We start from the raw sequence: 144,179 nt of genomic DNA on the forward strand, positions 1-144,179 counted from the left end.
CTGGAGACACACTGCTCCTCCCAGGGCTACCTAATTCCTAAGGATAATAAATGACTCCTGAGAACAGGAACACACCTTTCATATGCAAACCAACCAATCCTGAGTCCATACCCCCAACCACCTTCTTTGTGTAACTCACAACCACCAAGCCGATATTTTCCCTGCCCTAAGTGAACCCAGGGCCAGGTAACAGACAACTAGAGACCACCCCTACAGCCCAAAGCCTGCTGACACTATTCAAACTAGCCAGTCCTGAGCTCCTCCCACTTCCCTGCCCTGCCTGTCCCAGGAAAACACAATAAAGACTCTGGGACATGCTTTCCCACTGCTCCTTCTGCTTCCTGGATGAACCTGATGCTTCCCCATGTGGCCCTGTGTGGCATGGGGTGGCCCCTCCTTTCAAGAAATGTAAGTCACAAATTCTTTTCCAATGGCTTTAGCTTCTCTATGTTGACCCTCAGTCACCTCTTTAAATTAAAATCCTGTTAGTACATTTTAATACATAATGGTCCCAAGAACCTTGTATTTCTTCTTCTTGCCACGTTTCAATTTTACATTTTTGTGTGACAATTTGTTTAATAGCTGCATATCCTACTAGAACGTGTGTCAAATTTTATTTTTGCTCTTCACTTTATTCCAAACACCTAGTATAGTACCTCCCATGTGGAATATGGAGACGATTTTTTAAAAATAAATGCATGAAAACATTCATCTAAAATAACAACAGTTGTTATAGGGATAGAGATTGGATTGGTGGTTACTAGAGGGGAAGGGGGGAGGGAGGAGGGTGAAAGGGATAATTCGGTACATGTGTGTGGTGATGGGTTGTAATTAGTATTTGGGTGGTGAACATGATGTAATCTATGCAGAAATACAAGTATAATGATGTACACCTGAAATTTATACAATGCTATAAACCAATGTTACTGCAATAAACAAAAAATTAAAAAAATAATAAAAAATAAAATAAAATAAAATAAACATCTTTCAAATGTTAAAAAAAAAAAAAAATAGGAACAGTTCATAACATAACTACTGAAATCCAGAGAATATTTCACTCAGAAACAAGAATTTATCCTTAGCTGCTTTCATAATTAAATAAAAATTAGTGCAAATTAATTTACTAAGAACTTGAAGACAGATAACAACAAACCAAGCCAAGGAAAGCTAAAAAAGTAAAATATCTTTAAAATAATTTAGAAATTACAAAGACTACAAATGAAAATTATCACAATAATTTATTCTTTTTAAAATTGAAAATCAGTAAAATAGTCAAACCTCTGGCATGATATCTCTATATTCTAAATTCTAATAAGCATATTTTCTCCCTAAAGAGTTATTTTTCAAAAATCTTGGGTGCCATGCAACTAATATGTATATTTAATTGATAATGTTTTATTTTTCCCTCCCCAATTTACTATTTAAATGACAATGTTCCTTAAAATTGATGGTGGCTTTAATAAAAACACTAATATAATTAGGAAATAAAAAGAATACACAGGGCCGGCCCCGTGGCTTAGCGGTTAAGTGCGCGCGCTCCACTACTGGCGGCCCGGGTTCGGATCCCAGGTGCGCACCGACGCACCACTTAACCGGCCATGCTGAGGCCGCGTCCCACATACAGCAACTAGAAGGATGTGCAGCTATGACATACAACCATCTACTGGGGCTTTGGGAGAAAAATAAAATAAAAATAAAATTATGAAAAAAAAAGAATACACAAACAAAATTAAATATGAAAGAAGCAAAAGCAATTATAGAGTTTTGGTTAGTAGAAATAGATGCTCATGGAAAAGCTGTCATTAGTCAAAAGCAACTGCAGACACATCAACAGGTGGTGCATTCTCAGGTGAGTGTTCCTTCATTATGTCAATAAGCTATTCTTCGCATACCTTCTTCTCTCTGCGTCTATTTTCTATTCACTCTACCAATGAGAGTTGAAATTTGAGCATTTTTTAAAAATGAATTTGGCATGAAGTAATAACATTAAAAATGAGTCTTAAAAGAGAAAATACAGGGCCGGCTTGGTGGCACAAGCGGGTAAGTGCACACACTCCGCTGCGGCAGCCTGGGGTTCGCCGGTTCTGATCCCGGGCGTGCACCAACACACTGCTTGTCAAGCCATGCTGTGGTGGCATCCCATATAAAGTGGAGGAACATGGGCACGGATGTTAGCCCAGGGCCAGTCTTCTTCAGCAAAAAAAGAAGAGGATTGGCAGATGTTAGCACAGGGCTGATCTTCCTCACCAAAAAAATAAATAAACAAATAAATAAGAGAGAGAGAGAAAATACAGCTTCAATTTTATGTATTATTGAAGACAAGCTGTTTTATTCAATGTTTATTTCAGAATTCCTCATAATAATCAGATCTCAGTAAGAGAAATGTCCTAAGTGTTTGTCCTAGTGGTGTTGATATATTTCCAATACATATTCCAGCCTTCTTACAAGTTTCACAAGGGAAAAACTATTGGATGTGTGTATAATTTGGAGGGATAAGAGAATAGAACTTAATTCATAAATAATGACCTTCATTAAGTTATCAATGAAGTAAATGAATTATTTCACATAATTGTCTATAACTGATCTTTATTTGCAAAAGAACTCCAGGAACTTAATTTGCTTAGCACCATGGAGGTTCCATGAAATTGTCTGACAAACATTGGTTTAGAGCAGGTAGGTCTGGGCCATGATTCCTTGTTCATCAATTGGCTCAATACAATGAACATATTTCCCATTCTTAGGGGTATTGGAATAATCAATTGCCTCACAACATTGCTGCCTCTGTTGACTTCTGACATAACCCAGTAAGGCTAGTGGAAACAAATAGTTGTGTTTTAATTCAGTAACCTCCCTTTGTATATAGATATCATGACTCAAAAGCATACAACAGGCAGATACGAAGAATGAAAGACAAAACAAAAAAATGTTTATTAATCTTTGGGGTTTAAATGCAGGATATATATAAATGAAGTCCACTTGGGTGTACTCACACAGACACACAAACACACACACACCACAAGCATCCTAGAAGAAATGGTAAAGGGATAGTGAAACTGAGAGATAAGGAGAGAGAGTTCTCTCAGCACCCCTGCTATAAAAGTATTAAATAGATTAGAGATTGTGACCTTTGCCTGGGGAGAAGACACACAAATTCCATGTAAGAGAGTTCATATCTCTCCAGTCAATGTTCTGAACTAGGCTGGTGCACAGGGAGTCTGGCCTGAGCTTATTATGAATAATTCATATCTCATCCATCTTTTGAAGAGGTGTTAAATTGCCCTTTTGGCATGTCTGTGGTTTCTGAGGAATGTGTTCACACCTCATTATCACCCAGTGATGGACTCCTGAGAGAGTAGTAATTGTCTTCCAACCAAGGTCTTTGTCAGTCCAGTAATGCATGATTTCAGGACAATCTGAGTTCCCTTGTGACCACAAAGGTAAAAAAAAAAAACTCCAGAGGAAACGAGGACAATGATATTTTTTCCCCCTTAACTTTTAGAGAAATTTCACTTTTCTCTAATATTTGCTTCAATTAGAACTCACATATTCTACCTTTCAGTTTCTTCAAAACTAAGCTCAAAAGAGGACATATAAGGAAAATCATGGTTTGTTTCCATAATGTGGTCAAAAGCGCTATAAGACCTATCTTTCCAAATTCACAAAGCTTCCCACTACCATTCATTTATGAAACAATCCCTAGCAGGCACTTACTACTTTAGGCAACTTCTCATATTATTTATTTTATTTTAATAAAATTCTAAAAACTTAAAGAAATAGAAATTATCTCTCTTTTTAAAGGCTATAAATTGATTTCAAGATAACATAGCTAGCAAGTGGTGGATTGAAGTCTTCCTTCAAATTGTGCTCTAAACCATTATGAGAAACTGCCTCCAAGGATCTTAAAGTTCCCAAATCAGTGTGCTTCCTTTCATTTCAAATGCCACATTCTCTTGAAAATCTACCACAGTAATATTTTCAAACCATGAAAAATCCTTGTGTATAAGGAAAATTCAGGAGAGGAGTCAAGAGGAATTCATGGATGCATGTTCAACTGAGAATATGAGTTTCTAATGATAGATCTGTGTATTGTGTAAATGTCCTGACTTGTGTACATGTGATTGGGGTGGGGGGAACAGATAGGACAAAGGTAGGCCCGTTAGCAAGATACTGCAGTACTTCAGATTAGCATTAATAACAGTCTGGTTAAATTATATTGAGGTATAAAAGAAGAAAAGGGGATGGCATTGAGAATTATTTAAAAATTTTAAGTCAATAGGTTCCTGTGATATAATGGATGTGGAGGATTTGGGAAAAAAGTGTCATGTCTAGACAGTGAAACTCAATGGATAGTGTTATCATTTACCAGGAAAAAAATACTAGGGGACAATCAGATTTAGTGGGGAAGATGGTAAGTTTGTTTTTGGTTGTAATGAGTTGAATTAGAGGCATGGCTCTAGAGTTCAGGAAAATTGAAGTAGATATAAATATGAGAGCCATCTGAATAGAGGTGGAAATTAAACTATTAACAACAACACAAGGAACTCACTTCATGTGGGGTCCTGCGAAACCAGGAACAGCATGAGAGCCCTGGAAACCTAGGGAAAAGCCAGCAATGTGTTGAAAAGTGTGACTGGTCCATTTTAGCATTGATTCATTCATTGGAAAAAAAAAAGATGAGCATGTCTTATGTACAAAGCATTTGTCTCAGTGCTAGGTGCAGGAAGGTATAGAACTCCATCTCTTTCCTGAAAGAGTTTTATATTCTTGTAGAGAACATCATTCATCTATTTCAGTAATACTTTTATTCACTCATGATGCAAAACATTGGTGACTATTATATACCAGAAATCATTATAGGAATTAAAGGATGAGATGTTATGTTAAAGAATATGACACAATCCTGGCTGTCTAGAAGTAAAAGCCTAGTGGTATTAAAGACGTGTAAAAATAACAATCATTGCAACGCACAAGCTGGTGTCACATCAAGGTTACCTGCTGAGAGCTGCTGAGAAACACTGGAATGAAAGATGAACACTGGTTGAAATAATAGTAGTGTTTCATAGGGGAAGCGCTATTTAAACCCCATCTCCAGACAAATAGAAGGATAAGGAGACTTGCACACAAAGGGAAAAGAATGTGCAAACATATGTAGACATGAAGGAGTGGCATAATCAGAAATCAAGCAGTTACATGTAACAGAAGCCACAGGGGCATCTGTGGAGAAGAGTGGACAGAGTTTATTGGGGGTAGGATAGAGTTGGGGGCGTTGAGAGATAATGACAGTTTGCAAGAGAGAATTGGGTAAACTTGTAAGGACCCATATAAGTTAGCACAATAATACTGATAGTCAATGAAAAATACAAGGTAGGAAATAGCACTAAAGAGAATCACAGTTGAACCATTTTATCTAATTGAAACATATAATGCCCATCTATCAATTTTTAGTTGTAGGGTCAAGAATAAGAACTTTTCTTTGAACTTCGTTTCACTGATTTGAGTTCTTGTGTGTGTGTGTGTGTGTGTGTGTGTGTGTGTGTGTTTGCAAAAACATACCAGTGTGCTTTCCAAATATAATTTCAAATTTTAACTTAATATTCAAGAAAACGACTTCTTTTCTTTTAACACGGACACTTCACCAGTTTATTCAATGCTTACATAAATCACACAATATTAATTAACAAGGAAAACTAAAATAAACAGATTTGGGAACATCTGATTCTTAGAATGCATGTGATTCATTTGATGGACACGAGATTGTATACTATCAACAAGTATGGGAGTGCTGTGGACATAAGTCAAAAGGTTTATGAAGGAAATATTGAAAATTGGTTAATCTAGTGAGTTTCTTAATTGGATACTGGTTATAAAAACTTCTACTCTGAAGATTTAGGGGTATCTTCTGAAGACAATGAAGGCAAAGATAATTTATAAGGAGCTTTACCAAGATGACTTCGAGCTTCATATTTATGTTTTATAAAGATAAATATGCTAGCAGTATAAAAACTTAATTTCTTTAAAGGGTCATCAGAAAAGGCTAAGAGAGAATTTCCATCATAGAGAATTAAGGAAGGCAGCAGCTTTTGTTGGAAGAATAACTATAATCTCTGATGATTTCACTCCCTACTCAGTCCTTCCTTCTGCATCTGCTATTTTTGTATTTGCTCGCTTGTTTGTTTTATCTTTTAATCTCAGTGCGATTTCCGTTTGTAGGTCCCTCTACTTTTCTCTGCACATCAGCTCCTTCATTTCTGAGCTTCTTTTCTTGTTCATACTGGAATCCATGGACTGTTCCATCAACTACTGTCTGGTCCGTATACTAATCTTCATTTCCCTGTGGTCCTTCTGCAACCTCACATGAAAAAAGAAAAAACCTGAAAGAAAATAGTGTGGTTTCTCCATGTCTTTGGCCAGGCTTTTATTTTACTAGAAAAAAAATTGCAAAATTTATGAAGAATAAATTCATTTTTTTCCTAGAATAGCTATTTCAAATCTACATCTCTCTTCATGCACCTTCAACCTCATGGACCTTTCCTCTTGCCTTCAGCAGATAGTTTTGTTCCCCTCCAAATACCCATGCAAAAGCAGTCAACAGACAGGAACTCCCTAAATATTTTCGACATTGAAGAATTCCCTTATCTGGAATACAATGAAAGGAGTGTCTCTCTTCCTGCCTAAAGCTAATTATCACACCTAAGACCTGTATCCTACACTCTTCTGCCCCCTTACAGGCTTCACACTATTGGTCATCCCATTTCTCTACTAAATTTTCAGCTTCTCCTATTGTTGCTCATTTATACCACATTCAATGTGTTCAAATTTTCTATGACGCATAAAAAAATCCTCCCTTGTCTCAACATCCCTCTGCTGACATAACTCTAAATAGATGCTTAAATAGATCTGAGACTTACTAATAGCCACACTTTAAGAGCTACAGCTGTGCTCTCTAATGCGTCGAACATTCACTCTTCAGCCAGCTTTAATGGGATTCTGCCTACAGCCCCCACTGAAATTGATATGCTTAAAGTATAAAAACTTCCTTGTTGCCAAAGCAAATGGATAATTTTCAGTGCTCATCCTAATTGACTTCTTGTCAATACTAACCTCCTTGCCGGAAATTCCTCTCCTTTTGGTGTCTCTGACAACATTCCTGTTTTTCTTTCCCTCTTCTCTATCTACTCCTTTTCAATCTCACTTATGGACTCTTCTTTCTTTTATTCTCACTCAAAAATATCATCTAATCTAGCTCTATGCTCATCTCAGTGGGTGTACTCTGAATATCCCTTTTCACTTTTATGACTTCAATAACCATCTGTTTGCAGATAGCACCCAAATGTATTTTCCCAACCCAAATTTCATTACTGAATCTCACACTGAGATAGAGGAGCCCATCCAGTCCATGAACTGCATAGATCACCAAAGAATGTAGACTCTTGAACAAAACTCATCAATCAAGGATGTATCAGTTTCCTTGGTTGCAGGGGCTTGCTTATTTTTTTTTTAATAAGCCAAATAGAAATAACACATGGGTATGTTTGTATGCTTTTGGATGTGTACCACAAAAAATAAAATAACTCTATGCCTTCTATAGTTGTCCACTGGGTAGCTGGGTTTATGAGAATTATGCTTTGGTCTAGTTCAATAAGAAAATAAAAAGATTAAATGACTGGAAGTTTTTTCCTAGGACAGGTGGAGTACATGGATTTATTTAGACAGTTTTACTTATTATACAGTCAGGATCAGCTCACAGACACAGCACATATGCAATTGAATCTAGGAATCGTGGTCTCCACACAGAGAGAGTAGAAATGTCCTGGAATCTGAAAGCTTAAATAGTATACTTTATTCTACTTCATATTTTAAACTCCTGTCCAATAAGAAATTGTTAGTTCAAATATTGGCTTTCTGCATAACCCATTTATTGAAGAGGTACCTACTTATTTTTCAGGTAAAGAACCAAACAAACATTTTGAGAATGTTCGTGCCTTGCCTATGGGTAACCAAAAGTTGATAGCAGAGAGAGATTAAAGCTGTGATATTCCAGTCCCAAGACCTGAACTTGAAACTCTGGACTATGTTTACTCCTTAAAGGATAAGCATATGTCATGAAAGCCAAAATTTGTGGCGATGTTATCACCTAAAGAAAATAGAGGAAAGAAAGCAAGACAAGTCAATACAGAGCTTTGAAAACTAAACACAGAAATACGGTTTGAAATAGATTTTATTTTTCAAAGATTACTATACTTTGCCTGGCAATTTTCTTAATTAAATATGTGGATGATACTTGTCACCTAAGTTGGGCAAAATAATATAAAAACCATTTTCAAGAAGTTTGTAAGGAAATCAAAATAATAACAACTGGTAAAGTGCACACGTGTGTGCATATGTGTACACAGAATGCTAATAAGGTATGATGCAATAGGAATATTCATACAGAGATAATTTGACATTCTGTAGCAATAGTCATAAAAATTCATGCCTTTTATTCAGTAATTCTATTAATCAGACTCTATCTTAAGACAAATAAAATTTTGTGAATAAAGATTCTGTAGTTATATGTATAAAATTAAAACATTTTAAAGAACTTGCTCAATTATAATAGATTATTTATATTATAGTGCATCTCATGATGTATCATATAGTCTTAAAATCTATAACTTTAAATATTGGTGTATTAAATTTATAAATTATGCATATGTGTAATGAAGCACACGATAATACATAATACCTCTTGGGACATAAATTAGCCTATGTATGATTTTGTTATGTAGTTAGCTTAGGATGTCATTGGAAAATTCTTGCAACTTTCTCCTTAAGGAATTCACCTCTTTTTTTTTTCCATCGTGCCAAATATAGTGTCGAGAACTTCACATGGATTATCTCATTTTCTTGCCATGACACTCAACAAACTAAATGCCAGGTAATATTGACACAATCATGGACTGTGGGCTTCATTGTGGACAAAGAAAAATAAATGTTCTGGCTAATGCTTAGAGAGGTAACTAGTGCTGAACAAATTATTAAAATATTTTATCTGAGTCCAGATGAACACGTAGACACACACAACACACACACACACGTATACATCTTACATACTTCTATGAGACTAATGTTGTGGATTGAATTCCCCAAGAAGCGTTCTCTGAGATGGAGGTTAGTGTGACAGTTTAGTAGAGTTCTCTTATGAAGTGGACAGGAAGGAAAAGAAGCAGATTTGGGCAACATGAGAGCTAAGCTGAAAAGCCGACTCGAGCAGGCTTCAGTCAACTCTCTGAGATATTTCTGAAGCTGGGATGGTCCTTTAGCTGTGTCTCAAGTTGGGACAAGGGGGCTGAGTCTATATAACCCCACCCCAGTTAGTCACCAGATGTGGGCCACCTAGGAACAGACTGAACTTGCAGAAGGTGATTTTCTCCAGCCAAGGCAATGCTTACAGGGGGCTGTCAACCGGCAGGACTATAAATGTATTCTATTGCCCAGTCCACATGTATGTGTACAGTTTCTCATCCTTTTTTCTAACTGGAATGGAAAAGAACACATGCTTGAAATTGCTGGCCATATACCTTGACCAATTTGTGTTAATCTGCTCCAGAAGAGATAACACAGCTGGCACAGAAGCAATCAGGGCCACTAGGTGGCTGAGTTTGCAGTAGTCTACTCTTATGTTCAAGACTAATTCAGTCTTTGCAAAAGGAGATGGGATAGGAGTAACGACCACAAATCCTTTGAGTCTTTAAGGATGCACTAATTTCTGCCATTAACTCCAGAAGGTGATGATTTTGATTTTCTGTCTTGGCTAGGATTTCACATGCTTTCACTTGAACTTTCACACACGCTGAAAAACCAATGTGTGTGTGTGCTGAATAATAAGTATGCCGATTCCAATTTAGAAAGAATTGGGTAAATGCACAAGAGGAGTGTTTGCAACCCATGGGATCTGAGCTCTATATTCCATCTGTTACCTGGGGTCCATGTGCCCTCTCCCTATCTTGGTGTCCACATGAACAGTCTTCGAGATATGTGAAAAGTCCCTTTCTCCAGTGTACAGTTCTGAAAACCACTGGGAAGGTCTAGGCAACTCACCACTATGTATAACTCTTCCTCTTGGGGACTTAACTTCTCCAGAAACTAGTCAAGGAATACTGACTTTTTAATGGAAGAATTGTTCTCTGTCCCTACCTACCACTGGATATGGAGTCCTCACTGACAGCCAGGCAATGGGTGATCAGTGGGTGAGCTGGCTCCAAAACCCCATCCAAGTAATTGCTTTCTGTACCATGTTTAGTACCAGCTGTGGCAGGTTAGGTGTCCCGGGAAGTTAACTCTGAGTCAGAGATTATTGTACAGGACAAAGACTAGGATCACTTTAGGATTAATTCCCATGGAAGCAGGATTGGGCAGAAGGAGAAGTTGAGCTGAGATTTAGGGTCAGGACAGGCTTCAGCCAAACCTATGGGGAGATCTGATGCTCTGATGGTCCTTCAGAGCTGTCTTGCCTTAGAGTGAAGAGTCAGGCTTTTATATACCCACATTGATGGGTTCTGGTGGACCACCCTGGAAAGTGGTATGACCTTGTTCAAGATATTTCCCCTCAGCTAGAGGTTTTCCTTAGGAAACTAACAACTGAGGTCTTTCTGCCAGCCACACAACTATCATCCAGAGATTTCCTTGACTGTCCTTTAAAACCAAACAAGTCATGCATCTGTATCTCAGCTTGAGAACATGAGTTTACGTATTACGTCTATAAATCATACTCAGTAAATTCCCTTCTATTATCAAAAATTCTTTAATCACAAATCTCTTTTCCTACTCAGTAGATATGCTTATTTTTTTCACCCTCAAAATATTCATTACCCTTAGCCCTGTGGTAGTCTCCAAAGATGACAACCACAGTCCCTCCCTCCCTTGACCAAGCCTCACATCAAGAGTTGGAGCATATTTCCCCTCCTGTTGCATTTGGACTAGGCTTGTGACTTGATTTGACTAACAGAATGCAATGGAAGTGATGCTCTGGGATTTCCAAGCCCAGGCTTTAAATATTCTGTCAGAACTTACTTTGTCCTTGGCAACCAGTTGTCATGTAAAAAGTCGAGCTACCTGGAACCATCATATTTTGAGGCAGCCCAAACTAGACACATGGGAAGAGAGAGCCCACAGAGAGGAGCACTGAAAAATAAACAGGGGTATGGAATCCTATTTGTGCCTTTAAATAGAGTTGCATAGATGTGTTTATAAATTATAAAGACAATTTAAAGGACTTTAATGTAAATTAATTAAAGTATTAATTAAAAAATATAGTGGTTGTGCCTTAGATCGTTGTTTGTAACTATGTCAGTCCTCCCCCACTAGATTCTCCTTACCTTTACCTAATTTGCCTTCTATAATAATAAATACTATGAGATATTCGATTAGCATATTTATCAGCAGGTAATTTTTAAAATAATATTTATTTATGATATAATCTCTCCCCAAATAATTCAAGTTTGCTCAAAATCTTTAAAGAATCCACAATATGATTTCATTATTTAAAAGACAGCAATGCTTCTAGATAATTTGCCAAAAATCACATGCTAGACAGAAGTTACAAGAATCCTTCTTCATCTGATAGGATTATAAAGTCCTATCTAGGGCTGTTTTGCACTATGACTTTCATTTTACAAAAGTCAAGAAACTCAAAGTTATAGTCCCTCTACAACCTTTGATAAAATCAAAGTAGTTATATAGCATATTAAAATTTTATCCTATATAGAAATAGGACTCACCATTTTTATTTATAAGAAGGGTTTGTAATTACTGCGGGATTCATATAACTTAGATGCATAAAACTTTAGTGTTGGAAAAGTTATTAATGTTAACACAATCTGACTTCCATGTAGTTACATGGCAATTCTAAATTGAAATCATTTTTCAGGCAATTCTAAATTGAAATTTGTTCAGAATTTATTATAAACAACTAGGTTGAGAAAATCAAACCCATTTTGTAAGACACGATATTTTCCTTAAATTTCTGAGTTCAATAGTGTCATTATAAATGACAGTCCCTAGAGTGAAAGGGAGTATATCCTTGAAATAATCTGAACTGAACTTTGTCAAAAGTACCTACAAGTTGAGAGGTAGCAAAACTTGATGCTGGAACAAATTTCAAATTAAAGGAATAAAGCAGCCGCTTCACCTGTGAATGTTTACAAGGGGGTAATTGGTCCCATTGTGACACCTGCCTCCTTCCACTAAAGAATTGTTTGCATAAAGCTTTTGCCAAAGTAAAGGATAATGACTAATGTGCAGGTCGGCATGAGTAATGTGCAGTCAGGGTAGGCTGGGAGATGTGGTATATCCTGCCCCAGGTAGTCCTGTGGCTGGAAGAAAAGGCATATTATGCTGATCACAGCAGACAGTAATATAATGCTGATCACAGCACATAACACAGGGCTTTTGTGCATCAATTTTGCCCTGAAAACTAAGAATTAACAAGAAAACAAAAAGGAAAATATTACAAAGTTACATTGAAAGATTCTTAAAGATAATATCTACATATAATTCATTCATTTATTCAGTCACAAAATGCACACTAAGCATTTTCTCTTCGCAGGATAAGGCACTAGGTGTTGGAAACACAGCAGTAACAAGACAAGATGGTCCTGTGTTCATTAAACTCATATTTTATTAGGAAGTCATGGAGACCCATAACAAAAGCATCATGGATAATTAAAATATTTGATGGCTTCTTTTGTCATTAAAGTAAAGATCGACATATATAATGTTATCTTAAACAATCTTATTTATATTTGATAAGGTCACCTGGGCTATAGCATGATGAATAGATTTGAAAGGACCAAGTTTGTATGCAGTGAGATTGGAAAGTGGATGAAGGTCATGTGGACTAAGGTAATACAATTCTCTTGAGAAATGGACAGATTTAGGAATGTTGAGAAGTCAAAGTAGCAGGGGTTAGGGATATCCTATAAGGTGTTAGTTAGTGGAATGGCTATGGAGTCTAGGTGCTCAGGTCTCCAAACCAGCAGCATCCCTTATCTGTTGTGTGGCCCTGGACATGTTATTAGCCCCATGGGATTATTGTAAGGTTTAGTAGAGTTAACTCATGCGATGAGAATTTATAGATGATAGCCTTCATAGCAGTGCTGTGTAGTAGATATATGATATGAGCCACACAGGAAATTTTACATTTTCTAAATATTTTTGGTTGTTTGTTTTTTGCTGAGGAAGATTTGCCCTGAGCTAACATCTGCGCCAATCTTCCTCAATTTTGTATGTGTCTCGCCACCACAGCATGACCACTGACAAGTGGCATATGTATGCGCCCAGGAACCAAACCCACAAACCCAGGCCCCCGAAGTGGAGCATGCCGAACCCAACCACTAGGCCACAGGGCCAGCCCCATAAATGTTTTTTTCTTACCCTGTTTGGTCTGGCAGAGTTTCTTGGAAAATTCTTGGATAACACCTCTTCCCGAATTGTTTCATATGTATTCTCTCTCTCTACTGCTCTTGTGGCTCCGATTACATACTTTTTAAAATTCTGTAACATATGTTTCTTCTTCATATTTTAAAGCTTCCTTAAAAGACGTCAGATGGAAAAGACCTATTACCTTCAAGGAGAGCTTACATTTCAACAGAAATGATAGAAACCAGAAGACACTGTATGGGAAACTAAGTGCTAGAAGAAAATAAAAATTGACATCCTAGAGCTCTCTACATAATGGAAACACCCTCTGAAAATGAAGACTAAATAAAGATGATTTCAGAAAAAAAATGGAACTACCACAAGCATAAAGAACCTAGATGAAATACTCAGTGGCATGAAAAATAGAATGCTCGTAAAGTATGGGAATGTAAGAAGGAATGATGACTGCTGGAAAGGTTAAATCAGGGAATAACTATAAGTAAATACTCAAAGTATAAAACAATAGTGACAATATCTATGGTGCTTAAAATATCTTTTAAATTAAAATGTGAAAATATTAGCTGAAGTCACATATGAAAACAGTTTATGATGGGGGCAAATATAGTTGAAAAATTGCAAGATCCTTGCATTTTCTGGAAAGAGAAAAGAGTAATAGTTTAGACTATAATAAATCTAAGTACTTACTCTAGAGTTACCATTAAAGAAGTAAAAGAACAGATTACTGTCAAGCTAATATATATATATAATATGGAAGTTAAATAACAATAAATTTGTTTATCAGGAAAAAAAGAAGCAAATACAAGTAACAAATACAACACATATGGGAGGAGATCAGAGCTAAACTATACATAATTAAAATTGCACTAAATGTGAATAAACCCAATACTCAAGTTAAATACAAATTCAGGCAGATTAGATTTCAAAAGAATGGTGGTTACAGGAACATATGTTAAATATAAGGACATAAAGATCTTGAAAGTAAAATAATGTAAAAAGATGTACTATTCAAACCTAAAGAAGATTTCAGGCAAAAAGTTTTACCAGACACATGAATAATATTTTATGATGATCGAGTGAATAATTCAATAAGACAAAATAGTTTCAACTTATTATGTACTTATAACATAAAATAAAAATATTTAAAGCAAACACTGAAAGATTTAGAGGAGAAATAAATTCACCATCATGGTGTAATAATTTAATACAACTCAATCAGTAATGAAAAAAATAAGCAGATACAAATGTTATTAGAGAGAATATTTGAAAGTAATTAATAAACTTGATCTAATTGACTTACATTTATTGTTATACCCAAGAAACTACAAATTAACTTTTTTCCCAAACACAATGAACATTTGCCAATATGTACTATATGCTGAGCCATAAAGCAACTTTCAATGAATTCCAAAAGTTTTAAAATATTTATAATCAATTTTTTGATCACAGTATACTTGAGCTAGAATTCAGCAATGAAAAAGTAACTAAGGAATCCCCAAAGTTCCAAAATGAAGTAATGTATTTGTAAATAATGCAGGGTTCAATTAAAAGTCACAATTAAAATTTGAAACATTTAATATGAATAATGATAAAATTTTCGATGAAAATACAAGGTGTTAAAACTTGTGTTGTGCAGACAATACCTTGCTTAGATGAGAATTTAAAGACTTTAATGAGAGCATTAGATCATTGATTTTTCAGCCTTTACTTCCTAAGAATTCATATGAAAATCTTATAAAAATAACAAATTACCCCCGCCAATAGGAGAAATAAAATATGAAATATAGGAACAGATATTAAATAGATAAAAAACCATAAATAATAAAAAATATCAACAATGACAAAGATACTGTTCTTTCACAAAACTAACAAAACAAATTTCTGGAAAAACTGATGATGAATAAAATAAAAATTTCAGAAAAAACAAAACATGAAAAATGATACATCAGCTCATGTAATACAAATGGCAAAAGATAATATGCTACTAGAACTAACAATATAAATACAATCAAAAATTTAGATACAAATGAATTTTTTTCCAGAAAAAAATATAACTTTCAATGCCATGTACAAGAAGAAATGAAAAATCTTAATGGCCTATAAGTACTAAATAATTCAAATTTTTAAAGTAAAACCTTTCCACAAAGTAAATTCTAAGCCCAAATGTCTTCATCAGTGTATTACTCAAACTTAGGTAAACTCTTCTAGTACATAAAATCAGAGTAGTTAGGAAGTATTTTGTCTTAAAACAGAATTCTAAATCCTGGTAATGTCCACTAAAAGGGCCTAGAACAGTTCAACTAAACATTGCAATAAAATTTGCAATAAAATTTTGCAATAACATAAAGCATGATTTCCTTAAAAAATGGCTGATGTTCAATGTATAAGGTTACACAGAAGACCTTGTTATGGCTGAAAGCAAAGTACACAGGAACTGTCTCCAAAAGGTTGTCTTACATTGACACGTGGGTCAATTCAAGCAGCAAAATAATGTGTTAAAGGGTTATAAGAAATTTAATAAGAAAAATGAATCAATGAGTACACAGTAATATTGAGGGGGAGAGATAGAGAAAGAAAGAGGGAGAGAGGGAAAAGGGACGGAAGAATGGAGCGAGAGAGAGAGAAAGAGAAAGACGGATAGAGAGGGAGCTCTCAGGGGCCTCTTCTTTAAGAACAGTGAACCCATCATATCAGGGCTCTATTCTCATGACCTCATTCACCCTTAATTACTTCCTTAGAAGCTCCATCTCCAAATACAGCCAGACTGGGGGTTAGGGCTCCAACATCTGAATTTGGTGGATGACACAACCATTCAGTCCATAACAAATTTTTAAAGCAGAAAGATCTGAAGGACCCCATCCTGCCCTTCTTAACCTAGTGATCAAGGTAGCATCTCCAAGCATGGACCAATCTGACATGATGTGTCCCCTGAAGTCAGGCAAAAAGGAAGTACACACTACGCAGTATGCAGTGTACTTATCCAGAATGTCTTCCCGGAACCTCTTCATGAAGTATAATCCACAGGTAGGACATTCTATAAAATGAATAGCCTGGACAATTAAAAAATATCAATGTCATCAAAAGCTGGAGGAAGGCTGAAAGAGTTGAAAAGATTAATACACTCGAGAGACATAAACCTAATGCCATCTGCTGGGAGTATTTCTGGCAACTTGGGGGGGAGTCTTTCAGTCTCAAAGGGAGCTCGAGCTGCATATCAAAACATCCACCACAATGCACAGAATTGGATTGGATCATGAATTATACAATTTTATTAAAAAAATCTTTGAAGCACCTTGGAAAATTCAAATATGGGCTGTATATAATTATAAAAATATTGTTGAATGTTAACTTGAGTGTAATAATGGTTTGGTGATTATTTATGTTATTATTTTTAGGCGATTGAGAGTGAAGTAATTTGAAATGGCAAATGTGGCAAAATGTTAGAAAAACAATAATTTGATATTTCAAGTTCTGTCAAGCATACTTATTCTCCCTAGGAGCAGATCTGATGCTGAACCTTTTCTACTTTAGTAGGTACCGGGGCCTCTCCTGACATTTTCTGTCTCATTGCCCTTTACGCCCCAGTGTGATTACTTTGATTTTGTAATTGAAAGCACGTCTTTATAAACAACAATTTGCTGGTAATCAATATGTAATATAGGTAAGACGTGAATGTAAACATCAAATCATGATATGGCCTTTTCTTTGGGAGTATGTTGTCTAGAGGACTAGCCATGGAAATCAAACAACTAAGGGCAGACAAGAAATCTCCTTCAACAAATGATGAAGGAGATTTGATGACCTGACAGGCGCCAGTCACAGTTTTAAGCGTGGGGGATATGTCATGGAACAAAAGAGACAAAGATCCCCATACAACATAGTTATAGGAGATCCACCTTCTATGACTGTCATGCACGCCCAATAAAATACTGGTAGTTCCCAACAAAACTGTTCATATAGTGTCTAAGATAGAAATAATTGATCTAGTTAATTTACATTTTGAACAATGTCTAAAATAAATATTTCAGCAAATAACTTTTTCTTCTACATCACTAACTTTCTCTGATTTTCACGTAGGATGAGCATTTGAATGGATTAAATACACAAATCTCCCTCGAGAAGAGTAACTGTGTATGTACATAGCAATATTATTATGCCTTGGGGAATAATAACTGCATTTTTTAAAAATTATCTCTCAACATTTTTGGGAAAATTACTATGCTGATTGATTAGTCCTTTAGAAAAAAATTTTGAAAAAGGATCCAAGACACATCTCATGATAGTAATAGAATGTGAATGACACAGAAATTGTACTTCCCCATGACTCCCGTGTATATACCAGTCTTTTTAATGAGGGACTTTGGGACAAAAGGCAATTTTTTAAGGTTCTGTTCATGTATGAAAAGATAAAACACTTCTCATACCGTCACTTGAAGCCTATTGTTTTCCAATATTCTTAAAGTAGTTCTCCTGGGTTGAGCCCTCACACTGCTGGATTTGAGACCAGAACACTGGGTATTGATATAGCAGAGTTTAGCTTGAAAGCAAGTATGATTTCATTTTCAACAGAGTGTTTTAATCTGTTCCAGACTGAGAATGCATACAAAATTATGTAGATTAGGGGCCTGCCCAGTGGCACAAACGGTTAGGTGAGTGCACTCTGCTGCAGCGGCCCGGGGTTTGTCGGTTCGGTTCCCGGGTGCACACCGACAAAAAAAGAGGAGGATTCGCAGATGTTAGCTCAGGGCCAAACTTCCTCACAAAAAACAAAAAAAATATGTAGATTAATGAGCTCAGATAAATGTTTTTTCTCACTTGCCTGCAATCGTCTTTCTTACATGCTTTATGTATGATCACAGCATATGAAAAAAATGCGTTATAACAGTATAATAACCCTTTCAATGGATGCACTCATGAGCTTTTATTGTACTTGGCTCTTTTTCTTTAGTTTCTCCCAATTTTCTGAAACTCCACATAGGGTGCATGAATTAACTTCACAGTTGTAAAATTGTGTATCCTGATTTTGGATCAGGAAAAAGGAAAAATATAATCGTCATATGTTTAATATCTCAAACATGAATATGCAATACTAATAAATGGCCTGTATATAGTTATCGAAAAACACTTAAAAATATCAGTTTAAAGCATTTTATATATTCCTAACACCGATCTTAGTGGTATAAAATTTGGGGACCTTAAATCAAACAGGGTCTTAGATAAGATAATATTTTTAAATATTTATGTGCTTTACTAAGTATCATTGATATTAAGTATAAGATTAAGTATAATTGAATAAACTGCAGATATTGAAAGAATACCTTGAAATATACTTTGACATAATAGCCATCAAACTATATCCCAAATAAAGATAATTAATGTATCCTTCACCTCGAAATTTTCCTTATGACAGATTGAAATCCCTCCCTCTTTACCCTCCCCAACCTCCATCCCTAGACAACTACTGATCTTCTTTCTATCCCTATGGATTCATTTGCACTTCCTAGAATTTTATACAAATAGAATGTCACAGAACATATTATTTTTTGTCTGGCCTCTTTCATTCAGAATAATTATTTTGATATCCACTCATGCTGTTGCAGAAATCAAGAACTCATTTCATTTCATTAAGTCATCATAATTTTTGCATATACCACAATTTATTTATCCATTCACTAGTTGATGGACACTTGGACCGTTTCCAGTTTTGGGTCATTACAAATAAAGTTGCTATGAACATTCATGTATACATCATTGTGTGGAAATAAGTTCGTTTTTTTTTTTTTTTCCTCTTAGGTGAATAACTAGGAATGGACTGGATGGATCACAGGATGGTACATTTACCTTAAAAAATTCTGCCAAGGGGGCCAGCTCAGTGGCGTAGTGGTTAAGTTCACGCACCTCGCTTCCGCACCCCTGGTTCACGGGTTCAGATCCCAGGCGCAGACCTACACACCACCCGTCAAGCCACGCTGTGGAGGCGTCCCATATACAACATAGAGGAAGATTGGCACAGATGCTACCTCAGGGACAATCTTCCTCGAGCAAAAAGGGGAAGATTGGCAACAGATGTTAGTTCAGGGTCAATCTACCTCACCAAAAAAAAAAAAAAAAATTCTGCCAAACTATTTTCCAAAGTTATTGTACCATTTTACATTCCCATCAACTAGGTATAAATATTCCAACACATCCACATCGTTGACAATGTTTGTTCTTTTTAATTTTAGCTATTTTAACCGGTATGTAGTAGCATTGCAATGTGGTTTAATTAAAATTTTTCTAATGACTAATGATGGTGAGAATCTTCTCGTGTTTATTTACCATCCATATATGTTCTTTAATGGAAAATCTGTTCAAATCTTTGGTCTTTTAAAAAAATGGATTTTTCTTTTCTTATCAATGAATTTTGAGAGTTCTTTATATATTCTAGATATATCCTTTATCATATGTGTAATTTGAAAATATTTTCCCAATCTGTCTTGAATTTTAATTTTAAGAACAGTATCTTTTGAAGAGCAAACAGATTTAATTTTCTTTAAGTCCAATTTACCAATGTTTTATCTTATGGAGTGTTTTGAGTGTTATATTTAAGAAATAGACTGTTATAAGCCAATGTTACCTCAATACAAATTAAATTTAAAGCTCAAAAATACATATATGTATAATTTCAAGTTAGCGAGGAAAAAAAAAGAAATATTTGCCTTAAATCTCAAGATCACGAAATGTTAGTCCTTCAGCTTTGCTCTTGTTCATCGTTGTTTTAGTTACTCTAAGATGTTTTTATTTGGTGCTGGGATTTTGGCTGTGTTGATTCTATAGATCAATATGGAAAGGCTTGTCATCTTAACAGCACAGAGTCTTCTGACTGAAAAGTTACCGCTAATCCTTTTGACTGGAGCTTTCCTCTCAGTGGGGCAGTCTCCTCACACACATGAGCTGGTTGTACTCTGCTGAATACTTAAGGGGACCTTCTGCCAATATGCCAATATCTGGAGTCATTTCCAGGTACGTCTCTCCTCTCAGTTCTTCTGTTCTGCAAATCTAGGCACCTTGGTCTCCTTTCAGCAACATCCCCTCAACGTAGAGACTCTGCCAGGGTCGACTTCAGTTCCTCTACCTGCACTGCACTCTGGAATAACAGAACAGCCCTGCTTATGTCCAGAACTTTTGGCAGATCACATGAGTGATGTTGTGGGACCAAACACTGAATTGTAACATACGAGGTAACTAAGGATAGGGCGAGGATGGAGAAGAAGATGATGATGACTGGTACTCTGGTCATTCACAAGGGAGGCAGAGCTAGGATCTTTGTGCACCCCTCTAGGCTTATGCTTTTCTTCAGACGCCAAGACACGCTCACGCATTGTGTAAGAATGGTAGTCTTGCTCAGTAAAACAAGAGGATTAATGCTATTTTAATAGCTGATTGCCATTTAATTAGATATTTGGGGAATGGAATAATTCCTTTGGAATTAAAGAAAATATGTGTCTTAAAATGCTCTATAGTTTAGGAAAGAAAATACATATACGCACACAAATCAGAATGAGCCTTTTGTTTCTGTGGTGAAAAGAAAGTCAAAAGCCCAAGGTGAAAATAAAGACAAAAGAAAAATTAGCTGCTAAACATAGTAAAGACTGGAGATTTAAAATTATTCCATGATAGCTAATCATCTTTAAAATTCCACCAGGTAAAGATTATCATCATCACTTTTACAGAGGAGAAAATTGAGGGTTTTATTAAATAGCTTGTCATATGTCACAAACAATAAAGATTGGGAGAAGATTCTCTCCCAAGTGTATCTAACTCCTGAGACACTCCTTAAACTATTGAATTACACTGTTTGCTCACTTGTTCAGGCACGAGACACAAGTGGTAGGAAGAAAAATATCATCAAACAGCTTTAAAATTCACATGACTTTCGAGAAACCCTGATTTATTTTCCTTTTTCTTGAATCAAAATCAACCCATATGTCAGAAAATAAGGTATTTCATATTTTCTTTAAAACACATCAACAGCAGAAATTTATTTCTATGCATATTCATTTAGTAGAGCCTACATAAAATAGGCATTTAATATGTAGAAGTTAAGAAAAGTAACAGCATTTTATGTTGTCACGGCTTCTGATCATCATGGACTTGTCTGACTTCTTAAAATCCAGATCATGTAAATAACTAACTACTGTTTAAATCTGTTCTGAGATTATTTTTCTGAATTATAACTGAGTACCTGACAGACGAATAAGTGTTATATTTTTACTTAACGTGGAATTTTATTTTCTTCCCCTCACATAAAACATATGAATTTTTATTTTAAAATGCCACGACGTTAAATAAAATATTCACTACAAATCATTATATGAACATAACCTACTCGTGGCCTCTGGATTCAGCTATAAATGTGCTCAAATACTGTTCCTTCTTACGTGTTTGTGTTCTTGAATTTTTAATTTAAACTTTCCAAACTGAGGTTTCTCATTTGTAAATCTGCCTTACATTATCGCTTGGATGATCCTGGAACATGGAGGATGTTTACTCAAAATCCATCCCCTTTCTTCCTTTTGTGAAAAAAGACAAAAATACGAAAATCTGCAAGAAGCATAAGAATTTTACAGAGCAGGACGATTGAATGGCAACTTCTTCCTGGCAATTACGCCTTCCTGGATGTGAGAAGAACTAAAACATGATTATTTCTCATTATAACAACTAAATAGATAAATGAGCAGATAAGGCAATAAAGTAGATGTGTATGGAGAAGCTCAACTAAAAAGAAAAAAATAATAACATCGTTTGCATAGTACTTATTGTAAAATCAGCTCTTGTAGTTTTGATACATCTGAATGATTTCGGGGGCAATTGTCAACATCAGCATAATAACAGCACACATGACTTTTGAAGTGAAATCAAAGTCTGTGATTGAGGTTTTACAAACTACTACTACTCTGCAAATATAGGTAACATCATGAAAATATAGTATTTACCTTCTAATCAATATAGGGACATAGTTATGTGAAATTTTCCATTTGCACCCCCACAACTCAAAAGATAAATATCTATTCTATCTCTAATTGCTTCATAAAAAAGTAATAGAGATTTATCATAATTCGTAAAGAGAATAAGACAGTTTCCCTTTCATGTCTTTAAATCTAAAGCAGATACAATTACCCTATAGTACTATGGTGTTTCCAAAAAAACTGTTTGCAGCTATTTTCAGGTAATCAACCAACGTAAAAACTTTAAACATGAGATTATTTACCACCGTCTTTCTGAAAAAGTGTCTTATTTCTCATAAATGTCTTGTTTACTAGTAGAACTTCTCATTAAAATTAACTTGAAAACATAATATTTTAAATGTTACTACGTAAGTTGAATTCATGAAAATAATTTCATCTTAACAATGGACTTGCAAAGCAAGTTTACTGTTTTGAAATTGATGGCCATGTGTTTTATTGGGAAACAGGGAGCTAAATGTTGAAAAATAATAAATAGGCAAAGAACTACAAAAATCTTATTATTTATTTTAAGGTAATCAGCAAAGCAAAAAAAAAAAAAAATCACAAAATATTATTGAAGAAAATAACCATTCATATCCACACAATGACTTGCATGGAAATGTTCCTCCCAGCACTATTCAAAACAGCCCAAAAGCGAAAACAACTCAAATGTCCATCAACTAGTGAACGGATTAACAAATTGAAGTACATTCATACAATAGAATACTATTCAGAAATGAAAAGGAACAAAAAACTGATACAACAACACAGAGGAATTGTAAAAACATGCTAAGTAAAAGAAGCCAGACACAAAGGACCACATGTTATATGACTCATTTATATACAATGCCTGAAAATGCCTATCTATTGAGACAGAAAATAGATGAGTCATTAGCTGGAGTGGGAACTTTAAATGGGCATGAGGAAGCTTACTGAGGTGATGAAAATATCCTAAAACTGGATTATGATCACAGTTGCACAACTCAGTGAGTATCCTCAAAATCACTGAATGAGATATATATATAAAATGTGTGAATTTTATGAAATATAAATTATACTCAATAAAGTTTACATAAATTATACTCAAAAAGGTAAAAAAAATATTCAAAATGGCAGTATTTCTAAGAATGATTTAAAAAACTACTATAGGATTTTGTTTGTTTGGGTGTTTTCTTTTTTTCACCAAAACACAATGTCTTTCTCTAAGTATGCTCAAAAGAAATTGGAGGGCTTATAAATACAAGCTTGGATTTTTATTAATATACTTTATAGTTAATTAATTCATTTGAGATCTAGAAATGTCATAAAAGGGATTTGAGGACACACCCATTTGGAAACTATAATATCTATTCCATGAAATATATTTTTTTACTTTAATAAAAATATTTTTGAAACTAACGTTCAAAATAATGTGTTAAACAAAAGGAGATTACTTAATCATGTGTGTGAGAACATTTCTTAAACTAGATGTGGAATCTCTAAGATACTGAATTTCAACAAGTGAAAAGAATGCTAAAGAAATCAGTGGGAGTGACCAATGTGGAAAATAAATACTCACACTTTAGAGTTGTACTATCTCTGAGTTGTCTTTTTTCATTTAAAACAATCAGATTTTGAAAGGGAGAATTCGGTACATGTGTGTGGTGATGGGTTGTAATTAGTATTTTGGTGGTGAACATGATGTAGTCCATGCAGAAATAGAAGTACAATGATGTACACCTGAAATTTTTACAATGTTATAAACCAATGTTACTGCAATAAACAAAAAATTAATTAAAATGGTTAAGGAAAAGCCAAAAAAAAAAAAAAAGATTTTGTATCGAGGGATTCTGGATCCTAAGTATTGTGCAACAGCATAGTTAAAACTCACAGAACATGCTATTAAGTAGGTAAATATGTTAATTTTTTTAATAACCTTCACTCAGTTTCTCCTAATACCAACATCTCACATAACTCCAGTATGTTTACCCATACTAAGAAATTAGTGTTAGTAAAATACTCATAACTACAGGTTTTACTCAGATTTCACCAGCCTTTCCATTAATGTGCCTTTTTATCCCAGTATCTAACCCAGGATATCTTGTTGCATTTAGTTGTCTTGTCTCTTTAGTCTCCTCCAATCTAAGACAATTCTTAGTCTTTACTTGCTTTTCACGACCTTGAAATTTCTAAATAACACTTTAAAATGAGACAATCCATGACCAAAATAGCCACAAGACCCTTGTGTAAGAAGCAACGGGTGAAAAACACTTGAATAGTCAGATATAATAAATACAAACACATTTTACATCAGTGATTGTGATTTCTGGCTCTTCTATTCACAATAGAAATTATACCTGATTGGAAGAGTAAAGACCAGACTTTCATATAAAAATAGAAAGCAATAGAATATTTAATTGGATCACAGGACAGCAACTTTAAGTATACTGTGGATATATAGGTAGAGAGTAATTTAACGCGTAGCTTTTATTTGTCAGTAATTCTAGCTTCTGTAGACATTTAATCACTCTATTAATGTATATGCATGTAAAAAAATAGTGCCAATGAAGATTCACAATCAATATCAAGTATTGATGCAGTCTGGTTTCTAAATTATATGTCCTGTAAAGAACACTACTTAAATGACCAAAGAACATTTTTCCTAATTTCAATATTTTATCCCATTTTTAGTGTTTCCATCTTAGAGTGATTATAGCCATATCCAACTATAACGTTTGAAACCTCAAAGGTTTTTACTGAGACTGTATCTACTGTGTGAGTGACACCCTTGGACACGGGGCAGGCAATTCACATTAAGCAAATGTTTATTAAGCCCTCACCTTAAAGGCTGGTGATTGGCGCATTATATCATGTTCAGTCTCTAAAGAATCTTGTGAGAAAGGTATTTTCTTTATGCTTGTTACAGTTGAGGAAACCAACTCTCAGAGCGTGATATAATTGCCCACATCATATGGCTGGGGTGTGATACAGTAAACAGAGACAATATTGAATGTTGGCTGCAAATCCAATCCTCATTTAACTACATCACAGAATCTATCAGATCTGGAAACCCTATCACAGGGCACATACCAATTTTCTAGGCCACTATTATTCTTTTCCCAAATTATAAATTGCATTTTTCATCAGAATCTATTCTTAGGTGCATTTGGTATTTCTCCCATCTGCATGTAGAAGATAATTGTACTATAATACTGAAAAACATGTAATTAGCATAGAAGTCTTATTTTTTGTGCAACTTTTTTTCCACTAATGACCTGAAACTCACACCGGTATTCCCCTACTCCCTCTACTTTTTCCCCCACATGTGTTTTGCTATTCTCTTGTCTGGACTGAACTGTCTTTCATCAGATCTTCCTTTCACTCTGATGTTATTACTGCTTCCATGAGCTCCCTAAATCTGAGGCCAGGCTCTCCATCATCTTTCGGTTTTTCTCGTCTTTTCTTTTTCAGTTTTTCCAACCTCCAAACCCAATGCAGGTTTTTACCTGCATGTTTTCTGCATATTTCTACATTGCTGGTTCTACTCAATTTTTGGTTCTTAACTGTTCACATCGAGCCTTGTAATTTCCTTAAATGGCATACACAACTTTACCTATTGTAATGATTGAATAGTATTTCTCGGGCAAAATTCGGGAATGATATACTAGGAAATTAAGATAAAGATCATTTGATGGATAATAACTGAAGACAGGATGATTGTGGCTATCCTCTGGGAAAATGAAATTCAGGAGGAAATACTCTTAAAATGGAATTTAAATATAGGGTTTTATTTGCTTTTAATATTTATTTAGCACAGGAAGAACAAAATATTTTAAAAAGTGGGAAAATATATGTTCAGACAACAACTTATGTTCTGTATGGAAAACAAAATAAGAAACAATTCATTACTAGTGTATATTGAGTAATATTGTCTAAATAGTATATATGCAAATATGAAATTGCCTTGGAAAATGTGATTTAAAGACAATCATGCTGTACAGAAAGTACTTGTCCAATTTGAGCAATTTTTCAAAATTAATACTTCAAAACCATACTTCATGTGAACACTACTATGTATATTCCATTATTATTATTATTTCATAAAGAATAGTGAAGTCCAATTATTCTATGTGGAATAGTAAATTATTTTTTTAAGTTAATATGCATTAATTTACTTAAATGACTTCACAGGAATCATTTTAAAATTAAAATCAGCAGATTCTTAGATATGATACCAAATGGTCAAGCATGAAATAAAAGTTAAATAATTTGGACTTCATCAAACCTAAAAACTTTCATGCTTTAAAGGGCCTAATAAGAAAGTGAAAAGACAACCTGGAGAATGGAGAGAAATAGCTGTAATTCGTTGCTTACAACTAAAAGGGAATTGTATCTAGAATATATAAAGAACACTTGCAACTCAATGACAAAATGATAACCCAACCTAAAAATGGGGAAAGGATTGGAATAGACATTTCTCCAAAAAAGGTATGCAAGCTGCCAATAAGCACATGAAAAGATGCATGACAAAATTAGCCATCAGAGAAATGTAAATCAATCAAAAACATGATGAGATACCCCTTCACATGCAGTAGCCTGGCTAGAATCAAAAAGTCAGATAATAACAAGTGTTGACAAAGATATAAAGACATCAGAACTCTCATGCAATGCTGGCGAGAATGTAAAACGGTGCAGTCACTTAGGAACAAAATCTGGCAGTTCCTCAAATGGTTAAACATAGAGTTACCATATGACCCAGCAATCTCTCTCCTATGTCTATACTCAAGATTAAAAAAACCCACAAATCTACACAAAAAACTTGTGAGTGTTTACAGCAGCATTATTTATAATAACCAAAAGATGGGAAAAAAACAAATGCCCTTCAGTTGATGCAAGGATAAAACAAAAGGTGATATATTCATATAGTAGAAAAAATGTTGGACCATAAAAAGGAATGAAACACTGATACATGCTTCAATATGGTTGAGGCTTGAAAACATTATGCTAAGTGAATGAAGCCAGTCACAAAAGATCACTTATTATATTATTTCATTTATATGAAATGTCCAAAATAGACTCATAGTTGCTTATGGATGGGAGGATGGGGGCTTGGGGGATAGGCAACAGCTAAAGAGTATAGGGTTTCTTTTTGAGGTGATACAATGTTCTAAAATTGTGCTGATGGTTGCACATATCTATGACTATACTAAAAATCCTTGAATTGTACATTTTAAATGAGTGAATTATATGGAATGTGAATTCTATCGCAATAAAGTTGTTATTACAAATCATTGCAATAAATTTTCAGTCAAATATCAAATTTTAATGTATACCATAATGTAAAATGAAGATCCCACTAAAATATTTTAATAGATATTTTTGTTAACTTTATTAAAATTATTTCACTTGCTCTATCTAATGAAAGTACCAATAATAGTTAATACTTTTGAGCTGTTAGATGGCAGGCAATTTTCTAAGAATCATGCACATAACTATTTTAATCCAAACAATTTACCTGATAAAGTAGGTTCTGTCGATTACCTCTATTTAAAACATGAGCATACTAAAACACAGAGAGATTAAGAAACATAAGTTTCACAAATTTAACTGGTAAAGTCTCAGGACTATAAAATGATATAATTTGCCTTTTTCAAATTTCTTATTTAGAAGTTTGGTTTCAGTGAGTTTTTTTCAGCATTACCAATTATTTAATTTCCATAGTGTCTAAAATTATATCTGTATTTGCCAGAATTTACATGTTATCTGGATAAACACGCTTTATGAAAATCATACGAGATGAATATCTATTATTGACAGAACTACCTATGTCAATAATATGATACAGGGTTTCCTAAACAAAGTATTTCATCACTTTTAAAGAAATCAATATAAAAACAAGTAAACAAATAACAAATAAAAAATGGAGAAAGTTTTCACAATCTGAGGAAAAATTGAATGGCAATCCAGAGTTTTATGTCAGGATAAATTATCAATCAAATATAAGGTAGAATAAAGATACATTCAGTCCTGCAACATTTATCACTCATATATCCTCTTTTGGGAAATTATTGGAGGTGGTGTCTCTCCAAAATTTATCAGAAAGCCAGGAAAGAGTAGATTATAGGATCTAGGACTTAAGAGACCCATGGTAGGAGAGCAGCAGAAGGAATCTACAAGATGTGAGTGAAAAAGAACTTCAGGATGGCAAAAATTCAGAACTTACATCTATGTACATTTATATGTTTGATGAAAAGTAAACATGAAAAAATTTAAAAATGAAGTTGGAGGAGTTCTCAAAGACGTACGTACTCTCCCTCAGAACAGGATAGTTACATTTTTGTTTAGATACTTTTTGGTTTTCTTATTTATTCCTTTATTTTGCTTTTAATAAATAAAATCTTACGAATAAATTTGAGGACGCATCTCTTCTCTCACTTTAGAGATAGTTATTATTAGAAGGATAATGTGTGTACTTCCTATCCAAGATTTTATATTTTAATATATAATCTATCAACCTATAAAACATAGAGTGTTTTTATAATTTTTAAATTGTCACGTGAATGTTAAACGGTTTCAAAAGTAAATCAAAAGTCTTTTCAAGGAATTAACAGATGGTATTATGAATTTTGAAAGGTTATTTAAAATATTTAGTACCAAAGTTAAACTATGATTTCTTGATATTACACTATGTAATAAATACCACGCATTTTACTTATAGTGAGATCCACAGTCTCATTTTATACCTATTAATTCTTATTTTATGCAATGGAAATATCTTGCTGGCTTCATTTCCTAGCTCAAGAGCAGATTAGCAACCAGGAAGGCTGTGATAACAGCAAGAAGTAACAAACCAACTGTAAGAAATGAGATGGGTAAATTACCCAACAAAGGCATGAGGAATCTGTTGTCTGGAATCATTTAACACACAGATAAACAGCCCTAAGTGATAGGGTAGGACCTGAGTTATGCCAAAAGTTATCTGATGTCCGTAATGATAGAATCATCAATGATAACATGAAGTTCCATACATTCGAGGAAGATACGAAACTGTGTAACAATGTTTAAAATGAAGGATTGACTTTTTTTTTTTTTTTTGTAAGGAAGATCAGCCCTGAGCTAACATCCATGCTAATCCTCCTCTTTCTGTTGAGGAGGACCAGCCCTGAGCTAACATCTAATGCCAATCCTCCTCCTTTTTTTTTCCTTTTCCTCCCCAAAGCCCCAGTGGATAGTTGTATGTCATAGTTGCACATCCTTCTAGTTGCTGTATGTGGGACGCCGCCTCAACATCGCCAGACAAGCGGTGCATCCGAGTGCACCGGGGATCCAAACCCTGGCCGCCAGCAGCGGAGCGCACACACTTAACCGCTAAGCCACAGGGCTGGACCAAACGATTGACTTTTTAAAGTTGATATTTCCAGTGTAAATCTTCAGGGTAATTTAGCCGAGGATGTCAGAAAAACAAAATGTCTTTATAATTAGGAGTTTTAGAAGAGAAAATTTCACTTAAAAATGTAGTTTACGTGCATAAAATTGAAGACATCATGAAGTAGAACATTTAGAAAGACCTTATAAAAGTAGGAAATATGAATCTTTCAACACTCTTCAAGCAATATAAGGCAGACCAAGCCTGTGAAGTAATGTGATCCATAATAATGGTTCCATGGAAAACAAGAAGCAATTAGCTTTGTGAAACAAATATTTGTTGCAAAGCTTTATTGCAAACTAAACACAATTCACGTGTGCAAATAAATAAGCGTTATGTCAAAATTAGTCTTAAACTTCTTACCTACGTTTTATCAAAGTTGATTTCCATTCTGTTTCCACCTAAAACATCAAATGATTTGCCCAACAGGTCACATGGGGAGCCCCTTCATTGTCATGGTCCCTAACTCTTAACCGCCCTGGAACTGTTGGAGAATCTGAGAGAAGACGTGAAATCCTGACCTAGAAAAAATCCTATCACTAAATTAAAAAAATATTTTTCATATAAATTCAGGTAGATCAAAGATTACCAAATCTCCTCTGTAGATTCTATGCTATTATCTTTAAGTCTCTAATGGTTGAAGTAAAATATTTCCCTGATTTAAAAAAAATGCTTTATTTGGAAAACTTCTATTTAACTTAATGTTCATCGTTTGGTTGGAGAAGTGAGAAAGGAAATGGACAATGCTTCAGGCACGGGATCTATCTACAATATCCTCTAGTTCTAAATCTTTCTTGCTTCCACCTTCAGGGGTGTTAAAATCTCTCTTTTTTTTTTTTTTTGGAATATACTTTTAAATGAGTAGTATATTTTCCTAAGCTAACTACAAAGATGAATAATATAATACATACTGTAAATCCATCCTAAAAGAAAAAACAAGTCAGCCGATTATGTCCTATACTCTGCCATCACATTTAAACCAAAGCTTATGAAGGAAACACTGAATAAATTTGAAAATTTCTAATTTTTTTTTTTGCAATTGAGCCTCTTTTGTTGATCAGGCAAATGACTAAGACAAGGGAAGAAGAAGTACAGAAAGAAAAAGTGAGGAAGAAGTTAAAACAGAGGTAAGGAAGACAAGAAAACACATTATGCAGGGTGCACACCACCACTCATCCCATGAAGAACATACCACCAAACGTAGAAAGCTACACATGCTCTTTTAAGAAACAATGTGAACAATATCATCCCTTTTCAAAACTACTTGGAACAATACACACATAGGTAAATAGATGGCTAAATAGAAAGTGATTTCCAAACAGCAAAATGACTAATGTGAAAAATGGCAGTGTCTACATAGGGGGAACTCAGAGAATTTTTGTCTTTTTGCTTATCTGTATTTTCTATTTTTTTTAACATCTATTCAATTTTTCATTTGATATAAAGTGGAGAAAACATATTAACAATATAAGAAAAGCCAGACACTTCAATAATCATAACCAAATAATCATTTTTTCTAATGATCTTTCATGTAATTTTTTTTAAATATGGAAAACAAAATAGTTTTATAAATATTTTGTTAAAAGAAAAAGAAAATACTCATATTTAGGCACATTAAAGTGTAGTTCAAAGTTCATCACCTGTTGTTGAAAAAGAAATGCTTAAAAGATATTTCTAAAGATAACATAGTACATAAAAATGGACATGCTTAAACTATATCATTCTATGAGAATATCTTCTTTTAAGGTCGTGTGGTGAGCACAAGTGTAGCTCTGAATAAAATGCAATTCTGTAATATGTAATAAAATATGGATGATATCTTCCTAGGGTTTTAAAGTTGAAACTTTCCATTGCCTTTGAATTATACAACTCATAAGCATCTTAAATTGCTTTTAAAGAAGAATATATTGAAGTCAAAGACATATTTCCTTACTTTGAACTGGATAATTTTTCAGCAAGTTATAAGCAAGTGAAAAGAAGTGTTATAATGGAAATCAATATTCAATATTATGCATGCTAGCGTAACTTACATATCTCATAAATATCATGCATTTGAAAATGTATATTTATGAAGTTCATAACAATTGGTCCTTTCTCAAATGAACATGGAAAAAAGATATTAGCTACAGAAGGCATAAACTTAGAACATAAAAAGTAAAACTGGTATTTTATTTTTTAACAATATCTGGAAAATAACATGTAAATCATGGCTCTGGCTTCAGAATTGAAGTCATCCATCACTCTCCATACTCCACCTCTCTTACTGATGCATTTCTACTAATCTAATACCAAATCCATTAGAATGTTAAAATAAATCTAATGTATTAATGCTAATAAAAGCATCATTCATAAGAAATAGGGTGAGATTTTTTGCTTGCTTCTCCTAAAATATATAGTGCATGTATTGATCTCATTCACATATGGTTTTATGGATTAAATTTGATCAAATACATCTGTTTATTCGGAGCTTAAATAAGTTACTTTTAACAGCTGTACAATTGCTCTTACTCACCAACAACAAATTGATAGGGTTATTTTATTTTTATACAGTAACGTAATGTTTATTATCCTGTGTTATTAATACAGTGTTTTTCAGTGGCTATTGTACAGCATAAACTCTATGAAATATAAAAAGTTTCAAAAAAATTTTTTATGACAATAAAGTTTCTATCATCAAATAAATTAAAAAAGAGCTTGTCACCTAAGAAAAACTATTCTCAGAACTTCAATACGTGGATGACAATTGTTGAGTGTCTAAAAGGAGCCTGTTGTACACAATGTTCTCATAATATCCTTGACTACAGTATCTTTTTGCCAGTAGGATTTAGCAAGACTTTCATCTTGCATTCAAGTCAAGTGTTTAATAAAGCAATTGTTTCTTATCTGTCTCTTAATCCTCATAATCCATCCAGTACTTAATATCTTGTAAGCACTTACTAAATTTTGATGAATAACTGAATGAATGGAGTGTCTATGTTAGCCAATAAAATAGAATAACTATATATTGCATACTTTGATTCCCTATATTAAATGAGGACTTTAGGTGACTGAAGACAAAGACAACCATCAATTTGAGGAGGTAATCTTTTTCTTCCAAAGAAAAATTAACATTCACTTTTGTGATCTTTTGGGACAGAGACCATGAAGTTAAATAAGAAACTGGAATTCAGAGGTGTACAATCCATGGTTACAAATGAGTGACAGACTTACAAAGCAGCTAAGACATTAGTTAAATTCATACACGTTCCTAAATTCATGGCAGAAGACACTTAGATGTGTTTTTCTATTATATTAAATGTACTAATTTTATCCAATATCATGTGATGTTAAAGTTGATAGACTGTTACAGAATTACCTATGATAATCTACTTATACAGGAAATTCTTTAAATGTGGAATAGGTGAGGCTTATTATTTGTTTGTTAATGGCTTGTTGATTTTTCCCCAAACAGGTGCCAATACAGACTGCCAAGAAAGAATCAGATATGTTTGAACTATCCTCTTAAAATCCATTCATTTGTTTATATATTATTCATTCATTGTACTCTTTCCTAATGGTTATTATTTATCACATACTGTCTTAGGTTCATGGTGACAGAGATGAATGAGCTCAAATCTTTGCACAGAGAGGCTCACAGATATCAAAGTAGGCTGGGAAAATAGGAGCCAAGATCTCAAAGAGGCTTATTTGCCATGATAAAACTTTGGAAAGCTTATGGAGAGATAATGAAGGATTTTTACTAAATTTTGGATAGGAGGAAATGATATAGTTGAAGATGATAAAGACCTGAATTAAAACCATAGAAATGAAACTAAGATGAAATGGATTTACAAGAATATTTAGGAAGAAAAAAGCACTTAATGAGATTAAGACTGTGTGTATCCAATGAGAAAGAGTTGAAGATATTAGGGATACCTCTAAGTTTCCAGCTTGAGATACTAGGTAGATATTGGTACCGTGGATGAGGTAAGGATCAGAGAAGACTATGATATATGTAATTGTTCACTTGTAGAAGCTATCTTATGACAGGAGGCAATTAGCCCCGGGCATCTGGAATTTATAAGAGAATTTTAGACAGGAGAGAAAGATTTAAGTGTGTAGAGGTTAATATCACAAATACACAAAAGATGAGACAAAAGGGAGAGAAGTCAAGACAGTGGCGTAAGCAGACTCTGAACTCACCTCCTCCCGCGGACACAGCCAATTTACAACTACTTGTGGAAAAATTACCCCTGAGACAAAACTGAAAACCAGATAAGAGAAACTCCTGCAACAAAGGACGATCCTGATTAAGGTGGAAGAGGCAGAAACTCCCTTCTGGAGAGGAAAAACGCCACCTTCACCAGTTGCAGTGTCTCGTGGCCGCCCAGGAGCGGCCCAAAGGTACGCAGCCCTCCCTGGAGGAGCGGGGCCCGGAGCTGGGGAGCGCTCCTGCTGGGGGCATTTTGTGGACCCATCAAGATCGAGAAGAGTTGCATAATACCTGACTTTGCCTGCTGCTAAAACATTGAGGAGTACCCCCAGAGAAGCTGGTTCACAAAGAAATTAAAACCGGATCTTAAATGGCCCAAGCACAAACTCACCTGTTTCAGAAAGCAACTTAAAATCACCAGAAAGAAAGGTGCACAGTGCTTTGGTGAAAAGAGACTCACCTGATAGGCTCTGAGTGCATCTCAGTGAGAGGTGAGACCTCTCCAGGGACTGGGACATTGGTGGCGGCCATTGTTGTGGCCTGGTGTGGGTGTGCTGACACAGACGCCAATGGAGTTCTCCCTGGGGCCTGCTAGCCCAGGTCTGCCCGACCCACTAGATCACCGATTTAATCCAGCTTAGCCAGGGCAGGCAGCCCACCCTAGAGACTGGTCCCACCCAACAACAAGCCCTCAGGCAACTTGTGGGCCTGCATAGATTCCTGACTGGATTCTCTGGAGCCTGGCAACTGAGCCCACATCAGTGGGGCAGGGCATGCACAAGGAGCAGGTGGAGAGTGTGGGATGGTGGTGGAGTATGTGGGGCTCCCACCGTGGAGACACTGGGTCCACTTCAGGAGGTCGGGGTGTGCACACGGGACAGGATTGTGTTGACTGTGTGTGCAGAGCTGTGGGCAGCAGGGCTTGTCAGCTGTAGAAGACTTATGCTTCTCAAAGACCCACATAGGGGACTTGCCCCACCTTCCAAAGCCTGAAGCAATTGGGTGCTCCTGTGCCTGAGGCCAGGCCCACCCAGGTGCAATATTCAGAGAGCTGACAAGAGACCTAAAGGCTGGAGGCTTATAGCAATTGTAAACCCCTGAGCCTAACAACCTGCCACGCTGGAGGCCTACTCACTTAAAAGAAATACTGCAACAAAAAATGTGGTATTAGAACTTGCAGCCAACTGTGCTTGGGCTCCCCACACCTGATAAAGAGACTGAAGGGCCCACAACAACTACAAGCAGCTGAGCATTACAACAGCTGGCCAGGAGCATGACTTGGACTCCCTGGGCGCCTACAGGGAGAACAAACAGGCCACAACAGAAGGACAAAGATAGCCCACATTGGGGTCACCCCTGGAACATTGAGAACTGAGGGAAGCATACTGCAGACCTCCTAAGGCATCACTTATATAAGGTCACCTATCCAAGAGCAGGAGACGTAGCTGACCTACGTAATACATAGACATAAGGAAGGGGAAGAGGCAAAATGAGTCGGCAAAGGAATACATTCCAAGTAAGGGAACAGGACAAAACCCCAGAAAAGGAAATAAGTGAAACAGAAATGAGCAACCTACCTGACAGAGAGTTCCAACAACGAGTGTTAAGGATGCTCACTGATCTGGGGAGAAGAACAGATGAACTCAGTGAGAGGGTCAACAAAGAAATGGAAGAGATAAAAAAGAACGAATCAGAAATGAAGAATACAATACTAGAAATGAAAAATTCACTAGAGGGACTCAAAAGCAGAGTAGAGGATACAGGAGAATGCATCTGTGAGCTGGAAAAAAGACTAGAAGAAATTACCCAAACTGAACAGGTAAAAGAGAAAAGAATTAAAAAGAGTGAGGACAGTCTAAGGGATCTCTGAGACAACATCAAGGGCACTAACATCCATGTTATAGGTGTCCCGGAAGGAGAAGAGCGAGACAAGGGTGCAGAGAATCTATTTCAAGAAATAATAGATGAAAAATTCCCTAACCTAAGGAAGGAAACAGTCATCTGGGTACAGGAAGCACAGAGAGCACCAAACAAGATAAACGCAAAGAGGCCCACACCAAGACACATCATAATCAAAATGTCCAGAATTAAAGATAAAGAGAGAATCCTACAAGCTGCAAAAAAAAGACAAATTACATACAAAGGAAACCCCATAAGGCTATCAGCTGACTTCTCAGCAGAAACCTTACAGGCTAGAAGAAAGTGGCATGATATATTTAAAGTGCTAAGAGGAAAAAACTTACAGCCAAGAATACTCTACCCAGCAAAGTTATCATTCAAAATGGAAGGAGATCAAAAATTTCCCAGACAAGCAAAAATTAAAGGAGTTTGTCACCAAGAAACAAATGCTACAAGAAATGTTAAAGGGACTGATTTAAGGGGAAAAGAGAAGACCACAAATAGGAAAAATTATCTATTTCCATGATAAGAGGGTAATGGATACAAATGCACAAAAAAGAGGTTACATATGATATCAAAAACATAAAAAGAGGGAGGAGGGGAGTTAAAGAGTAGAGCGTTCAGACAGAGATCAAACTACAGAGACCATCAATTCTGTAGAGAAGGAGAAAGGAACAGAGAAGGACTACTAAAACATTGAGGAGAAAAAAAAAAAGTTAAAAAATGACAGTAAGTACATACTTATCAATAACTACTTTAAATGTTAATGGACTAAATGCTCCAATTAAAAGGCATAGGGTGGCTGATTGGATAAAACAACAAGACCCATATATATGATGCATACAAGGCACATTTCAGAACTAAAGACACTCACAAACTGAAAGTGAAGGGATGGAAAAAGATACTCCACGCAAATGGTGATGAAAAGAAAGCTGGGGTAGCAGTACTCATATCAGACAAAATAGACTTTAAAACAAATCTGTAAAAAGAGACAAAGAAGGGCATTACATAATGATCAAGGGCACAATCCAACAAGAGGATATAACACTTGTAAATATCTACGCATCCAATGTAGGTGCACCTAAATATATAAAGCAATTATTAACAGACATAAAAAGAGAAATAGACAGTAACACAATAATAGAAGGGGACTTTAACACTCCACTTACACCAACGGATAGATCATCCAAACAGAAGATCAATAAGGAAACACTGGCCTTATGACACCCTAGAATAGATGGACCTAGTAGATATATACAGAGCATTCCATCCAAAAACCGAAGAATACACGTTCTTTTCAAATGCACATCAAACTTTCTCCAGGATTGATCACATATTTGGCCACAAAACAAGTCTCCATAAATTTAAGAAGATTGAAATAATACCAAGCATCTTTTCTGACCACAATGGTATGAAACTAGAAATCAACTATAGGAAGAAAATCAGAAAAGCCACAAATACATGAAGATTAAACAAAATGCTACTGAACAACAACTGGGTCAACAAAAAACTTGTTGTTCCATATAAATTTTAGGATTCTTTGTTCTATTTCTGTGAAAAATGTTGTTGGAACTTTGATAGGGATTGCATTGAATCTATAGATGGCTTTAGGAAGTACCAAAACCAGACGAGGACAACACAAAAAAAGAAATTTACTGGCCAATATCACTGATGAACATCGATGCAAAAATCCTCAACAAAATACTAGCAAATCGCATACAACAATACATTAAAATGATTATACAACATGATCAAGTGGGATTTATTCCAGGTATGCAGGGATAATTGATTCGCAAATCAATCAACATAATACACCACATTAATAAAATGAAGAATAAAAATCACATGATCATCTCAATAGATGCAGAGAAAGCATTTGACAAGATACAGCATCCATTTATGATAAAAACTCTGAAGAAAATGGGTATAGAAGGAAAGTACCTCAACAAAATAAAGGCCACATATGACAAATCCACAGCTAATATCATCGTCAATGGTGAAAAACTGAAAGCTATCCCTCTAAGAACAGGAACCAGACAAGGATGCCCACTCTTACCACTCCTATTTAACATAGTACTGGAAGTCCCAGCCAGAGCAATCAGGCAAGAAAAAGAAATAAAAGGGATCCAAATTGGAAAGGAAGAAGTGAAACTCTCACTATTTACAGATGACATGATTTTATATATAGAAAACCCTAAAGAAACCACCAAAAAACTTTTAGAAATAATAAACAAATATGGTAAAGTTGCAGGATCCAATTTAACAAACAAAAATCAGTTGTATTTCTATACACTAACAACGAAGTAGCAGAAAGAGAAATTAAGAATACAGTACCATGTACAATTGCAACAAAAAGAATAAAATACCTAGGAATAAACTTAACCAAAGAGGTGAAGATCTGTACACTGAAAACTATAAAGCATTGCTGAAAGAAATTGAAGAAGACACAAAGAAATGGAAAGATATCCCCTGCTCTTGCATTGGAAAAATTAACATAGTTAAGATGTCAATACTTCCTAAAGCAATCTATAGATTCAATGCAATCCCTATCAAAGTTCCAACCACATTTTTCACAGAAATAGAACAAAGAATCCTAAAATTTATATGGAACAACAAAAGACCCCAGATAGCTAAAAGAATCCTGAGAAAAAAGAACAAAGCTGGAGGTATACACTCCCTCATTTCAAAATATACTACAAAGCTATAGTAAGCAAAACAGCATGGTAATGGCACAAAAACAGACACAGAGATCAATGGAATAGAATCGAAAGCCCAGAAATAAACCCACATATCTATGGCCAGCTAATCTTCGACAATGGAGCCAAGAACATACAATGGAGAAAAGAAAGTCTCTTCAACAAATGGTGTTGGGAAAACTGGATAGCCACATGCAAAAAAATGAAAGTAGACCCTTCCCTTACACCATACACAAAAATTAACTCCAAATGGATTAAAGACTTGAATGTGAGACCTGAAACTATGAAACTTCTAGAAGAAAACATAGGCAGTACGCTCTTCGACATCAGTCTTAGCAACATATTTTCAAGCACCATGTCTGACCAGGCAAGAGAAACAATAGAATAAATAAACAAATGGGACTACATCAAACTAAAAATCTTCTGCACAGCAAAGGAAACCATCAACAAAATGAAAAGACAACCTAACAATTGGGAGAAGATATTTGCAAACCATACATCTGATAAGGGCTTAATCTCCAAAATATATAAAGAACCCATGCATCTCAACAACAACAAAACTAACAACCCAATTAAAAAATGGGCAAAAGACCTGAACAGACATTTCTCCAAAGAAGATATACAGATGGCCAACAGACACATGAAAAGATGTTCAAAATCATTAACTATCAGGGAAATGCAAATCAAAACTACAATGAGATATCACCTCACGCCCGTCACAATGGCTATAATTAACAAGACAGGAAACAACGTGTTGGAGAGGATGTGAAGAGAAGGGAACTCTCATATACTGCTGGTGGGAGTGCAAACTGGTGCAGCCACTATGGAAAACAGTATGGAGATTCCTCAAAAAATCAAGGATAGAACTACCATATGATCCAGCTATTCCACTGCTGGGTATTTATCCAAAGAACTTGAAAATAACAATGCCTAAAGATACATGCACCCCTGTGTTCATCGCAGCATTATTCACAATAGCCAAGACTTGTAAGCAACCTAAGTGCCCATCAAGAGATGAATGGATAAAGAAGATGTGGTATATATAAACAATGGAATGCTACTCAGCCATAAGAAATGATGAAATCCTGCCATTTGTGACAACATGGATGGACATTGAGGGTATTATGCAAAGTGAAATGTCAGAGGGAGAAGGTGAAATACCACATGATTTCCTTCATTAAGTAGTAGATAATAACAACAATAAACAAACACATAGGGACAGAGATTGGAATGGTGGTCACCAGAGGGGAAGGGTGGAGGGAGGAGGGCGAAAGGGATAATTGGGCACATGTGTGTGGTGATGGGTTGTAATTAGTATTTGAGTGGTGAACATGATGTATTCTATGCAGAAATAGAAGTATAATGATTTACACCTGAAATGTATACAATGTTATAAACCAATGTTACTGCCATAAACAAAAAATTAAAAAAAATATATAGATGAGACAATTGATGAGCAACAAGTACAGAAACGTGTAGAATGCTACCATTTAAAGACTGACATAGTGAGAATATGGTCATTTTAGAATTTCAATATGGGATTTATTCTAGGTGGTAGTCAAAGTTTAGTATAAGATATAATACTAATGAGAGTTAACATAATTGTTTTATCAATGATGCTGCAGAAATAACTTCACAATTAATCTTGGTCTTCTTATTATAAACTTTCATTTTCAACTTGATCTATCCATTGAGAAATTCCAATTTAGGGAGCACTAATAATTAGAATGATTGCAAACAATGCAAGGGAACCAATGTCCAAAATGTTTATAAGTATTCACTATATTAATTTGCAAAACACATTTTCTTCAAATATATTGACATCAGAGGCATCATTGTAGGCACTAAAGATACAGCAGTGAACAAAGCAAAGTTCTCACTCCCTTGGTGTTTCATTCTAGTGGGAGATGCAAATAACCACATACTTTTATAATATTGACTTACAAAACACATTTTATAACATATATTGCTCAAATACAATATACAATGCATTAATAAACGCTGTGAAAAAATAAAGCAAGGTAATAAAAAAGAAGGAAACTGAGGGCCACTCCTGGTGGCGTAGTGGTTAAGTTCACATGCTCTGCTTTGGTGACCCAGGTTAACAGGTTTAGATCCCAGGGCACAGACCTATGCACCGCTCATCAAGCCATGCTGTGGTGGCAACCCACATACAAAATAGAGGAAGACTGGCACAGATCTTAGCTCAGGGCCAACCTCCTTCACCAACAAAAAAAAAAGAAGGAAAGTGAAGTAAGTGGGGGTATGTGATTTTAAATGTAATGATCATGGCTGCCTTCCTCAATGACAAGCTATTTAAGAAGACAGGTGAGTACAGTGATGAACTGAGCCTTAGGGAAAAAGCATCCTATGCAGAAGGTAATAGAGATACAAAGGCAGGAGTATGCTTGGAGTGTCTGTAAAATATGCAGCTTTTCTAACCGAGTTAAAGCCACTGAGAATGGTAAGAAAGAACATGAAATTACTAATTTATGGCACTTCAGAATCAGTACGAAGACTAACCAGATTTTGGAATTTATAAATATTTTCAATATACATAACAGTGACTTTTCTTCCTGCAACAATAAAGCTACTTTATAATATAAATTTACAATTCCTAAAATGTGAATTCTCTTTAAAATTATCAAGTAAAATCTCTCTGTTGGATGGATTCCTACTTGTAATTATTTTTCCACGGCAACTATTGCATAGTGTGTCCCTGTCCTAAACACTAGGTCCAGTTCTGGTTAAATCATTGCATGACTAGCAGTAAAATCTGCTCATCCTACTACCTACGTTGGTACTGGTCCAAGTATGCCAGCAGCAACTCTTTTCACTGTCTACTCGGGAAGCAGTGTGAGGGAGTATACAGGAACGACACCAGAAGGGTGGAACCAACTCCATGTATGTAATTGTCTTCAGCCTGTTTCAATTGCAAAGCGGGGAAAAGGTTATCTCCAAAGGATGGGACAGCTTTTGTAAAGTCTAAGCAGCTATGCAAATGTCTATTTCCAGTCAACTCATTTTTTTTTTCTTTTGGTTGATGCCATTCTTAGTAGTCCAGAGAAGAGGAGAAAGGCTGTGAGGAATGATGCACCACTTTGAAGGATGCAAGTAGGACTGACAAAATAAATTATCAAAGAATGATCCTATTTTTAGGAAAAATGTGATAGGGAAAGAAGAGATACATGTAAAGCCCATTTTTAAGATGCCTGCTGTGATTTATCACACCTGTGCTTTATTCTTTTCTCCAACACACATTTTGCTCTTCATTAACCTATTCTTATTTGTAACTGCTTTGTTTTTTTTAATTTTTTATTTTATTTATTTTTTCCCCCAAAGCCCCAGTAGATAGTTGTATGTCATAGCTGCACATCCTTCTAGTTGCTGTATGTGGGACACGACCTCAGCATGGCCGGAGAAGCGGTGCATTGGCACGCGCCCAGGATCCGAACCCGGGCCGCCGGCAGTGGAGCTCGCCCACTTAACCGCTAGGCCACGGGGCCAGCCCTGTAACTGCTTTGGTAGGCAGTACCATGGTGATTAAACTCACAGACTTCTGAGGCTGGCAGTCTGTGTCTAAATCACAGTTCTGCCCCTGCCTAAACCTGTAGCCATGGGCAAGATGCTTGATGCTTCTAAGCTGCATTTTCATCATCTATGAAAGGAGACAGAGATCATTAATCTCCACAAAACTGTTATATAGGTGAAATATGCACATAAAGCTCTTAGCATGTACTTGAGATAGAGTTAGCCCTTGCTGACAATTAGTGCATTCGTCAGAACTATAGATTTCCCACAAACATCTCCTGTCAGCTTCTCTACATTTTGACTTTGTTCTCTGAGACCCGGGTTTTCCCTTTAAAGTAAACGTAACCTTAAGATTTGATCCATGAGTGTAATTTCATGGAGTCCCAGATTCTCCACCACAGATAAAGAACTCTTTTCATATTAGACTTCTACTTTGTAAATCCCAAGAAAAGGCTGACTGACTTAGCTTGAAGTATACAATCAGTATTTGAGCAAGAAGATGGAGGACTTGAACTGATAGACCCAACAGGAAACATTAAGTTATAATTGAAAGAGAATCATTTCTTCAGAGGGAGAGAAGGACGCCATACAAATAAAATAGTAGTTTACCTATTAGAAGTAGTAGTGGATGCTGGTGGGGGTATAGACTGGTTCAGCCACTATGGAAAACAGTATGGAGATTCCTAAAAAAATTAAGAATAGCAACTACCATACGATCCAGCTATTCTACTGCTGGGTATTTATCCAAAGAACATAAAAACACCAACGCATAAAGCTACATGCACCCCTATGTTCATTGTAACATTATTCACAACAGCCAAGACTTAGAAGCAACCTAGGTGCCCATCAAGGGACGAATGGATAAAGAAGATGTGGTATATATACACAATGGAATACTACTCAGCCATAAGAAACGATGAAATCCAGCCATTTGTGACAACATGGATGGAATTGAGGGTATTATACTAAGTGAAATAAGTCAGAGGGAAAAAGCCAAATACTGTATGATCTCACCCATAAGTAGAAGACAAAAACAACAACAATCACATAGAGACAGAACTTGGATTGGTAGTTACCAGAGGGGAAGGGAGTAGGGAGGAGGGTGAAAAGGATGATTAGGCACTTGTGTGTGGTGATGGATTATAATTAGTATTTGGGTGGTAAACATGATGTAATCTATGCAGAAATAGAAGTATAATGATGTACACCTGAAGTTTATACATTGTTATAAACCAATGTTGCTGCAATAAAAAAATAAATAAATAAAATATATAACCCCCCCCAAAAAAAGTAGTAGTAGAAATAGTGGAAGTGGACTTATTAAGTGCACATCTATTCTGATTTACTAAGTATAGATATTAGGATGGGGATAGTGATGCTAGTCAAGAAAGAAAATCCTTCTCAATATCTTACCTAAAGTTGATTTAGAATCTACATTGTTTGTTGTGTAGATGTTTTAAATCAATTTTAGGTATAATTTGCATATTATATAATGCACCAGTTTTTACTGTACATTTCAATGAGACAAATTTATATTGCCTGGTAACCACTGTCACAATCAAGATATAGGATAGTCTATAAGCCTGAAAACTAAGTCCCAGGCAAACAACAATCTCCTTTCAGTCAATAGAGATAATATCTGTCTTTGGTAGAGTTTCATATAAATGAAACCATACATTACGAATTCTTTTTTGTCTGTCTCCTTTCACTTAGCATAACATTTCTGATATCCAACCATGACATTGCATCTATCAGTAATTAATTCCCATTTACTCCCGTTGCTGAATAGTATTTCATTGTATCAATCTGGCACAGATGGCTTGTCCATTCACCTGCTGGTGGACATTTGGCTGTTTCCAATTTGGGGTTATTATAAACAAAGCTTTTGTAAACATAGATAAACAAATCTTGAGTGTTAATTCATGTCCACGGAGAGGCAAACACCAAGTTGAGATGCAAGACCTACGAGAGGTTAATTGAGGGAAAATATGTGAAGGAAAATACAGAAGGCACCAGGTGGATGAGGAAGCCATCAGACCTGAGGCAGCTCAGATCTCTGTGCAAGAGAGAGAAAAGGAATGAAAGCAAGTCTGATCTGTCATGCAGTTCTAAGATCATTTTGACAAAGCTGACAGGAAATCTTTGCGCCAAATCCTCTATGAGAGGTTTTCGATCTCTCCCAGAGTCCCACAAGCCCCAGGAATGAGCCTGCCTTGATATCTCTGTGGCACTCATACACCGCTGAGGAACAGCTCATAAGAAACACAGTGTCCACACAAACACAGAATTGGATTCTAAGCACAGCAGCTGGGGCCATTGGTCAATTACACTCTTCCCTGTAGGAGATTGAGAGGCAATTTTCATGGCTACCACAATACCTAGACGTGGAAATGCTGAACATACAGTAAGTGTATGTTTCATTTCATAAGAAATTTCCAAACTTCTGTACAAAGTGCCCACACCATTTCAGATACTCACCAGCAACCTATGAAATTTCTGGTTGCTCACATCTTCACAATACATGGTATTGTCAGTATTTTTAACTTTAGCCATTCTAATGGATGCTTAATGGTATATCATTGTAGTTGTAATTGACATTAAATAAACTATATACATTTAAAATGTACAATATGATGAGTTTTGACATACGTGTATACTTGGGAAACCACGACTGCAATTCAAATAACATTTCCATCATCCCCTAAAATTTCCTTGAGTCCTTTGTAATCCATTTCTACTTTCACCCCCATCCACAGGCAACCAGACATCTATCACTGTTGCTAGAGGTTAGTTTGCGTTTTCTAGACTTTTATATTAACGGAATCATACAGTACTTATTTTACCTAGTTTCTTTCACCCAGAATAATTATTTTCCTTCCTTTGGGGGTATTTGTTTATAGGTGCTATGCCTTTCTAATGAATTTCCTGCTATATCATTACAGAATGTACTTTGCAAAACTGGCATATATTTCTGGTTCTGAAGTCTACTCTGTCTGATATTAATATAGGCACCCTAATTTTCTCACGATTACTATTTGCATGGTGTATATCTTTTCCATCCTGTGTAAGCAGGTTTCTTATAAATATAAGCACATTTCTTTTGGCAAGTATATAATTGGGCTTTCCTTTTTAATCTAACTCATCTTGTAACTGGAATATTTATATTATTTACATTTTATATTATTATTGATATGGTTGAATTTAAATCTGCCATGTTGATATGTTTTTCATTTTTGCCTTTTAAACTGTGTTCCACTTTTTTTCTGCCTTCTTTGGATTTAGAAATTTTTATGATTCTCTTTTCTCTGTATTATTGTTTTAGTAACTATACTTCTTTGTTTAATTTTTTAGTAGTTGTTCTAGGATTTACAATATCCATCATTAACTTATCTCAGCTCACCTTTAAATGATATTATACCCCTTTATGTACAACATAAGATGCTTACAACAGTATACATACATTTTCCATTCTTGGCTTTTGTGTTATTGTTGGCATAGTTTTACTTCTGTGTATGCTAGGAACCATATAGGAACCATTATTATTATTTTTTCTTTAAATAGTAAGTTATTCTTTAAAGAAATTTAAAAATTAGATATAGCATATTTACCATATCTAGAACCTTTCATTCTTTGGTTTAAATTTAAGTTTCCATAAGGTAAAATTTTTATTTTGCCTGAAGAACTTTCTTAACATTTCTTATAGTGCAAGTTCAGTGACGACAAACTATCACAACATTTATATGTCTGAAATATGTTTATTTCACCTAATTTTTTGAAGGATATTTTAACTAGGCATAGGATTCAAGGATGACTCTGTGTGTGTGCTTGTGTGTGTGTGTGTGTGTGTGTGTGTCCATAGCAGATGTTATTTCACTGTAATGGATTTGTATCATTTGTGACAAAATGTTTATGGTAATTCCTGTATTTATCCTCTTATACTAATGTGTATGTCTTCTATGGATGCATTTAAGAATTGTTCTCTACTCTGGTTTTCAGAAATTAGATTATGATGCTTGTATGTGTGTGTGTGTGCATGTGTATGTTGTATATTGTGTGTGTGTTTACCCTACTTGGATTTCACTGAGATTCTTGAATCTCTGGCCTTATTTTTTCAATCAAGTTTGGAAAATTTGGCAATTATTTCTTCCAATTTTTTTCTGCCTCCCCACTCTGTGACTCCACTTACATATACATCACATTGCTTGATATTGCTCATACTTCCCCGAAATTCTTTTTCCTTTCTTTCTTTCTTTTTGGTCTTTTCTTGATGCGCTTCATTTTAAGGAGTTTCTATCTCAATGTTTTCAAGATCATTGATTTTTTTAATTCATTCTGTGGTGTCAAATCTGCTGTCAATATCATGCAGTCATATTTTCATTTCATATGTTATAGTTTTCAACTCTCAAAATTCCATTTGGTTCTTTTTTTATGTCTCCCATTTACCTCCTTTTTATGTTCATATTTTCCTTTACAGCCTTGAGCATACGGATCATAATTATATGTAATTTCAATTCTTTGTCTACTAGGTCCATCTTCTCGTTTATTTCTGGTTCTATTGTTAATGACTGATTTTTCTCCAGGTTATATGTCTCATTTTCCTCCTTCTTCATGTGTTAATTATTTTTTTAAGAAATGTTGGACGCTATTTTATGTTTTTGAAAGGCAAGTTTTCTTGTATTTTTTAAGAGTATTGTACTCTATTCTGTCAGGCATTTGAGTTACTTGCAGATAAGTTTGATCCTATCAAACCTCGTTTTATGCTCTTTTTAGGGAGGCAGGAGTCGCCTCTACTCATAGCCTTATTTAACCCCATTCTCATGGTATATCCCTCCTGGGGGCCCTACTGAAAGTCTCTTGTATCACAGAGGTCTCTCTATTCAGGCTTATTACAATCTGAATAATGCCTGACCCTGTGAGAGCTCTGGGAACGTTTTGTGTCACAGCTCCTTTGTAATTTTTCTTTCCCAGAAATTCTTTTTCCTAGCCACTTGGGATTTTAGTCTAAGATTTTAAGATTTATATTTAGCCACACACTCAGAAACATTTATGAAGATTCCCGAAATGTCTTTTTTTTTTTTTTTTTTTTTTGGCAGACTAGGTAATCTAGTCTGCAAATTGAGTCACTTCAGACTTCCTAAGGTCTGATCTCCTTTTCTTCAACTCAGTGAACTTTCTGTTCTTGACTTAGATTCTCTTTCCCTGTACCACATTCCAGAACTTGCCTACGGTCATATAGCATGTATGAGGGCCATACTCACCTTGTGTTCTTCCTTCTCTCAGGGATCACAGCCCTGTTGTGACTCTTACCCAATATCTGCAAATAGTTGTTCCCTGTAGTTTTCTAGTTGTTTATGGTGAAAGATTAATTCTCAGCCTATTTCTACCAGGAACACAAAGTAGAGGCCTTGTGATATAGTTTTAAGCGCTTTGCCTGAGCACTACTTTTTAAATTATATTTGATGGTCTCCATAATACACTGACTTAAAAAATTCTTAGATCCTAAAATCAAATGGTGAGTTTCAGTTAAATTATTGGATTCAAACGGTATTATACAAGCCCCACTCAATTTGGTCTAGGAAAAGTACATATAAATAATAAGAGCACATTTTAAGAGAGAAATTTCAAAGTCATTGTAAAGACAAATCTTTCTGTATGATAAGCTTTTCATGTTTTGAAGATTTACGGTCTACCTAAAAGAACATGGAAAGTGTAATTATATTTTGTAGGAAACAATACAACTAGAATAAAAGAAGAAACAATTACCTCCCCTAATTTTCTTCCCATCGAATCAAATTACCTAAAACTTTACTCTTTTTAACACTCTTTTACTGTAAAATAAATGTCTTCACTTTTAGAGAACTAAAAGATTTAATCAAAATAAATAGAATAATAAATGTAGAACACAGAATGTAGGCAATGTAGAATAATAAATGTTCAACAAGGAATATTGGAATGAATTGTAATGTTACCTATAACAACCCACAACCACAGAAATTCCAAACAGATTGTGCTAAAATGTGCATTATCTAGAGATGTGGTTCTCAACCAGGAAGCAGGGTGTTAAAAAAATGTTTAAGACACTTATTAAAGCATGGTAAAGCAGACTTTATTCAAGTGGGGACTATCACCATAGGAATAGGGACACTACAATGGAATTTTGCAGTGGAAGGAAGAGATTGAGCTCAACTCTGAAAACAAATGGACAAGTGGGGATTGACAGCCAAGGAGAAGGGTAGAGGTAGGTAGATGTAAAATTACTAAGAGGAACTGTCAGGAGGAAAGGAGAGATTCTGGCTAAATTGACCTAACAGGACCAAGCAGGCCAGGTGATCAGATATCCTCTGGGGGATGGTAGAGGATGAAGAACCTAATCAAATATCAAGGGTGATCAGATAGAGAGGATGGCTAAACCGACCTAGCAGGATTCTTGCTAAAATTGGTCAATGCAGAGATGAACACAGAAATCCAAAAGTCAGGCCTAGTTGAAAAAGAGTGCAAAAGAGCCTGAGTAGAGTTTGGTCAATGAACGAATCTTTGTCAGGATGGTGGTCTCTCTCTCTCTCTCTTTCACATACACACACACACACACACACACATCAGAGGACATTTGACAATGTCTGGAGGCATTCTTGGTTGTTGCAAATGGGGAACATACTACTGAACATCTAGGGACAAATAAACGTGTAAATGAATAGATGAAGTATTTGCAAATTGAGTCACTGTTCTTTGCTTTTTCACATATTAGAGTTGCCTTTGTTATTACAAATCACTCAATAAAAAAAAAAAAAAATTAAGTTAACCTCAAGTCTCATGATTCCTCTCCTCTTAAAAAAATCACACTCTATAGCACAACTTAATACCTGGAAAATATACATCTTTAAGTAAATTAATTTTAATTTTAATTTATTTTAAATGTAAAAAATATACTCTTCAAAAATTTAATAATGCCTCAAAGGTGGAGAAATTCATTATGCATTTTAAAATATTTTGATTATGGGTGTTACAAAATCCCAGGTCTCAAAAGTATGAAAATTTTCCCAACTAATAAGAAATTCAAGAGAAGCTCATGTGGAATTACGAATTTCTTAGTCATGAAAAATTTTTCTGGAATTTGGAAGTTTAAAAGGAATATGAAGAGGCAGAAATGCTGCAAAATTCTGTAGTGTCTGAAAGTTCTCAAAAATATTCTTATTACTAAATAACTTCACCTTAACCATGATCTTTCTCTTATTTATGATTCAGTATCATTGAAATTTTTCCCTGATCACATATTTCTGATTAAGCAATGAAAATGCATGCAAAAATAGGATTTTCTCTTATCAATTTATATTCTTTATTTTTATTAGTAATTATTTCTTTGATATGCACACCAGTTGCTCATGTTTTAACCTTTTAGAATAGAATACAAATGTATTTTAAGAAAACATTCCATTCTAATTTAACAAAATTTGAAAGCAGAATCTACGTCCTCTCTTGGTATTTCCAAGCTTGTCTTTTAATTTTAAATGAGTCTCTTTATAAATTTGGTATTTTCTTAACTTACTAATTACTTGAAAAGAAAATATAAAGAGTAATTCTGTTTGACTTCAGGTTTCCAGGGGAAAAATCAATCATTCTCCATTTAATATTTATTTACTTAGTAATTGTTAATTGGAAATTTAATGTTGTCTGGACTCACAGTCAACTGGGTTTGAATTAATTGAATATTTTTAATTAAAGTAACTGAACTCCAACTATCCAACTTCCGATACAGCCCCAAAGACAGTACTTGCTTAAACAGTTAACCAAAATTAACATTTGAAGTAATGCACTTACTCAATAAGTTTGCAAGGAAAATTAGTTCAGAGTTAATAATGGTGACTTACAATTCAATGGTTTGAGTTTAATACAGCTTTTTTGTTAAGGTTATTATTCAAATTAATTGACTCCAGTACCTAAGCATAGAAAAATTAGTCACTTAATTATAAGTCAAAACATTTCGAATTATAAATGCTAATATTTTCAGGGAACAGAAGAATCTAGACATACGTACTTTGGTCTCTTGAGTTTTAAAGTGTATTTTATTGCTTAAGAAGATGGCCAGATGGACTCTCTACACAAATCAAAGCGGTTTTTATATGTTCTGAAAGTTTCTAATTTCAAATTTCTCTTGACTTACAATCTAAGCTTGCAAAAGCTGAACTATAATTAAGAAATAAAATATGGCAGGCCATGTGGTCATTGCTGATGAATGATGTGTCCCTGCTATATGAAGTAAGTAGCAAAGCCCAGGACATGGTTTCCACCATGATCATTAATCAACATATTCACTCTGTCTGGCGTGCCTGACTGTAATAATAAATGGCACGTAACACATTCCAAGTTTCAAACAGAAGATTAATTTTATTGAATTCTACCACAAGACCAAAAACAGAAAGGCCATCTAAAAATAATTCCAAATTACAACAGAATTGCTAGTGACCTTCCTTGGTCGATAGCTGGGGCAACATTCTACATACAGAAGAGACAGCTGTTTGAGTGATGAGTGTTAAATGATAATGTGAGATGAGATGCAAAATATATTCTTTATCATCTACCGGGGGAAGCCTACAGTTTCTACCATTTACTAATCCAAACTTTGCTTACTAGGGATGCCCTGGGATCCTGGGAAAAAAAAAAAAAAGATATCAGTATTAGGTTAGGACAAATTAAGTTATTGAAGATCTCCATGTCAGATAACTAAGTTTATTTCAAGACTAGCTTTTAGAATAGTCTTATGAAGGTAAGACACAAGATTGGTAAGATCTGAGAAGGAAAAGAAAAACATAACATGAAAATTTTGGGATATGGTAGATCTTATAGAACAATCCAGGCTGAATATGGAATGTTGTGGCCCAGAGTCAGGGGAGAGGATCCAGGTTGGGCTAGGTAAGAGGGAGGGATATAGTCTCTTAAAGTAGAGAGGATCTCTCATTTTTTTGCACAAGGTCAATCTAAAAGAAAACAACAAGAGTAGTGCTATTTCCATATATGAAATCTATTTTTAATATGAAGGAGTATGATCAGGGGCTTAAATGATAATCATGGAACCAGATGAAACTTAAACAAAAACTTAGACTTTTAGGATCTATTCTAGTTCATAAATTAGCTCTCCGGCCTCATATCCTACAATAACCCTCCAGCATAGTCTGTTATGTGCCATGGCAACATGAACAAATTGACATTCCCAAACAAATGATACATTTCTATGCTTCTGTGAGCATGTGAGTAACATAAAGTCGTGTTAACACAAAGTTGAGGGCAGGGCATTCCTCTCTAGGAACATCAAGAGCAAATTCCTCTACAGGTCAACACCGCTTCTTTTCTGAAGCTTTCACAGACTCCCTAGGATGTAAATATCTTGCTCTCTTTGCTATTCCAACATTTGGATTGTATTTAGTTCAATATTTAGGTCTTCCTTATTTGTTTCTCACTTCATTGAGCTCAAAATGCACTCTGTAGTCAGCAGGTATTGAATACATGTTTGCTGAAGTGAATTGAGCGGCCCCTTGAGGCAAGTTGAGAGGGGGAGTTGAAAATGGGGTGAGCACACTTTTAATCTATCTCATACTTAACCTTTCTTTCACTGGACTGGTATCTTTCACCTATATCTGGTATAGAGAGTTTTATATAGATCAACCTATCTTTCTCTATTTTTATCAAGAAAGATAAGTGTGAGCTGACACATGACTTCAGAAGTTTAATGAGCAGGCACCAATGTGTATTCTAAGCAGGCAGGTTGCTTACTATTGCCTCAGACAAGAACTCAGCAGTAATTGGCTAGCTATCATTATTGGCTACCATTTACAGCTGTTAATATTGTATTAGCTTTTGTCAGTGGGCGAGAAGAGCTAACATTCATTAGGAAAGCACTTAGTTCAATACATTAGTGGTTGCGGGGTTAGTAGGCAAAAGGAAGATTGCAAAGTTAAGTCTTTGCACTTAAACACTGAAACGTAGCTGTGTTGCAGTTTTTAATAATGGAAAGAATTTTGCTATTTTTTCCATCTTTTTACCATGTGCATTTACATGTGAATACATGACATTAATGGTACTGATAGATAAAATAGCTTGAAAATATTCAGACTAAAAGCACTAAGCTGAAAATCGACATACTTAATCTGAATTGAAAATGGAAATACATAAACTAGACTTCTTACAGTCTTAGGTTTTATAAAATTAGATAAATATTACAGTTTACCAACTTAGATGGTAATTAGGATATGACAATAATTTACAAATTTAGTTTTGAAATTTCTATTTTTAAAACATTTCATTGTGGTGTATTTTATAGTCAGTAAAATGCTCAGCTATTAAGTGTACATTTCAATGAATTTTGATACATTAAATACAAATTCACTCAAGTGAATCCATAATACAAATCAAGATATAGGCCATTTCTATCAGTCCTAAATATTATCTAGTCTCTCTTTTCAATCAATACCACCATTTGATTTCTAGCAATACAGATTAGTTTTACCTACATTTGAATTTCCTTCATGAACAAATCAGTTAGTTTTTCCATTTTCCTCCTATTATTGATTTCTAGTTTCATATGATGTAGTCAGAAAAGATACTTGATTGATTTCAATCTTCCTAAATTTGCTAAGGTTTGCTTTGTGGCCCAACATATGATCTATCTCGGAGAATGTTCCATATGCACTTGAGAAGAATGTACCTTCTGGTCCAGTTGGAAGGAATCTTCATGTCCACTGTTTGCTTGTTGATTTTATGTCTGGATCGTCCATCCAGGGTTCAGAGTAGAGTAATGAAGTCCCCTAGTGTTGTTGTATTGCTGTCTATTTCTCCCTTCTGTTCTATTATTTGCTTTAAATATTAAATGCTCCAATGTTGAGTGTGTATATATTTACAATTGCTATATCGTCTTGATGAATTGACCCCTTTATCACTATGTAGTGACCTTCTTTGTCTCTGGTGACTGATTTTGACTGAAAGTTTATTTTATCTGATATAAATACAGTGACTCCTGTTCTCTTTTGGTTACTATTTGCATGGAATATCTTTTTCTATCTCTTTTACTTTCAGCCTATATGTGTCCTTAAAGCTAAAGTGAGTCTCTTGTAGGCAGCATATTGTTAGATTTTGCTTTTTCATCCATTCAGTCACTCTGTGTCTTTTGATTGGAGGGATCAGTCCATTTATGTTTTAAGTAATTATTGACACGTAAAGATTTACCGTTGCCATTTTGTTATTTCTGTTTTTTGGTTTTTGGGTTTTTTTTTTAGTTAGTTTACTTCTTTCTTCTTCTCTTGCTGTCTTCCTGATTCATTTTTTGTAGTAGTATGATTTAATTCCTTTCTCTTTATCTCTTGTGTATCTGCTATAGGGTTTTTTCTTTGTGGTTACCACGAGACTTGCATTAAACATCTTTTTTAAGCTGATATCAACTCACCTTCACTCACATACAAAAACTCTACACTTTTACTTCTGCTCCCCCCACATGTTATGGTATTGATGTCATACTTTACATCTTTTTAGATTGTGCATCCATTAACAAATAATTGTAGCTATAGTTATTTTTAATATTATTGTTTTATAACTTTTATTCTAGATCTAAAAGTGATTTACACAACACCATTATGGTATTAGGGTATTCTGAATTTGACTGTATACTTACCTTTACCATTGAATTCTATACTTCTATATGTTTTCATATTTTTACTTAGTGTCCTTTCATTTAATCCTGAAGTACTCCCTTTAGCTTTCTTGTAGGGCAAATCTTGTGGTGATGAGCTCTCTTAGCTTTTGTTTGTCTGGGATTGCTTTTCTCTCTCCTTTGTATCTGAAGGACAGTTTTGCCAGGTCTAGTATTCTTGAACAGTAGTGTTTCTTTCAGTCCTTTGAATCTGTCATCCCATTCCCTCCTGTCCCTCAAGGTTATGCAAAGAAATTTGCTATTCGCCTAATAGGTACTTCCTGGTATGTGATGAGTTGTTTTCTCTTCTTGCTTTCAAAATTTTCTCTTTGTCTTTTAACATTTTGATTATAACATATCTCAGAGCAATCTTCTTTGGGTTGATATTTTTTGAGGTCTTTCGTGCTTCCTGTAACTGGTTGTCCATCTCTCCCCCAGATTTGGAAAGTTTTAAGCAATTATTTCTTTAAATAAGCTTTCTGCCATTTTTTCTCTCTCCCCTTATTCTGGGACTCCCATTAGGCAAATGTTCATTTACTTAATGGTGTCCCATAATTCACATAGGCTTCCTTCATGCTTTTTCATTCTTTTTTCTTTTTGTTCCTCTCACTGATTAATTTCAAACAGTCTGTCTGTGAGTTTGCTAATTCTTACTTCTTCATGATCAAGATTTTTGATAAAATTATTGGATTTTTAAGTTCTATCATTGTATTTTTTAGCTCCAGGATTTTTATTTGGTTCTTTTGTGTGGTTTCTATTTCTTTATTAAAGTTCTTATTTTGTTATGCATTATTTCCCTGATTTTGTTTAGTTATGTATCTGTGTTCTCTGGCCTTTCATTGAGTTTAAGATGATTATGTTGAATTCTTTGTCAGGCAAATTGTAGATCTCCATTTCTTTGAGGACAATTACTGGAACTATGTTAGTTTCCTTTGGTGGCGTTATGTTTGCCTTGGTTCCATGATCCATGTAGTCTTGTGCTGGTGTCTGTGTATTTGACAGAGCAAAAACCTCCTCCAGTTTTTAAAGACTGGTTATGGCAGGCAAAGACCTTTTCCTGTTGGTTCCCTAGGCTAACGAGATTACCTCTGGAATCACAGTCATGCTCTGTTTGAACAGTTTGGAGGCTATCATTGGGCCTGCTGTGGGGTGTGTGGTTGGTGTGCTTGCTTCCAGGGGCTCAGGTGGGTGTGGATCATCTTGGGTGTGTGGGACTGCCTCCAGGACCTCGTTGAGAGCCATATTCTTTGATACACAGAGCCTATCCATAATTTTCTCATTTTTATCAGACTTTCAAAATATTACTAAAATAAATAACTAATTATTTTAGTTTCATCCATGTATATTTCCCCTAAATATCTAGCTCAGCCATAATGTTATTTCTGGTAAGCTATGTCATGCCCTTTAATGAACATGAAGGAAAACTGGGAATTATCTTTGGTTTCACTTGATTAGCATGGAAATCCCCTGTTAATTTTCTTGAACTGTGATTCCCTACTGTGATATTAACTCATTTTGGAACTGATAGCATTATAGTGTTTAAATCTAGAAAGGTTCACAGAAGGGATCTAATTTCATCTTATTTTTAACTTTTCATTATCACACAGCTTTTTAATGTTTTTCCATTGACTCCTTAATTTTAAAATAATATATCTACCAAAATAATATAATAAGTAATAATAAATTATAAAGTTTTAAAATTTATATTCATAATATACTTGCAGCTAATATTCAGATATTATATTTAATATGCAAAACATTTATCATGTTATATAATTATGTTTGTCATGATATAAACAGAAAAAAATCTATATTTTTATTACCGTTTGAATCAATTATTTGGTTATAGACCTACAATATCAGTTTGGCTTTTTGAAAGACTGAAATTAAGTTCCATTGTTGAGTTAATTTAATTTGATAAGCCAGATTTCAAATATATAAATCTAACTTAAATTCTTTACATAGAAAGTGAGAGAACTGAATCTCAAGGAAATTAAAAGAATTTGTTGAGCTCTTGGAGTACTTAAAAATAAATTAATTTAAATTATTTCATTAATGTAATTACTAAAGCAAGAAAGAAGTACTCCTAATATTTTTATTTGAGTCATACTTTTCAGTGAAATTGTTTTATATGTAATAAATAATACTCATATTTACACTTAGAATGGATGCTCTGGCCATATTGAAAAGGGACTATTAAAGGGGATTATTACTGTGTAGGGAGGAAATCTGAGTTATAATGGAAAAAGACATGAATGAGAGGTTAAAAGAAATAATTATAAAATGAGTGCAAATAATGTTTTCAAAAGTTTTGCTGTGAACAGTTTTAGAGAGCTAGGGTAGAAGTCAGGAATAATTCCAAGGTTAAAAATTCTGGTTACTGTTGTTGATTTTAGGATGGAAAAGAATTGACATTATTTAAATGCTGGTATAAAGGAGTCAGTAAAAATGAGAACTTAAAAATATAGGCTAGGGATAGTTCATGATACAAGATATCTATAAACAGAATACGATAGGATGCTAGGAAATAAATCTCATTACACCCTTGTACTGACACATTGGCACGACTTCGTAAGTGTGTGCTTAAGTCCTCCTTCTACTTATGCTACAAGTATTTTATAAATAAGTCTAGCAAACCTGCTCTGTGATCATCGTCATTTCCCTTTTCCCATTCTTTGCTTTTGGAACTCAACAATAAAACATTCCTCTAGGGGCCGGTCCTGTGGCCTAGCCATTAAGTTCACACTCTCTGCTTCGGCAGCCCGGGGTTCACCAGTTTGGATCCTGGGAATGGACCTACGCACTGCTCATCAAGCCATGCTGAGGCGGCATCACACATAGAACAACCAGAAGGATGTACAGCTATGACATACAACTATCTACTGGGGCTTTGGGGAGAAAAAAAAGGAGGAAGATTGGCAACAGATATTAGCTCAGGGCCAATCTTCCTCAAAAAAAAAAAATTCCTATAGATTTGAACTATTTGGTACAGATGAGATAGTATATGTAGTTGTAGAACATACTAATAAGACTACTAAAACTAATTGTGTTTTTAAGGCTATGAAGGAATACCATGGGCATTCAAAACAAGGAAGAAGTTTATCATGGGTATCTGTTTATAGTTACAGGTAACTGTTGACTTGCAGCGAATCCTTCCATCACTAATGGGCTGACTGGCTTCCCTTCCAAGCTCCTCCAGTCTTGGCTCCTCTCTGAAGACTAAGCTTCTTTGATATTCATAGCTTCATCCTCACAATTTCAGCTTATCCATTGTTTTAGTCTACATTGCTCTTTTCTTTTCTGGTTAGCAACATATCACTAATAGTTTTCCGGATAACCAATTTCTAGTTCCTGACAAAGATAAGATTAAGGTTCATACCACTCAAATGAGGGTGGTGTATAGCAAAACAAAAAAACAAAGCTGATGTTTCTAGAATTTGCTTGGCTAAGAATATATTTTTAATGAGGATGTGGGTAGGGGCAATCAACAAGGTATTCACGTAGGCTATATAATGCAGTGGCTAGGAGTTTGGTCTATGGAATCAGCAATTCTGGACTCAGATCTCTCTTATCACTTACCATCTCTCTGATATTGAACAAATTACCTATTCTCTGGGCCTCGGTTTCTTCTTCTGAGAGATGGAATAATAGCAGAGTCTAATTTACAGAGTTGTTCTGAAAATTAAAAGTGATCTTGCAATAAGAGATTGGACATTACCCTTAGGATGTGAAAACTGATTAAAGATGAGGTATGATGATGATGACGATTACAATGAGAATGATTATACTATCAAATTAAAAATTAGACTGTTGAAATGTTTTTGATATACATATGAATTATAAATATATTTGCAAAAGCCATTTCAAACTTGCAGAATAATTTCTCCACTAGTTTCTTTAAAAAAATTGTTATGACATTTTCTTTAAGATAAATAACTAGACATTCAGGTGATTTCAGTAGAATACAAAGTACAGAAAATAACATAAGGTCAAATTATGTAGAATAAGATTAAAGAATAAGTCAACTGCATTATAAATGGGAAATTCTGATGATTTAAAAAATATTTTTATAAACTTCACTATATGTCACCACCATTATGAGAGACTAAAATAACGTATTTATTATAATTTGTAAATAAAATTAAATAATATTTTAAATATATTCGATGGGTCTCTATATAAATGAGAGTACACTAAATGAAACAAACACCATATAAGTTTATATTTTGGTAGACATCATAAATAACAAGCCATTAAATGGTATTTCTACAATGTTCTCACATTGTTTTATACTTCATAAAAAGAATGAAATATAATAAATTTTATATCAGTAATAGTTTCTGCAGTATCAGTGATCAGGAAATTTATAGAATCAAATAATTTTTATTTTTATCATGTACATAATATGAAGGGAAGATATAGCTAAGTCTCCTTCACCCAGTTAAATCCCATGACCTTCAGTGTTGGCTAGAAATCACTTTATTCTATACCAGACAAATCCCCTTAACATTATGCAAAGTTATAGGAAAAATAATACCAACAAAAAAGGAAAAAAAGAGTACAAATTATATCTTCTTGACGTTTATCATATCATGTTGAATCTCACATAGAAAGTTACAACATCAAGAATATTGGTACTTTTTCCAAAATAAAACCCATGTATTTAATCTTCCAAAGGTGGTATTGAAACAAAATATAAGCTAAAGAAGAGAATGCTTGAGTGCTCCTAAAATCTAAAATACCTTAGAAATATGACTACACATTAATTCTTAATGATAAAAGTTTTCGAGCACTTATTTTAAAATCAGGAACAAGTCAGGAAAGCTGTATTAATATAATACAATACATATTAATATAATATAAAATTATATTTTATATAATTATATAATAATTAAATATATAATATATTAAAATATATGTAAATTATAATATATTTGATATATAAATAGATACATTCATATATATTATGTATGTAATAGATTTATTTATACATTTTATATCGAGAGAGAGAGATATTTATTTTAAGGAATTAGCTCATGCTTTTGTGGTGCTGGAAAGTCTGAAATCCTTAGGGCAAGCTGGCTGACTGGAAATTCAGGTAAGAGTTGATGTCATGGTCTTGAGTCCAAAGACTAGAAACTCAGACAGGGTTTCTTTCAATCTAGAGGTAGAATGGGATCATATTCCCATATAAACTTTTCATTTTGGGGGCAAACCGGAATAAGGCAATGATAAATTATATGTTTGCAGTTCCTAATATTGATATATTCGTATATATAAATATATAAATTATATAAATAGTGTGTACAAAAAAAGTAATAGGAGTTAGAAAAAACTGAGATTGTAAATTTTAAGTGGATATAATTAATGGGCAATAGAATGTAAATATCTAAAGAGAACTCTAGGATGGAGACCAATATCTGAGAAATTTTAGCATGAGAATGAATGAGATTATATGGAAAAAGGTATAGAATTAAAAGGCAGAACCTTGAATCCTTAGAGTAAAAGTATGTGAGGGATAGGTTAAATACATAAAATATGAGTAAATATGAAAACTCCCTCTTGCAGAAAGAGAATCCTGCACCATCCCTGCTCCTTTGTGGTACCAGTTCCTTATTGAAAATCTGAGTTGCACATGATTGCTCATGTGCCTGTGGCCCAGTCAGAGAGAGTCTGGGAAAGCAAGTATCTGGCATTTTCAGCTTCTGAAATAGGAGGCAGGTTCTGCTTCTCCCAAGATTCCTAAGTTGAAGAATTTTCCAAATATAGAAAAGAGATTCATGTGCTTTGCACCTGCTGAAATTGTCCCATGTTTTACTTTCTTCAAATGTCAACGTCCTGAATTATATTAATACATTTTCTAATTTTGCATCTTTGAATGCTTAAGATTAACCTGACTTTGTCATTATGAATTATTCTTTTAATATAATTTTGGGTTGATTTGCTCATATTTTATTTAGAATTATTTGCATCTAAATTAACAAATAGGAGTGGCCCATAGATTTCTTTTGAGGGACTGCGTCTGTTTTTCTGTTTGTTTGCCTTGTTATCAGGGTTATGTTAGCCTTGTAAAATAAGTTGGAAAATTTTATATTCTCTGGAACAGTTATAGATCATAGGGATTTTCTGTTACATGTAAGTATGGTGAAATTCACCTATAAAACCAGGTGAATATTAAACTATCTGGACATGATTCCATTTCAGGGACAGCTCCTTGAATACTTTTCCAATTCCCACTACAATTATTGGTTTATTGAGGTTACTACTTCTTGGTTATCAACTTTGGTAATTAATATTTTCTAATAAGATCATCCTTTAAAAAAAGGAATATGAATAAATAGATAGTAGAAAGGTCATGTGAAGGGACACAATAAATAGCTTTGGATGCAGTGGGTAATCTAAAAAGATAAACATGGAATATCTTCCCATTAATTTAGCTATTACAGAACTTTTTTAACCTTAAGGAAAGCAATTCTATTAGGGATTCTATTAGGGATAACAAACAATGTGTTAGAGAGAGAACAGATGGTGACGTGGTGGGTATGTTTAGTATTGGTTACTCTTAGAAATACTTTAAATAAAACTGGAAGTGGAGAACTAAGCTGGTAGTTACAGGAACAGAGGAGCCATTGTTCTTTGATCATGGGCAAAACATGACCCTTAGTATAAGTTGAGATATGGAGCCAGTATAGAGTAAAAGCACAGAGGATAGTGGATGAAATGAAGTCACAAAGAAAATAGGAGAGCTTAAGAGCAGGTGCACAAACCAAGGTATATATTTTTTGTTGTGCAACTAAAACTGCAATTTTCAGACCTCATGAGACACCGTTCCATCTAGCAAGTAGGGTTAGATGAATGAACTTTCGTAACCCTCTCTGGATCAGCACACCTGCTATGGCCTGAATGTTTGTGTCCCCCAAAATTTGTATGTTGAAATCCTAACCCCCAAAGATGATGGTATTAGCAGGTGGAGTTTTTTGTATGTCAATCATTCCTCAATAAAATGGTTTAAAAAAAAAGACAATGCGGCACTGGCGTGAGGATTTGCATATAGCTCAATGGAACAGAGCAGAGCTTAGAAATAGACCCACACTTGTATGTTCATTTGCCTCTTACCACAAGTGCCAAAAGATTCAATAGGTCAAGACAGTCTCTTCAACATATAGTGATGGATAAGCTTCAAACATTAATGGAAAAAAATGAATTTTATCATAGTAAGCTATCACTCCACACCCACTGAAATGGCCACAACTGAAAAAATGCATACTAACAAGTGTTGGGTGTGGATGTGGAGAAACAGGAAACCTGGACATTGCTGGTGGGAATATAAAATGGTTCAGCCAAACAGTGGAAATCTGTTTGGTGGTTCCTCAAAAAGTTAAACATAGAATCACCATATGATCCAGCAATTCCACTCTTAGGTGCACATACCCAAAAGAAATGAAAATGAGTGTTCAAACAAATTATATACAAATGTTCGTAATTGTGCTATTCACAATAGCCAAAAAGTGGAAACAGCACAAGAGTCCATCAAGGAAAGAACAGTTAAACAAATTGTGGTCTATCCATACGATAGAATATTATATCACCATAAAAATGAATGAAGTATTGACACATGCTACAACTGGGATGAACCTCAAGAACTTTATGCTAAGCGAAAGAATTCAGGTATAAAAGGTATATATTCCATTTATATGAAATATCCAGAATAGGTAAAACTATAGAGACAGAATGCAGATTGATGGGTGCCCGAGTCAAGGGCAGTAAAAACAGGGACCAATGAATTAACGGATAGGAGTTTCTTTTTGGGGTGAGGAAAATGTTTTGAAACTAAATAGAGTTGGTGGTTACGAAACATTCTGAATGTACTTTACTGCTATGTAAATTTCATCTCAGTTAAAAAAATGAGAAGTCTTTACTACTTCTTCACACTCAACACAAAAATTAATGTGTTAGATCGTAGTTGTTAGTGCCATTGAATTGATTCTTACTCCTAAGGAACCTGTACACAGCAAAGCAGAACCCCGCCTGGTCTTTTAGCACCATCCTCTCACCTTCCGGCACTATATCAGACAATGCTCCACTGCTAGTCATAGGGTTTTCAGGGCCAACTTCTTCAGAAGCAAGTGATCGGTTTCTTCTTCCTAGTCTGTCTTAGTCTGGAAGCTCCGCTGAAACCTGTACCATGGGTGACCCTGCTGGTATGTGAAATACCAATGGCACAACTTTCAGTATCACAGGAACTCACAGCCACCAGAGTACGACAACCAACAGACAGGTGGTGTGGTTCCCTGACCAAGACACAAACTCAGGCTGTGGCAGTGAAAAGGCAGAATCTTAACCACTAGACCACCAGGGCTGATCATAGATCAGCTGATGATAGATCATAGACCTCATATAAAAGCTAAACCTGTAAAGGCATCAGAAGAAAAGTTATGGCAATACCTTCATGACTGGAGGATGAGCAAAGTTTCTCAGAGAGGTCAGGAAAATCAGAAAAAAATAAAAGAAAAAAATCAATTAGACTTTTTCAAAATTAAAAATCTTGCTCATTAAAAGTCACCGTAAAAAAAAAAAGATTATGCAAGCCTCAGACTTGAAAACATTTACAAATCACATATCTGACATAAGACAGGCATCCAGGATATATAAAGAACTCTTAAAGTATAATATTCAAAAAAGATAACCCAATTAAAAATGAGAAAGGAATTATTCAAATTAGCAATAAACATGTGAAAAGGTGCGCATCACCATTCATCATAAAAATGGAAATTAAAACCACCATGAAATCTTACTACCTAGCACCAAATGTTGTTGAGGATTTCAACAACTGGAATCCTTATATATCACTATTGGGCATGTAAAATGGGACAACCACTTTGGAAAAAATATCTGGCCATTTCTTATTAATGCAGATGTGCCCCATACTCCAGCAATTCAAATCCTAGGGACTTACCTATGAGAAATGAAAACACAGGGCCGGCCCCGTGGCTTGGTGGTTAAGTGAGCGCGCTCCACTGCTGGCGACCCGGGTTCGGATCCCGGGTGCACACCGACGCGCTGCTTCTCCGGCCATGCTGAGGCCGCACCCCACGTACAGCAACTAGAAGGATGTGCAGCTATGACACACAACCATCTACTGGGGCTTTGGGGGGAAAAAATAAATAAATAAAATCTTTAAAAAAAAAAAAAAAAAGAAATGAAAACACAAGTGCACAAAAAGACTTACACAGCAATATCCATAGTAGCTTTATTCATAATAGAAAAGAAAGACCTAGAAGCAACTCAGATATCCATCAATACAAGAATGCATAAATAGACTGGTTATTCATACAATGAGAACTCCTCAAAACAACAACAATACTGGCATGAACTGCTGATACATGCGACACCATGGATGAATCTCAAAAGGAGCTTCATACACAAGAGAGCTTGCTGCATCACTTCATGATTTTCAAGAAATACAAAACTAATATGCACCAGAAAAAGAATCCAAAGAGTAGTTCACTTTGGAGAATGAAGATGGATATTTATCTGAAGAGCCGCGAGGAACCTTTCTGAAATGATGGTTATCTTCTATATTTTGATACAGGGTTAAATTATACTGGTGTATGTTTTTATTAATACTTAGCAACATACACTTAAATATGTGCATTTGTTTGTATATTTTACATCAAAAAGATGGAACTCTAATGATATGCATGCTGAAGAATTGAGAGTGAACTGTACTAATATTTGTAACTTACTTAGAAATGATTAAAAAGCAGATGACTGATCGGTAGAAAGAAGGATAGGTAGCTATACAGATAGACATATCATAAAATGCGTAAATAGCTACTAGTACAGTCTAGGTGGAGCGTGAATTCTTCCAAGCATTTAAGAAAGAAATAATACCAATTTTATGGCTATGCTTCCAGAAATCATAAAAGATGACTGATTATCTAAGGATAGCATAAACTTGATACCAGAAATACACAAGTCTTAAAAAAAATGGTATACTAATATCTCCCATGCATATAGATGCACAATTCCTAAACAAAATATTAGCATATCAAATACAGCTATAGATAGGAGGATAATACATCAGAAGTTCAAATATCCAAATCCAAAAGAAAACAAAAGTTGATTACACAGGTAATAAATATCTCATTAATAAAATAAAGAGCTATTGTAAACATTAATACATACATATCTTTGGTGAAAGTGTAGAGAAATAGAAACCTTCATACACAACTATTGAGGTTTTAATTGATGCAGGTTGTGGGAGAGTGAGTGGGGAATATTTACCAAAATAGGCTTTAAAATGTGCATATATACTGACCTTATATGTCTAGTGCTTATGATTTCTTATGAGGAAAATTACATAATTGTTACAAATAAAATAGAACTTCTTAAACTGCTTTTGTTTACTGAATGTCGATAGAATATGAAACACTTATGAAAACATTTTATAACTTTTAATTTTAACTCACAATAAAGGGAATAATTACATACTGTCTCCCAGTGATTTTTAGGTTTAAATTGGTTTCCTTGCACTAACCAAAAAAGAAAGCTATGAACGTGAAGAATTCACTTTGATATACGCATATAAATTTTTATATCAAAAGTGAACACTTTTATACATAAAAGTGAATATATATACGTATATATATATACATATTTAAACCTTTCAAACATGATGGCTATGGAAAAATTGAAGCATTCTTAATAAGTTAGCTCACTGGCTTTATCCAAAGGAAAAATAAACTTCTCATATCTTCACAAGAGGTAGTTTTGCAACTTGGAGCAGGGTGCCCACCGAGGTTAGGCTCCACTCAACGGGGCAAAAGAGCCTTTTATCTCCCTTGATTACATTTCAAAGGAACGGTCCCCTAAGTCCTTGAGAAAGATATTCATTTACAGTAAAACTGGTAAGAGGCTTGTATAAAGATTTACATCTCAAAGGGCCAGAGAAATAATGTATAATTACGAGTTTTCTAAGGAAAATGCTCTAAGAAAAGAGAGGGAGCAGTCTCTTTGTGCACCAAAGAAAGTTATTATTTTTTTTTTTCCTTTTTTTGATTTGTATTTACTCTTATACTAGCTGGTTATCAGCATGCAGTGGGACATTTTTTTTTTTTTTCTCTCAGAGAATATTAAGGAAGTTCTGAAAAATATAGACCTGAAAAACATAGGCTTATATTAGTAATCTTTCCCAATTAATTTTTCTCTGCAAGTTATCTTTTCACATGAATACTAACCTTATAGAATTCCAATCAAATGAAACTGAAAAAAAAGAAAAACAGGGACTTGGTAGATCTATGGTCCTAGAAAGGATCAAAAACAGTTTCTCTAATGTATTTCTAATTTAAAAAGTTCTGTTTAGTATTTCTTATTTTAGCTACCTGTACTTCTCAGAAAACCAAGGATTAACTTTAGAAACATTACCAGTCTAAATATTGAGCATCAAACGTGAAGTAGACAAATCTTTAATTTACTCAGGAAGAGGAAAATAAAAGTCAAGATCCCAGTTAGCTTGAGAGTGAATGACACCACATAAGAAATACAAGTAGGGAGGGGTCTTTCTAATGCAAAAGATCACAATTAAACATCTATCTGGAAAATGATTCTACTTTGTACTATAGTTGGGTAGAACTTCTAAACATATGGAACCAGGATAGACTCAAGCTCTAAAGAATTCTCAAATTCTGCTTTAATTAAATTTTTCTAACAAATAAATTCCTAGATTTTCTTCTGTTGTCATAAAAGAAATAAATTTTTAAAAATATTCTCCATTATATATATTAATTATGATGACAATTACTATTTATTAATTGCTTTCTAGCCATAAACTTTTATAGATATTTCATGCTATGTTTCAGCTTCACAAATAACCATCAAAGTGGGCATTATTAGCCTGATTTTATTTTTTCTTTTTTTCTGAAGAAGATTCACCCTGAGCTAACATCCATTGCCAATCTTCCTCTTTCTTTTCTTTTTCTCTTGCTTGAAGAGGATTAGCCCCGAGCTAACATCTGTGCCAATCTTCCTCTATTGTGTGTGTGGGTTGCTGCCACAGTGTGGCTGACGAGTGGTGTAGGTCTGCACTTGGGATCCGAATCCGCAAACCCGGGATCCCAAAACAGAGTGCACCAAACTTAACCACTAAACCATGGGGCCAGCCCCTATCCCAATTTTATAGATGAGCAAAGAGAGAAGCACAGAGAGTCCATGGGGAAAAAAAGATACACACACACACACAGTTATTCCTTACATCCTTCTTTGCAAGAACAAAAGATTAGAAACCAAAAAATCCGTCAATAGAGGACAACCATACCCAGAGATTTTATGCTCTTATAGAAAAGAATGAGGACAGTTCTTGTAATAAAATGGAATGATCTCCAAGAATTACTCCTTGAAAACAGCAAGATCTAGAAGAGGGTTATAGTATGTTACCATTTTTTAAATAGGGGAAAATTATACATATATATATATTTTATATATATTAAATATATATGATTATATATATAACAGTTATATATCACACATTTATTTTACATGAATATATGTATAATGTAAATCTATAAACATATCATGTTAATTAAATTAATAATTGTAATTATTGATACTAGTTATTAATAACAATTAAATGTACCAAAATAAATAATAATTATATGCAAATTTATATATTTGTATATATTAATACAAAAAATTTTATAAATAGATGTATTTATGTATATATGAATTCCTTGGTACATGTAGTAGATGTCTCTCAAAAAATGCACCAAAATTGATTAATGTTAATAGCCTTTAAGAAAAGAATTTGGTGGATGACAGTTGATGGTGGGATGAAGACTTTTCACTCAATATCCAATTATATCTTTGAAGCTTTGAATCATGTGAATGTATTACTAAGTCAAAAAGTAAGTCAACAAGATTTAGAAATGAATTAGGCATGCAGTATATATAATGAAAATAAAATTTACATAAACCTTTCACTCACAAGCCTGTGCTCTTTACATGGCATCTCGTATATTTAGCATTTCAGAAATAAGCAAAAGGCATTGTGGATAATCACATAATCTAAATTAACACACTCTTCCAAGTTCCAACTATCATCATCAATCTAAAGCACTGAGTACTAAACATCATCATGGGTTGATGTTCCAGGAATACCTGGAATGCCTGTTGTTTTCAGGCATATCATTGAAGTGACCTAGGTAATCAATCTATCTTTAACTAGTAAATGCATAATTAGCGTCCATTCATCAGAGAGAAGTGCCTCTCTGATGGGAGTACAATTCCTTTCTCTAGAAAAAAAAAGAAAAAAAAATCCCTCTCTTTGAGTCCAATCTATTAGCATCTGTGCTCTTAGCATCTGGTGGCAATTCAGAACTATATTAGGAAGATGTCATATGTAAATGCATGTAATTCCCAAAAGATATACATTCTTTGTTTTTATTCACACCTAAAACACTAAATGAAATCACAATCAAGTTTTTCTTAGCTGAGAACATTTTGCTTCGCCTGAAGTCAATTTGGACTATGGCTAAACTGGCCACTAACAAAAATTGTATATCAGAGAAACACCTGACATTTGATGTTGATCTACAGGTATTCACAACATTGCATAATCAGTAGACAGGAGCTCACAAGCCTGCATGAGAATCAGCTGACTTGGATAAGCTCCCTCCAACCGTAATCCAGGGATACTGACAGATGGATTCTACAGGGGTTAACAATTAATTATAGATATATTCCAAGAACATTTAAAGGCAGATTATAAATAATAGAGTTCTTATCCACATCAGATTGACCTAACGTAGTGATTACAATTTCTGTTTAGCCTCCAACTGTTGAGAAGAAATATAAAGGAAAATTTCTTACCATTTTGAGAGATATGCTCCCATGGTTTAGTTCACGTGTTTGTGTGTGCACATGCTTCAGAAAGAATGTGATCATGTGTGATACTTTTTATAAGGCACATAATGTATAAAAGGCACATAATGTATATGAACGAGAAGATCAGAAGTCACGGATGTGGGAGGATATTTTTACTGCTTTATCATTCACTACTTAATTGTCTTCTGAAAAACTAAAATGTTATTCTACTTTGAAGATACTAAGCTATTTTCTTTTAACTTTTCATATTAAATCAGGAACCACTCTGGCTTCCTACCAAGTGAGTCAATTGCATGCCTTGAATCAGATGAATATTGCAGAAAAATTCCTAAACTTAGCTTTCAGTTTCCCTAAAGAGAAATGTAAAGCCAGAGTTTCTTAAGAAGGAAAATGATTTTCCCGGATTCCAAATGTTTTTCTTTACATATCATGTGAAAATCTCGGAGACCTGAGAGTAGTTTTAAAATAAACATAGCACAGGAGGGCAAAGGGAAGGTGAACGGGTCCATGAGCAGAGATGGAGCACTGCAGCCCTCCTGGCCAGGAAGGAAGAGGCGGAGAAGGGAAGGAGAAACAATAGAAATATCATCAGAAAACGCAGGTGTCTTGAGGGAGAATCCAAGAACATACAGACACGAATTTAATTTTCCAACACGTCCAGTACGGGATTGGAGAGGAGTATGAACATCAACAGTGCAAGTCAGTTAAGACTCAGAAATCCTACCCCACCACTCCTAGGGGCATTCACGAGTTCATCTTTATCCCCACTACCTCACCACCTGCACTTAGATGTCAACTTGTTTAGGCAGACCATGAAAGGTGGAATACGTTGAAAGAGTGCATGTTTGTCAAAAGAAACTGAGTTAATCTGCTACAGAGCGTTTTAAACAACACAAAAATATATCAAGAATAAGATGGCATCAGTTCTAAAAGATGAAAAAAGTTGCATTTACTTTTTGCACATTTGAATTGTAAATACAAACCACGTTACTTACGTCACAATATTGCACTGAGCCTTATCCTCCCGCAAAATCAGAATATTAAATATTTGTTCTGCTGTTCTTAGGAGAAGGGGTTGATATGAGGATAAAATACTATCTTTTAAATGAAGTACTTTGCAAATTGATGCATATTCTACTGAAGTAAGTGCTTATCATCATGAACCCAAATAGAGAATATGTATACATTTCAATCGCCTGATCCTAGAGTATAAAAAGCTCAATAAAACAAATAAAAAATGCAATTTAGCTCATTTCTAGCTCAGATTTTTTAAAAACAATATAGTAAAACTAAGCATTAGAGAGATGTTTTCTCTTTTTTTCATTAGGAAAAGTGCAACAGTAAAACCTATCACTTCCTTCCCCTCATTCATGTATTTGCATACTGCCACCATTACAATAAAAATTTATAAGGAACAAACATAAAAACAGAATATAGACTGTTTTACCACTCCAAATCCATTTCCAGCAAGAAATTCCAAATGCATCACTTTTTCTACATTCTTAACCCATCAAACATCATGTCTTTTCAATATCTAATAGTTTGCAATTAGATAAGCATATTAGAACAAACAGGAGCCTTTCAAAACCTCCAAACAAACCCAACTTCTCCAGAAATTTAGATTTAATTCCTTTGATGTAGGGCCCTAGCACTGGTATTTTGAAATTGCTAATGTGCACCAGTGATGAGAACCACTAGTAATAATCCCCCCAAAATCCACTGGTACTAGGTGTCTTCTGTCTCTCTTGTCCTTATGCTGATTTACTTCCCTAGTAAACCAGTCTTCATCAGAGCATTGAGAGGCTCAACTCATCCTAACTTTGTCCTAATGTCAATCTGGTCACATCTGGTGTCCTCCAACCTGGTGTACTACTGATATCCACTTTATTCAAAGTAATGCGGGCTTTAACACAGCACAATATTCTCCCTAATCCTAAAACTTCTTACTTAAATTTAATTCAGTATTTACCACTTAAAATAAAACTTCTTCAAACTCCGTCTTTTGCTTGGTTCAGTTTAAGGCAAGAAGGTATCTATGTCTCCTGGGAAAAACCCTCCTGTAAAAAATATCTAAATATGATAGTAAAGTTAAACACATCTTAAATTCATAGCTAATCAAATAAGAATGAAAGGAAAATCCTCAGGGGCTAATAATAAGCAGAAGCAGAAACACAAAGATGTCAGAAAAGCCTGAGGTTAGTGAATGCTGTTCAGAAAAAGAGAAGGCAGAGCTAGGGTACCCGTAAGGGGATGGACTGTATGTAAGATCTTTCAACAAAGACTGAAACCGAAAGGAGCCCACTCTCAAGGGAAGAGTAGGGGTGAGAGAGGCCCAAGAGCAGCATGCCTGACTTGTCATGACTCTGGGCAGAGAGAAATGAAGGTACCCTTTCAGAACCTAAAAACATACCTGGCCCTCAGGTGTTTGGTGACGGCTTGAATTCTAGTGAGATGGTCTGAAAAATACCAGGCAATTTTGACTCAATTTTCCCTTTGTTAGTTGTCGCAAGCACCTAGCAGAAGAAAACTCCTCAGAGGAAAACTATCATTTGGAGTCTCAAAGAAATTGATAAGTAACAAAAATAAATAAAAGTATAACTAAATAATAATCTCACAATATAAAAGAACAATCATAATAATATAATAAATTATACATATGTGTTTTTAAATTAACATAAAAGTATGAAAAGTATGAAATAGAATTTCATTTAAAATTATGTATTATTCTATATTATTGGGTTTACACAACTGTTATTATATAAACAACGTAGTGGAGCAGTGGCAATTAGTAATAATTAATAGTAGGACTTAATATGTGAGAAAATATGTGAGAAAATAGAGCTATATTTTATAACATTTCTTTCTGTCTTCTGATCCAGAAATTTGTTTTAACTCTTTTGAATTCCTCATTGGATATTTAAAATTTGTAAGCTATATTATTGTACATTCTTAACATACATAAATAAGTATGTTTTTAAAAGGAGGTCATAAATACAATAGGACTAAGGGAGCAGATATTTATGCATTTAAGAAGAAAATAAAAATGACATCTTTCTTTCTGCCCCATGATACAGCAGAAAGTTGTCTCTGTTTCCTTCTGCAGTAACTGAGGGCATTCTCCTGTTCTTTTATATGGTGGTAAAACTGAATCCAGTCAAACATGAAATTCAGCTGGACTTGCCGCTCTGCTGTTATCAAGTCCACATTAACTGATTCCTGGTGTCAGTCCGACATGATTTAGACACCAAGCTAAATTCCTCTCATAAAAGCATTTGAGCCTGGAATACTTAGGATTTTACTTACCAGCAACACCATATTTTTGACTTTTAGGAATTAGTCTCCTGCTGTCCAGAAACGTCCATCCACTTTGTAACCACAGGCTTGTTTTGCATCTATAAATTCATCATATAGACTATCCACATCTAAAATGTCAATCATTTGTAAGCACTCCAGAGCACATTGGATGTCATCACTAGTTAAACCCCCTCTTTCTCAGTGAAAATGGTTTCAGAGCACAGACGCAATCGAATTGATGAAGTTGAAGTTGGTTTCCAAATATTTTTTAGTTTTAATGAAAAAATTTAGAACGTCCTGTTTCATTTGGCTGCCCTTTTGTTGCAAAATTTTTTGAGTTCTGAAGCAATCTCATTTTCCCCTAAAATGAGGTGTTTTTTTTTTTTAAACTCTATGAGTTTTTTCCGCAACCTATACATAACAGCAGATTAAACAACTCAAGCACAGTCAGTCTATCCTTGTCTAGATACCTAATAGTCTCTTCAAAGATCATTTAACAGTTTTGGATAAACAGCATATAAATTTCTGATTTTCTATAATTTCTCTCTCTATTATAATCCTCAACGTATTATCAAATTAAAGAAGGATATTTGTCTTTCCTCACACTTTGAATATACGATTTCACAGCAGGTCAGTCTTTTAACATCTTTTCTATGGCCAGCAACATTGATAACAAACTTGTATGCACATGTATAAGGTTATCTTCTTCCATTTCAATAAAGTCAAAATCTTATTGAATGCTCCTGCAGATTTTGAGGAAACTGAAATGTGACCCAAATCTTTTATTATGAAAGAGTCACTATCACGGGTAAGCAAACCACACAGCTTTTAGCAGCATTGTGTAAAATTGTGAAGAATATTTAGAAGGAAACGCCATTTCATCTTCATGGATAAGAAGTTCATAGACTGAGTGGAATTTACCAGATTTTACCATTGCACTGTCTGCTGAATATACACATAGATGAGCAAAGTTTAGTTTGCATGTGGACAAGATATCATCAATCTCCAGTTCCATTAAATATTTGTAGAAATCTAGAAGACACTTTGAAACTACATTTTTCAAAACAAAGTACCCAGGGGAAACTTGTTATTGTTATCTTCTGACTCATCACTCAATATACTGTAGAAAGCGTGATTGTAGAGTTGACCCAATCTGTTCTGCATATACGAATCCAACACATCTTTATCAAAATGTCCCCCTGTGTTTACCAACAGGACATTTTAGTTCCAACCTCTGAACCTAGAAATTCAGCTTTACTCAGTTTCATAGATGAAGCAAGGAAGCAATATGATGGTGTGTGTTTGTTAGTGAGGTGTGTCCAATCTACAGAGGCCACTACTTTCAAATGAGCATTGATGTCTTTGGGGGAGACGAAAACCCTCATTGATTTTAAAGTATTTGCCTGTCTCTCTCGTGCTTGTGACAGTCTCCCTGTTTGCCTTCACATCCCTTCTCCACTATGCCCAAACTCTAATTCTTTCCTGCTCTCTGTGTACTGTGCTCTGTTTTGGTAATTTGCTTCCTAATCAGCTACCTGTGATCCTCCATCTGCCATTAAAATAACACAGCGGTTTAGCCTTCTTTTTCAATGATGTCAGGATCATACAGGTGTTGGTATTATAATCCTTCTTATTTTCATCATCTGAACTCTGAAAATATGGTCGCAATATTCATAATGTTGAAATTATCTCTGGGCCGGCCCTGTGGCTTAGCAGTTAAGTGCGCGCACTCCGCTACCGGCGGCCCGGTTTGGATCCCAGGTGCGCACCGACGCACCGCTTGTCCGGCCATGCTGAGGCCGCGTCCCACATACAGCAACTAGAAGGATATGCAACTATGACATACAACTATCTATTGTGGCTTTGGGGGAAAAATAAATAAATAAAATTATAAAAAAACAAAAAAGGTAACAAAAAAATGAAATTATCTCAATGCAAAGCACGGCAGCTAATCTACAGACAAATCAAAGATGAACATTTTTTTTTGTTTTTTTGGTGAGGAAGACTGGCCCTGAGCTAACGTCTGTTGCCAATCCTCCTCTTTTTGCTTGAGGAAGATTGTCACTGAGCTAACATCTGCACCAATCTTCCTGTATTTTGTATGTGGGACACCACCACAGCACAGCTTGATGAGCAGTGTGTATGTCCGTACCTGGGATCCGAACCTGTGAACCCCAGGCCACCAAAGTGGAGTGTACAGACTTAACCACTATGCCACTGGGCCAGCCCCAAAGATGGACTTTTAACACTCGTGATTACAGTGCACTTAATTTCTTTCACTTGCAGCGATGTCACTGTGGAGACTCCATTGTGGGACACAACAGGTTGTGGTTGTCAATATCAGTGGTCATGGACAAACAGCAACAGTGACAATGGAAGACCATAGGAGGATAAGCTATGTTTATCTATTTGATGCTAAAACAGTGTTGCTTTCAGCACCTATTTTTAGGGCCACCGTATGGGCTTTGTACTTTTTCCCAAACTTCTGTACTCATCACCCCAAACTGGGACATTTTACACACGAGGAAGGGATTTCCCAGGACTCAGGGCTTTTATTGCTAAAATCAGGACAGTTCTGAAGAAATTAGGAAGGTCAGTTACCACACTGGGAGTCAAATACAAGTCCAAAGTGTTTCGGTACGGCACACTGTCAATATATTTTGTGTAATGTGAAGTCCCAGAGCTGATATCCAAGGAAAAGGAATATGGAAATTTAATTGGAGACAGGTTATTGTGTCTTGCAAACATATCTTCAAAGAAAGTTTCTTGGTATCTAAATCTCACAAGTAGATCGAACTTGAGCCCCTTTCTTTTGTTCTTCCTTGATAAAAGCATATCCACCTTGTACCTGTTATTTATGGAATACACATTCACATGCCAGGAGGCTGCCAGCTCCCTGAGCAGTGACTGCCCTCTTTGTCAATGTGCATTGACTGTTCATGTTAGTTCAGAGGCAGGACCCTCAGCTGTTCTGAATACCTGCTCCATTTATCCCCAGCACACACCTGTTGCGTTTTCTTCCATGTGACAGTCAATGGAAGATCCTTTTATTTCTTACTCCTAAAAAGAACAGAGTTTACTTGTGTGTTCTTAGAATGGTCATAGGCGGGGATGAAATTTTGATACATTGCAGGAGGTGGTGGAGGTGGCTCTCCAAACTGAAACTGCAGAACATTTTCAAAATTCTCCCATAGATACACCATCATGTCAAAACAATGTACATGCCAGGTGAAGCTCTTGAAACTTTTGAAAGCATCCTTCTCCTTCCTCTCTACTTTCCCTAATGTCTTTCCCAAACATGTACACTGAAGCTCTTTCCCAAAATAAAACGCCAGTACATTAGAATTGGTGTTTTGGTATAACAGATTAGAGATACTTCAGTTAGCTTAGAGGAAAGAAAATCAAAACAAAACATACGTATTTAGAATGTTTCACCCCTGAAACATTTTGTAAAGAATACAACTATCACACTACAATGATCTTGTTAGCTGCACCATTTTGTGAGACAGAACTTTAATGATACACTAGCAAAAAATTTATGGTAACAATTAATAGACTAGAGGCTTGTGAAACTGACAGAAGAAAGTCACGTTAAGTGTGGCTTGTTAGTAAGTTTAATAAATTATTTAATTTTTATCTAATACTTTAGAGTCTTCAAATATTAATCATTTTTTCCCTCATACATTGTGTTATGTGCTACATAACCTACTATCCTTAGATAATTTGAATATATTGCAGAATATGTTATGCTAGGGGAAGTATAGAGTTCAATGGGAACAAATAGAGTTTTAAACAACGGATTGATATTATGTTTGCACAGAAAGCTTTCCAATATTTTCTACTGCTGACATGTTTGTACATATTGCTGACCAATGCAAATATGTTACACCGTGAAAGTGTTTAAAGTGCTTTGAATTCCTTAAGAAGACAGAATGCTATCTTATTTTTCTTAAAATTTTAAATTATTGTGTGACATATTTTCAGCTAATACTTTTTACAAAACCAAGCTGGAAAATGAGGACAACAGAGAGTGGTATTGATGCCACATTTTTCTTGATCTGGGTTTTGAGGTGAAATAAAATATCTGCTCATTTAGCAGTATGAGTTGACATTTACAGATAAATATCATGTATATATGTGACAAAGCCAAGTGTGGGTACAGTTAGATCTGCATAATAAATCAAGAAGTTTATATAATGATTTTTTCTGTCTCAATGGCTTTAGTTTGGATACCAAAAAAAAAAAGACTTGAAAAAATTTAGCCTACGCCAATATTAAAGCACTTTGAAGTCAAGAATACAGAGAACTATAAAAAAGAACATAATTGAAAAGGTGATTATTTTCTTAAAATGAAAATCTACATGCATAGTATAGATGCAATTTGATCAGTTTACGAACACCATCTCTGCTCCATCTGTCATTCCCTACTCATGGCCTGGATCCTTGGTTTCTTGTTTCATGTCATGATGAAAACCTTCCAACAGCATTAGCATTGGTGTACCAGGACCTGCCCACCTCTGAGAGTGTTGGCTGGCACCAGGCTCTTTATTGCTGTAGGGGTCCTTATCAAAAAATAAAGCCTCCTCTGTTGGATGCATTTTTATAGTCAGTTGGATAATTTTAATGTGTTTTTTGATGCACAGGACATTTATGTTGTCAGAACAACAGTTTTACATGATTTGTGTAAGAGCTTTTTATGGCTTTTAAAAAGGATTCTAAAAGCCAAAAGAGTTTTAGTATGAGTGATGGGTAAATGGGCCCAGTATGAGAAACTGAATATCAAGGAAAAGTATTTTCACTTGTGAATATAATTATTTTAAGTTTGGTAAGGCCTAATCTGTTAGTTTTTAAGCAGAAAAGTAGACGTGGACATAGGATTATAACTTATAAATCAATAATATATTTTGAACATAAAAATACCATTGGAGTATAATAATAAATTACATTTGTAACTTATCATGTTCAAAGTACTGTCACCTGCATTACTTAATTTGACCCTCACAGTCACCTTGAGTTTTGGCAGAAAACATATTTTTATTCTCATGCCACAGATGAGGTGACTGAGGCACAGCTAGGATAGATATTTCAGCAGAATCCTCAAAAACTTTCCTTGTGATCTTTAGGGTTGCTTATGTATGGAAGAAATTTCACCAATTAAGTACCCACAATTCCATACTTAGAAGGAACAGGAGCCAATTCCATCTGGCAAGACGATCCCTGTAGAAAAATGACTCCACACTTCACAATTAATCTCTATTTAGTGGAGAGTTATATGAAGGCACCAGAGAGAAGCAACAGCTAGAAGAGAGGGGGCAAAGCTATGAAAGTGATTGATTCTCCTTGGGGTAGAAAAGTCACATTCTAGTAGAAAAACTATCAAGAAAGGGTTCACAAACTGTAAAAGTGCAGGCGATAGGGTGCTTGCTATGCTCTAAACATTTGTGTCCTGCCAAACTTCATGTGTTGAAATCTTAACCCCCAGGGTAACAGTGTTTGGAGGTGGAATCACCTTTGGAAGGTGATTAGGTCATGAGGGCAGAACCTTCATGAACGGGGTTAGTGCCTTTATAAAAGAGGTCAGAGAGCTCCTTCCTACATAATCTACTGATATGATATCTTGTTTAGTTCCTTCTTCTCCTATGGAACTGAAATGGTATCTTCACTATATACACATGCCAAGTATAAGCTTGAGTCTGTTCTGGAACCTTGATTTTGCTCCACTGAATGATTTGACTATCATTGTTGTACTCTGTTTAATTTCAGTAGATTCGTGTATTCATGCCTTGATGTTTTAAGCAAATTCCCCTTCTTGACTTCTTTATAATTGTCTTGGCTTTTGTTGCCATGACTGTTTTGTAAACTTTAGAGTGAGTTTTTTCAAGTTCTAACATATTTCCTATAACAGTTTTCTTTAAACTGCATTGAAGTTAAATATTTTGAAGGGATAAAGTTCTTTATGATTAAGTCTTTGGTATGTTATGCAAGTATTAGAGCATCCTCTTTATGATCTTACATAAATTTTTCTCCATAAGAACTTAGTTTATTTTCTTAGACTTAATCTTATGACTGTTATAATTTTTATCTGTATTCTAAATGGAATGTTTAGTTTTTTTTTCACTAATTTAGTCATTTACGGTATATAGAAAAATTAACAAATTTCTCTTTCTTGATTTTTTATTTAAACACTATACCAAATGCTTTTTCAAGTTCTATTTTTAAGATTTTTTTTTTTTTTTGGTTTAAAATGTAAACATGGCAATTAGGAATAAAGAGTTTTTTTTTTTTTTGTGAGGAGATCAACCCTGTGCTAACATCCGTCAATCCTCCTCTTTTTTTGCTGAGGAAGACGGCCCTGGGCTAACATCTGTGCCCATCTTCCTCCACTTTATATGGGACGCCGCCACAGCATGGCCTGCCAAGCTGTGCGTCGGTGCGCGCCTGGGATCCGAACCAGCGAACCCCGGGCCGCCGCAGCGGAGCGCGCGCACTTAACCGCTTGCGCCACTGGGCCGGCCCCTAAAGAGTTCTTATAAATCTGTCATTTCAAACATTCTACAGACGTGTGGGTGCGTGTGTGTGTGTGTGTGTGTGTGCGCGCGTACTATTGCTTTCGCTAGTCTTTCTCATACAGTGCTGAGTGGAGGAAGTGACATCATGCACCCTTCTCTTATTTTTGTCTTTACTGAAAATATTTCAAAAAATTCACTACTGTTTCCTGTATTTTTGGTAGATAAATTAGGAGAGCTGCCATTTTATCTATCTATTTATCTAGATAATTTCCTATATTGGAAAAAAATAATATAACTTTTACCTTCAGAATATTAACTTTTGGATTATATTTTTAATTTCAAATTACTTAAACCATACTTTTCATGATACATCATTATATACTATTTCTATAAAGTATAATACAGTGCGATCACTTGAACAATTTGTAATACATAAAGACTGTTTTTTGAAGATTTGATGAAATGTTTACATAAAGCTATTTAAACCCGACTTGTTGTAGCTGAGAGTGAAAGAGAAGTTAATTTTACCATTTCATATTTTATACCAGTTTAATCAAATTCCATTTAAATCTATTATAACTTTTTTAAAAATTATCCATTCGTTTTCATTGAAAATTGTACCAGAAGAATGGTTGAAATATACTCATGTTTTTTTTTTTTAATCTCTCCTCTCTTGGAACACATGTACCTTTCGCATTCACACATATTTTTCTCCCTTCTTTTTAAGTTTTCCTAGATACTTACGTTTACCTACTATGTTACTTTTTGAACAAATGAACTTGTGGTATTATTGGTCTTTGTTATTATTTCTTTATTTCTTATCTGATCAATTTATGTTAATTGTTTATTATTTCTTTCAACTTGCTTTGGGTCAGGTGTTGTTTTTCTAACTTCTTAACACTTTGGTTAATAATGTCATTCTTTCTTTTTTTCTCCTTCTTGATTTCAGTCTTTAATATCCTTTTACCCAATAGCTTAACTGTATCCTACTTGGTTTGATACTTATACTCCTCATTACCATTTAATTCCAAAATAATGTTATTTTCATCAATACTTCTTTTTTAATGCATAATTTAATTAGAAGTCACTTTATTCAAGTTTCAAGACTTACGTGTTTTGGGCTATTTAAAATCATTGGTTTCTAATTATATTGCTTTGTGATAGAAAACAACCTGGTTTTATTGATTCTTTAAAATTTAATGAGACTTTGTGATCTAGTATATTTTATATGAAAATATTACATAGAAATGATATCGTGTCAAATTTACAATTCAAGTTTTCTATACATGTTATTTTTGATGTATATCATTCACTTTTGAGAGAAGTTTCATGTGAATTTCTCTATAATCCTGTATGTCTGTCAAATCCGTCTTACATATTTTCAGATTATTAAGGTATAATATATGTACAATAAAATGCATCTATTTAAGTGCACTAGTCAATGAGCTTCGACAGATGAATATATCCCCAAATCCGCCACTACAGCAAAAAATCAGAAAAATCAGTTTCCATCATCTCTGAAAATTGTCCCTTCCACAAGGAAGTATATCCCATCCTCTGTACCTCCAACAACAAACAATTTGCTTGTTGTCACTATAGATGAGCTCTTATTTTCTGGAATTATACATAAATTGAAACATATAGTATAGACTCCCTTTTGCTGCATCTGTTTAATTTAGCATAATGGTTCTAGGATACATCCATAGTTGGACACATATCTTGTTTCCTTTTTATGATACGAATATGCCAAATTTTATTAATTAATTCACCTTTTTTGTTGTTGTGAGGAAGATCAGCCCTCAGCTAACATCCATGCTAATTCTCCACTTTTTGCTGAGGAAGACTGGCTCTAAGCTAACACCCACTCCCAATCCTCCTCCTTTTTTTCCCCAAAGCCCCAGTAGATAGTTGTATGTCATAGTTGCATAACCTTCTAGTTGCTGTATGGGGGACACGGCCTCAGCATGGCCGGACAAGCGGTGCGTCGGTGAGTGCCTGGGATCCGAACCTGGGTTGCCAGCAGCGGAGCGCACGCACTTAACCGCTATGCCACGGGGCCGGCCCTAATTCACCTTTTGATAGATGTTAGAGTTCTTTTCAGTTTTTGGCTATTGTGAATGAAGATATTATAAATATTCAAGTACACATTGACTTTTTAATTTCAGTCATCCCACTAGGTGTGTAGTAGTATTCCACTGTGGTTTCATTACTCTCTGACAGAGTTATGACAGTGAGCATATTATATAGATTTAACAATAATTTGGGGCTGGCTCAGTGGTGTAGTGGTTAAGTTCTCGTGTTCTGCTTCAGTGGCCCGGGTTTCCCTGGTTCAGATCCTGGGCGAGGACCTACTCATCGCTTATCAAGCCATGCTGAGGTGGTGTCCCACATAGAAGAGCTACAACTCTACAACTATGATATACAACTATGCGCTGGGGCTTTGGGGGAAAAAAAAAAGAGAGAGGAAGATTGGCAACAGATATTAGTGCAGGGCCAATCTTCCTCAAAAAGAAAAAAAAACAATAATTTATATATCTCTTTTTCTGAGCTATTTGTTGTATCATATATTTACCCTGGCTCCTTCTCCTGGGCCCCCCAGTCTCCTTACTTCCCAGGCCATGCTGTGACTGAAGATACCCTCAGAGAAAAAGCCACAAAAAATGGAAAACTCATCCCATGCGGGTCGATTGCTCCAAGTTTGGACCAGCCCTCCCCACCTCCCACCAAGAAAAAAATGTACCTGTTCTTATTTACTAGCTAGTACCTTTTAACAATTTTTTTGTTTGTTTATTTTTGTTGTTGTTCATAGATTTTACAGAAGATGAGCTGCTTTGCTAGATTTCTTCTCCATTCTACAGGTGCAATCAGGCTACTACTAAATCACACTTTCTGTCTTTAAGTGTAGGGGTTGAGCACATTATACATTTTTAAGTCACAAACCCTATTATCATTGGTCTGAGAAAGCTTCCTCTGTAGATGAATGAATGGGTTTATTAATATCCATTCTCTATTCCCATTCCTCATTTCTTTCTTTCCCCACAGGCAAACACTCTAAAGTGTTGCATATGTATGTGATGCAAATGAAATACATGATTTTGTAAAGCATGCATTATTGTTTGGAGTTTATGCATTTTTAATTCGTGTAAAAGGCATGATATTGTAGTTCTAATTTTATTCCTTTAAAAAAATTCAACTTTATGTTTTTAGCATCAATGATATTGCAACGTGCATACACAATCTGTTTATTCTAAGTACTGCCTAGCATTTCGTATTTTCTATCACATTCAATTTCTTCATTCCCCTAGAGATGGACAAAATGATCCACTCCCCACTACATGAACAACAAGTTAATAAATATCCTTGTAAACCTTGCCTTCTGAATGCATTTGAAATTGTTTGCTGAGCTCTACACTCAAGAGTGGAATTGCTGTATCACAAAATATGCACATATTTAATTTTACTAAATCAGGTTGGATTGCCCTCTACAATATGGGTAGCATGCAGTTTCAAATTATTATGTGATCTTGGTGTATTCTTCTTAATTGATATGTATGGTTTTTACTTTAGATTCCCCTTTGGCTGATATTAATATTTACTCTCATTTGCATTTCCTTGGATTGAATTTTCCATTTTTTCCCAATCTTCCTGTCATTGTAATGAATTGTGTCTCCTGTAAAATAATATATAGCTAGATTTCAAATCCAAACTGAGAATTTCTGTTATTAGGCAAATTGAATTCATTTATATTCATTGCTATCATTGGTCCTTATTTAACATTTAAAACTTTCTTAGGTTCACCAAATAAGCTTTATTTGTATGATATCTCTTCTTTCACACTCCACTTTGTGGGTTTAATTTCTTTTTTGAGAATCTCTTTATCAGAATTAATGTTCTTTGGGCCACAGACCCTCCATTTGTGTTACAATCTATGAATTCCTTCTCAGAACAATGTTGTAAAATGCACAAACAATACATGTATCATATCTACTATTTGTTAGTTTTCAAACACGTTCTTCATTGTCTTAGATTTCTTCACCTTTATGGTGATTTTTGAAAGTCTGCTCGTCTTTTCATTGAGAATCATTAGTTGCCTGCCAAGTCTGCTTTTGGTTATAATTCAGCGAGGGTGTAATGTGCTTCTGATAGTCATGTGTCAGCAACTTGTACCCTTGGTACTGGGACCCCCATCTCTAATGGGACTTCACCTGTGATGTTGTTTCATTTTTCTCTTCCCAGTGACCACACTCACTGCTTTATCCTCTCTTGAACATTTACTCAAAACTACTCAGCCATTAAAAGACAACAAAGAAACGGATCTTCCCAGGTGATTTGATTGCAACTACCCAATTAATTTCTTCCCCACTTTATAAGAATTAGAAGCCTTCAAGATACAACAAATGTATAGTTAGATTCTTAGAACAGCCAATGTTGTTTCAGCAATTTAAAATGACTGCTTTTTTCTTCTTCATTCATTTACTTAACCTGTAGTTTTAGTTTTGTGTTCATACCATGAAAAAATACATTACTGAGGATCCAGTTTGGGAAATATAAACAAATAAACAAATTTTAAAACACTCTGTTAATAAAAGGGAAACCATTGTAGAGAATTTATTTGAAAAGAATAATTTACCTCTTAGTTCTTGGACTGGTTTTTAGTAAGATTATGAAGATTGAGTAAATATCTGATCCGAATCTCAAATATCTACTTAAGACATCCTCACTGAAGATGAATTGTTTGAGTTTATTAATTTCTAAGGGACCCACAGACCAATACTGATATCAGTTTCTCAATATACAGACTTCCAAATGGCACTATACAATAGTCTAGTGTACATGCTCATCTGTGCAAATATTTCTAACAATATTGCAATATTTTAGTAGTATAGCTTTCAAAAGTTGTGTTAATGAACTTAATTATCAATATGGTAAACTAGGAATGAGAATTTTCATTAAATGGTTTAAATAAATTCACAAAAGTAGTCAGTAAGAGATTAAGAGCTATTAATTGACAACTCAGCTCTATGTTTCATAACTAGTTTCATAACTCTCTCATAACTAGCATTATATTAGACAAGACAAAGAAATATCATTGCGAATTGAGAAACTGCTAGCTGTGAAGAAAGAAGAGAGACACCAGTAGCAAGTATAAAACTCTATTCTCTTAGGCAACAAGTTTCAACTTGTAGCTTCCCTGATTGGATCATAATGTGACATGAGCATATCGCAAATCTGTCTCAGTGTATGCCACAGCCAACTTTGTTCAGTTCTCAGTGTTGGCTTGTGTGGTTGATCCTGGCTATGTAAACTCTGACTGTAGTAAATGTTTTCACTGTCACCATGCTATTTCATAATAACTAGCAATTAGAGTTCTTAGATTTACACTTTCCACAAGGTTACAGAAGTAGAATCTTCACACAAACTTATTTTTAGAATGAGCATAAAGAGATTGAAAGAAATGATATTTTGGTTTTGGCATGTTCATTAAGACTGACCTGAATCTTACTACTCTGGGATATAAGAATAGCATACAACATTACCCATTCTTATTTAACTCTCAGAATGAGAGAATCAATTTGTCTGACTAACATCAGGAATTATTTCCAAAATATACTTCTAATCACAAAAGGATATATTTTAATTGACTGATGTGCTAATAAATATTCTGCATTGATAAAAAATAAATCTGTAGGTAGATATGGCATTTCTCCTTTGTACAATGTATCTACATGAGTTGAATATGTCAACTAGGTTGTGCAAAAGTAATAATAGATTTAGTCTCAGTGTTAAGTCTACACAGTGCCATATAGTTCAGATACTTTAATACAGCAGTATTTACTGATGCATCAGAGGGCATTGTCAAGGAAAGTATCACAAAGGTCATGCCATCACCCTCCCCAGGAGAATGTGCTTCATTTCTCTCTGGTAGGGTGATTTTCAATTAAGTGTCAAGAAAGTAACTATTGACAGGCATGAAAAATAGTATCTCTGCTTAGTGTATGTGTGTGTATTTCCATATACTAACACAAAAAGTCTATATACTATATATATACACATATAGTATCACTTGGTAGAAATTTAAGTGATGAAATGTGGAAAATTGAACTTTTTTTTAGCAGTGTTGCATGGTGCCAATTGAGATATATCATAATCTTTCTGCCGTTTTGAATTATATCCTTTTGTGGTTGCTTTGTTAAGCTGTGTTTTTGATTACATGTTCTTTTGAAATATTTGACTCTATCATCATCTCTCCCACTTCAATTGTTTTTCTCTTAGTATAACCTAACTCACATAAAAGGATAAAACAAATGATATTGCTACATTACAACTTGTGGCCTTGATATAAAGAGAGATTTTATAATTCCTCTGAATTTTTTTTCTGGTTTAGAGACTGCCTTCCTGAGTGCTTATATTTTTTCCTTCAGCCATTTTTCTACATGACTGGGACAAAATAATACTCCAGTTCTGTAGAGAGATAATTCACCTAGTGCTGACAAAATGTTCATGGTAGTTGCCTTGCATAACAACGTGTATTAAAAATATGGTAATTTTTTATATTAGGAATATGGTTAGGAACATACTACTTGCCAAAAAAAATATTTTCCCTCTATATATAGAAATGGAGTGCTACTAATATGTTACAACTGAAAAGATATGATCAATAAGCATAATAACTGGATACTTCAAATTATAGAACTTTTGGTTCAGTACCACTGTTTATAGGATAAAGGAATGAGAGTTCACATTTCTAAGAACTAAAAACAAATGTAAAGTCATGAGAACAACAAACAAAAAAAACTAAAAAACAAAGCTACTAATATATAAATGTGTGGCAAAAAAAAATAAGGAACATTTAAATGTTTTAAAAATCTCAAAAAAATAATGACTGAATCCGATCAGCCATATACCAAGCAAAAAGAAACTTAAAAGGTTCTAAAAAATCTGTTCCTTTTCACTCAGAAATAAATAAGGGTTATTTTCAAATGGAAAATTGTTAAAATAACAAATAAAATAATTTTAATAAAAGGAGAGGAACTAATTCTTACTTAAGAAGCAAAGAGAAACTTTAATAAGCTACATGCAATTCTAATCTTAATCAAACAAGCACTCATTCAAGGTTGGGTGAGGTCAATTACAGAATGAAACAGAACATTAAACGCATACAAGGTCTGCAGAGAACGGCCCCTGTCCAAAAGATTTCAACATATATTCTATAGACCAAAACTTATGAGATACAGCAAAAGTATTTTTAAGAGGGAAGTTTATAGTGATGAATGCCTACATTAAGAAAAAAGAAAGATCTTAAATAAACAACTTAACTTTACACCTCAAGGAATAGAAAAACAAACTAAACCCAAAGTTAGCAGAGGAAGAAAATAACAAAGATTAGATCAGAAATAAATCAAATAGAGAATAGAAAAACAATAAAAAAATTAATGAAACTAAGAGTTGAGTTTTTGAAAAGAAAAGCAAAATCAACAAACTCTTAGCTCAACTACGAAAAAAAGAGAGAAAACTCAACTAAATCAGAAATGAAAGAAGATAAATTCTAATTGATACTACAGAAATACAAAGGATCGTAAGTGAGCAGTATGAATAATTACACATAAAAAAATTGAATAACTTAGAATAAATGGATAATTTCTAGAAACATACAACCTACCAAAATTGAATCAGGAGAGAGGGAAAGCACGAGAAGGACAATAACAAATAAGGAAATTAAATCAGGAATCAGAAACCTTCCAACAAAAAAAAACTCGATGACATTACAGGGGAATTCTACCAAACACTTAAAGAACAAATATCAATCCTTTTAAAAATCTTCCAAAGAAAACGAAGAAAATTGAGCCCTCCAAAACTCATTTTATAAGGCCAGCATTACCCTGATACCAAAATCTGACAAGGACACTACAAGAAAAGAAGACTACAGGCCAACATCCTTGATGAAGATAGATGCAAAAATCCTCAATAAGATGCTAGCAAACTGAATTTAATAACACATTAAAAAGATGATACACCATGACTAAGTGAGATTTATCCTTGGAATGCAGGATTGTTCAACATACACCAATCAATCAATATAACATGTGATATTCAACATGAACAGAATCAGAGTTGAAAAGCACATGATCATCTCAATAGATTCAGAAGAAGCATTTGACAAAACTCAACACTTTTTCATGATAAAAACTCTCACAAAATTGGTATGGAAGAAACATACCTCAACACAATAAAAATCATATATGAAAAACTCACAGCCGATATAATAATCAGTGGAAAAACTCTAAAATATTTTCCTTTAAAATCTGGAACTAGGAGAGGATACCTTCTTTGGCCACTGTTATTCAGCATAGTACTGGAAGTCCCAGTGAAAGCAATAAGGCAAGAAACAGAAATAAAAGGCATCTGAATCATGAGGAAGAAGTAAAATTTCTCTCTTTTCAGATACATAATCATATAGATAGATAACCCCAAAGACTCAAAAAAGAAATTGTAAGAACTAATGAACAAATTCAATAAAGTTACAGGGTACGAAAATCAGTGGCATTTCTATACACTAACAATGAACTAACCAAAAGGAAAATTGAGAAAACAATTTAATTTATATTAGCAACAAAGAGAATAAATACTTAAATATAAACTTAACCAAAGAGATGAAAGACTTGTACATTGAAAATTATAAAACACAGATAAAGAAAATTTAAAAAGAAGAAATAAATGGAAAGACATCCTGTGTTCATAGGTTTGAAGAATGAATGTTTTTAAAATGTCTATAATACCCAAAGTGATCTACAGAATCAATGCAATCCCTATCAAAATTCCAATGGCATTTTTCATAGAAATAAATAAAATAATCTTGAAATTCATATAGAATCACATAAGACCCCAAATAGTCAAAGCAATTCTGAGCAAGAAATACATGACTGGAGACATCACACTTCCTCATTTTAAATTACATTACAAAGCTATAGTAATACAAACAGTATGGTGCTGGCATAAAAACACATATAGAATAATGGGAAAGAATAGAAAACTGAGAAATAAACCTACACGTTAATGATCAACTGATCTTCCATAAGGGTACCAAGAACAAACAATGGGGAAAGGAAAGTCTCTTCAACAAATGGTGCTGGGAAAACTTAACATCCATACACAAAAGAATGAAACTGGACTCCTATCTCACACCCTATACAAAAATCAACTCAAAATCGATTAAAGATTTAAATGTATGGCTTTAAATCATAAAATAACTACAATAACACCTAATGTTCTTGACATTTGCTTTGGCGATAATATTTTGGATATGACACCAAAAGCACAGGCAACAAAAGCAAAAATAGACAAGCAGGATTACGTCAAACTAAAAAGCTTTTGGATAGTCATGGAAATAATCAATGAAAAGAAAGGGTAACCCATGCAATGGGAGAAAATATGTGCTAACCATATATCTGATATGAGGTTAATATGCAAAATATATAAGGATGCCACACAACTCAACACCAAAAATACAAATAACCTGATGAAAAAATAAGCGAAGGATATAAATAGACACTTCTCAAAAGAAGAAATTAAAATGGCTAACCAGTATATGAAAAGGTTCTCAACATTACTAATCACAAGGAAAATGCAAATCCAAACCACAGTGAGATATCACCTCACACCTGTTAGAATAGCTATCATCAAAAAGACAAAAGATAGCAAGTGTTGGCAAAGATGCAAAGAAAAGAAAACCATTGTACATTGCTGGTGTAATGTAAATTATTATAGCCATATATACGGAAAAAATATGGAGCTTCTTCAAAAAATTAAAAATAGACCAATTACCATATGATTCAACCATCCTGCTTCTGGGTCTAGAGCCAAAGGATTTGAAATCCATAGTGCAAAGAGATAACTGCACCCCCATGTTCATTGCAGCATTATTCACAATAGCCAAGGTTCGGAAACAACTAAAGGTCCTTCAATGGATGAATGGATAAAGAAAATGTGAGATATATGTATATACATAAAATTATTTTATTATTACTATATTATATATATATATTATTTTGCCTTACAAAAGGAGGAAATTCTGACATATGTGACAATGTAAATAGAGCTAGAGGACGTTATGCTATGTAAAATAAGCCAGACACAGAAAGAGAAATACTGCATTACCTCTTTTATACATGGAATCTGAAATAGTTAAATTCATAGAAAAAGAGAGTAGGATGGTGGTTTCCAGGCACTGGGGGGAGGGGAAATAGGGTGATGTTGGTCAAAATGTACACATTTTTAATTATGTAAGATGAATAAATTCTGAAATCCAATGTATAGCATGGTGATGATAGTAACACTGTATTGTATACTTACAATTTGCTAAAAGGCTAGATCTTAAACTAAATCTCAGCACACACACACAAATGGCAACTACATAGAGGTGATGATATGGTAATTAGTTTGATTATGGTGATCATTTCACAAGGTATATGTAAATCAAAACATCAATTTGTATACATTAAATATGTATAATATTTATGTGTCAATGAGATCTCAATAAAACTGTTAAAAAATTCATATTGCAATCCCTAGAGCAATGTCTAAAATTAATAATAAAAGAGTATAGCTAAAAGAAGCAACAGAGGAAGTAAAGTAGCATGCCATAAAGCATCTGTATAACACATAAGCAGGAACAGAAGAAGAAAAAAGGCATGAAAGACATACAGCATAATAGCAAAATCACAGGCATAATTCCATCCAAATCAATAGCTACATTAAATATGAATGAGCTAAACATTCCAATCAAAATGCAGAGACTGTGGGACTAGACAAAAAATCAAGACCTACAATGTGCCACTTACAAGAGACATTTACATTCAAAGCCACAAATAGATTGAAAATGAAGGAATGGAAAAGGAATGCTTTGGAAGCAGCAAACATGTTGTGATTATTTCTTTGCTTGCTTTTGTTTATTTTATTTGAATTCACCCAGCTTCTCAAGCTGTTTTCTGTGCACATGGTTCTTTTCTACAAGTTACTCTGTCATTCCAAAAGAAGATATTCCTCAGAAACGTGTTCCTTAAAATATTAATCAAATCATATCACTGCTCAAACCTTGCCAGTGACTTCCTATATCACCCTATGTAAAAGACAAGGCTCTTACAATAGTGTGAGCTGTAAGCACAGTAAGATCTGTAAAGCACTCATGTTAGCTTTCTGATCTCATAGCCTGCTAACATCTTGCTTACTCTGAGCAGCTACGTTAGCTTCCTGTGGTCCTGCAATCTTACCTTAGGGATTTCACATTAGCTGTATATTCTGATTAGAATGTTCTTCACCCACATCCATATCCACATTGCTTGCTCCCTATCCTTTTCATTTGTTCATTTATATATAATTTCCTCAGTGAAGCCTTCCGTGACCACCTTATTAATATTACACCTACTCGCCATTGCAGTCTCTATCCTCTTTACTCTTCTTTATTTTCTCCTAGAGCATTTATTGCAATCTAGCTTAGTATATATTTTACTATTTTGTACCTTATCTAACACTCTAACCTGAAAGAAAGGTTCAGGAAAGCAGGGTTTTTATTCTCTTCAGGTTATTTTAAGATTATTTATACTAGAACAGTGCTGGACACATTGTAAGTTTTCAATAAATATAATGAATAAATGGATTTTGAACCGTTAAGGCAGACATTTGAAATAGTAGATGCTTTTTTCAAACATTAAACACACAGGATATGTTATACTTTAGCAGAACCTTCCTAATTATTTTCTTAGTGAGTCTACTATACATGCTAATTGAGGGCCTACCAAATCCTACTTTGAAAATGGGCTAACTGTAGCGTGACTAACACTTTAAATAAAATAATGTAGGGCCGGCCCCGTGGCTTAGTGGTTAAGTGCGTGCGCTCCGCTGCTGGCGGCCCGGGTTCGGATCCCGGGCGAGCACCGACACACCGCTTCTCCGGCCATGCTGAGGCCGCGTCCCACATACAGCAACCAGAATGGATGTGCAACTACGACATACAACTATCTACTGGGGCCTTGGGGGAAAAATAAATAAATAAAATCTTTAAAAAAAAAAATAATAATGTAAATAGCAATAAAACCTGAATGGCTACATTTAAAAATTTTCCTTTTATCATATATATTATATATATACACATAAAATACATACATATTCATTTATATAATACATATGCATGTGTATATGTATATATATTAGAGTAGTTTTTGGTTCACAGCAAAATTGAATGGACAGAGAGCTCCCATGTATCTCCTGCCCCCGTCCACGCATGATCTTCTCCATTGTGAGCATCCCACACTCCACACTCACATCCCACATCCCATACACATTAATTATAACAAATGTACTCAAATGGTACATTTGTTATAATTGATGAACCTACACTGACACATCCTCATCACCCAAAGTCCATACTTTACATTAGGGCTCACTCTTGGTGTTGTACATTCTGTGAGTTTGGACAAATGTATAGTGACATGTCTCCACCATTGTAGTATCATACAGAGTAGTTTCATTGCCCTAAAAATCCTCTGTTCTCCACCTATTCTTCTCTCCCTCCCCTTAACCCCTGGCAACCACTGATCTTTTTACTGTCTCCATAGTTTTGCCTTTTCCAGAAGGTCATAGAGTGGGAATCATACAGTATGTAGCCTTTTCAGATTGTTTTTTTTTTTTTTTTTCACTTAGTAATATTCATTTAAAATTCCTCCATGTCTTTTTCATGGCTTTCATGACTCATTTCTATTTAGAGCTGAATAATATTCCACTGTCTGGATGTTTATGTTTTTAAACATTCATTATTTCTCAATACTTTTTAGTTGTTTAAAACTTTCCAAAATATTTTTTTCTACTCAGAACCACTGGCCTGATAGGCATGGTATAAAGAATTACCAGGGTGCTTCCAAATTCTTAGATGGCCTTCTTCTCAGAGGTTATATTATACAAAACAATGTTAGATGTCTAAGGTAGCTTTAACATCTTACAGCAAATCGACCATTTCTAAACACATGCTTTTTTCTATAAGATATTACTTATGCGTTAAATATCCTGTGGGGCCACTGCATTGGAGACAATTTGGTCACTAATAAGGTGTTGAATCCATTGGTTTTTGTTTGGTTTCTGTCGGTTGCAGGGTACTGGAATATTCTCTGTGTGTAGACCAGAGGAGCAACTCCAGGAGATGCTACATTTCCTTCATCAGTCCTAAAACATATTTAACTTTCTATGATTTTACTTTGAGATATTTCTCTCTGCATTATATAAGTTCTTATAAACGAAATCAACTTCTCTCTTTATATCAAATCAGACTCATTTTATCATTTTATGAAAACTAAGCTAGATAGTTATCATATACATAGTTAAACTATAAATCAACATATATTATATGCGTGAATATCTAGTTTATAACATCTTCTAAGTTTATCTTTCCTTTTCCTTTTTCACTTTCCTTCTCTGAAAGCAAGAAAAATATTTTAAGCCTAATTTGACTCAGAAACTCTTTCACATCTTCAATTCTTTTGAAAATCTGTCGAAATCTGAATTATTGACGTTTAAATGCCCTTATTCCTTTGCTGTCTCGCTTATGGCAAATTTACCACAACTATTATATGCCAGATAGGCTAAATGAGAGAAATTTAAAGACAATAAAGTATCAGCCGACATATACATCGTCTAGTTTGTCAGATAACTCTAAACTAAGGAACACAGGAAATCCATTTTGTTGTTGCTTTTAAGAACAAATAATATAGATATCTGAAAACTTGGTCTTATTTTTTTTAAATGTACTTATAACACAGATTTACTGTTTTCCTAATAAAATGTAGCAAATGACTATGTAGACATAGATTTAGGAAAATAATAATATATTATTATTATGATATATTATTATGATATATTATTACTCATGGTCTTGCTTATTAAACACTTTATGTACTGAGAGAATTTATTTTTCTTCACCAAAATTAAAGTTATTTGTACAAGACAAAGTGGATTTAAGATTAAGAAAATACTCTTAAAAAGCTGTTGCAAAGATATTTTTTATAGTACTTGGCTTTGTGGGTGATCAGAATTGGCCACACCAAAATGTGTCTCTTTGGCTTGATTATTTCTAAGAACAAAGACCCTGAGAGAGACTTTGACCTTCCCTCTAACTGCCTAAAAGATTTAAGATAGAAAGCCTGTTTCAGAAAGGAACGAATATCATAGGATATCTATAGTATAATGTAAAATACGTGTGATAGACAGAAAGACACGAGCAAGCCCTTTTTTTATCAAACTTCTGTCTCTCAGGTCACATTGTCTGTAGATGGCCCAGCAAACACTTGTTATCAAACATTTGCTTTTCCATCTTCACATAAATTGCTTTTCTCCCCTTTGAAGTCCTAAACCATCAGCCCCAACATCCTCCTTTGTCGATAGCTTAAGATGGTATTTAAGGTGGCAGGCTTCAGCCATTCTGGTGTGTTACACAGTATTCCTGGGTTTCTCCCATGTATACATGTTATTAAATTTTGTTTGATTTTCTCCTGTTATTCTGTCTCATGTCAATTTAATTCTTTTTTTTTTTTTTTTTTTTTGGTGAGGAAGACTGGCCCTGGGCTAACATCCATGCCCATCTTCCTCCACTTTGTATGGGATGCCGCCACAGCATGGCTTGATAAGTGGTGCGTCTGTAGGTGCATGCCCAGGATCCAAACCGGCGAACCCCAGGCCGCTGCAGCAGAGTGCGTGCACTTAACCACTTGTGCCACCGGGCTAGCCCCAATTTAATTATTAGATCAGCCAGAAGGACCTAGAGGGTAGAGGGATTGTCTTCATTCCCTATGGCTTCACCTGATAGTACTGTGCTGTGCATGGGCGTTAAGTTATCTCTACAACAAGGCAAGGACTTGGGCGCACCATTTGTCCTCTGAAGTGTTCATGGCTCCCTTGTTGGACTCAGATCATTTATTTTTCGTTCTGTTTTTGGTTCTGCTTTTCACTTAAAGTCTGAACCTCAGGAGAAATGTGTTGTATGGGCATTTAATTTTTCCATGGAATAGAACTACCAAAGCTGACCAATTTCACTGCAGCATCTTAAGAACAAATCCTTGAAAAGGAGTTTAGGGTGCAAACTAAGTGCAAAGTGTTTTGTATGTTTGCCCAAGGTTATCTAGCTCCTGGCAGAAACATAAAAGGAAGTCACAGGACACCAATCAGAGCCCCTCTCATTCATAATTAGCAAGTCAGTGGGGATCCTGAACTCTTTCTTAAAGTAACAAATGTTGAGTGCCATCTAATTTTACACAAAAATGCTAGCAATATTAACAGATGGCTTATTTTGACTTTGATGTTAATTGTTCTACTTGTAATTTATATTAGTTCCAATTTCAGAAGTACAAAAACAAAAAGGGGCAAAAGATAAGAACATTCTTTAGAAAAACAAGAAGGGGTAAAAGACAAGAAGATTCTTTAGAAAAAGTTGATGGCTATTGTTTTTTATTTTGGTTTTTTTGTTTTGTTTTTGTTTTTTGCAGGGAAAGTGTCTCCCTGAGCTAACATCTGTTGCCAATCATCCTCATTTTTTTTTCTCCCAAAAGCCCCAGTGCATGGTTGTACATCCTAGTTGTAAATCCTTCTAGTTCTTCTATGTGTGCTGCCACCACAGCATGGCTACTGATAGACGGGTGGTGTAGTTCCATGACTGGGAAATGAACCCAGGCTGCTGAAGCGGTGAGAGCACTGAACTTTATCCACTAGGCCATCAGGGCTGGATCACAAATTTGTTTTTTTATCTTTTTGTTATTTTGTTTTAAATCACTCACAAACCAAGAATTTCTAAAATCTTAAATTTAAAATGGTTCAAGATAGTTTTTGAAGCAACAGTCAATAATGTATTCAGGCAAACTGATACATTTTTAAAAACTAGCAACATCATATAATTTTAGAGCTGGAGTGGCATTAAAGATCATTTATTCCTACATCTGAATTTTAATGTTAATGGAAACCGAGAGCCAAAAATGTGACAACCTAAGATCACACAGTTAATTTATTCCAGTGGTGAGATTGACCCTTTGGATCCGTTAGGGATTTCACAAGTGTGTCAAATGGGAAGATCACAGAGTTTTACTTTTAAAATGTTAAAAACAAATTGTTATAGAGAGTAAAATAAATTCATCTAATACAAGTAAAAATGATAGGAAACTCTTCTTATTAGCCACCAGAGGAGAAGAGTTCAGGGTCTGTTTAGTGCTTATTTTATTTCACCTCTGGCAGTAGACAGAAGCAACAGAGAAATGATGTATAGCCTTCTAAGATTTAAATATGGTCTATAAGGGTGACTAATAAAACATTTTAAGTTGTACAACGCTATATGGTTTTCAAAGCTGTAATGCTGCCCTTACTTATCTGAGCCTCCAATCCCACCAATGAGGTGCGCAGAGCAGGTACTGGGAAACCCTGGTATGCAAATTAGGAAAGATATTTGCCCAGATTCACACACTGGATCTCTAACAGAGGAGATCTATAGATCTCAGCTAGCTTGGTGCTCCACCCAGCACACCCAGGCACAAAATAACACTAGGAGGTACGTGAGGCGAGAGAACGAATGTCCTATAGCTAAAACCAGAACATGAAGTGTGCTATTGCACCACTTCTTGGCCTTTTGGCTGAGATCAAGTGTAGTATCTGTTCTTAGTTTAATAAAATGTGCTGTTCCACCTGCAAATGGTACAGGATATTTGTGATCAAGTATATCAGTCTCTATATACATAAATAAAAGAAACTGACATCACAAGTTTGAGAGAGAATGGCACTTACATGTGCATTTTTCCCTCTTATCAGGTGCATCTATGAAATCAGTGATGCACATACACACACACATGCACACACAGACACACACACTTCCTTTCTCCTTCCTTCCTTCCTTCTTTCCTTCCTTCCTTCCTTCTTTCCGTCCTTCTTCCTGCCTTCCATAGGGGAGGAAAATGTTTTCCTCAACTGTCTTAGGGTCCCTGGCTAAGTCTGAAAATTAAACTGACGAAGACAGATCCACAAGAGAGAAACATACAACTTTTTATCGAATTTTTACATGTACATGACAGCCTTTACTAGAGAATGAAGACCCAAAGAAGTGACCAGAGGAGGAAGCTTTTAAACCTTTTATACCATTTGGAGAAATAAACCATAGATTTGTGAAGACCTGAAAAGACAGAGGGGGTTGGGCCAGGAGTAGTAAATGGTGAAGCAGTAACTAGGAATAGACGAGGGTTATTTTACAAGGTTTGTTTGTAGATTTCTTGGCCCCAAAGTCCCATCTCTGGCAATAAGGATGTCTTCCCTGCTCCTGGTACAGGGAGGGCACCTCTCACAGTGGGTTTAAAACCTGTTTCAGGGAAGAAGGGACCTCAGAGTCGCACTCCTGCTTCTGCTGTTTCCTCCAACTCCTTCAGCTTAGGATACTCAATATACCAGAAAGTCATGTTTTGGGGTAGCGTGTCCTGAACCCCATCAGTTCCTTTCTCTCTCTGTCCCTCTTTCCCTTCTTCCTTACTTTTTTCTTCCTTCATTTGAAGCTTCCTTCCTTCATTTTAATAATTAAATAACAATTATTTCTCTTAATTTGTAATTCAGATAGGCTGATCTTTGTTTATTAAAAATGCAGTCACTTGTAATTGGAAATTTCTTGCAGTTTTCTCAGAAATATACATCCATTATTACATTTACTCCTCCTAGAAATCCTTTGAGATAGATGCAGGGCATATAGTATACTCATTATAGATGTCATAAAATTGAGGTCCAGGAAAGTTTCTTTACTAATAATCACACATTGTTAGTAATGAGGGGTAGCAGAATACGCCACTCCAAAATATACCTTTTTGGCATAAGGATTATTTTGAGCTGATTATTTTGACAAACTGCAGACACAGGAGAAGCTCTGAACACGGAGTAGAAGTTACCCTTTGTAAGGGACATTTACATTTATAAATGATATCTCCATTTGTCTCCCTCTGTACCAGGAAGAGAAGGATGGCTAACTCACAAGAGAATCTGATCAATGGAGAAGGAACCGACTTCAATCTGCAGAACAAATTTTACCCTTGTTTGTCCCTTGTTTACAGTACTTTTCCTGGTCACTATCCGTAACTGGCCTTCTCTGCATTGCCCGTCCTCCTCCCCCCGCCAACACACACTTTTCTTTCTTGTCTTTAGCTGAAGATAGTAGTCAGGTAGTGGCTTGGGCCATCTTGAAGGGTTACTCAGTTTTTCTGAGTTTCTCCCATATACACAGGAGGTATATATATTGATAAACTGTTTTTCTCTTGTTAATCTACCTTTTATTACAAAGGATCTCAACCAAGAACTCAGAAGGGTAGAGGGAAAATTATTCTTATTCTCCTACAGTAAACTAACCATTCCGCTGCACTAGGCTACTTGAAGAACTTGTGCCTTTCCTAGAACACTACTCATACAGACATACACACACATTGAGACTGAGTATGCCACTATGCCAAGCTATTTTCTTTCCTCTATATGTTCTTTAACTTACTTTTTATAGAAACTAGTGATTATCTGAAACGTTCCTAAATACAGTCATGAGCCATATAACATTTTGGTCAACAGTAGACTACACATACTACGGTGGTCCCATAAGATTAGTACCATATAACGTAAGTGTGTTGTAGGCTATACCACCTAGGTTTGTGTAAGCACATTCTATGATGTTCATACAATGACAAAATTGTCTAACAATGCATTTCTCAGAACGTAACCTCGTCGGTAAGCAACACAAGACTGTACAGTAATCTTCTCATGGTATTTTCCAGTCATTCAAATTCTCTTTTTTTTCAAAAACTCTTGTTAATAAGATATTTTAAGAGAATTTTAATTTGCAATATTTAACAAACAGCCTACTCCATCAGCACAGAATTGGTTAGTGGTCCATTTTTCAAACTGCTGATGCAAAGTTAGTTAGTTACTGAATTTAGCTGATTTGGGAGCTATCAGCAGAAATCATGGCATTGTTTTAAGGCCTCTCCTGGACTTGCAGACAAAAAAAGTTAGAACTAAATGTCTTTGTCTAATTCATGAGAAATATTACCCAGTCATATATGGTCCTATAGTGTTATAGTGTTATTCCAAATAAACCCTCCTCTGCTCCTTTTTTCATTAATATTACAAAAATAGCATGTTATCTTATGGCATAGGAATTTCCTCTAAGCACCTAATAACTCACTGAACTGTTAAACTAATTTTGTGAATGCTATTTATCATGGGAAAATTTTGCAAAGGTTTTGCATATTAAGTACCACTGCATTGTCAGCATTTATATATGCATAAATCCCTACTAAGTCAACTTTGAGCCTACTGCCCATTGCATTCCCCACATTAAAAATGGGTCTCCACTGAGGCATCCGCAGTGTCTTATCTGGCCTCTCAAGTGGCCAACAGAAGCCATTTGTGAACTAGCTAAGGTCATCTCCATATGGCTAGAGACAATGCAGCCTAGTTTTCTAGTACAGGTATAACTGCTCCAGCCTCAAAGCCATCCTTAAGCCTTCCCCTTAGCCCAATATCTTAAAAAGTCAAGTGCAACCATGTAAATATCCACATCCAATTGACGTCAGAATTTGGACATTAAAAATACCGCTGCCACACATACTGAGATGTATTTTTTTCACTTACCTGATAAAAGTTTTGAGCGGTTAGAGTTTATTCCTGCTTTCAACTCCTGTATCTAGAAAGAATTAAATACACATTTTAATCTGATTTTCACACTTTGATGGTAACTGTAGCTATTTGTAGAATATGGAAATAATAGGAACCATCTTGTGAGTGGTGGTTGAGGTGAGCGTTACTTGAACAAGGGCTAGTTCTTTTCTTCCTCCTCTCTTATTTCTGTCCTTCCTCCTTTTCTCCCTCCTGCCCCCTCTCTCATAAATGACTGAGCACCCGTTACATGCCAAACACTGGGAAAATACTGGCAACACAACAGCAGAGAAGATGAGATTCCTGCCCTTCTCAGAGTTCAGAGTAGAAAGGGAGATAATGTAGGTGGGTGGGCAGAAGGTGAGGGAACTGAAGAAGCTGAAGGAAAATCACATAATGGTAAACAACAATCCACAGCCCAGCAGAAAACATAACAGACGAATCATAAAATTGTCACGTGTCCCTAAAAAGAAATGAGCTATCGAGCCATGAAAGGACGTGGAGGAATCTTAAATGCATATGACTGAGTGAAAGAAGCCAAACTGAAAAGGCTACATACTGTATGATTCCATCTCTACGACCTGGAAAAGACAAAACTATGGAGACAGTGAAAAATCAGTGGTTGCCAGGGGGTTGGGGTGGCGGGGAGGAATGAATAGTTGGAGCATAGAGGATTTTTAGGGCAGTGAAAATACTATGCATGATACTATAATGTTGGGTATGTGTTATTATATATTTTTTCAAACTTATAGAAAGTACAACACCAAGAGTGAACCCTAAGGTAAACTATGGACTCTGGGTGATGATGATGTGTCAATGTAGGTTCATCAGTGTGACTAACACACCACTCTGGTGGGGGATGTTGATAATGGAGAAGGTTATGCATGTGTAAGGGCAGAGTGTATATGGGAAATCTCTGTACCCTCCCCTCAATTTTGCTATGAACCTGAAATAGCTCTAAAAAATAAAGTCTTCAAAATATCTAACTGCCTGTCTGTCTGTCTGTCTATCTATCTACCTACCTACATACCTACCTACCTACCTACCTACCAGACGTGAGGTCAGCTCCAGAAATATTCTTGCTGACTTCCAATCTCCAGCTCAGTCTTTGCTTCTTAAAGTGTCAAGCATTGACCATCTTAAAAAGGTCCCTCGATGCACGTGCCTCTCTCTGACTCTGCCTGGCATGTCCCTTTTTCAGGTGCAGAAGGGGCTCCATGAGCCTCTGGTGCTCCAACATTCATCATTACAAGGCAAGTCGAGGAAGGTCGTGGGAGATGCTGAGGGAGATGGAGCTGAAGCTAAGAGAGGTCATCCCTCAGGATGAGTCTGACAGACCAGGGTCTGAGAAGACTTTTCAGATGCCTCCCACCAGTAGAATGATTTTGTTTTTCTGGTTTTAAGAGAGAGCAGGCTGAGAATAGCGTTAACTGAACATTGAAGATGGCCAATGGATTACTTTAATGGATAATTTGCAAACCTCACTGACCTGGGCAAATAAACAGCAAATAAACGGGATAAGTTGTCAGATGTTGGATGTAGATGATTGGTAGATGTAAATTGTTGAAGTCGATTGTTGGATTTTGTGCTGTAAGACTTCAACATTCAACAAATGGGATAATACGTTAAAGCACCATCAAGTCTCCAAACAATGCACTTTTTTTTCTCACAGATTCTGTTGTCCATGACAAACATTAATTTCCTTCCAGAACTCCCTCTCTTCGGGAAATGGATATTCTTCCTATACTCTTTCTTTTCATTAAAGATATAGAGACCAGAGAAGGTAAAGTGATTTGCCTGTGTTCTCGTTTGAAAGTGATATAGCCCTGAAAGCTGCATGATTGGGAGTCTAAGTTTAATATTTAGGTGTGAAAATCTCAAGGTTTTCTGTTTTCTTTCAAATGACAAATTATTTTTTTCTCAAGTACCTTGCTCAGCCTGGAAAGAAAACCTGACATAGGGCCAGGGATGCAGGCTTCCCTTCCCACAGTGCTCTCTGTAACTCCAAAGGAGATGCAATGCCAATTTGCCTCCTGGATCCTACAATTCAAACAGACCTAAGGGTAGGGCTCAGGAAGAGTGTTTTGCCATCAATATTTCACAGAGTTTTTGGAGGTCCTCCTTCTCTTCAATTTTGTTGAACACACTTTAGCAGTAGAGAAACTCCTCCCAACCTTATTGCAGAAGGGTGTCTTCTATTTTTATGCTGGTGAACTGGATTAGAATATTCATAAAGAAATCGGATGGCCACATTGCTTTTTCCTTCTCAACAGTCCAAACAGTCCACCTTCTCACCACAAGACATATAAAAATAACCATCTGAACAGCCTCTGTACCTGAATCCCCACTATGTGTTAGGCCGTGTACATGTGTCCTCTCCCCATTTCATGAGAGTTGGGGAATAGTAACACCATTTCACAGATGTGGTAACTGAGTCACAGAATTTCAGTTACTTGTTGAAAATTACTTAAAAAAAAAAAAACAGCGGCAGAACTTCATAATCCTACCCTTTCTCTCATTTTTTGTGGGGGGTGGCGGGTTTACCTACAAAAAAATATTTTATTGCACAAACCTATGACTTCTAAAACTAAGGGAGCTGAGAACAACAATTGCCTTTCTTTTATACCTCAGAAGTGTACTATTTCTGTCATATTATAAAGTTTTGATCAAAAAGCACTTTCTCTCTATTTCAAGTGATATAGCAGTCCCATGGTGCAATTTGTGCAAGGATTGTTATTTCCATTTTATGGATGAAAAAATTAAACTTATTTTTACCAGTTCACATTTTTAGCAAGAAAAGGAGCCAGCTCTCAAGTGCAGTGCTCTTTTTCCATGATCTAATATGGAAATCTCTGTCTTATTTGGATTCATCTTGCTGATTTTTCCACATTGCCTTCTCTACTCATGGGTCAAACAGATGTCTCTATTTAGCAATCTTCACAATTTCTGGTGTCATTTTGAGGAGACGGAGGTGAGAAGGACAGAACAGGGGAGAACTGCAGGGACTCTCTCATGCCTTGTATTGTCTGAGAGAATGCTGCCCTGGTCCCCACCCTGCCTTTCTGACTACACTTTCTTTTCCATGTTAGTTCACTCTTCTTCCTTATTTAATGCTGTGGATATGAGCATTGCTTTACATCCCTTTGTTTTTCTTTCCATCTGTATTTTCTCATTGCATTATCTCATCTACTACCCAGGCTTCGACCAACAATGTCCAATGTAATCCATGTTCACCTACTGTCCCTACATCCAAGGCAATGTTGTCAACCGTTACCTCCACTTAGGTGACATCATAAGTTGAAAGCCACACTCGTTGCTGCCTACCCAATAAAACCTGAGCCTGATTTCATTATTCCTTAAAATGCTACTATCACTTATCCAACTAGTTAAAGAATTATGGAATTTTTTTTGTGTCCTCCTGTATTTATAGCCCATATGTAATATACAGTTAAGTCTTGTCCTAAGTGGTTCTAACATGTGTATATGAACATGTTGCTCTTTTTAATAGGAACAAAATTGTTTGGTATCTCTTCCTTTTCATTGTTGTATAAAGAGAAGAGGGTAAAGTTCTTTACCTCATTGTCCATATGAATTGGGAAACTGTTCCTTTTCTGCTTTTAAGAAACTATGAATTAGTTCCTGCTTATTTATAATCTTCTAAGTTTAATAGGCCACAAATAGGATGACATCATATTCTAATTTGGCCAGGATAATTCCATTTATGCCTTGTATGTAGCGTAATTATTAATAGAGCTCTCTTTCATGTTCAAAAATGTCCCAGCTGGGTCTTTAAATTATATGCTTGCCCTAGTCATGAAGGTTTTTTGAAAAGGAGAAGAGAAGAGGGTTTTATTGGGCAGATGTGACACAGAGAGTGGAATAAGAACCTGAGATAGGTTTTTATGTGTGTTCTGTGTGGCGTATAGGCCACATTAGCCTATGTGCTATTTTTCAATCTGATCTGAACTCGATCTGATTTGTCTGAGAAGATTTGTACATGATATTTTCTTAAACCAAAATGCTCTTTCTCCTTATATTTGCATGCATTTCATTTCAGTCCTTGCTTAAAAACTAGCTTGTTAGAGAGCCTATCTGTGCCTGTTCTATATTCAATAGACATCCATTTCCATCAATTTCTACTTCTGCTGTTCAGTGTTCTTAATAAAATCTATTCCTACTAGACATGTTATGTGTTTGTATCTTGATTGTCTGTATACCTGCTGTAGCTCTGCATTAGATTTTAGACTTTATGAGAAAAGGAATTTGTCTGTTTTGCCTTTTTTACTTACTGCTATAACCTCAGTGCCTGTAACAGTGTATTTCTGGCACTGTATGTATGCTTAATAAGTATTTATCAAATGAAGGCACTCATTCATCATTCATCTTGCATAATCGATGTCAGGTTAATTTAGGTTTCATATCAAGCGAAGGCCTTGATAAACTAAGGCCGCTCGAAAGATGACTTGTATAACACCTTGCTCAATCTGAGGTGTGTAATGAATCCTATTGACAAAAAAGGGAGACTATTTCAACAGAACATTGGGAATCACATTACACTAGGAGCAGTAGCAAAACTGGGTCTGTTTCTCTTCCGTCATGAAGAGTTACAAATGTAGAATACCTGTTTTAAAAGAATATTTGAGGATCATGGTATATTAGAAGAATAGACATGGTTTGTGCAATACCAGAGAAGATAACTAACTCAAATAATTTTAAATAACCGAAACTGGAACAACCTGAGCAACAGAATAAAGTAGTATTGGATTATACACAATCTATAAAATAAATATTTGTGATTCTACAAATAATTGAATAAATAAATAAACAGGGGGGGCATAGACCAATCTCCTTGGTAGAATTCCAAAAAAGTTATGTAGCTATTCTGTCCTCAAGGGGATAGAGCTTAACTCTCCATTCCCACAGTGTGGGCTGTGCATATGGACTTGCTTTTAAAGAACACAGAATAGGTAAGTGGAGGAGAGTAATCTTACTGTGGAGATCCCTGACTAACACAACCTCAACTGGTTAACTGAGTTAGCATCAACAGCGATAAGTCACATTTGTAGTACACATCCTTGATAGGACGTGATGAAATGGCATTTTACCTCTGTTGTCTTCCTCCCCAAAACCCATAATCCCTGTATAATCACGAGAAAAGCAATCAGACACATTTCAATGGAGAGACATTCTACAAAGTATCTGACCAGTTGTCTTCAAAACCGCCAAGGTCATCAAAAACAAGGAAAGCCTGAGAAATTGTCACAGCCAAGAAGTGCCTAAGGAGACTTGATGACTAAACATAATGTAATGTCTTGGAACAGAAAAAGAACACTACGTAAAAACTAAGAAAATTTAAATAGAGTACTGATTTTAGTTAATATTAATGTATCAATATTGGTTCAATAGTTGTAACAAATATACTGTCTAATATACGATGTTAATAACAGGACTCCCAGTGCCACACATCACACGGGGGTTGCACTCAGGACACAGTGAACAACCAAGAGCTGTGGAGGCAAACTTCGTAGTATCAAGAGGGTGAGATGCCTCATGGTTTCCACAGGAAGGTATGATTGCCTTGTTTGAATAATTCCATTGCTGCAGGGAACTGAAACCCACTACTCAGAGATAAGCGGGAACTGCATTTGGTCTATTGAATAATGAAGGTTCTTTGCTAGGGGACTTTACTGCCAGAACAGAGTGGGGAGTGGAAATTGCAGTAAGGCCATTCAAGGCCCCCCTGGCTTCAAATGTCAAGGTAGCACATAATATTGATTTTAGGCCTTACAGCACAGTGGAGTATATGTTACCTCTTTGTGTTACATTTACAATTCTTATGTAAATCTAAAACTGTTCAAAAATTAAAATTTTATTTAAAGTAATGAGCTATAATGATCAAGGAGAGCCCCAATGTTAGAAATGTTCAAGTTGAGGGAATGTCTGGTTTGAATTTATGGTTGAGTCAGAATCTTAAGTTCCTACTAGAACTTATTGATGTAACTAACTGTATCACTGCAATATGATTAATCATACACTATTACCTACTGGGAGGCAGAATTCCATCACTTTTTAAGGGCCTGGGCTCTGGGTGAGAATGAATATACTTGAATACTACTAGGTCAGTTATTATCTGGGTACTCTTGTCAGGTTCTTTATCTTCCCTAGGCCTCAGCTGCCTCATCCAGACAATGGGTATAATAAAAGACTCTATGCAAACAGTTGTAATAAATATTGAATAAAATAATCCTTACATAATTGTCTCTCTCCCTTTCTGTCTACATATCTTTTTTTCTTCATTTTATCTTGTCTCCCTATTTAAAAATACACATATTCTTTATAATGACATTCAAATCTCTCAATCTAGCTCAACATAATTTTCAACTTTGCAAGCATTTCTGTCCTTTATTTTCCTGCACTTTATTCAAGTTTAACTTCTGCCAATGTTTTTAAATAATTACCATATCCTCTCCCATCCCTGTATATGCTTTTGCTAACATCATTCTCTCAATTTTATCTGCAGTTAATACACTGATGAGACGTTTCAATACCCAGTTCAAATACCACCTCATTAATAAATAATTTCCCATTATTTACAGCTAGAACAGATCATTCTCTCATCCAAGTTACTTTAGCACTCTGGTTTCACAACTCTTATTGTACTCACCACATTATGTTTTGCATTAGAGCTATGTATGCTTTATTTCAACTACTAGATGACAGACAATAAGACATAATCTCTGCATTTTTCACCTGCATTTCTTTTGTAGCGCTGGGCAAACTTTGGGTTCTGGCTCCATGCTGACAATCAGTAAATCTGAGTTAATGAAGGCAGTTATACTTCTTTAAAGTACTTTGGTTTCATACAGTCAATATCTCTGCAAAAACCATTTGGATATTTGCAAACTCTTGAGCTGATAAATACTTAAAATGCAATCACTGTCAATTTGGCTCTAAGCCTCATTGCTGCAAGATCAAGATTCACAAGCTACATATGCCTAACAATGATTAGCTGTCACATTTAAGCAAAAATTATAGCAGAGTGAGAGCAAGATAAGCCAGTTGGAAAATATAATTTTGACTTTGTAGCTTTTTCTTGTTTACTGCGTCTTGTTGGGTCATTGTCAATTGGTGCCAACTATGAGATGGTTCTTGCAAGAATCTAGCAAGCAGAAAATCTCTGTATTTTAATATGTTTCCCCCAGCCCTGAGGTAGCAGTCACTTATCTGCAACGACATTGATTCACAAACCCAGTGCTGGTTTTTTTGCTTGCCTTTTCTCCATGCTTAGTTGCCTCACATTCCCTTTGGAAATCAGATCAAAATGGAAAATCAACATCACTGGAAGTTTTCCAATTCATTGTTTCTATGGAAATGTACTAATATTGCATGATGATACTAGTTTCTGAAACAACAGCCCCGCATGTTTCTGAAAATAAAATCCTTAAAAGCGTTCCCACTGTCACCTGAACTCATGAAGAGTGGAACATGTTTCCTCTACATGCATCTTAGTTTTACGGTTATGGAAACATTCTCTGTCACAAAGAATGCAGCTAGAATTCCACCCTCATAAATAATACAGATAAATTGTTTCCATATACATATTTTTACCATCACCAATAGGGTACTTGGACTGTCCTTGCGATATGACACTGACCAAAAAAAAAGTCTTGCTGATAAAATAAACTATTACACTCAAAAACTCAAAGAATCTAACACATACCAAATGGATTAAAAATTTTAAATGCCTCCAGTGGAATGCTTTTTAGAAAAATCTCTGAGATATGGCAACCATTACTTAGTTAATATATATGATACAACATTTCAAATATAATTTATACATGTAAATAAAATTATTGTATATATATTAGATATATTATATATCTTTGCTTGAAAATAAATTATATAATTTTAAGTACATTCCTCGTAGAAATATTTATTCTAAAAGCAATTAATGTGATTCAGTATATTTACAATAAAGAGAAAATTATTTATGTAATATATGACTCCATAGTGTCTTTATTTTCATACTTTTAGGTCTATATTAATTAAATTCATTTTTAAATTTATATTTAACTTTTTATATGATATATATCTTCAAATTCATATTCACATGCAGACACACATCTCACTTACAGTTATAGATTTTTCACATATGTTAGGAATTAGGGGGATCATTTCATCAAATCTATTCATTTCAGTGATGAGGAAATAGACCCTTAGAAATCAACTGACATGCTCGAGGTCAAACTGTGCTATTAATTTATGGTACTATGATCAGATCCCTTTACCAAGAAAGATGGTAAATGTAGAAAAAGATTGGCTCGACAACAAACATAAGAATGAAAATAGTCTCACAATAAAGCCCATACACCCTCCTACATTATGTTTAAGGTAATGTTAGAGTCTATTTCAAATGGAATTTCAAACATTTGGGTCCTTTTGTCTCAGAGCCTATAAAAGACTGGAAGAAGGGAGTTTGAATTCTGCAGCATGAGGGATGTAGAAGGCAGAGACCACTGAGAGCAATAATAAATGAGGTGTGACAGCATAGGAGACCAAATAATGTAAAAAGTAGACAAAGATGTTTTTACAAGTCCATTTTTCTAGGCTCATTCAATGGAGAAGCAAATCACCCCACATACTTGAATAGCTCCTGAAGAGATCTGTGCAATATAATATGATGGACTTAGGTATCATGGATGTAAAGAGAAAGGGAGACAATGTGTTCACGCTTTTATAGAACGAAGGGTGCCGCTTGATAGACATCAGCAAGGCTTCTATCCATAATAGGTGATATAAAATAAACTTCCTGAAAAGGATGACTTTCAGTTATCCAGAGAGTGCACTTAATGGACCACTTCATTTCCTGACAATGTTAGTCAAATAAGATAATCTATCACATTCATGCTTTTGTTTGTTTGTTTCTGCTTGTCTTGTTTTGTTTTTTGGTGAGGGAGATTAGCCCCAGCTAACCTCTGTTGCCATTCCTACTCTTTTTGCTGAGGAAAATTGGCCCTGGGCTAACATCCGTGCTCATCTTCCTCTACCTTATATGTGGGACGCCGCCACAGCAGGGCTTGATAAGCAGTATCTAGGTCGGTGCGGAGGTCCGCCCCTGGGATCCGAACCTGCAAACCCCAGGCCACCGAAGCAGAGCACGCAAACTTAACCACTACGCCACCGGGCCGGCCCCACATGCATGGTTTTTGAAGGTTAAGAAACTGAGTAAGAAAAAAAATGAGTAACAACAGCAAAAAAAGCAAAACCTAATACTGCCATGTGATTGAATGTGGAGGTTTCATATGTGGAATGTGGAGCTTTTGTTCACAGAGTGTGTGCGTGTCTCTGTGTGTGTGTGAGCAAGAGAGAGAGAGACAGACAGAGAGACAGAGAGAGAGGAATTGAGAATGTATAAGAATTTTGATTTTATTTTACCTGCTGAATGTACATACTGATCTAGTCTGATGGAAAAAGAGGGCAAACTCAAGTGTGCAAATGGAACAAGGATAGGTTAGCTGGGCAAACACGTACAATATATATTCCATTATTTCATTAATTCATCTGCATCTACTTTTCTTACCTGCCTTTCACCTTCTAGAATGTCATTGGGTCCTGCTCGACTCCAAAAAGTAATGCCTGCATCTCGTTATAGTTTACACCAAATCTATGAGAAGATAGGGAAGATAATGACAGAACAGGTCAATATCACCTTTGCCCATCCTCCAAAAACATTAGAAAACTGTATTGTGAGGGAAGAGAGAAGGGGAATGAAAGAAGAGGGAAATGTACAAATTTAGATATGTTGTGCGAGTAGGTTGAAAAGCTCTAGCAAAGAACAGTGTGGAAGGTCGAGTTGGGGTTGGGGGTGGGAGGAGAAGACAGGGAGGAGCCAAAGAAAATCAGGATGTTTGGGGACTAATGGAACCTAACTTTTAAAAGCAAGACTCAGCAAATTTATCTCAGAAACATAAATCCCTCCACCTGTTTCTGAGATAGTCTTTGTATTTCATCTACTTATTTATTGTTGTGCGTGTAATCATATAAAATTTAAGATAATTTCTTTAAAAATTTATAAAGAGAAAAATTATACTTCTTAAAAACTTTCGAAAACCTGGCATTTGTTTTTTTCCGGGTAGAATTTTATTGTAAGTAATCAAAAATAGTAGAGTATATGGAAATACCTTAGCCATAAAGATAAATTATTACGAAGACTGGTGTTCTACATATAAATGACATCATTGATAATTTCATAAGCCTGTGTTTTAACTGTGTTGCACTTTACTTTTACTGGGTAATTTAATTGGGTATAGATTTTGTTTGTCCTTTCCTTGTTTAAAAAATTGAATTAAAAAGTATATTTCAAAGCTATTTAATTCTAGAGATATTCATTTATCTCTACAGACTCCTTCATTGCTATTGTAATAATATCCACACTCCCCAAAATTCATATATGGATTCAGATGTGTCCCCAGTCTGTCTGGGGCCAGAAGAAATCTCTAAAAAATAGTAACTAGATTATATATGTTCTGGCATACTTTGCCAGCAGTGTCTGAGAACAGACAAAAGTCTGGAAAGGAGCCCTTGAAATTCTGGCTCAGAGTTTGCAACCTCTAGAGACAGACGATAGAATCTCAACGGTAACTGGTATGAATTTGCTTGACAACACTCAACTGCAAGAAATGTCTTGTTTCTGTATTCTTCTAACTCAGTTTTCTCTGTCTTGATCTCCAGTTTTTCAGGATAGTTGGGAAGTTCAGTCTCAGTCATCATTTGGGTTTTTCATCATCCCTTAGTTAGATCCTAAAGGAAGCCCAGCTTGGAGGCGGTCCCAGGAGAATGAGGAAAACGTTATCATCTCGGTGTTATTCAGCTTTGCCCTTCAGGTTAAGATTAAGTATTGATGCTTTGCTTTCTACCAGGCTCTGCTGTTTCTGGCGCAGGATGGGGATGCCTCTCACAGCAGTTGTCCCACTGATAGGATTATTCACAGCAGACCCTCAGAGTGTCGTCAAACACGTGAATTTGGATGTACCATCTTTGAGGACTTACCACAGCCAGTCCCATCAGAAGTCCTACCACACTCAAACCCAGCGCCCACTTCATGGCAGGCGACCAGAGCAGTCCAGAGGGTCTCGTGTTCTGAAGAACCCTGCATTTAGAGCTTAATGCTCTGTAGTTGAAGTCCTAAAACTCTTAATATCTTTATCTTTGCATTTGTGTCTTGTAAGTGAAATCTGATGGGACAGTGGAGCATGCACTGGGGGTTTGGAGCCTCAGTTCCCAAGAGATGCCACAACTCCTCTCCCTCTCCTGGATGGGTTCTCAGCTGCCTGTTTCCTAACGCTCTGGCACCGTGGACCCCTCCCAACTCCCTCATCCTCCCAGACTGACTATGGCTGCCACCATCAGCCAGCCTGCACTGGGGCCGGGCAGGGCGTGGGAGCCAGGAGGCAGGGTTGGATACACCCTTAATGCCTCTCAGGGAAGTGCATGGAGGTAGCTGTCCCAGCCCCCACTAGGGAGGAAACACCTGGGACACTGGATCTAGTCCATGTCCAGCATGTCCCAGCACAGAGGGTGCAATCCCTTGGTGGCCACCTGTCTGCTGTAAGCGGGGCAGTGGTCCTGAAGGAAGGGTTCACTGCCCCTTCCCCTCTAGGTCTTAGCTTTGCTCCTACCTCTCATATTTTTCATATGTATTATCAGTTCTCTCTATGTTTAAGTATTCAATAAATTTAATTCATTCTGCATTTTGATGAATTAATAAATGTATAAGTACCTAAAAATGAGTTTAATTAATAAAGAAAATCTAGCATGTTAGTATCTACTACGTGTCATGTGGAGCTGGCATTAGGAAACAACAGTTACTAAATGTAGTCCCCATGCGAGGGTTCAGAGGCTAGGAGGGGAGACAGCCAAGGGGTCAATAGATTACAGCAATGGGACCATGCTTTAAAAAGATTTGTGAACGTTTCTTACCTCCTGAATCCGTACAGAATAGAAAGAGTTGGCCGGTTCAGTAGAAGAGGAAAGACTGTCCAGTCAAGGAGAACCACAGGTACAGTGTGAAAACATAGTAGGTCTCTTCAGAAGTAATTTTCCTTTAGCCTGGAACCAGGTCATCTCTTCAACTATTATTTAATAACGGTGCTCATTAGTCTCAATTCCTTCTGTTCTTCTGACTGTTCTGTTACGCTTATTGTTCATTGGTGTTCTTCTGTGTTATATTATTCATATATTTATTGTTGTTGCCTGAATTTTATTGTCTCTCTCACTTAAGGATAGTGAGTAAAATTTTGGCAAGATGTGTTAAATAATCTTTAAATGGTAATAATGGCAAGATCCCCACTCCAGAAATTTCTATCGTATCCCTGTCCAGTCTATATTCCCTTTCCCTGCTCCTGACTTGACAGTTGTTTTGATTTTTATCACCACTGATCAGTTTTGCCTGTTCTTGAACTTCCTATGAATGGAATCAATCAATATTCATTTGTTTTTGTGTCTTGATTCTTTTGATCAATCTACGTTCAATGATATTTGTCCATGTTGTTTCATATAGCAGTAGTTTATTCTTTTTTATTGATTTATAGTGTTTAATTTATAAATATACCACAATTCATTTATCTATTCTCCTGTCAGTGGATGCTTGGGTTATTTCTATTTGAGGACCATCATGGAAAAAACAAATACCAAAACAAACTGCTAGCAGCATGCTCACATATGTCTTCTGGGGTCATGTACACTTATTTCTCTTAGGTCTATAGCCAAGGGTGAAATCACGGGGCCATAGACTACATCTCTGCCTCTCAAATTTTTGTCCTCAGGAACCCTTTACACTCTTGTAAATTATTAAGGCCCCCCAAGATCTTTTGTGTTTAATGTATTAAAAATTAAACAGATGCTGATTTAAAATCTCTTGGGTATATACTCAGAAGTGGGATTGCTGGGTCATAGTGTAGCTCTATTTTTAATTTTTTGAGGAACCTCCATACTGTTTTCCACAGTGACTCCACCATTTTACGTTCCTACCAACAGCATATAAGTGTTCCAATTTTTTCACATCCTCACCAACACTTACTTATTTTTTTGATGGTAGCCATCCTAATAGATGTGAGGTGATATCTCACCATAGTTTTGATTTGCTTTTCCCTGATGATTAAAGCTGAGCACTTTTTCCTATACCTGTTGGCCATTTGTATATCTTCTTTGGAGAAATGTCTATTCAAGTCCTTTGTTTATTTATTTATTTTTTTGTGTGTGAGGAGATCAGCTCTGTACTAACATATGCCAATCCTCCTCTTTTATTTTTTTTTTGCTGAGGAGGACTGGCCCTGGGCTAACAACCGTGCCCATCTTCCTCCACTTTATAGGGGACACCGCCACAGCATGGCCTGCCAAGCAGTGCGTCAGTGCACCCTCGGGATCCGAACCAGCAAACCCCGGGCCGCTGCAGCGGAGCACGTGCACTTAACCGCTTGTGCCACCAGGCCGGCCCCATCTTTGCTTATTTTTTAATCAGGTCATTTGTATTTTTGGTATTGAGTTGTATGAGTTCCTTATTTTTTTTGGATGTTAACCTCTTAACAGATATTACAAAAGTGTTCTTCCATTCCATAGGTTGCCTTTTCACTGTATTAAGTGTTTCCTTTGCTATACATAAGCTTATTAGTTTGCTGTTGTCCCACTTGTCTATTGTTGCTTTGGTTGCCTGTACTCATGGTATTGTACACTTATAAATTTAAGAGAGTAGATCTCATATTAAGTGCTCTTACCATAGTAAATTTTTTTCTGTATTAAAATAGAATGGTTTTATTATTGCTATTTTTAAATAATATAAATACATATTCAAAAAATAAACAGAAAAGGGGCTGGCCCGGTGGCTCAAGCAGTTACGTGCGCGCGTTCTGCACTGGCAGCCTGGGGTTCGCCGGTTTGGATCCCGGGCATGCACCGACGCACTGCATGGCAAGCCATGCTGTGGCGGTGTCCCATATAAAGTGGAGGAAGATGGGCACGGATGTTAGCCCAGGGCCAGTCTTCATCAGACAAAAAAAAAGAGAGAGAAGGATTGGCAGATATTAGCTCAAGTCTGATCTCCTCACACACAAAAAAATAAATAAACAGAAAATAATGTTAAATATTCATTTATTTTTCAATAACAATAATAAACCCATTGATGTTATACAGTATCATTACATAGTATATAGTTTTATTTTACATGTTGTACATTACATGTTATATAATACCACCATATTAGTATGATATGGACGGGATACTACAAGAATACAAATGTAAATATTTACTGAGCTCTATATTATAAATGAGAACACAATGTTCTTTCCTGTATATGCTACACCTCTGAAGGGAAGTTTAAAAAGAAAATACAAATACCAGTAAATAAATGGAAAAGAAGTGCTTCGTTCTCAGAGATTTCTAATATGGATGAATTTAAGTGTGCTCATAATTGAAACAAATAATCTCATTATAATCAGGTTTGAAAGTACAAGAGCTGCTAAGAAACTCATTAAAGGAGAGATACACTATTCATTCCATTGGTTTTGAGAACCTGTCTTCTATCATTTATCAGATTATATTGGGTTGGAAATAAAGAACATGGTAAATGTGTAGCAATTACCAGGGTAGTTTTACTGTTTTCAATCAGGCTTTTTTTACTCTGTGCTGTAGACAAAGGTCAAAGGTTATAGTTTCAGAGGGCCGTAGCTTTTCTTTCTGATTCTCTCTTATGAGTTTGACGGTTGATGTACCTTTGTCATAAGGTTAAGTTCCTGTTGTATATCTATGAGACTAAAATATGATAGAAAAACTACAGTAATAAGTAGTATGAATCCTAGTCTGGCTATGAGAAAATTACAAATTAGTATGAATCTAACACTTGTGTTTATTTTAGCAATTCCATCAAGTGGCTGGCTCTGTCCAATTTCCTTTTTTTAGGAATGGGGAAAATTGTTTTCCTATCCAATTAACCTATTTTTCATAGAGTTCCTGTCTTTATTTTCAAAGCTCAAAGACCTGCATTCTGAAAAACACAGGAATACATACAGACAAGGAGCTCACTGTTTCACAGAAATTCTGTAACTATCTAAATATTATTGTTTGATTTCTAGAAAATATTTTATTTCTACAGTTGTTATTTGTATTTTCTAAACCCGAGTGTCAGTACAAATATTGGGCTAATGTTAGGTTTACTAAGATCCATTATAATACATAGCACCTTCACAAATCCTACTCATTTTTTTTTTCCTAACTTCATTTTCAGAAAAAATAATCATTTAGCTGTAAATTGCACTTAAAAATACATTAAGAAAAGGTTTCACATTTAAACATTGTACAATTGTGCAAATAAACTTTTACAACAGACTCTGTGATAAAGAGAGTCTACTTTATTCAAAATTCTCATTGAAAATATATGAAACCCATAAGAGAGGAGAGGAGAAAAGTATTAAACTTGTAAGAATTTGAAGCTAAAAGGAGCCTTCAAGATTTGATAGAATGTAATTTACCTTTAAAGGCATTTTTTTTTTAAAGATTTTATTTATTTATTTTCCCCCCCAAAGCCCCAGTAGATAGTTGTATGTCACAGCTGCACATCCTTCTAGTTGCTGTATGTGGGACACGGCCTCAGCATAGCCGGAGAAGTGGTGTGTCGGTGCGCGCCCGGGATCCAAACCTGGGCCGCCAGCAGCGGAGCGCGAGCACTTAACCGCTAAGCCACGGGGCCGGCCCGAAAGGCATTTTTTTTAATGTGTAAATATATATGAATGTAGAACCATCATTGTGAAGTTCCCCTGTCTCTGGATAAACTTAGGGTAAGCCTCATAACATCTCTGGTAAAAAATAGCTCTCTGGTGAGTTGCATTTACAAAACAGAGTCTCTTTTTATAATAAAATAGTAAATACATCTAGTCTAGGGTAACGAAAACAATTGTAATCAAAACTTTAAAGCAATTTACAACTTTTTTCTTTTGTAAGGTCTTGGCTGCATGGTCACTTGGGAGCTGGTCACTTGGGAGCTGAGTTAGCTCATCCTTCTTTCTCTTCTTCACCCTGCTAACCACACTTCCACCCTCTTGATAACTGTGATTGCTGTCCCTTAGAAGTCATAGCAAAGGGTACTGTAGTGCTACCAACACATTCTTTGGAGCTAGTGGATGTTCAAGTTAGACTTTTTCTAATAGGGTGTTTTCATCAGTTCTTTAGAGATGCCCCATTCTCCTGGCGCTGGAAATCTCTTGTTGATGGCTCATTTGAAGCTACAAATGTGTTCTCCTTTAGCTGGAAGCTTTTAGCTCATCCTCTGGGAATCACCTGGCCACTTCTGGTGCATCTCAAGGCTGTCTTCGTGGATAAGATCTCAATTTGTTCCATGAGAAATACTTCTACACTCTTCACCCAAACAAACACTCAGTATGCAGACAATCCAATGCATTAGCAATCCCTTCTTACTCCAGGCTCAGGGAACCTAACCAGACAATCATTCATTCAGCACACTGTGACCCTAAAACGGCGGAGGAGACATTTAAATACTCCAACTATCTCGTTTAAGGTGAAGGGAGAAATACTCATTATCCTTATCTTCTTGGATGATGAGTTAAAGCTTATAGCATACCAACAACTAACTCTAAAAATCTCCTAACCTACATCAAGGTTTTTCCTGGCTTCTCAAAATTCCTTTATAGACTGAAATTATATGAAAATCTTAGAGTAAACATCTGAGTTTCTTCGACCTTTTATGTAAGTAATGTTTGGTGGTCTGACATCTCACATTTGAAGAAGTTGGATTCAGCCAACATTGAGAATCAGAGAGTTTCTTTTAATATTTTGTTATATGTGATATTCTTTATGACCCAGTTCAGTTGACATCCCACAATTATCAACAATCAATGGCTGTCACAGTTCCTATGTAGTACATGCTGAAAGTTTCGTGACTTCTGGCCTTACCCCTCTTGAAACTGTGAAAGATAACAGGTCTGTGAGATGAAAGAGTTGATATTCAGAATTAGTTTAGATGGACTCGTTAGTGAGCTGTGTTTTATTTCTGCCCAGTAGTGGAGGGGTGCTGTGGTAGACACAATAATCACAATAACGTCCCCCGAAAGCTGTCCATGTCCTAATCCCCAAAGACTGTAACTATGTCACCTTACAAGGCAAAATGGACTTTGCAGATGTGACTAATATAAGGATCTTGACATGAAAATGGTATCTTGGATATTCCTGGTGGGCCCAATGTAATCACAAGAGTCCTTATAAAGAAATGAGGGAGGAAGGAAGGTCAGAGAAGGAGATATGATGCCAGAAGCAGAGTCAGCAAGAGAGAGAGAGGTTTGAAAAAGCTACATTGTTGGCTTTGAAGAAAGGAAGGGGACATGATCCAAGGAATGCAGACAACCACTAGAAGGTGTAAAAGGCAAAGAAATGGATTTTCCCCCAGAGTCTCCAGAGACAACAGAGCCCGGCCCCCAATTGTGGTCTTCAATTTCTAAAACTATAAGAGAACAGATTTCTGTTGTTTCAGCCACTAAGTTTGTGGTAGTTTGTTGCAGCAGCGATAGAAATCTAATCCAGGTGCACACCCTTCACCCTAAGCCAATGAAGAGGATCTTAAAAGATCCATACAGATGGCTCAATATCGGTCTCCCAGAATTTGAGCTACATGTTTACTAGTAATTGATTCACACGTTAATGGTCTAAATGCAAATGGGCTGAGGCAAAGTCAAGAATATGACATTGTACATGAGACAACCATCCAAGAACACACAGATATTTTCCATGAGTCAGATATAGAACTCTTAGAAGGACATTAGCCATGAGCTGTTTTGAAAAGTACCCTCGTGAAAGGGCTCCCTACCAGGGGTGAGGAGATCTTAGAGCAGAAACTGGAGATGAAAAACCTGTCAGCTACAGAAGTGGAAATTGGGGGGAGGGTTACACTGCCAGTGGGATGAGCCATCTCCCGCACTGGACAATTTCATTTGGAAGCCTGAGCAAGAGCTGGTTGGGGGGTGAACAGAGCAATCCATAAAGTCATCTCATGTGAGAAAGAGTCAACTTGCAATACACCTCCACACACATGCACACGTTATGCAAGATTAAAACTCCACATAAGGACTATATAACTCTACGTGCAAAAAATAAGGACTTTTCTTCACACCACCTTTCTTTTTTCTCAATCTGTCCAACCATGGGGGGGCTACTGCCCAGCCAAGAATAGCTAATGAATGGAAGAGGAGGCAGAGCATAAAATGAGAAGGAAAAAAAAAGAAAAAAAGCTGACTAAAACTGCTTTTCATTGTGGGCTTCCTATTTTGAACCAGGTCTGGGTTATAGGAGGGTAGAAGCTTTAAATTGGAAGATAAAGATTTGATATTAGACAGGATTTGAGTGTTTTGTTATCTAGAAGCAACTGCCACACTGAAGAAACCTCTCTTAGACTTCATCTGGAGAAAGAGTCTACAGAGAGGGTCTGTGGAGACAGTCAGGAATCATGAAGTTGCTTTATGCTGGCAACGTACTGACTGCAGCTTTTATACACACTCAAAAAGAACATAGGATCTTGGTTTTTTTTAATGGGAAAGCACAAGATTGCACAGGTATTATATGAAGACCATGGTTCTTTTACTTCAAAGCGTGGTGACAAGATATCAATTGTCCCATTAAGTTAGCCTAATCACATGTTCTCCTGGAGAGAATTAATTTAATAAAATTATTTAGTGACAGGTGTTACTATGCTGTTTAAGAGGCTGAGTGGTAGTCAGAGTTACCCATTTTTGCCCAGAAGGGTCATCTATTAGGAACCAAAAAGGGCCAGTTAGACAGGACACCAGCTGGAGCAGTCCATGCTTGTTTAGGGAGACCCCTAGCTGGAACTCCATACCCACAATGAACCCCCCGACCCCACACAGGGATGAAGATGTGACTCTACTCACACTTCTCCTCACTGCCCCTGTATGCCCATTTAATGGCAATAGCCTGATTCTAATCTTTCTTTCTCTTTGGTGCCAAAAAAGATGTACAGATGCCTTCTCCACAGTCATGAGAAGTCACCTGATTAGTTCTAAGGGCTGTGACACTAGATTTCCTTTTAGAGCTTCATGCCCCGATGAATATGCAAAGTTATTCTGCTAGAAATTTCATCAGAATTTTTATTTTGTCAAGCAAGTGGTTTTTCAGAGAAACTGTTTTTAAAATTTCAAATAAATTTATAAAGTCAGACTCAGACCATGAAATAGATTTAAAACAAGATACTCAGGTTGGATGAAGGATTAGATGGAAGGAACCCCAGAGTGTGCCAGCATCACCCTCTTAAACTCCTCTCTGAATCAATGTGGAACAAACCAAGAGGTTATGTAACAGGAGAAAGAACTTGAGATCAGGGTTTCTTTGTTCTAGCTGAGATTTTTTGTGACACAGTAAGTGACTTTCACTACTTTCTCTCTTGGGCCTTATTTTTCTGTCTGCCAAATAGGAGTGTTGTACTAGATGACCTCCCTTCTAATCTAATTATATACATCTAATACTTTATGATTATCAATGACCTGTGACTAATTTAGTAAGCGCATTCAACATGGGTGCTCCCAAAGGAAACTGTCATTTTGACACATACACACATTTTCCCCAGGATGGTTACCATCATAGGAAAGAAGGTAAATTGTGAGCCACAAAAAATAAGTTCTTTCAGATATCAAAATATTATCGAATGTACCTTTAAATCAAGGTGATAGTTTTTGGTAACTTAAACAGAAATCTAACCTTGAAAGCTAGGTAAGAAGATGAGATGATGACCAGCATCAGAGAGGGGTAACTGACATCTAGTCTTTTATAATGCACATCCCCATCCACACTCAAGCTAGGGTTGCCTGTAAATCACAGAGCACTTTTGTTTACAAAGAATTAACATTCATTTATTTTTGTCATGATCAGCTGTTTCAGGAAGTCAGAGGAGTTTTATGATCCAACAAGATGACAGTGTGATAAGGTGAGAAAATGAAGATATCCTTTCCCCTTGATTCCCATCAGATTTGCCTGGAAGATGATTTTCGGTTGTGACCATAAGATACTGAACGATGGGATGTTGAAAACTGTAAGATGCTCAGATAATAGTGGCTACAATGGTGGAGGAAATTGAAGGAGTTACAGTTATTCTGAATTTTTATCTAGGAGAACCATATTAAAGAAAACATAATAGATGCCTTTGATTCTTGAATATCTGCTTTGTATCAGATGGATTACCCAAATTCTGTTTTATCTTAAAGGAAGATATTCAAACTGATTAGTTGACCCAGGGGGATGGAGTATCCATATAACCAAAGATGGTCAAACAGATCTTGAGGAGGACTTGTAGTAGATGTTAGAGGAAAGTGTGAAATATTGAATGCAACATTAGGCAAGAAAATGTCCAGTCTTGTTACTGTTTTATTGGTCTAAGAAAAAGACAATTATCTAATTATGATCTAGAATTAAGTTCAGCTGCATATGAGAGAAAACCCACAATAAAAGTGGCATGAATATAATAAGTTTTTGCTTACCCATATAAATGGAACATGAAAATAGGCTCCTGTGGATTTTGTGGAAACTGCACTTTGTCATTAAGGGTCCCGCTCTTCCAGGTCACCCCCCTACCATCTCTATGACTTGTTCTCAGTCAAGGATGGCTTCTCACTTGCCAGCCTTTAAAATGTAATTCCTGTCTTCTCCCATTCTACACACATTCTGGGCAGTCCAATGAAGAAACAATGAAGAGGGGCCAAGTGTGTGGATCAGCTGTCTTTGAAGGAGGATTTTTCGAAGTTTCCATTCAATATTTGCTGAGATAGCCCCTTGTCTCTAAGTCGCCACACCACCAGCTAACTGCAAGGAAGGCTAGAAAATGTGGATTTTATTCTGTGCAGCCAGACATCAAGCTAAAACTGTCAGGAGGGAAAAGAAAGGAAAATTAACATTAGGAAAGGCAACAGTAGTTTCTGGTACACCATATAAATGACAGTTGATATGTTAGGATAAACCTCTCAGTATGTAATTAAGGCAAAGTTTTTCCACCAGGAAAAACAGTGAAGTCTGCAATGCACTGCTCAACCAGGGGAAACAGCCTGGAAACGCCACAGGAACTCCGGGAAAACAGCCATCGCCAGCCAACAATTCTTCTGAGAAATCCCTATCAGACTTTGATGGATGACAACGCCAGAGTGTTTCAATAAAAGGTAACAAAAATTCAAATCAGACATAAGAAAGCAGTTTTTCATAAACAAAACAATAAACATTCCACAAAGCCAATGGGCCACTTTTTAAAAGGAGATATTAATGCACATCCAAGAAGCAATTAGATCCTGTCGCCTCAAAGGCAGGCCACCAAAATTGATGGGCCTCGTTGAGCCAAAGAGTTTGTTTATATTTTCCACCTATGCATTAGGCATGGCACTGTTCTTTATTGAAAATATTTTTACAAAAGAAACTTCAAGATGAATAATTTGCCAATTATAGGGAAAGGAATATAACTTCATTGATGACTGGGTTAGTAACACTATTAAAAACTTCATGATGAACAACTACTACCAACTTCATCAATAATAGCTCACTTGCGATTGTGATGTCTGCAGAGTGTTCACAGTCTTATTTCATAGTCAGAAAGCAGTAGGAGATACTGGAAAACACATACTATGGGGATTACTAGCAAATGCATAGAGCAGTGACTGAAGGATAAAGTATAAAATTTCAAATTACTTGTAACTCGTCAACACTTAAAACTCCAAAAAATGAAGCCTCCTTCAAAACCCTAAGCTGACTTTGGGCTTGAGTTTCCAAGCACGGTTACCACTTAAATGTCGCTTGTAAGGATCCACATTTAATAAGCTGGAGCTTAAATCTAGTTCTTCTCACTCAAAGTCTATTTTCCCATTAGGACATTGTAACAAGATACACCCCAGTAACACCCTGCATAGCACATTTAAGAAATATGGTAGAAGCGATTAAAAAAAAAAAAAAAAAGGACATCGTGTCAGGTACAGACATGCTTTAGGGATTATGCAGAGCTGGAAACTTTTAGAGGAGCTGCCAGCTCTGAATCAGGCGTATGCATGGCTTCACTTAGGATCATGGACATCACAGCTGTAGAAATTTCCCATTAGACACTTTTCACAACACTCATGTATTGAAGCACATTTTTGGCATTATAAATGAGAATACTCAGAAGTTGTGGACAAATGACTTTTTCGCACATATGAAGAAGCACAGCCATAGAACAAACAATAACTGGGCAATAATCAGGCTTCCATCTCCGCCGAGATTCAGGCCCTATTTGTTAGTGGTGCCGTAGACAGAGGCTAATTCCCGTATAAGTAAAATTGCATCTAAAAGCTGAAAAGAGACACTCCCTTCTGGACAGTTGGTGTTACTGCTGGAAACAAAATAAATTGACTCTGGCTAAATTAAGCAGAAAAGAAAAATTCTGTAAGGGTATAAAGCATTTGTCAGGAAGGCTGGAGGACCAAGCTTAGCTGGGCCCAATGAAGGCAAACACAACAGTACCTGCCCAAGGAAGTCCCTCTTAGTGTGCCACTCCTGGAAGGCATGATGCTGGTGGTACCCAGACCCTGGACACTTAGAGCTTCATGCCAGCGCCTGTCACCTTTGGTACTTGCATCCACTACCAGAGCCAAGGAAGTGATTTCTGATGGTCTCATTTGGTGCTGACCTATGTTCAGGCTATATAAGAAAGAGCCCCAGATACCATGTCCTGCAGGCCAGTACCCCAATCTGACAAGGTGTCACTGCTGGAGGATGCCATACCTGAATCTCCATATGCCACTGCACTGCTTCGTAAGGTTGGCCCTCTCTAAGTTTGGTAGTATTTATGTTACCATGACATTAAGAAATTCAGTGAATGCCCAGGGGCTGATGCTAGCAGAAGCATGGGAGAAAGAGAAAGCAAGTCTAAATCCAGAATCAGTGCTTATTCCAGTGAGAGACAACCAGCACTTCTGTTATAGAAGCAGCCTGATGTCACCAGGGTGCCAACAAATGCGTGGCCTCCTCGAGTATAACACCACACTGGGACCTGGGCATTGAGTTCTTCCTCTGACTAACAAGGTTCTCTGCAGTGACAGCAGCCAGACCAGCTGTGGAAATCTTGTTACTGAGCTCAGGTCGACCCTCTGGCCCTGTCTCAAGGCCGCTTTGTTCGTGAGCCCGTTGAGTAATGCTAGGTGTCTAGCAGAGCTGGATGACTGTCATCAGGCTGAGAGTCGTGTTCTCTCCTGTAAGAGCACCCTCTGTGGGGACAGCCTTTTAATGATTACTTATGTGAGACAAAATATTCTCGCCCTCTGGTAGGTAGGATGACCAGCCGTCCAAACGTGCCCAGGACTGAGGGGTTTCCCACAATGTGGGAAAAGTGAGTGCTAAAAGTGGGAAAGTTCCAGGAAAATTGGGACAGGTTGGTCACCCTCCTCTATGGGCTCATTCTGAAGGCCCATTCACACCCTTCTGCTTGAAATATCCTGTTAACAATCTTGTGATCTTGCCTCTTCCAAGAACTTTGGGTGCAGGACCATAGTTTACACCACCATCCCTGTGTTGGTGCAGAGTCACACCTCAGGGCCTTTCCTGAGGCTGCAAACAGAGCTCAGAGTTCCACCAGGGAGAGTATTCCCCTTGTACCCCAGTATTCAGGGCTACATCTGAGCAGAATGATCACAAACAACCTCCACTTTTGGGAGATGTCAGCAGACCATGCCAAGTCACTTGAAACCAGAATTATTTCCTTTTCCTCTACATTGATTGGATTAAGGAAACTGGGAGTCCACAGGAAGCCATCAGGTGGGTTACGGGAGGGCAGTGGAGGCAGGAACAGGCAGATGGGTGTGCAGAAGACCCGCTGCTCACAATCAGCAGAGCACCTCACGTCTGCTGTGACCCTGCACCATGTGTCTATCCCTCATGTAGCAATGCTCAGTCTACAGAGGAGAACATCACATCCCCAGAGGCTTACAGGACTTGACCAAAGGCTCAAAACTGATTATCTGCAGAGTAACCAGATACTACTGAGTGTTTGTTGCTCCAAACTGTCTCTGGTCTCTGATATTAGATTCTTCTCCTCAATACTGTTAACAAAATCATGTTTGTGAATGAAAACTGACATATGTGACAAGGGAAGACTGAATACGGAGAATTGAACTACTTCTATGAGCCATGCGGTCATTGCCCTGAAGTTCCCCCCAACACTAAGTAAGCAATCAAGCAAACACTCCGAGGCAGGGGTTGTTAATCCATCCTATACTCCTTGCCCACTCTGTACATGCATACATGCACACACACGCATATTAATGTGCATCCTGTGCAGGACATGACAATTTGCCCAGAGCACCTTTTTTCACCTGAGGAATGAAAATCAAGTCTTAGACTTGCCTCATATCCTGTGCAATTTAAAATCACAGACCTTTCTCTGTTCTTTTTTAAACCTGGGAATCAACTGAAGCCTCAAGGACGCCTCCCAGGAGGGCCCTTTCGCACATCAGTGGTCAGTCTCGAACACCTGGAGGCCGTTATATCACTGGTGGGAAACGGTTTTTCCTTCTTACAAAAAGAGCAGTTGCTTCTTCCAGATGAAAAATGAACAGTTAAATCAGAGGTGTGGGCAAAGACACCTTCTCTCACAGGAGACGTATAAAAAGGAAAAAAAGAAAGAACAAATTGGCCACGATAAATTCCTTGCCCAAGGTCTTGATTCTATTTCTTGTAAAACTACTATAAGAGAATCATGGTCTTCCCTGAAAGTCATTATGTTACAAGAAAATATTAACATATAGGTATAGTACATTTTTAGTGTTTTTTTTCTCTTTACTTTTTTTTTATTGCAGTAACATTGGTTTATAACATTGTATAAATTTCAGGAAAACAGTATGGAGAGTACTCAAAAAATTAAGGATAGAACTAGCATTTTTAGTGTTTTTGTAACAGAATGTGTATTGACATTTTGACTCAATGGAAAAATCAAGATTTATTTTTCCTTTGAGATGAGTATGGAGCTTAATAACCTCAGTCAATATCCCCCCTTTGGTATAAATGCAGCTAGATATTCATCTCATCACCAGTCAAGAGTACTTTTTCCATAGTGTGTCAAATACCTTTTCTGTATTAATTTTCTTTATTTTCTATTTTAAATGATATTTCTAGTTTTTTAAATTTATTAATCTAAAAATTGCTTGGATTTACTTCAGCCTGACGTGTAAAAGTTTTTCATTCTAATCCCTGTTAATATACTCAATTAACTAAATTCATTGGTGCCTTTTAAAATGAGAGACTTCATTGCTAAAAATTCAGAAATAACTAGTTTTCATAATAATTCATGGAAAGTTTTAAAAATTTCTCTAAGAATATATCAGTACTATTTGTGTCAAATTGGAACACATACTACTTTTAACCTAAGACAAAATTCAATTGAGGAAAATGATTTAATAACAAATCAAAGAATTATACATTGAGATAGGAGGACTTGATGAATGATTTTTAATGGCCAGTACTGCATTTTTATTGTGAACAGTGAATAATATAGTATAAATGTTAAAGTTTAATGCTTGAGTTTTTCTGATTCTACGGAAAAAGTGATATAGGTTCAGAAATATTCCATTCTATAAAGATAAGGCCTAAGGTAAAGCTCAACTTTTAAAATTTTGGCTAAAGTAGAGCTTCCAAATCTGCTCAAATATCAGTTTATCACATTCTCCTTAAAGTTTGTCAATCCCACCCTACGCTCGAAATAGCTGGAAGTTCATGAGTCGTCCCCAAGTGTGCAACACAGAACACACTGTGTTCTACCACACGGACACCTGGCAGAGAAACTCAGATGCATGAGCAGCTCCAATCTGAGGTCAAGTCCATTTCATAGAAGTGATCTTTATGCAATCCACTCGTTTCTCAAAATAAGTACCATCCAACAAACTGTCTGCAATGAGAGAATATTCTATCTCTGTGCTGTCCCAGGGGACAGTCACTAAGCACATGTAGCTCTTGACCCCTTGAAATGGACGTGTGGCAGCAGGACAAAGAGTTTCATTTCAGTTATCATGAGTTAATTTAGATTTCAATATCCACATGTGGCTAGTGAATCTAGGTTTTAACCTCACCTGCCTTGGGGAATATCAGACTACATTATCTCAGTCAGCTGACGCCTTTCTCTCGCTCATCCCCCCCCACACACACTCTTTCTCTCTTATCACATTATTTTCACAGAGTTGGGTGACACTTCAAAAACCGCTCATATGAAACCAGCCATTACATTTATTATTGGATATGGTTGAGATAGAAGTTGTCTATAACAAGTGCCATCAAAATTTTTTTGCTCTTATAACCTGTAAAAGATTTTCAAAAAGTGACCTTTCCAATCTGACACCGAAAGCAAAAGCAACAAAAGCAAAAATAAACAAGTGGGACAACACAAAACTAAAAAGCTTCTGCACAGCGAAGGGAACCAGCGACAAAATGAAAAGTAGGAGAAAATAATTGCAAATCATATATCCAATAAGGATTCAATATCCAAAATATACAAAGAACTCATACAACTCCATAGAAAAAAAAATAATCCATTTAAAAATGGGTGAAAGATTTAAATAGACGTTTTTCTAAAGAAGATATACAGATGTCCAACAGGTATATGAAAAGATCCTCTACATCTACATTAATTATCAGGGAAATGCAAATCAAAATCACAATGAGACATCACCTCACATCTGTTACAATTGCTATTATCAAAAAGACAAGAAATAACCAGTGTTGGTGAGGATGTGGAGAAAAGGAGACCCTTGTGCACTGTTGGTGGGTATGCAAATTTGTACTTTTAAATTTGAATCTAAAGTTTTAATAATAAATTAAAATAATTACAAAGGATATAATTTCTGACACTGCAAATATTGATTTTTTAAAATAAACTGTTACAGCATTTTAAAAAATATCCAGTGAAATCTAAAAGCCATAGAAATTTGAAACTCACCATTTTCCGTTTAAAAATAGGAACAAGTTCTCCTTTAAGAGTAAGAAATTATAGATTGCTACTCCTTCCTCATTGAACTTGTAGTTCTTTTCCACATAATTTTATCCAAATGTAACATACTTTTATGCTTTAAAGCCTTTTTTGATCATCCCACCATACTCTTTTAAAAATTTCTTGTATAGTTTATTAGTCCAGAAGGCTTTAAAATTAAAAAGATGAAAAAATTAAAAAAAAAAAAAAACCTTCCTGATTAAATTATAGGTGCTTTTTCAGCCAGATTGGATTTAGCAAAGAGGACCTATGAAATTTGAATTTCACAAACTAGATTCCCTTAAAAAAACATCCTTGCTTGGAATCCTTTAGAAAGTCTTCATACACCGGCAAGTGTCACATCCCAATTTGACGACAGTATTTGGTGCCCCCTATAAAAATTTATATGAGAGAAATTTCTTTCAGACTCCAGGGGCAGGTGTGTAACCATGTTTTCTCCAAGGAACCAGGAATATGAATTTCTTGTGGACACAAATCTTATAACACAAATCTTATAACCCTTTTGTTGTCTGGGTGCTAGGAGTTGAGAACCAAATTTAGAGCCTTCTTAAGGACACTACTTTCTTCTTTCCTCTCTCACTTTCTTCCTTTTCGTGCTCTATCTCCTCTGTATCTTTGCCAATTCTTATACCTACTTATACTCAATTACTTACTAACTAGGCAAGTAGAAGGAAAATATCACAAATAGCCCCATCATGGTGATTTGGGCAAATTCTTGATTTTTCAGGATGGATCAATAATGGTAAAGACATAGGGGTAGAGCAAGTTGGGCTCAGCATATCCTTAATCCTCCCTAGGACAGCAGATAGCACACTAGTCTCCTTACGCCACCTGCAGGGTCCATGGCTGGTTGCTGCCATGGATGGTGTCTCATGTTCTTCCTGTGTCATACTAGCGATTAATTAGCAAACAGAATGCACCTAGATGATTTAGTATTGACTGGATTCCTTTTTTGTTCCTTTGTTAATGTATGTATTCATGATAGCTACCTCAAAACACTTTCAAATTGTTAAATGTGAAAGGATAAAAAGCATAGATCAGAGAAAGAGAAAGACAATAAGAGGAAAATTATTCTGTATTATCAACTAAGGAATACAGCTTCTTGCAAGAATACATATAGACTCATAGTATTTTAGACTATAAGGGACCAATAAAGTTACCCAAGTTCACCACCTCTATATTCAGGGTTCGTATTTTAGATGTGACCCCAAAACTACTGTATGACAACTACAATAAAATATTTATTATCTGGTGGCAAAACAATGAGCAGAACCACTTGAAAATCTGAAACGATCAAAATTTTTATGTTGCTGGTGTTCTGTGCATTGTTGGCAAGGCAGTTAAAACAAAGCAAAGAACTCATACATCTCAACAACAAAAAAACTAACAATGCAATTAAAAAATGGGCAAAAGACCTGAACAGACATTTCTCCAAAGAAGATATACAGATGGCCAACAGGCACATGAAAAGATGTTCAACACTATTAACTATCAAGGAAATGCAAATCAAAACTACAATGAGATATCACCTCACGCCCCTCAGGACGGCTTTAATTAACAAGACAGGAAACAAGTGTTGAAGAGGGTGTGGAGAGAAGGGAACCTCACACGCCGCTGGTGGGAGTGCAAACTGGTGCAGCCACTACGGAAAACGGTATGGAGTTTCCTCAAAAAATTAAGGATAGAACTACTATAAGATTTAGCTATTCCACTGCTGGGTATTTATCCAAAGAACATGAAAACACCAATGCATAAAGATACATTCACCCCTGTGTTCATTGCAGCATTATTCACAATAGCCGAGACTTGGAAGCAACCTAAGTGCCCATCAAGGGACGAATGGATGAAGAAGCTGTGGTATATATACACAATGGAATACTACTCAGCCATAAGAAATGATGAAATTTGGCTATTTGCAACAACATGGATGGACATTGAGAGTATTATGCTAAGTGAAATAAGTCAGAGGGAGATGGTCAAATACCATATGATCTCACTCATAAGCAGAAGATAAAAACAACAAACAAACTCATAGAGACAGAGATTGGATTGGTGGTTACCAGAGGGGAAGTGGGGAGGAAGGAGCGTGAATGTATGGTCATGGATTGTAGTTAGTATTTGGGTGGTGAACATGGTGTAATCTATGCAGAAGTAGAAGTGTAATGATGTACACCTGAAATTTATACAATGTTATAAACCAATATCACTGCTATAAAAAAAAAGGAAAAAAAAAAAACAAAGCAAAGAAACAAAAGAAAAAAGAAACAAAACAGAAAAATATAAAAAGAATCACCACCACTTTTAAATGCAAATATTATTTTTAATGTGTGTTCAGCGCTCTGATGACGACCTGAATGGTAACGATGAACTTACCCTGTGCGGATGTAGATTAGTAGACAACTAATTACTAATAAGTATGATGGGTCTTTTCTCTGCTTTCAAAGGACAGACATGAGGACACTATGCAGCAAAACTAGCTTAACTGCCTCTCATCATTTATTGATTTTGCTGCTTTCAGCTTTTTACCACTTAGCTAGTACACAGCTAATTATTTTCTCTTGGCTTAGAAACGCATGATGATTTATTTTTAAAGAACGTTGACGTATGGTGTGTGTCTAAAATATAATGTCTTTGGAGTTGATAAAGGAGCATATTTATTCTAAAGTCTAGAGGTTTATAGTCACTCAGCTCCTAATTATCCAGGAATGGATCTCGTGCAGAGCACATCTTTATCACCACTGAAGCTAGAGTGGAAAATAGTCCAAACTATTTTGCTTTGAGCTACATGTTGACAGGACTGAAAGTTTCAAAAACAAACTACCCAGTCATATGAGTAAAATGCAACACCTTTTCCTAGGTTGTCCCATCAAAGCTGTCAATTTTCTGTTTCTGATTTTCATGGTTCTCCTTTTCAAGTGTGAATGTGTTAAGATGGCTTTTTAACCTAAGCTTGCCACTAACACTATTAAAAATAATCTAGAAAAAAAAAATAGAAAGCACTATTTGTAGTTATTTTACTCATCATTGAGATTCTGAGCATTCACCCATTTCCAGACTCTGACCTCGAAAATCAGCATACGGAACCCGTTAGGTTTGATTTGTAATGTGAATGTTTTACTCAGAGTTTTAATTACACACATCTTATCTTTTGAAGCTACTATTTTCTTGATCTTGTGCATACAATTAGTTTTCTTCTCACACGAAAAAGGCATGATATGTCTTTTAACTAATTTCTAGAAAATAACATCAAATCAAAGAATAGCTATCCAGGGGTAATTGCATGTACCTATAACCATTTTTAACAAATATCGAAAGCCTCTCCATGAGGGAAGATGACACACCCCTTCTCCATTGTCAGGCCTGGCATTTGATTTGTTTTTGCCCAGTTAAATGTGAATGGATACCACGAGCATCACACCTGGCCATTAAGAGAACATTTTTCAATGGATTTATTGGTAACAAAGGGGGTGGTATGATCAATCATGGAATATTATTTGGTTCTCTGAGGACAAAATTCAATGGGCTCAAATTTTGACACATTCTTTGTCACTAAATTTAGAAATCTTCAAGGCCCAGCTAGTTGCAACTATTCTATGTTATCTTCCCTGGTCTCTTTCTAGCTATTCATAGCCCTATATGTCTCTAGTGCACCAATCTCACCCTTGGCCTAACATTAGTTCTTACATGACCATTTCTTAACCACAATGGCAAGTCACTTCGAGAAGGAGTATTCCTGCTGTGGCCTCCATAGCACCTGACACAAAGCTTGGCACCAAGGAGCTATGCTGTAAATATGTGTTAAATTGAATTAAAAACCAGAAACTAAATTCTCTGCGACATTGGCTGCCATCTTTAAATTTGTAAATTTTAACTCATTAACATTTTAAGCAAATCTTGAGTATGGACATAGAGACTATACATAAGCATAATTTATCTCTGATGATGTAACTTCAATGGCAAAGAAACCATTGCATAAATTGTAAGGACTTGAATCAATCACCCCAAAAGAGGTATCTAATGTAGTCAAAGTAATAGAAGCAGAACGTAGCATTGTGGTTGCCAGGGCCTGGGGGTGGGAGAAACGGGGAGTTTTTCTCAATGGCTATAGAGTTTCAGTTTAGCAAGATGAAAAAGTTCTAGAGATCTATTGCACAACAATATAAATATTCTTAACACTACTGAACTATACACTTAAAAATGGTTAAGATGGTAAACTTTATGTGTTTTTAGAATTTTTTAAAAAATCGGATTGTGCGTTGTAGAGAGCCACCACCAAAATGAAGGTTGGGAAATCGTGATTTTCCTCTTAGCCCTGCTAATGTACTTTTCATGGGTTATTTAAAGTCACCAGGCTCGGTTTCCTCATTTGTAAGATGTCAGAGTCTGACAGAGAGAAGTCCACCACCTGGGTAAGAATCGTGCACCAGGTTTCAGCATCTGTGTTAAAAGGTGTCAGGGTGACAACGACTCTTCCTGCCCTGGCCTCCTCACAGGAAAACCTGACATATGCAGCTCTGTTCTGCCCCTCTGGGCCATTCTGCCTTACAGGGAAGGGCCCAAAGTGTTCAGAGATGGCATATTCCTATTTTCACTCCAATATATCAAACAAAAAATTCCTGCAATTGTAATGTTTTCATTGACACAAGTCTCATCCTTAATAGTTTCTAAAAATATATTTAATCAAGGACTTAACTTTCTCTGCAGTAAGGAATATGTAAATGCAACTTGACTGTTTTATTACAAGATGTCCAAAGATTCACTTATGAGCATGTAAATGGTTACTACCAGCTGATTATGCAACTTATAATAATTAAGATTCTATAAAATAAAATTGACTTCTTTAGATTAAAGCAAAGAATAAATAAGTTTATTTTGTATTTTCGGCCTTATTTCTTACGTCTGTGTCACTGACACCCAGGTTACTGTCTAAAGAGATTAGTTATAATAACACAGGAGAAGAAAACAAAAACAAAAAAGAAACAGAAAAAGGAATAAAAAAGGTAAAAGAAAAAGAAAAAAACGCATACATACAAGGCAAATTTTTAAATTAAGCTTAAAGCATGTAATTCAACACACATAAGCCATATTCTAGATTCCAGGACCATGAGATGCAGAACTTTCAAAGCTCAAAAAAAAAAATCCGGGCCGGCCCCGTGGCTTAGCGGTTAAATGCGCGCGCTCTGCTGCTGGCGGCCCGGGTTCGGATCCCGGGCATGCACCGACGCACCGCTTCCCCGTCCATGCTGAGGCCGCGTCCCACATACAGCAACTAGAAGGATGTGCAGCTATGACATACAACTATCTACTGGGGCTTTGGGGGGGAAAAAAGAGATAAATAAAATCTTAAAAAAAAAAATCCTATTTTCTGACTGTTGAATACTCAGCAGGCAGCTACTCCATTTATATATGTCAGAAATTATTGCTGGACACCTCATTTCTGTCTGATGCCTCATAAGAATGGCTTTTACCATCCATATTCTTACTAACATTCTATTTATGACACTTAGCTATTCTCTAGGAAGATTGAGACGTTGTCTACACCTCTCCTCTTCTGAGCCCTCATGAGAATTGCCCAATAATAGTTCATCCACAACAATGCAGGCTTCTTTTAGTAGGCACCTCCAGACTCTTCCAGACTCTACCCACTACCCAGCTCCAAAACCACTTTCACATTTTTAGGTGTTTGTTACAGCAGCACGCCCACTCCTTGTATTGATTTTCTATCTTAGTCCGTTCAGGCTGCTATAATAAAATACCACAGACCTGGTAGCTTATAAACAACTTTATAAGAAATTTACTTCTCCCAATTCTGAAGGCTGGAAGTCCAAGATCAAGGCACCAGCATGGTTACCTTCTGGTGAGGGTCCTCTTCCTGGTTGATAGCTGGTGTCTTCTTGCCGTGTCCTAACATGCTAGAAAGAGTGAGGGATCTCTCTGGAGCTAATCCTATTCATGAGGACTCTGCCTTTATAATTTAAGACCTCCCAAAGGCCCAACCTGCTAATGACATGGTCTTTGGAGATTAGGATTTTAACATATGAATTTGGAGGGGGACACAAACATTCAGACCACAGCACTTAAGAAAAAAAAACCCAGCTGCATTTGGAGCATTCTGAGATTCCTCATGCTTTGTATATTGACTAGGAATGGTAGAAAACTACTTTCCAAGGCATTTCTCACCACACCCTTACAATAGTCACACTGTGCTGTAGCTTTATGTGGTACCCTTCATAGTTAGAAAGTGCATGACTACTGCTTCACTGTAAATTTGAAATGTTCACTGTTACCTAATTGTCTTTAACAAGGGCCAAGTTCTCACAGAGGTTTTTAAGAACTGTTTTAAGCACTTCATTATTGTATGACTTTTTAAAAAAATATTTTGGGATATGATACACTTCTAAGGTTTCACTGAGATATAAAAAACCTAAATAACTTGATTTCATAAATTATGAACCAAATTATTGGCTTTCAACCTGGAGGGTATAATGTTGCAGCATTTTCTTTCTCTTGCATAATCTACCCTCTTTCTGGTTTCTGCAAGCGCAGTAGGTCTAAGCTGTTCTGCAGATATTCTGGAGTTTGCTTCTCCTCTGTTATGCTGACCCTGTGGGAAGCACGTCTCTGCACCTGTTTGCTGTGGCCAGAATTTTTATTTGAAGTGGCTCATTTCATTCTTCTGACAGGGAATGATGCAGTCTTACTGGCTAGAACCTCTTTTTAGATAATTTTAAATATCTCATTTAGCTCAGGCAAGGTACAGTTTAGAAGGACCTCCATTATAAGTAGGACAGGTAAGTGTATGACAAAGTCATTGTCAAAGGTATGACACCAGCCTCACCCCCACACCTAGGGGTGCCAGTCGGATGGATTCGCCAGAAATACAAACAGGTAATAGTTAGTGTAGCAGAGAGAAGTCATTGAGTCCACATGGAGGTAAAGTTTCACAGAATTGATACAAGAACTAAGTACATCTCATTATTTGTTAACTATGAAATGTCTTATTTTTATTATTTTTAATTAGACACATACCAGTGCTTGTAAGAAAAACATTGTTGCTTTTTAATGTTCAGTTTAATTTCTCTAGGAAAATAAATTTACCATAAAATATTCTTTGTTTTGTCTTAAAATAAGAAATAAACATCTTCTACAATTAAATCTTCTACAATAAAACTATTTCATTGGGCTAAGATTCCACATTCCGCACTATTCTCCTCCCCCACACACTCAACATTTTTGCATTTTTGGGACTTAGAAATTAAAAGGTAGCAGAATGTGCCATGCCAAAACATGACTGTAGTATTTTAGGACATTATTGTGAGCTGAAGGCACTTGATAAACAGCAAAAACAGAGAGTCTTTCTCTGAACTCTCTTATCTTCCTGAGGGCAGATCCTCCAGAAGGAAATCAATTGTCATAAATCTGCTTCCCAGTAGTTTCATCAGATGGAAAGATGGACCCTTGTCACAGGAGAAGAGACTAAAGTCGACACCACACCCAGATGGACTTTGTCACAAACTATCACACCTCTCACCTATCCTTCTAAGGGCCCCTTCATCTTTGCTAAAAATCATTTCCTCTCCCCTAAGAGGCCTACACACCGCCCCTCCCCCATTGCCCTATTAAAATGGTCTTCAATCCTGAATTCTAAGCTGCCTCAGGGAGTTACTCATTTTCCCGGGGTATCTCCCATAGTATACGTGAGGTATACTTGTTAATAAACTTCGGTTTGTTTTTCTTTTGTTACTCTGTCTTTTATTACAGAGGTCTCATCTCAGCTAAGAACTCAGAAGTGCAGAGGGAAATTTATTTCTCTTCCCTTACTAAGTAAAGAAAATTTTAAAAAATAACAGTGATTAATACCTTTTAGAAGATATTCTGACATTTTGTTTCGATATTGTTTAATGGAATATCAACTTAAAAAGGGAAATAGTTCTCTTTCCAACTTGAACTGCCTACATTTCATTAACACACTCACAAATGGAACGCTACATACAGAGACCAACACACTCGCAACACACAGGCCCCCCCGCATGCAATTCTAACAGACGGTGAATTCGAAAAAATAAAGAAGAGGTGTTGAAAGGTAACACTGAAATCTGTTAATAAAAAAAAATGAGATGTAAAATTATATTATGGTTTTGCATTTGAAGTATAAGATTCAGAGACAGCCAACATTTCTAAGTATACCCTCTGAAAGCAATTACCCAGAAAAAAATTGCAAAGGAAATCTTGTTCTCTGATGCTAATTGATGTATTCTCGTTTTAAGTTTCATAATGTGTTAAAAGGTAATAATTGAGAACAAAAACTACTTGGTCACAAAATTGTTGAAGAGGTGGGACAGAGGAGGAGGTCCAGTACTACCAAGGGGTCTGAATGGGTTTTAAGTAAATCTTAATTTACAACAAGAAACTGGAGATATCTACCTACAGGAAGATGGTGGAACAATAATCTTGAGTAAATGCTTGATTTAAAGTTTAAGTAAAAAACCAACATTACAAACTTGTAGAGGGCATCAATTCAGTGTAAGTTTTCCTGATACGCATTGTGCAATTTCCATTAAAATGTCTATTAGATACACAACAAATATAAAAATTGAAAATAGAACTATGAATTCACTAAGCAACTCCATGTTATCTGGCTTCTGGCTCATCAGTCCATGAGGTTTCCAAAGTACCCTAAATATATCCCCCAAAATATCAGCAGGAATTATCTTTGGGTAAAGCCACGAGAGCTGCATTGTTTTAATTTCTGTTTGTCTTTATTCCCTACAACGGGCCTCTAATCAGCACATATAGGTATATTACTTTTAAAGATAATACTCCCATAAATGAACTCTAAGTCAATTAAGAATGCTAGGTGATCTAGATATTCAGTACGCATTATCTCATTTAATTTTCAAAGCAGCCCCAGGAAGTATGTTTACTTATTTTATTTTTTTTTTGTTTTTTTATTTATTTATTTATTTATTTATTTTAAATTTTTTGTTTATTGCAGTAACATTGGTTTATAACATTGTAAAAATTTCAGGTGTACATCATTGTACTTCTATTTCTGCATAGATTACATCATGTTCACCACCAAAATACTAATTACAACCCATCACCACACACATGTACCCAATTATCCCTTTCACCCTCCTCCCTCCCCCCTTCCCCTCTGGTAACCACCAATCCAATCTCTGTCCCTATGTGTTTGTTTATTGTTGTTATTATCTACTACTTAATGAAGGAAATCATACGGTATTTGACCTTCTCCCTCTGACTTATTTCACTTTGCATCATGCCCTCAATGTCCATCCATGTTGTCACAAATGGCTGGATTTCATCGTTTCTTATGGCTGAGTAGTATTCCATTGTGTATATATACCACAGCTTTTTTATCCATTCGTCCCTTGATGGGCACTTAGGTTGCTTCCAAGTCTTGGCTATCGTGAATAAGGCTGCAATGAACACAGGGGTTCAAAATCACTAACTATCAGGGAAATGCAAATCAAAACTACAATGAGATATCACCTGACGCCCGTCAGAATGGCTATAATTAACAAGACAGGAAACAACATGTGTTGGAGAGGTTGTGGAGAGAAGGGAACTCTCATACACTGCTGGTGGGAGTGCAAACTGGTGCAGCCACTATGGAAAACTGTATGGAGATTCCTCAAAAAATCAACGATAGAACTACCATATGATCCAGCTATTCCACTGTTGGGTATTTATCCAAAGAACTTGAAAACACCAATTTGCAAAGGTATGTTTACTTATTTTAAAATGTAACAACAGAATGATCCACTTTGTGATAATCCACTTTCCCGAATCCCAGCATCAGATCACTGCCGTAGAAGATGAACCCATAGAGCAGATCGTTTTCATTATAAATTCCTGATCATCAGCTGCAGGAAATGGAATAATGCAATTTGACTCTATTTCTCAGGTCAACTCACTCTCCTGTTCCTTGCAAGTCCTATTCCAAATGGTCTCTCCTTACCCGCTGACCACCTGATCTCCACTCACTCTCAGAAGATGACCCCAACCTCTCACTGAAGAGAGAGGATAGAGTCCATCAGAAAGAACAACCTCATCTTCCTAATAACATGTACATTTCCTACATCTATCTGTCTCCTCTCCTATTGCAATATAGGGGCTAATTCTTCCCCCAAGACTAATTTTTCACCCATGCTTTGGAGTCTAACTATGCTTATTTTATCAGGACTAATATAATATTCTTACCGCTTTTCATTGGTATATTCAATCTTTGTCTCTTACCTGGAAATTTTCCATTGTTTTATCCACCATTCAAGACACTTTCTTTTAAACAAGTAAATCTTTACTCAATTTTGCATCTCCCTGTGGTCGCTAGTCTCTTCTCTCTTTCATGGGCAAAATCCCAAAATGACAGCAAGTACTCACTGTTTTCTCTCTCACACCTTACTTTCACTCCTCGGCTCACTGCCACCCACCCATGGGCGTCATCTCTCCATGCAGACAACTTTCACTAGAATCACTGAAGTTCTTGATGTAGCTGGATCCAGAGGTCACTTCTTTACAATAAGAACTTTATTGTATTTTCCTGTTATGCAAGGAAAATATGATCATTGTAGAATCATTAAAATAGGCAGATAAGCAAAATAACAAAAATAAAAGTCCCTGACAATCCTAATTACATGCTGTTATGTAATTTCCTCTTGTTCACCTAAAATTTTAGTGTGCACTTCTTTTCCTAGTGCTAAATATTTTGCTGCAACATCATTTTTAGTATCAATGTGGGGATAATACCACTTGCATAATAGGGATAATACAACTTGCATAATAATACCATACTTTTGAAAAGATACCTTTTTTTTTCTTTGCTATTATAAACAGTGCTGTGAAGAACATCAATTTAGGTGAATAATCACACCCTTGGGTCACTTTTTTCATTCTTGGACCAGTCTTAAATCTTATTGCATTTCACTTCCCAGCAGCACTCAGAGCTGGTGATGATCCCCCAGAAACACTCTCCCCTTCATTTTGATGGCCCAGTATACTAATGTCTTTTCTTTTTCAATGACTGTTTCTTTTCTTGTCTGAAGCTCTAGCCTCCTTCACCAAACATTACATGTTAGAATTCCTCCCTCTCTTCCCACTTTAAATTTCCTCCCAAAGCCTTCTCATCCACACTTACTTGGTTTTGCAGATGACTTTTCTCGCATGTTCATGAGCAGATAATCCCCATAATATATAATCTACTCCAAGACAGAGGGAAATATTAAAGATAACTAATTCTAATAAACCATGAAATCTTGATACCAAAATGTTTAGAAAATATTGCCTAACTAAAAGAAAATGTTTAGATTAAACACTTAGCTGTTATTTTAATTCGAATTTATGTTTCTAAATCTAAAACTCATATTCACCCCATCAGGCAGGCTTTATTTCTAGAATGGTTTCTCATTAGGAAATTGTTAGTATAATGCATCTCAAAAACATTCTAAATAAGAAAAAAATGCCTCCATGGTTTCTGTAAAGCCATTCCACAAATTCTGACATTATTCCTAATTTTTAAACAACATATTATATATTAGATACAGGAAAATATTTCTGTAACCTGAAAAATTATATCTTTTTTGAAGTTAAATTCAATGTAAAATAAGGAGCAATTCTTGTTAAAGAGTAAAATAATCATGACTATTACCACTATAGTTTATATTGTTTTGGATTTCTAGCTAAGACATAAGCTTAGAAATAAAAAAAAATTAGAAAGTGATTAATTTATCATAATTTATGTACAACATTTATTGACTTAGAAAACAGAAGGAAACTAAAAATTTAAAACTAATAAGGTAATTTAATAACATGATCCAATAAAAAATGAAGATGCAAAAATCAATAAGTTCATTATACACGAGCAATAATTTGTTTTAATTGACATTTACTTTTCTATTCTCTTTTATAATAACAGAGAAAAAAATATAAAAGCCTTAATAATAACATTAAGAACAAATATTGAAATTGTACATGTGGAAATATTTAAGATTTTACCAAGATATGCCAAATAATATTTAATAATTGAATAAGAATTAGTTCTTTATATAGCTACCAAAGAAATATAAATGTGAAGATCCTTAATATTCTGGATCAATAGTGATATATTTCTAAAAACATCACAGAAGATTTAATTTTTCTGAGGCAAGATGAAGCTTTCCTAAGCATAAATACAAAGGAAAAACAATCTTGAGAAAGAAGTGTATAAATATATAGTATAGTTAGTGATATGAACACAAACACGCCTATGAGAGTATTCCTCACACTATTCACAATAGAGAGAAAGCAGAATGATTTGAATCATCAATAACACTTTAACGATTGTATCAGCTAATGTATATCCAGTTGATGAGATGGATTTTTATGATTAGAAATCACGTTTGAAGCACATTTAATGACATACACAATGTTATGTAAATTTTAGGAGTAAAATAACCACATTATTGGATGGTCACTTAGCGACACTTTTCTGTTTGTTGTTGTTGTTGTTTTGTAAAATGAGGGAAAATACATATTTCGCTAGATCTCAACTGTGTTTGGGTGCCTCTAATGAGACATCAACTATAATACCTCCATTCCATTGGCGTTTTTGCCTCCATTTGTATGGAGAGCCCTCAGCTCTCTTCCTTAGTTTGTTCTGATAGTCCAGAATTAACCGCCGCCCTGGGGAAAGGATGGGGCAAGAGAAGGTAAAAACTTCACAAAGATTTCCTATCGTTTTCATCTTGCCATTTTCCTGATTCAGTGTTCACTGGGTTGTTCTAAACCTTTCTGTTTTCCAAAGCTCTGACAAAGTGCATCCTGACAGTTTCTGCTTGTTTTTCAATATTTTCGATATTGCTCTAGGGAGACGAGAGCTTGGAGCTGCCTACTCCGCCATAGTGCTGATGTTGCTCCTTGAATAATTTTTAAAATACTATCATTGCCGGTTGGGATCCCTAAGAAGCAGATTCAGACTTGGAGAACATTACATAGGAAGCTGATATACATGGGCTCTTGTGTCGACACCTGTGGAGGAAGAGGAGGTTGCAGGACTGGGTAGAAGGAGAATTTGGACTGTGTTATAGCTTTAATAAAGGCCTCTGGTATGACACAGGGAACTTTGAACCTGAGGTGTCCCATCAAAGCTATCTTGACCCCAGGTGTGAGGGGAGAGCCTCTATACCCCCGTATGGACCAGTCAGTGGATACAGGCTGCCCCGTGGAAAGGATCATGACCTTGGGTGATGCAACTCTCTTCAGAGGCGGGCAATGTGCAGAACCAAGCTGCTGTCTGAAGACTGTCAGCTGGATAATTCCCTACCACTCAGAAAGAGTCTTGAATTCCTGAAGTGGGATCTGGACATGCATCACAGTGCCAACTATTGTCCATTCATACAGCCACTGACATTCACTTGTCCTTATGATCTCTGGGAGCAGCACCAAGATTCCATTGTGCCTCTCTTCCCAAGGGTAACTTAGAAAAGTTAGTGGAATGAACTAGAGCCCCCATTCCTACAGCTCGTCTCGGACCACAGCTGATATCATTCCCTGTCTACTATCCTTTCTAGTGTCCCCTCACACTCAGCTTTTGTCTGTGGTGATCTGGGTGGGTAAAATGATGCTGTGTTTCAGACTTTCACTCATGAGACTTCTAATCCCCAAGTAACCATGCTTTTCTTAGACCATGGCTACTGCATTTGTCTAGTAACTCTCAAAATTGAGCAAAGAGTATGAAGAGATGCTGAAATAAACCATCTTCATGTGAAAGATATTCCTGCCTGATCACATATTATAAAAGCATCTCTATCTATCTCCTCCTCATCATCAGTTACAACTACTTGTGCAGGAAGGTGACTACTCGTTTTGCCTGCTGACCTCTTGGCATAAGAAGTCCAATGTGCCTGAGCAGCAGCCACTGCTTGAAGTTCAGGGGCCCTTGCTGTGTTTCCTGGTTCTCTATAGGAACAAGAGAACCCGCAGAGCCCAATATTGGAGAGGCAGGAAGAACAACTACCTGAAGTGAGTCACTGGAAATGATATAAACAGACCCACTCCTACCTTCATCATTGATTCATAGACATATGTATTTTACCTATTGGGGACACAGCACCATATGGTTGTTGTTGATTTAGAGTGCACACTGCATCTCAGAGGATGAGGCCCTATCTTTGAAGGATATCACTTCTGAACTGAAACACCACAGCTGTAGCATCTGTGAGCTATTCCATCACTTTATCAGGCTGGCTGCCTCTGGGTGGTGCAATACGTGACAAGAGTGGTGGATTCAGTTGTCCTGTGCCCACAGAAAATGTTCTTTGCTGTGAAGTGGATTTCTTGGTGTGACTCAGTGTGATGTGGGACCCATATTGGTGGATGAAATACAGTGAGCCCTTAGATTGTATTGATGACAGAAGTCCTAGTGTCAGGAAAGGCAAACCAATAACCAAAGCATGTTTCTTCTCCAGTTAAAATAAATCATGGCCTTTTCAAGGGAGGAAGGCATCCAGCGTAGCAAACTTTCTCTCAAGGGCTTGTTGTCTCTTCAATAGTGTCAAATTAGGGTTCGATGTTGGACTCTATTTCTGGCATATTTGGGCATACCATTAGAAGCATCAGTGGTAGATTAGCCTCAATGAGAGGAAGTCCATGGCATCAGGTTCATGCACGCAGATCCTCCAAATTTCCAAACTGGAAATTCCATTCATGCACCCATTATAGTATTGGGGTGGCCCATAACACAGACTGGCTAATATCAGTTGACGGTGTCAGGGCCCAGTGCACAACAGGGGAGTGTATTATTTTTCCTTATGTACAATATCCAGAAATAGGACTAGCTACCAGAAAAATTAAGTTAAAATAATCTTGGTATATGAGGTTTCTCAATTGTATGTCTTTTATCTCTTCTGGTCTTTCCAGCCAACCAACTCAGGTACCTGTAATTGAGTATGAATTTCAAGGTTTGGTATGGTGCCAGAATCAAAGAAATACACAAAAATGCCAGAACTTGATGATGATAAGTCACAGAACTAAGGAAAATATCACCCACAAATGGCCAGGGAGTATTTCAAGCGATTGCTAATGCAAGGGCTTATAAAGTCTTCACTTTTCCCTTGATAACTTCATTAGAGAGCAATCAATTTTGCTCTACCAGCTCTTTTTATGTATCAATAATAACCCCTTATTATAATAAAAAAATACATATGACCAAAACATAGCAACACTAACACGAAAAGTGGAGCAGAAGCTGTACGGACAGTAAGCAGGTAGATCTTAGTGTGGCTAATATAACAGGAAAATGAGTTTCTGGAGATGACTTGAATATGACCAAAGCAGGGACCTGAAAAGATTCAAAACCGGTATCCAGACATAAGAGAGACTTTCACTACTGAATTCATGAACATATAAAATTATATACAACTCTATATCCACAATTTTGATAACTTAGGTGAAATGGGCAAATTCCCTGGAAGACTTAACCTACAAAACTAGCAAAAGGAGAAATACATTATCTGAACAGGGCTATATCTATTAAAGATATGTACCCAACAATTAATAACCTTCCAAAATAGAAAGAACCAGACCATGATGGTTTCATCAGTGAATTCTACTAAATATTTAAGGAAGAAAGTATAACAATGCTCTACAATTAATTTCAGAAAATAGAAAGGGAATATATCCTAACTCATTCTATGAGGCCCGCATTAACCTAATACCAAAACTAGAAGACACTATAAGAAAGCAAAACTAAAGACCAATATGCCCAATGAACATACATGAAAAAAATCCTGAACAAAATATTAGCAAATTGATTCAACAATGTATGAAAGAAATTATACGTCATGATCTAGTGTGATTTTTTCCACATATGCAAGGCTGATTCAATATTCCAAAAATCAATTAATGTAATCATTGACAGCCTGAAAAATAAAAATCACATGTTTGTATCAGTAGACATAGAAAAATAATTTGACAAAATACAACACCCATTCAGGATTTAAAAAAACTCTCAGCAAACTAGATGTAGAGGATAACTTCCACAACTTGATAAAGAACATCTACAAAAAACCTACAGCTAACATCATACTAATGATGAAAAATCAGATGCCTTCCCACTAAGATCAGAAACAAGGCAAGGATGTCCCCTCTTTCCACACCTATTCAACATAGTATTGAAAGTTCTAGGTAATCTGATAAGAGATGAAAAGGAAATAAAAAGTATACATACTGGAAGGAGGAAATAAAACTGTCTTTGTATGCAGATGACATGACTGCTTATATAGAAAATTCCAAAGAGTCAACAAAAAAATTCCTGGAACTAATAACTGATTACAGTGAGGTTTCAGGATACCAGGTTAATGTACAAAAAAACCAATAGCTTTCCCATATATCCGCAAGGAACAATTAGAATTTGAAATTAAAAGCATGATGCCATTTACATTACCATCCTAAAAATGAAATAGTTAGGTATAAATCTAGCAAAATACGTACAAGATCTGTACAATGGAAACTACAAAACTCTGATGAAGGAAATCAGAAAAAACTAAATCAATGGAGAGATATAATGTGTCTATGGGTAGGAAGACTCAATTGTCAAGACATCAGTTCTTCTGAACTTGATCTACAGATTCAACTCAGTCCCAATCAAGCTACCAACAAGTTATTTTGTGGATATCAATAAACTGATTTTATTGTTTATATGGAGAGGCAAAAGACCCAGAATAGCCAACACAATTTTGAAGGAGAAAAAAAAAAAGTCAGAGGACTGACACTACCTGATTTTCAGACTCATTATATTGCTACAGTAATCGAGAAAGTGTGATATTGGCAAAATAATAGACAAACAGACCAATGGAACAGAATAGAGAACTCAGAAATAAACTGACATAAATACAGTCAACTGATCTTTGACAAAGGAGCTAAGTTAATATAATGGATGGCCAAATATAGTTTTTTCAACAAATAGTGTTTGAACAACTGGACATTCACAGGCAAAAAAATAAATCTAGACACAGACCTTACACCTATCACAAAAATTCACTCAAAATGGATCATAGACCTAAATGTAAAACGCAAAACTGTAAAACTTCTAAAAGACAACATAGGAGAAAATATAGGTGACCTTGAATCTGGTCTGACTGAATCTGGGGATGACTTTTGATACAACACCAAAAGCATGGTCCCTAAAAGAAAAAAAAATTGTTAAGTTGGACTTCATTAATCTTAAAAACTTCTGCTCTGTGAAATACATTGTGAAGAGGATGAAAAGACATGCCGTGAACTGATAGAAAGTATTAGCGAAACACATATCTGATAAAGGACTATCATTCAAAATATACAAATAGCACTTAAAACTAAATAATCAGGAGAGGGGAGTCAAGATGGCAGCGTAGGCAGACTCTGAACTCACCTCCTCCCGTGGACACAGCTAATTTACAACTACTCGTGGAAAAATTACCCCTGACACAGAACTGAAAACTGGATAAGAGGAACTCCTGCAACAACAGACAATCCTAACTGGGGTAGAGGAGGCAGAGACTCCCTTCCGGAGAGGAAAAATGCCGCCTTCACAAGCTGCCAGCTTCACCGTCGCCGGGAGCAGCTTACAGGTCCGCACCCTCCCTGGAGGCGCGGGGTCCTGAGCCGGGGAGTGCCCCCGCTGTGGGCATTTTGTGGACCCAGCACAATCGAGACGAGTGGCATAATATCTGACTTTGCCTGCTACTAAAGCATTGGGGAGCACCCCCAGAAAACCCGGTTCACAAAGAAACTAAAACTGGCTCTTAAAGGGCCCGTGCACAAACTCACCCATTCCAGAAAGCATCCTAAAATCACCAGAAAGAAAGGTGCACAGTGCTTTGGTGACAAGAGACTCACCTAATAGGCCCTGAGTGCATCTTGGTGAGGGGTGAGACCTCTCCAGGGACTGGGACATTGGCGGCGGCCATTGTTGTGGCCCGGTGTGGGTGTGCTGACACAGAGGCCATTTGAGTTCTCCCTGAGGCCTGCTAGCCGAGGGTCTGCTCCACACTCTACAGCACTGATTTAATCCAACTCAGCCAGGGCAGGCAGCCCAGCCTAGAGACTGGCCCCACCCAACAACAAGCCCTCAGGCAATGTGTGGGCCTGCATAGATTGGTGACTGGATTCTCTGCAGCCTGGCAACTGAGCCGACTTGAGCAGGGCAGGGTGTGTACAAGGAGCGGGTGGAGAGTGTGGGGCTCCCTCCGTGGAGAGACTGGGTCCGCTTGGGGAGGTCGGGGCGCTCACACTGGGCAGGACTGTGTTGACTGTGTGTGTGGACCTGTGGGCAACAGGGCTTGTCAGCTGCAGAAGACTTGTGCTTCTCAAAGACCCACATAGGAAGTGTGACCCACCTTCCAAAGCCTGAAACAATTGGGTGCTCCTGTGCCTGAGGCCGGCCCCATCCAGCTGCAATCCTCAGAGAGCTGACAAAAGACCTAATAGGCTAGAGGCTTACAGCAATTGTAAGGCCCTGAGCCTAACAACCTGCCATGCTGGGGGCCTACTCAGTTAAAAGAAATACTGCAACACAAATGTGGTATTAGAACTTACAGCCAACTGTGCTGGGGCTCCCCACACCTGATAAAGAGACTGAAGGGCCCACAACAACCACAAGCAGCTGAGCATTACAACAGCTGGCCAGGAGCATAACTCAGCCTCCCTGTGCACCTATAGGGAGAGCTAACAGGCCACAATAGAAGGACACACATAGCCCACATAGGGGCCACCCCTGGAACATTGAGAACTGAGGGAAGCACACTGGAAGCCTCCCAAGGTATCACTTACATAAGGTCACCTATCCAAGAGCAGGAGACGTAGCTGACCTACCTAAGACATAGACACAAGCACAGGGAAAGAGGTGAAATGAGGAGGCAAAAGAATACATTCCAAGTAAGGGAACAGGACAAAACCCCAGAAAAGGAACTAAGTGAAACAGAAATGAGCAACCTACCTGACAGAGAGTTCAAACTAAGAGTGTTAAGGATGCTCACTGATCTGGGGAGAAGAATAGATGAACACAGTGAGAATGTCAACAAAGAAATGGAAGATATAAAAAAGAACCAATCAGAAATGAAGAATACAATACTGGAAATGAAAAATTCATTAGAGGGACTCAAAAGCAGAGTAGAGGATACAGAAGAAGGGATCTGTGAGCTGGAAGAAAGACTAGAAGAAATTACCCAAGGTGAACAGGTAAAAGAGAAAAGAATTAAAAAGACTGAGGACAGTCTAAGGGACCTCTGGGACAACATCAAGCGCACTAACATCCGTGTTATAGGTGTCCCGGAAGGAGAAGAGCGAGACAAGGGGTCAGAGAATCTATTTCAAGAAATAATAGATGAAAACTTTCCTAACCTAAGAAAGGAAACAGACATCCAGGTACAGGAAGCACAGAGAGCCCCAAACAAGATAAACCCAAAGAGGCCCACACCAAGACACATCATAAACAAAATGTCCAGAATTAAAGATAAAGAGAGAATCCTAAAAGCCGCAAGAGAATGTCAAGTTACATACAAAGGAAACCCCATAAGGCTATCAGCTGACTTCTCATCAGAAACCTTACAGGTTAGAAAAGAATGGCATGATATATTTAAAGTGCTAAAAGAAAAAAACTTACAGCCAAGAATACTCTACCCAGCAAGGTTATCATTCAAAATGGAAAGAGAGATCAAAATTTTCCAAGATAAGCAAAAATTAAAGGAGTTTGTCACCAAGAAACCAGTGCTACAAGAAATGTTAAAGGGACTGATTTAAGGGGAAAAGAGAAGACCACAAATAGGAAAAATTATCTATTTCCATGATTAGAACGTAATGGACACAAATGCACAAAAAAGAGGTTAGATATGATATCAAAAACATAAAAGGAGGGAGGAGGGGAGTTAAAGAGTACAGCTTTCAGACAGAGGTCAAACTAAAGTGACCATCAATT

The 144,179-nt window shown here is 36.0% G+C and overlaps 1 pseudogene; it reads left to right on the forward strand.

Moving 5' to 3' along the window:
- The first annotated feature begins 94,119 nt into the window (after positions 1-94,119).
- On the forward strand, positions 94,120-94,324 carry LOC147913289 (U2 spliceosomal RNA; annotated as a pseudogene).
- Positions 94,325-144,179: the final 49,855 nt, after the last annotated feature.

The sequence above is a fragment of the Ceratotherium simum genome, chromosome 28 (assembly GCF_057802395.1).
Source record: "Ceratotherium simum simum isolate JZ-2026a chromosome 28, ASM5780239v1, whole genome shotgun sequence".
NCBI classification, from domain to species: Eukaryota; Metazoa; Chordata; class Mammalia; order Perissodactyla; family Rhinocerotidae; genus Ceratotherium; species Ceratotherium simum.